The 144,179-nt window shown below is 35.3% G+C and overlaps 5 protein-coding genes across 7 annotated transcripts; 2 read left to right on the forward strand and 3 right to left on the reverse strand.

Annotated features, from left to right (window-relative positions):
- Positions 1–7,808: 7,808 nt before the first annotated feature.
- Positions 7,809–49,743, forward strand: LOC127837052 (uncharacterized). Of its 3 annotated transcripts, none has more exons than XM_052363843.1 (4): positions 7,809–7,998; positions 13,167–13,263; positions 38,608–43,468; positions 43,797–49,743. In XM_052363843.1, exons 2-4 carry the CDS (start codon positions 13,194–13,196, stop codon positions 46,546–46,548), a joined length of 7,683 nt encoding a protein of 2,560 aa, XP_052219803.1. In that variant the 5' UTR covers positions 7,809–7,998; positions 13,167–13,193; the 3' UTR covers positions 46,549–49,743. The 3 variants fall into 3 exon arrangements, with proteins under 3 accessions (XP_052219803.1, XP_052219792.1, XP_052219781.1); XM_052363832.1 differs by lacking the exon at positions 7,809–7,998 and adding an exon at positions 8,097–8,223; XM_052363821.1 differs by lacking the exon at positions 7,809–7,998 and adding an exon at positions 8,302–8,736.
- Positions 49,744–60,282: 10,539 nt separating this feature from the next.
- Positions 60,283–62,895, reverse strand: LOC127837130 (glutathione S-transferase theta-1-like). The gene is made up of 4 exons (XM_052363967.1): positions 62,687–62,895; positions 62,377–62,464; positions 61,509–61,662; positions 60,283–61,133 (listed from the first exon to the last, which is right to left on the reverse strand). Exons 1-4 carry the CDS (start codon positions 62,799–62,801, stop codon positions 60,792–60,794), a joined length of 699 nt encoding a protein of 232 aa, XP_052219927.1. The 5' UTR covers positions 62,802–62,895; the 3' UTR covers positions 60,283–60,791.
- Positions 62,896–65,347: 2,452 nt separating this feature from the next.
- LOC127837149 (uncharacterized) lies at positions 65,348–86,153 on the reverse strand. Its single transcript, XM_052364026.1, has 3 exons — positions 86,104–86,153; positions 74,357–74,507; positions 65,348–67,590 (listed from the first exon to the last, which is right to left on the reverse strand). Exons 2-3 carry the CDS (start codon positions 74,495–74,497, stop codon positions 67,249–67,251), a joined length of 483 nt encoding a protein of 160 aa, XP_052219986.1. The 5' UTR covers positions 74,498–74,507; positions 86,104–86,153; the 3' UTR covers positions 65,348–67,248.
- A 7,810-nt stretch (positions 86,154–93,963) lies between these two features.
- LOC127832237 (uncharacterized) lies at positions 93,964–94,941 on the forward strand. Its single transcript, XM_052357588.1, has 2 exons — positions 93,964–94,524; positions 94,588–94,941. Exons 1-2 carry the CDS (start codon positions 93,964–93,966, stop codon positions 94,939–94,941), a joined length of 915 nt encoding a protein of 304 aa, XP_052213548.1.
- Positions 94,942–105,733: 10,792 nt separating this feature from the next.
- On the reverse strand, positions 105,734–124,274 carry LOC127832283 (uncharacterized). Its single transcript, XM_052357727.1, has 9 exons — positions 124,109–124,274; positions 120,805–120,929; positions 120,137–120,224; positions 119,758–119,911; positions 118,390–118,728; positions 109,958–110,120; positions 109,633–109,720; positions 106,772–106,925; positions 105,734–106,405 (listed from the first exon to the last, which is right to left on the reverse strand). The coding sequence occupies exons 2-9, from the start codon at positions 120,914–120,916 to the stop codon at positions 106,064–106,066; spliced, it is 1,440 nt and encodes a 479-aa protein (XP_052213687.1). The 5' UTR covers positions 120,917–120,929; positions 124,109–124,274; the 3' UTR covers positions 105,734–106,063.
- Positions 124,275–144,179: the final 19,905 nt, after the last annotated feature.

Consider the following 144,179-nt stretch of genomic DNA (forward strand, 5'->3'; position numbering starts at 1 on the left):
AGTATGTATGTGCCGTTTGCGTGAGAAATTCAATTTTAATGATATAATAATCGATTCATTTATCTAGTTAATACAAGTTTGATGACATCGCCGAGATATAAACCATGTTTTAGAACCGCAGTTCCTTCATTTAAAAGAATTACTGCATATACGTGCACGCATGATATAAACGTTTTACTGCATATACGTGCACGCATGAAAAAAATTGTTGTAGTGATTGGTATTTAAACACGATTTAAGAATGTTGTTCAATACATTACTTATGTAAGTCTGATATATATATATATATATATATATATATATATATATATATATATATATATATATATATATATATATATATATATATATATATATATATATATATATATATTATATAATTGTATAGTAATGGCATTTAAGTATAAACATGTATATACAGCGTTCTGGATGGCGTGTATTATTGCAAAATAAAATTACACAATGAATAATATTCTCAACCTAATGACTACTAACAAACAAGCATATCGCTCAAGATATGTACAGTAAAATTTCGTAGCTGGAAGTGTTACCATAGAAACCAGTTTTGCTCTTCTCAATCAATGCTAGTTATATGATGCATACGCATGAAATATAATGTGCAGGTAACATACGAACATTATGATAGTGAATGCTGAAAATGTAGTCCGATTCAATAAAGACTAATTTAATATTTCTTTAGTATAAAATGATTGACTTTTTGAGAATTTATCTACTTTAGGCATTTGTGCGTGTTAATGTGTACAACTTTTTATTCATAACATTTTTTAAAGCGAAAATCGAATTTGAAGACAAACATTTTAGCAAAAGCAATTCCTTACAGAATAGATATAAACTGAAAAAAGTAATGCTTAATTGTTCATAGTTCGTTAGTTTTCTATGATCTTTAACATCGATCAGGTCAATGGACATTTGTTTGAGAAGAGTGTAAAAAGGTAAACGATAATGCTATTGAATTTTTGAAATAATTCTAAACACAAATGTACAATGCTTGCTCATTATTGTTATATCATTTTCAATAACAAGCATTGTTGTATTAAACCTAAAGTTTTATAAAGTGATAATAAATCTTGCGATTTGAACGAAAGGCTCAGCTTCGAGTACAATGTTACCTGACCACACCATAAACTGAATATTACTTTTAAAAAAATCAAGCTAAATTGAATGACGTTTTTTTAAGAGATTTTTTTTAAATTATGTCGAATACATTTTAAGCATGGAATCATAATGTTATCGATGCTTATGTCATAAAATTTCATTACATATACAAAGAAAACTTTTTTATGTAAATAAAAATCCGTTTTCCACCATAAAACATAGTCTTTGTAGAAAACGCTTGAAGAATTTACTGGATAGGTGCACCATTATTTGCATGTTTAATATTTTATTAATGCCAAAAAATAGTATATATAATTTATTTCGAGCCTGGGATTTGTTTACAGCAAGTATATTAATTATTTGCATTTTTTTGTATTCATGCATCAAATATGCAGTCTTTCAAACGAAAATAAATGTTCAAACTCAAATGTACATAAATAAATAAAGTGTATACTCATAGTTAAGATGTTTATATAAAAAACAAAAACAACCTTTTGTTAGGTAATTATGAAAGTAATACATTGTTATATAATACAGCATTTTCATGCGACGTTTTTTTAAAAATGCTGATACTATTTACATGTACGTGCATTATATGAATGTATTTCAACGCATCTTTGCTCCTTTCGGGTGTGTCTGTAATATGTTATTATTGTGTCACATGTATCAATATTTTAGATAATTACCAGCAATGAAAACGAATCATAGAAGTCTTCGCACATGCAAAAGTTATCGTGTAAATTAATAAGCGGTTTATTACTTGATTGTATTAAAATATAACTTTTTAAACTATTGTATACAGCAGTCTGTGGTAAAGCTTGTAAATTGCTTATAATGGCAATCGATGAATATATTATGGTTCGGTGAAGGCTAAGTTGGATCGACGAATGATCTCAAACAGCTACCTCCGAGTATATATACTCGGAGGTAACCTAATCAAAATAGTTTTTGACAAATACATTTTACAGAGTCTTTACCAGCACAGTAATCGAATTCATAAATACTTTTATGTAATATATACGTCCTGATACAGATTATTTATATTACAGAAACTTGAACCTCCTTAACAAGTCCTTAAGTAATGAATTTGAAACATCATCAACACTGAGGAAACTCACTCAATATTCTAACGAGTAAGTTACCAGCGCTTTATAGAATAATACAACCAGTTGGTATTCTAGTTAACATGACTTAAACCGACAAAGGCTTGCGCCTTGTATATTTAAATGGAACTTCGTTGTTCTTCTTTACTTTAAACGACAACGGACAACTGGTTGATATTTAAGCTAATATTATTAGTAATGCCTGCTAAAATGTATATAAACGATTTTTTACAATGTTGGAACTTAATAATGCATGGCAGGTATACGTATTGTACCGGGTAAGTGTACGTAAATTACGACACGCTCAAAGGATCGACATGCGTATGGCTAAATTCGCAAAACATATTCTATTTAGTTAATTACAAATGCTTAAAACGCTTGCTTCAAAAAATAACTGTGTCAATATTACAAACCATTTTAATAACTACATTTAAATAACCTAATGCGGGAATCAGCAGTGTTAATGCAATAAGCATTTAGGTTTTTAATGCAATAGATCAATAATGTTCCAAAATAATGCGCCGAGAATCGTAATATAATAAAATGTAAACATATTAATATAAATTTTCGTTAAACGCATACAAGTGAAAATAAGTAAATAAATAAACGGACTCGTTAATACTATTCCACTCTTTACAGTTTTGAATGTGAACAATGTATAAGATGGTAGAATTCAATATATTTAATATTTGTAATACTAGTCGTTTTCTAACTTTCAAAATTCGTTTACAAGCTTACCCAAGCGTTTGCATAACTACAAACAGGATAGCGTTTACATTTCAAACGTCTGTACAATTAAATGGCATGGCTCGACGATATGATTCGGTTTATAGTTCAGTACTAACGCCACGTATTCAAATGTATTCAACGGTTGGTTTAACACCATGATTTGCGATTGCGATTGAGTAACTCGGTATCAGGTAGGAATAACATTTACAATTAAGAGGCTTTTCGTGTGCTTTATTTGATACCCACATTAGAAACACGTTTACGTTCAAACAGCGCAAAAAGATACAAGAGCGCCAAGTTTGGGTTATCGATGGCTGCTTATGTAATTTTTTAAAATCTTGTTCTAACGGGCAAAAATTATCCATCGTTGTATATTGTACATTTAAAATACCTACGACAATGGAATCCGTCGCTTAGTGGTAATAGCATGGAACGGAAAATGTATCAAACAGGAGAGGATATTCTCTCGTAATTTTAAGTTGATTATTAATATTTTATTTCTTGTATTCATTGTGTAGTCTTTATTTTAATGATGTGTTGTGTATAAGTAGTTTTGCTAATATAAACAATATTGTAGACTAGAAGCTTTCTTGAAATAAATGTGTTTGTTTTTGTTATATAATAATGTTACAAATGTACGAATATAAAACATATGACAAATAAACGAATCAACGAACGAAATTAGTTAATCCGCTTTATATTAAATAAGAATTAAGCTTGAGAGGAACTCAAATATGGGCGTTTTGAACTTATGTATCATTAACAATAAATTCTTTGAAGGTCGCCGTGGTGTAATGGATGTGGTGTCCGCCTTGCGACCGGGAGGTCACGGGTTCGATCCCCACCGTGGGAGCGTTCTTTAGATCTCCCCCAAAGACACCAAGTACTGGTTCTAGGCCCAGGAAACGGACTCGAGAGCGTTTATATAAGCCTAAGGCTTTCGACGCAATCGAGCTAAAATAAATAGGTTTAAACTAACAATAAATTCAATAATCCAGCACAAACAAAATTCATACATACATAAGATGTTATGAACGTATGAATATATTTGTAAATAAATTACTTTTGTATTAAAAAAATATTAATCACAATAATAATAATAACAATAATTATAATAACAATAATAATATAACAAACAACAACAACAACAATAACACTACTACTACTGCTAAAAATAATAATAATAATAATACTAATAATAATTACAACAACAACTATAATTTATATTTATATAGTTAAAATGATAATAATAATAATAATAATATAAAATAAAATTATAATTTTTTGTATATGAATAATAACAATTATTATTACTGTTTTTAATATTATTATTTACCCTAATATAATGCTGGTGAAATGGTGAAAACAGTTCCTCTTAACGAAACATATATATAGGATCTGGCACGAGTTGTCATATCCTACCATATTTTGTTAAACGAGCTCAGGAATTTAGGTAGTACACGAGCCTTTGGAGAGCTTACTAACGAATTTCCTGGACGAGTTTAATAAAATATGGTATGATATGGCAAAAAGTGTCATATCTTTTTATCACATGCTTTAAAATGAGCACATTTAATAAATATTTACGCAAACATAATGATAAATCCCGAATGTTGTTTACATTTCGTGACGTCATTTGACGTTGCAACGTCATTTCAGCAAAATAACAAAATGCGATTGGCCAATCAAATGAAAATAGGCCAATGCAAACGCTTAAAATGTATATTACATATGTGTAAGATAAAAATATCCGTTATGGTTATATTACATGGGAAACATGGCATGGCATATGATACATGACCATACATGTATTGTGCATTTTAGGATCGACGTTCAATCAAGCTTTACAAAATCACATGAAAATCATCTTGTTATCCAAGAAAACGTGTTTAATGTCACTTTAATAAATAGATTTGAACGTAGGACTGAGTAATTAATATACATACTTGGAAGGCATACACAGCATAGTTAAATAGAACCAGTTTATACTAACAAAGGGGGCGTATTTTTAAAACACGTTATCTGTCGATAAGTCTGTATCTATAAACGAAAAGTGAATGTATTTTACATCAAATATTTAAACCATATGGCAGTTAATGTGTTTACATATAAACAGAATCGACGGATCGATTTAAACACGTGTGCTAACAGGGAACGTGACTTAACGTAACCGACTAATAACCAACTTATCAGTGACATGACAGAGATAGGTGATTATGAAAGTTCAGCTTTGTGCTCACACACGTATCGTAGCAATAAACCGGTATTGGTGTGTTCTAATGAAATCTCTGTATGATCCCCACGTTTTTCGGAAAAAGTGGGGATATTGTATTGATGTGCGTCTGTCCGTCCGTCCGTCCTGGCCACCTGCTCCCCCTACACTATTAGCACTAGAACCTTGAAACTTACATACATGGTAGCTATGAGCATATGTGCGACGGTAACAGTGACGGAATTTTTATCTGACCCCTGGGTCAAAAGGAATGGGGGTTTGGGCGGGGCCGGGTCAGCGATTTTCACTCATTTTTTATGTTATTTTACATTAACGTCTTCATTTCTGCACCGATTTACTTCAAATTAATACTGAGCCTCTCTTATGACAATATGGTCAATCTCAACTATGCATGGCCCCATTACCAACCCTGGGGCGCTCCGGCCACATAGGCAACGCCCACCCAAAATTGCCTTTTACTATAATTTCTTCATTTCTACACCGATTCACTTCAAATTGATACTGAAACTCTCTTATGACAATACGGTCAATCTCAGCTATGCATGGCCCCATTACCAAACCCTAGGGCATCCTGCCCACATAGGCCACACCCGCCCACATAGGCCACACCCACCCAAAATTGCCATTTACTATAATTTCTTCATTTCTACACCGATTCACTTCAAATTGATACTGAACCTCTCTTATGACAATACGGTCAATCTCAGCTATGCATGGCCCTATTACCATTTACCAAACCTGGGGCGCCCCGCCCACATAGGCCACGCCCACAAAAAATTGCCTTTTACTATAAGTTCTTCATTTCCACACCGATTCACTTCAAATTCATACTGAACTTTTCTTATGACAATACAGTTAATCTCAACTATGCATTGCCCCATTATCAACCCTAGGGCGCCCCGCCCACATAGGTCATGCCCACCCAAAATTGCCTTCCTTTTACTATAATTTCTTCATTTCTACACCGATTCGCTTCAAATTGATACTGAACCTCTTTTATGACATTACGATCAATCTCAACTATGCATGGCGCCATAACCAACCCTGGGGCGCCCCGCCCACTTAGGCCACGCCCACCCAAAATTGCCTTTTACTATCATTTCTTCATTTCTACACTGATTTACTTCAAATTGATACTGAACATCTCTTATGACAATACGCCCAATCTCAACTATGTAAGGCCCCATTAGCAACCCTGGGACGCCCCGCCCAAAATAGGCCACACCCGCCCAAAATTGTCTTTTACTATAATTTCTTCATTTCTACACCAATTCACTTCTAATTGATACTGAACTTCTCGTATGACAATACGGTCAATCTCAACTATTTATGGCCCCATTACCAACCCTGGGGCGCCCCGCCCATAATAGGCCACACCCACATAGGCCACGCCCACCCAAAATTGCCTTTTACTATAATTTCTTCATTTGTACACCGATTAACTTCAAATTGATACTGAACCTCTCTTATGACAATACAGTTAATCTCAACTATGCATGGCCCCATTACCAACCCTGGGGTGCCCCGCCCACATAGGCCACGCCCACCCAAAATTGCCTTTTTAATATATCTTCATTTCTACACCGATTCACTTCAAATTGATACTAGACCTCTTTTATGACAATAAAAATCAATCTCAACTATGCATGGCGCCATTACCAACCCTGGGGCGCCCCGCCCATAATAGGCCACACCCACCCAAAATTGTCTTTTACTATACTTTCTTCATTTCTGCACCGATTCACTTTTAATTGATACTGAACTTTTCTTATGACAATACGGTCAATCTCAACTATGCATGGACCCATTACCAACTATGGGGCGCCCCTTGGTCAAACATGCGGCGTGGGGATACGCGTCGGCCTCTGCCGCGCCATTTCTAGTTGATATGTGTTACTAAATAAACAGTCCGTATACATGTGCACGTATGATCGAATGGTAATTTTAAAATAAATAGTCCATTGAATTTAACAGATACCGAGAAAAAAACTATTTGAACATATAAATGCTAGAGGTTGTGGCTCTGTTTTAATATTGTTGTAAATAATTATTATGATTGTAAAATAGTGAAGCAATCCACGTCCATGGGTCAAACTTTCTTTAAAAGTTGCAAATGAAATTCTGTTCATTTGTAGCATCATTTACATGTTCAGACACGTTCGATCATGTTATAACCGATTGATTTTTAAAGTCTGGTTGCAACAAAACAAGTTGTTGTTCAATTAATAAAAAATACCATGCCATATAGTCCGTAATATAGATGACTATATTTACTAATAATGTTTGATCACTTCAGAGGCTACTTAAAATGCCTCATTACTTTAACAATATCGAAGAAATGTATGAATAAATGCATCATAATATTAAAATAATGCCCTGTTCCTTGATACGAACGTTTCTATAACATAATCTTTTAGATTTTTTTAACCATACAAATTATTGAAATACGCCATATGTAAATGAACTCACCAGTGTAAAATGTAAATGCAGGTTTGTAAAGTAAATTCTTTTAAACGCGTACCGCTCGTCCCATAGTTGTCATTGACATAACGGTTCCTTTGTAATTGAGACCAAAATTCATTGGTACACGATATAGCATTTAAGCATATTGTAACGCTAAAACACTACTAGTTTATCACATTAACTCAGTCAGCAAAGACAAAAGTTAAGCGTTCTCAACGACTGGTATTCACAAGTGTGTGTGTTTATTTTGCTATTACTGCAACATTTACAAACTTATTTGATGTTTTAATACACGAAGGAGTTCGCTCAAGCAATGATTCAACACTTTACGGATCGCTTGCTGGGTTAGATAATGTAAGTATGTAATTTCTTTGAATTTAGGTAAGAACATGCGGGTATTATATGCCCATAAAGCTAGAAGAGCCGTATACCGCTGTGACGTCACAGGTTGAGTTGTAAACCCAATGTGACCGCCATTATTTTGAGGCACTTTGTATCGAGCGGGATGCATATATCAAAACAAAAGAATATTGTTTAAGTACGAGATTGAAGTCACCATTTGTCATCATGGATAAACAGGTAATTGATAAATTAGACATATTTCATTCGACATTCTGTGTAATTTCATTTATTTATTTGTAAACAGTTAGTTTATTTTTATCCGAAGTCGTAGACCGATTCGACGTTCAGTCAACCATGCAGGTTGTACAAGCTATATAGCCGGAATAATTTATTTTATTTATTAATGTCATCGAACGTGTTTAAGTACTCATACTGATATGAAGAAGCAAATACTGTTTTGCTTTAATGGTTAACTGCGTTTTATATAAGGTATGTAAATTTTATACATATGTGTGTGATTATCATTTCGGCGATGGTGTTTTTCATACGCTCTTGCGGGGCATTTGTGAAGTATTAACATGTATGTGTAAATGTCATGTACATAGAGATATTGATTACACAAGACATAATCACGATTTCTTGTTCTATATCATGTTGTGTCAAAGATTTGTAAGATTATGTTATGGTTTATCTATTGTTGTGTTTCTTGATATAAGCAAAGAACAAGATGATTATGAATTGAATGAAACAGTGTGTTATTCAACTTATTGTTTACTAATCTCTTGCTAAGTTGTATTTTATTGTTTAATATAAATTATAATTTAGAATGAAGAATATTTCAAGAACAACTTGATATTCTATCTGAATATTAAGTTTTCTCTTTTGATGACACAGCATTTTTGGTGAAATGATTATTTAAGTTCAGCATTTATGGTATGACTGTTTTCAAATAAATGTATTAACTTAATGAGAAGGATACATTGTTCAAGATTTGCATGCAGTGCGTGCTTAATGTAAAAGTATTCGAATATTTGATGTAATTAAATAGTTTGTATTCTTTTAATTTATTTTAAGAATATTTATATTTGAAATGTTGTTAATAAGTTATACCAGCGAACTCTTGTTTGATAAATTATGTATTTTTGTACAATTATGTTTACTTTTACTTGTGATTTTTAGTTTCAAATGTTATTTATTGCAGGAACACTATTTGCAATGAATGAGAATCAATTGCAAACATATTCAATTTATTAAAGATTATATAAGAATGATTTTTTACAATTCTTGAAAAGTTAAATCTAAATGTTAATTTTCTACATAAATAATATAGTTTTAAGTCATTTACACCTTTCCAATCCATTCAGTTCAAAAATGCATTTAAATTGATTAGCTATTTAAAAAAATAAATAAAGTACCCTTATAAAAACAAACTTAAAGGGGGCCTTTTCAGCTGATATCTATCAATAAAAATATTGATGATTTTATTCCCCTTCTCAAAAAAGTGTGTGAAATGTACGTTTTAAGTACGTTTTGCGTGTGTTAAACGTGGCGGTATTGGCACTGCGTTTTTTGTGAGCTTTTTCTTACCGAGTGAGTTTTTAACAAAAACAAACAAACAAGAAAATGTGAGCTTTTTGTGGATAAATGAGCGCTTTATGTGCGTTAAACGTGCGCTTTTTATACGTGTGTTCAATGTGCGCTTTTATGTGCGTTAAATGTGCGCTTTTATGTAAGTGCATTTTTGACTACCATTTATGTGCGTAAAATGTGCGCTTTTAAGTGCGTTAAATGTGCGCTTTTAAGTGCGTTAAATGTGCGCTTTTTGTGAGTTAAATGTGCGCTTTTTTTATTTAAAAAGCGCACATTTAACTCACAAAAAGCGCAGTTATAACCCACATAAAAGCGCACATGTGTGTTAAATGTGCGCTTTTATGTGCGTTAAATGTGCGTTAAACGTGCGCTTTTTATAAGTGCGTTTTTGACTGCCATTTATGTGTGTAAAATGTGCGCTTTTAAGTGCGTTAAATGTGCGCTTTTCGTGAGTTAAATGTGCCCTTTTTTATTTAAAAAGCGCACATTTAACTCACGAAAAGCGCAGTTATAACCCACTTAAAAGCGCACATGTGTGTTAAATGTGCGCTTTTATGTGCGTTAAATGTGCGCTTTTTAAATAAAAAAGCACACATTTAACTCACAAAAAGCGCACATTTAACGCACGTTAAGCGCAGTTATAACACACACAAAACGCACAATTTACGCACATGAATGGCAGCAAAAAACGCACTCACAAAAAGCACACATGTGCGTTAAAGGTGCATCTTTTGCCTTAACAGTTGATTCAATTATATGCTGTTAAAAGTTTTTTTGAATTCAGATATGCAATAAAAACCAATAATTATATAAACATATATATTTGTGTATTTTAATAATTACAAGATAATTCAATTTTATACTTTAATGTACACCAACATTTTTTAACATACATGAGTAATTAAATATCAATGGCAATTTGATGAAATAAATATAAACATAATTTGATTATAAATAAACAAAAAATAATAGCATACTATAATAACATGTACAGTATATACACACGAACAGCTATATACATAAGAAAGATGCATATCAATCAAGGCCTGTCAGCATTTCTTTGAGGCGGCGGAGTGCAGCTCTCATCTTTCTCTCCAAGTCTGCCACCAGCCGGTCAAACTTCTTTGCAACTATTATACTGTCATGGCCTTTGCACGATGCGTCTCGTGCATGATCTCATTTGATCAGGTCCTGAAAGATATTTTATAATGTAAGTGTTGAATATTGCTGTTATGGTAATCTTGTTGCTATAAAAATTATAAATTTAAATCAAAACTAGTTTGTTTGCTTGTTGTTTTTGGTTGTTTATTTTGCAATTTTAATCCCCTGATCACGTGACTTTGCGCTTTTCATAAATAAATACGTTTGATAGAAAATACTGTTCGAAAATGTACCAAGATACGTGGTCTCATTTTGCTGTGTGGACTGGTCGGAAGTACGACACCTTTAAAATGCAATAACCAGTACCCTGTATAGTTTTACCTCTAAACAAATCCAGCTTTTCTTGGTCAAGGAGAGGGCGCGGTTTTCCCACTCCTGTTCTCCTCATGTCGGCCAGCTTGTTCAGGGTAAAACCTGGTATTCAAGTCCATACATCAGGTAGTCTCTCTTTTGCTCCCTTTTTTGGCAGGCGATGCGATGATGCACATTCTTTCCAAAGGATCTTCTGATCAATGTAAATTTCACGGTCACCATGGGGTTTAACCTTTAAATTTAAAAGTTGTCATTTAATATGGGGGAAAAATCTGTTCATTAATGACCAAAAATAGGTATAAATACCTTAAAGATGACAATAACCATAAAATACAGCCATAATAATTCAAATGGTGTTGTTTTTCTTTAAAATTGCATTACATTTACTCATCCATTTACATTTCCCAGTGACAATACATAAATATGATAATGATCATAATTAATTCAATAAACTAAATAAAAAACGGATTGAGAATTGAAAATACGAACCTGTTACAACAGACTGTTCTTCAGTATTCCAAAAATACAGGCAGTTGTTGAACTAGACCATATCACTTTATATGTCTTTAACCACCCACTTTTAATCTCCTTTGTTGATTTACACATTGTAGTACCGGGTAAATACACATTTTTTTCATCACACAATACTTCATGCTGAAAGTATTTCAAGACATTTTACACTAGAATAATAAGTCTTAATTCTAGCTTAAAGTCAGTTGCTGATGCTGCTTGTTTTCAAAAAATAACTTCCTATCTGTGGTTCTCAAATACTGGATGGTGCCTGAACAAATCAAAAGTATATCAACACCCCTTAGTTAGGCTTAGATGGAGGACTGATAGGGACTGGCTATTCTCTTATCTGATTCCATGCTGTGTCTAAGCCAAAAATTGCATAATTTGAGAAATACTGATAAGGCAGTCATTTCAACACCAAAATATTTATTGAATAATACACAGTACCCTTAACACATTATATTTAATTGTAAATATTTAAATATAACATGCTGAATGGTTTTAGCAAATAATATTAATAGTTTAAATATTATTTTAATTGCCTTTTAAAATGTATGTTTATGGTCAATGTGGTAGACATTACTTGTATTAGGGTATAAATATCAGTATAAGAAAGTTCAAATACTTATTTATGTTGAGGAAATATAATTGATACTATCAAGCCCACATAATACTTTTGACACTTTCAATATTTTTAATTAGTTACACACAGTCTGATTTAGGTGGAAATTTTTAGAAATGTTTGAGATTAAAACGTAAGCAATAGGGTATGCATTGAAATTGTATGATAAAGTATGTAAACATTAAACAGGTTAATATGGACAACCAGTAATTATTCAAACTGCCCCTTATATTATTACAGGTTACTGAGATATATGTCTATGTTTATTCATTTGATGTAAATAAATTGTTAGAGCCTGCAACAATTATGTTTCTTGTTCAATTTCTGTACAACATTTGCTAAACGGTTGTTAAAGACGCACTTTTTAAGAAGTGTGTTAAACATGTGTCTTTTTTAGATACATCTGTTGAAAACAGATCATATGATAAAAACGCACTTATGAAATAAAAGACTAACTTATGCTTAAAAAAGACGCACATCAAAATAGAAAAACGCACTTTTGTGAGAAAAAACCCACATCTGTAAACCTTAAAACACACTTCTTAGATAAAAGACGCACTTCCTAAATAAAAGACGCACTTCTTAGATAAAAAACACACATTTTGCTCACATCTACACTCAAAAGCGCACTTACAGATGAAAAAAACACACAAAAAACGCACTTCTTAAATAAAAGACGCACTTCTTAGATAAAAAACACCCATTTTGCTCACATCTACACTCAAAAGCGCACTTACAGATGAAGAAAACACACAAAAAAAAACTTTTTCACTTAAATAACACACTTGAAAAGAAAAAACGCACAAAAAGCGCACTTAAATGCACTTTTGAACACTGAAAACGCACATATTAACAAAAAACACACAATTAACGCACTTTTAAGTACGCTAAATGTGTGTTTTGGTAAAAAGTGCATTTTTATTTGACAAGGGTCTTTATCTATTCCGCTGTGAAGTCATTTCATTATTAAAATATTTTTCAGAAACCGACCACGAAGATAACGCGTAAGATGGCATCAATGTCTCAAGACCATAACAACCTGATGATGTACTATACCAAGATCAGCACTGATGAATCTGGTTGGTATTGACTTCTGTTATGCAGCATTGCTATTCTCTGTTTCCTTATTCCAGACCCCATCCAAGTCAAAAGGGGCTGTCAGATGCATCATCTATTCTAATCAGGTCTGAAATACTGGCAGACCTTTTGTCTATCTCTTGCTGACAGACACTGATTCTTTGCACTTGTGTCATTTGTTAACTTGTGGTCAGATTTTATTTCTGATGGCCTAAATTGTTTGTTATAAATCGTACTTTGTGTCAGAATTGTCAGACTTAGACTCTCAGAGTCTGTTGTTCTGCCTGCTCATGTTTTACGCTGAGATATGGTTCTGGAATTGAGGACATGACATAATTTATTGCTAGAAGTTTTATTATGTGGGGGTGGTTGCTCTTTATTTAAGGCTTTGTCTATGATGGACAGAACTTCAACTGAATGAATTGCAGCATACAATGACATCACTACATTAATGTCATCTGTAAACTGATGTGTAAGTATATTTGCCTAATGTGCATTCACAAAAGTATAATCTGCGGAAGAATAAAATAATCCGTTCAGCATTTGGTTGATTCCTTTGTCTCTCCAAAACCTTTGTCCTTGTCCTTTTCCTAAATCATGAAAAAATTCAGTAATTAAAAAAAAAATTAATAACTTACCAGGGTTTTCCCTTCCTTTTATTTGAACAGGCCAAATAAAAATTTGAACAGGCCAAGCAAGGCACTCCTGCTAGGGGGGTCCGGGGGCATGCCCCCCCGAAAAATTTTGAAAATCTAGACGCAAAATGGTGCATTTTGGGGGGGGGGGGGTTTGGACAGAAATTTTAGAGATGAAAATTACTTGTTTTTTTGTGTATCACTTATGGAATTTTTCTAATTTTTTAAAAAATTTGTGAGGGGAGTGTAGTTATTTGCGTACTCAAAATAATCAGCCAATGAGAAGCGCCGTTTTGTAGTTATTTGCGTACTCAAAATAATCAGCCAATGAGAAGCGCCGTTATAAATTATACTTGTTCGGTAAAACGTACACACGGAAGTATAAAGAACATAAACAAAACGATGTTAAATCGATGTTTTCGCTTGTTTAATTTCGTCTTTTCTTAACTTTAACAATTACATCGATCAAAGTTGCAAAACCTCTCATTATTTTTTTTTGTTACCAGCATTTGAACCGGCCAGAAAATCGATTGAACCGGTCAATTTGGCCGGCGGCCGGTTCTTAGGGAAAACTCTGACTTACAATTAAACACACTGATCAATGACTCCTGGCGTGGTTGCCTCCATCTTGAAAGTAGTTCCTTACCCTCAAACTGTGTTCATAAGCACATAGGAACAACTGTGGACACAATGCAGAGCCGCAACGATTCTTTATATTTTGAAGCCAGTGATTTTTATTTACCAATTTAAAAAAGTACTGGTAATGAACTAATTGGGAAAAATAAGCGTGTAAAACCCTGATATTGGGAAAGTTTCGTTGTAAAATCATCATATAAGGATATATTTTTTTTTCTTAATTTCTTGGTATAAACTGCAAAATACAATTCCAATATTTGTTTACATGCATTTTGGCTTGTAATGTTCACTTTCAGTGCTCATTTTATTTGTTTACTTGCAGACAATGCACTTCTGGAACGAAATTGACAAAATTAGCATTCCTTTTAGGAATTTTTCAGTAGTTTGTCCTCAATTGCGAAAGTGCTTTATAAAGATGGGACAAAATTCGCTGGAACCAGGCCATAAATATTACCAAAACATTAATCTGCAGGAATGATATTTAAATTACATAAAACTAATGTAAAAGTAAAAGTTATACACATTACCATTTGCAAAAATGATAATGTAATCCGGTAAGTTTGAACTTTTAATTGTACAGTTTCTTGAGTCTCTGCAATAGTTTGTTATATATTGGGAGTAATTCAGTCTGCAAACATTTTTTTTTCCTTCTTTGAAACCCCCCCCCCCTCCAACATCGGCCCTTTCCGACAGAAGTTTTCCCCAAAACAATGATATTTTTTGTGCGTGGAAACCTTCAATTTTATAAGTTAACCTGATCCAGATTAGAAAAAAGAAAAATGTTGTATAATAAAGTAATCTGTTGGCTTCAATTAGTTTTACAAACAGTAAAATATGTTAAATTGTTTATTTAAGACTTCCTTATTTTTTTCCCCAAAATCCTGCGTTTTTTTTCCCTAAAAAAAGGATTGGCCCTTTCCCCAAAATCAGATAACAAAAACTGGCACATATAAAAGTATTCTTTGCATACCAAGGGCCAGTTGAGCGTGTACTTGCTGCTTTCCATTTTTACCAGTGAGTCTTTGAACATGATTTTTTTCAAATCCAACTTTAACATGAAATAGATTGAAATTAAATAAACGCTACTAATTTAACATTCAAGTTCCTGTATGTAAATCAGGTTTCCAATGATCCCATATACACATTTAATATTGTTGACTTCGTCTTGAACTTTGGTTTGGTTTAACAAATGAATAAACATTTTCAGATGAAAAAATTGACACATGTATTATTTAATTAATAATATTATGTGCTATTGTTTCCCATGTCATTAGATTTGTTTTTCCTTTAAGATGCTTAGTTTTAAAATCAATTTGATTGGAATGATCATACAAACAAAGATAATTTTTATCAATTCATTATTTTGTTTTTAGTGTCCTCTTGGAAAAAAATGTGTGTCTTTGTCATCGTTTAAGTTGTTACAGTTGCCTGTTTAATCAAAGTACTTACAGTACTGGTGTGATGATGCTTTTGAAGAGGATGGATATAAAAGCATCAATTTAAGTTTATCTAGATCATCACAATTGTGTATGTGTGTACGAAAATGTTGGGTACTTAAAAATATGGGTACGAAAATTTTGAATACAAAAATTATGCCCAAAAAAATTGGGTACGAAAAAAAAATTGGTTACGAAAAAAAAATTTGGTTACGAAAAAAAAATGGGTACGAAAAACAATTTGGGTACGAAAAACAATCGGGTACAAAAAAAAATGGGTTTGAAAAGTTTGGGTACGAATAAAAATTTGGGGGTACGGGTAAGTAGTACCCGTGGGGAACTTGACCCATTCAGCGAAACTGGGAGGTGGGTTACATTCTCGATCAAATATAACAAGAAATATTTTTTTAAAGATATTCAACATGTATTTTCTGTACCACTTATCTTAAAGAAAAGTTCTGTTACAGTAAAACGTTTGTGGGTTATATCATTACGTTACGTAGAAGATATATTCAAAACTTGACATGCTCTTTAATTACACCATGCTTTTTAATTTCACATGTATATCATACCAAACTTTATATTTCGTTGTTTCCTTTCCTAATTTAATGATGTAATATGTACGGACGGGATTTCACATGCGCATGTGCATGAACATATAATTTTTTCTCTTTTGATTATTGTTTTTTCTCTAATTCAATAAGCTTAGGCATGTTTGTTCGTTAAGTACGGCAATAATTTCATGACGTGTCCCGAAAGTAGGCCGGTATGAGCACATAGTGGAATACGACTTGAATACATGAGCTCGCCCATGAACACATGACAAGATTAACTAAATCTCCGCGATATGACCTAATATGTGTTTTAAAACAGCAAACAATATCCAACAAACGAATGAATTATCAAACATAGTATGTGCACTGATGTGGCTCTGTAATTTCTGTTTGAAAAGTTTATTAAATATGCAAAATGAGAAAGTACGCATAAGAGCAAGTTTTATAGATGTCATCGGCTAATATGCTGTTTTTATACCATACTTGCTATAACGTTTACAAATGGCAGGTCGAAATAATTCGTTTTGTTTACACTCATGATCACGTTAATTATACACGTTTTCATTTGCAATTTATTTACAGAATCACGACAAATGTCAAATAAATTACAGAAAATGCATAGTTGTTTCATTGATCTGTAAACATATAATGGATTGAATATAACTGATTTAAAATTAACGTTTTCAAATTATTATTAAATCTTTTTCCCTGAATATGCTGTCCTATTTATAGCTGAGCTTCCTTTACCTTTATCAATGATAATCAGCGAGGTATGCCGATTAGAAAAATCGAGCTATCTCAATCGGACTGGCTCGGTCTTTTACATAGGTCGCCATTGTGAAGAATTTTTTCATGGTATGATAACTTAGACGAGCTGCTTCGCAGCATCGTCAAAAATGATCTTAATATTAAGTGTGCCAGTGCATAATTAAGCTTTGGGCAAAATGATTGTTGGTTGCATAAAATAGTATGTAATGTGTGAAACAAAGTCCTTTATAAATCATGTTTCGTATATTTTGTAACAGCTGTTGCATGTGTGTAACAATGTGATTGTAAGCTTCAAATAAGTTTTGCCTTGTTTCTGTCAAGCAATTAATTGGTTATAAATGTTAGTCAACTGTCAGCGTAATCTGAATTAAGTTTTCATGCTGAAGTGCCTTATCCTTAAACACAGTGTTAAATAAATTACAAATACCCAACTTCAGCTGAATGGTTTTCAGTGATGCGCATAAAACGTTATTAACACGGTTTGACATTCAAGGTTAATATTTTCAAATGGTAAACAGCATCTTTAACACCACTGCTTATCTGCTTATTGCCTTAGTAACCTTATCATACTTAACAATTGTTTAACTACATTATCAGATACATAATCCACAAGCAACCATTGAATGACAGATAAATTTAAAATAATACAATCAAACTTTACAGCCTCTGACTTCAAACAAACTTGGTTTATAAACTACGCCAATGTTCTGAATATTGATAGAAGCAATTATTTGTTTTAAAATGGATTTTACAGAAGACATGCTAAAGAAGTAAGTCTTAATACATGTATACATATTATTATTATGAATTTCTAAATTTTATCAAGTGTTTATTATGTTTAAAAATTAAGTTGTGTTAAGTAATATAAGAAGGTATACAGTTGTGTCTCACACCAGCAGATATTATACAATTAATTTATAGTATTATGCAAAACATTATATTTGTTTCATGGCGAATTACACATTTATTATTTTAAATAATGATAATGTTATAATGAGAGGATCAGAAGATGTTGTTGAGGGGATTAGGAGATGTAGATGGGAGCATAAGAAGATGTTTATGAGAGGATAAGAAGATATGGATGAGAGAATCAGAAGATGTGGATGAGATAATCAGAAGATGTGGATGAGAGCATCAGAAGATGTGGATGAGAGAATCAGAAGATGTTGATGAGAGATCAGAAGATGCGGATGAGATATCAGAAGATGTGGATGAGAGAATCATAAAATGTGGATGAGAGAATCAGAAGATGTGGATGAGAGAATCAGAAGACCTGGACGAGAGCATTAGAAGACGTGAATGGGAGCATAAGATGTGGATGAGAGAATCAGAAGATGTGGATGAGAGATCAGAAGATGTGGATGAGAGCATCATAAAATGTAGATGAGAGAATCAGAAGATGTGGATGAGAGAATCAGAAGATGTGGATGAGAAAATCAGAAGATGTGGATGAGAGAATCAGAAAATGTGGATGAGAGAATCATAAAATGTGGATGCAGAGAGAATATGAAGATGTGGAAGAGAAAATCAGAAGATATGGATGAAAGCATCAGAAGATGTGGATGAGAGATCAGAAAATGTGGATGAAAGAATCATAAAATGTGGATGAGAGAATCAGAAGATATGGATGAGAGCATCAGAAGATGTGGATGAGAGCATCAGAAGATGTTGTTGAGAGCATCAGCAGATTTGGATGACAGAATCAGAAGATATGGATGAGAGCATCAGAAGATATGGATGAGAGCATCAGAAGGTGCGAATGAGAGCATTTCAGGCCACTTATGGTTCTTTGAAATATGAAGGTTAAAATGTGTTATTACATTATCATCAAAAGAACCTGAGCAAGCAGGCAGCAGCAAAAAATAAATGGAGCAAACAGCGAAAAACCTGCCTCTGCTTGGAAGTCGCCATCTTGACTTTCACGTGATTAGGCCTTCTATATATTAAGTGTTTAAAGCTTTTGCCAATAATAGAACTGTTTTAATTTAAGAACGATATTTTTTTGTATTTTCTAAGAAAGTTTTTTCACTAAAAATGGTCTTAGAAATTTTCACTCAAAGTGATGTTAGAAAAATTCTCAGAAGAAAATCCTAAATAAACAGTTTAAGTAAAAAATTGTAAGAATTTGTTTTTGTTAATTATTTTATTTAAAAAAAAATGCATCATTACATGGTTTGCAAATAAAAAACATGTATGTATACAATATATGCTTTAAAATGAATGTAAAAAATAATCATTACATCCAGGCATTCACATTTTTACACTCAACTGACCGGACCGTCTTGGATATTGTTTTGGCGTCGTCCGTCCGTCGTTCCGGAGCCATATCTTGGAAGTGCTTTGGCAGATTTCATTTAAACTTGGTATGAGTATATATATATGGATAAAAGGATGATGCACGCCAAATGGCATAGTTCACCAGCTGTTAATATCAGAGTTATGGCCCTTTGTATCTTGAAAAAATGTTTTTTGTGTGTGTCCGGAGCCATATCTTGGAAGTGCTTTGGCTGATTTTATTGAAACTTGGTATGAGTATATATATGGATAAGAGGATGAAGCTCTCCAAATGGCATTGTACACCGTCTGTTCATAACGGAGTTATGGCCCTTTGTATCTTAAAAAAATGCTTGTTTGAGTGTCAAATATAACACTTTAGTGTCCAGAAGCATATTGGCGGGGGATATCAATTCAACGTATTTGCTTGTTAATCCCGGTTTTCCCAGAACACTGCTAATTTGTTTACCATATATCATCATGAAGTAAAGAAGTGATAGGGAGCGCTTCTTGTTCCTCAATTGTTGAAACCACCATATAGTAAGTCAATGTACAGTGTTCAAGGAAATAGTGATAAATAATTGTTAGTGTGTAGCACAATGTAAAAGGAAGTTTGAAAAAAAGGAAATCATTGAAGATCCAAATCAGAATATAATATAAAATTTGCTCTCTTCTTAGATCTTTTCTACTGATTCATTTGAGATTTAAAGCAAACAATCTTATTTGGGCTATTTTGTTTTGTTGCATGTATAATACAATTGATTTTGGGGTTAACTGGTATGTTGGTGAGGTAATTATATGTTGTTATTCATTTTCGTCAGTGACTCAAATGACAGGTATGTTCAACTGTTCAATCTTAATGATCAATTGTATCTTAATGATCAATTGTATCTTTTAACATGTTACATGTAGTCGTTTTACACGTATCTTGCATTTTATGGATATGTTAAAAAAAATCTTGAAGATTTAGATTTGTACAGGCCTACATAATAAACTTTTACCCAGAATGTTAAAAGCCCATATAATCAAGGAAAATTTGGTACACTATTTCAAAAATAAATATACACATATAAAAGACAATGTTCCTTTTAGCAATAGCCAAAATTTCAATGCAAGATGTGGTATGGTTACATAGATTTATTGCGATACAAAATGCGTGTTCTTATTTTATATGTCACATTATTTTTTGTGTTAATATCCTGCTACGTTATCAATATTTACGAGCGAACACGAGGTTGGCTTGGGGCAGCTTCATTTGCATGATGTAGTTCTCATGAATACATTGTTATTCCGATGCTTGTGTTTGCAAATAAAGGTTCGGATATTGTGGCGGAAAATTAACATGGAATATATTGTCGCACGCAAAATTAAAAACAAGCATTTTGTATCGTGTTTAATCTATGTTACCATACCACATCAAGCATTGAAATTTTAGCTATTGCTATAAGGAATACTGATTTTGATGGGTTCGCTCTATTTTACTAAATATTTTGCAAATTATTTGTTGTTTTTGAGTGTTTGTTACTTTAAATATCATAAACAGTAGTTAAAAATGAGGAAATGAGAATATAATTATTAATAGGTCAATAATATGTTTCCACTGTAACAGCCCAAAATGATAAATTCACGAAACATGTGTTAAAAATGGACATGCAAAGCAAAATTTACTCATTGAATTTCCGTGGGTGGTTTAAATTTAAGTGAATGAATTTGATATTTGTAATTAATCCACCATCTAATGGATTTAAAAGCCCATGGCATATTTATACAAAATGTGATTTTTAGCTCGGCTGTTTTCGGAGAAAACCAGAGGTTTTGTAATAGCCAGCTCGTCGTCTGCCTTCCCCCGCGATAAAACCTTAACATTGGCTCTAATATCAAAGTGCTTCCACCTACAACTTTGAAACTTCATATGTAGATGCACCTTGATGAGTTCTGCACGCCACACTCATTTTTGGGTCACTAGGTCAAAGGTCAAGGTCACTGTGACCTCAAAAAAAAATAATCTGACAAGCTTTCATTTATTCAAAACTGCATCCGCAGCCGAGCGTTGGCATCCGTTATGCGGTGCTCTTGTTAAAGAATACCAATAGATTTGTTAAAGTGCTCAACTTTAAACATGATTGAGTAAAATGTATAATAATCATTCATACTATATTGGGGAACATGTTATTTATGTGTATTTTTAACATTTAGTTTACATAATCTAAAATTGAAAGTGAGAAAAGGGACACAATCTTGCATCCATGGTAAAAACAAATGTACAAATAATTCCAATGTACCAAACAGAACCTATAACTTGCAGTCGAAATCCTCATACCACATACTGAAATAATGCGAGATCATGTTTTTAACATATAAGCTTGTTTTTTCTGTCCATCCACTTTTTGTTACATACCTAATATCCAACTTTTGTTGAAACATAATCATCGATTGATTTGATAAATTTCTACTGCTGTGCTGAGCACATGTCAATTACTTACATTTTCATCGTGATACCTGTTACAGTCATGCAAATGATTTGGCTTGGTTGTATATGTAGGGTCAGTGCACATATCTGTTATTTGTTGAAGATAACGTTTTTTTAATGATATTTTTGCCCCCTTCGAAGAAGAGGGGGTATATTGTTTTGCTCATGTCGGTCCATCTGTCTGTCGGTTCGTCCACCAAATGGTTTCCGGATAATAACTCAAGAACGCTTAGGCCTAGAATCATGAAACTTCATAGGTACATTGATCATGACTCGCAGATGACCCCTATTGATTTTGAGGTCAGTAGGTCAAAGGTCAAGGTCACAGTGACCCGAAATAGTAAAATTGTTTTCGGATGATAACTCAAGAACGCATACGCCTAGGATCATGAAACTTCATAGGTAGATTGATCATGACTCGCAGTTGACCCCTATTGATTTTGAGGTCACAAGGTCGAAGGTCAAGGTCACGGTGACCCGAAATAGTAAAATGATTTATGGATGATAGCTCAAGAACGCTTTTGCCTAGGATCATGACACTTCATAGGTACATTGATCATGACTCGCAGATGACCCCTATTGATTTTCAGGTCACTAGGTCAAAGGTTACGGTCACAGTGACAAAAAACGTATTCACACAATGGCTGCCACTACAACGGACAGCCCATATGGGGGGCATGCATGTTTTACAAACAGCCCTTGTTTTTATTGAAGTGCACATGGTAGCTGGCCAATCAACATTGAACTCGCTTTCACATGACATGACGTTGTCGAATGAAACGTGAGAAAGGGTGGAGCAATCGGATAATATTAGGTCATTTATGCGCAGATGTTGTATAATTTGAATACACATTTAATGTCACAGTCTGCCTTCAAAATAGCGGCCGGTCGCTAGAGATAAACAAATGAAACAAAAACGTGACAATACCTGTCAATAAATATTTCTAAGCTGACCACTTTTCATCTTTCTTCCGAATATTTACCAATCTGAATTAAAGAGTATAATTAAATAATTACTTATATGGCGATAATATTACACATCTCTGCCGATTGCCGAATTAAATTGAACAGTGATAATTAATCAATTTGTTTTAAACTCCCGAACTATCCTGAACGACAGCAGCGTATTTTAATTAAAAGGAATAATGAGAAAAACAGGAGTGGTTTAATTGTATTTTAAGTCTAATTCATCGCATATGCATATGTCAAATTAATAGGCGACTCAAATAAATACTGGTACGCGTTTTGTTCATTGCTATTCTAGATATCCTTGAAAGAGAATACAATTAAATGAAGCAAATAACCGGAAAGGATAAAAAGCGGAAAGGCAAAATTTAGCGGAAAGAATTTTCGGGGAGCAAACAAATTTTTATATGGAAAGTGACAAAAAAATTCAGTCGGGCCGATTTTAGTGGGTCGGTCCGGTTATGCCAAACAAAAGAATTTTTAAGGATGGCCTCATCCAAACTTAATAAAATTTGGCCAGAATGTTAATCTTGATGAAATCTGGGTTGGGATTGTATTTGGGTCATCTGGGGTCAAACATTTGGTCACCGGGCCAATTCTAGTAAAACCTTGTGTAGATGAAAGAGGTCACAGTTATCATCACGTCTTAATGAAATTTTGTCAGAATGTATTAATTAATGAAATCTGGCTTGTGATTGGATATGGTTCTGATAGAATTTATGTTGATGTAGCAAGGTTAATCAGGTGAGCAATTCAGGGCTGTGATGGCCCTCTTGTTTTAATTAAAGTCATCAATTTTATATAGATTTCTCTAAAGTTTGAAAAAACATTTAGGCAAAAATTACGCATTTAATATAAAATGCAAATAATTTAGAAAATATTCCCTTTTAATAAGTAATTTGGTTTATCGATCAATAACAATATCACTTCATTGAATTATTTAAAAGTTATAACAAACATTGAATGTTTTCCGATCAAATGATTCATGACACATATAACAGATTGATAGAAAGATATGAACAAATCAATGTTGCTAGAATTTTTGCATAGAATGGTCATGTTAGTATGAAAATACTTATTCTCTAAATTTATTAGCCTTTGGGTGTTGTAAAGACATATAATATTTAATGAAATGTTTCAAAGTGTAGAATTTTTTTTCATTGAGTAAAAGAAAGCTGGCAACATAGCCCTTTAAAGTGGTTGAGAAGAACTTGTGGCTGAATATAAAGAAAAAGAGGCTATAATTATGCTTGTTGAAAATAAATGTAAACATCATTCTACATGAATTTTCTGATCAAAAGTGGTATATTGAGTGAATAGGGGATATACATTTTCAAGAATAAACACTATAATTATCAATGTTTTTGTGAAGTGCATGTCATCCATTATTATTATAGTAGCAGTTTTGGTCTAAAAAAAACATTAACATTTTTTACAGTTCATAACCCCTTGTTGCAAAAAAATCAAGAAAAATAGAATTTTCAGAGTAACCTATTAAAACAAACATAAAATGCTTTATAAGAAGCTAGATATTATCTCTGCGCTCATTTGTCATCAATTACTTATGTTTAAAAAAAATATTGTTTCATGCTACTCATTGCACCAGTTGTTTTTTGACAGAAAATTAATTACATTATTTTTAAGTGCGTAACCCCTTGTTGCTAAAAATTCATAAAAAATATCAATTATTAATATTTGAAAAAATCATTGGTTCATGCTACAGTGAAAGAATGAATCATCAGTTTAGATTTCTAATAATAGAAAATAAGCAGAGCATAAACACCCAATTATGTCACTATCAGTTAGCAAAAACAATAAAGATGCTTTTAAGATAAGTATACTATTAAGTATAACATGTACATCAACAATTTGGGTATAACTGAAATCATATCCATTATATACCATGAATAAAACCTGCTCCAAACACAATCATTAACTTTCTTATGCAAATTCTTCTGCAAGATAGAATGTCATGGAACTAAGATGGCGATTATTTGTTTCAAATAGTTTTTACTTGAAAGATGATATCCAAAGGTGTCTGCAACAAACATGTTAAAGCTTGTTATTATTTGGTAAAGGTACAATTGACAAAAGAACTACACTTGTTGTTATAACATGGCCAACAAAATGAGAATGTCAAAATGAGAATGCCAATGTTACATCTTTCCATTTTTAATTTTAAAAACTATGTTAAAACAGCAAATAACTCTATCAAATCATCAGTGAATTATTTTCAACAATATTACATTATAGTGTGTTTACAATGAACCCATGAACTGCATTATTTCTTTTTTATTAAATAATGTAATAGATGTACACAGTCATGTAATTTGGACGTAATGGGGTAACATGAACAAAACAATTTGGAGTCAAGTTACATCACATAACATTTGCTAAATACATTCTGTTTTAAACACATTTGATTCTATTGCAGGTATACTTTGTAAAACAAAACACAGATAAAATAAATCTTGAATATTCAAATGTTCCCCCTATTTTGTTTTCAACAGTATCAGTGATACTTTTTACAAATTTTCTCATCTTAAGTCCTGGGACTCGATAACTTGCAAATCTATTAGTCCCCAAATTGAAAGAATGAGTCCAAATATAAAAGTATATTATTTTTTGAGAAATTTCAATGCATTTTTGGGACTCGCATAATTCAAAACTTTGCATCCCCAGAGGTTATAATGAGTTCATGAAGCAGGACTCGCAGGTAACAAAATCCCTGCAATATAAGCACAGCTGTCAGCTTTGATGTAACTTGGACACAACATGGAGCTGGTCTTGGATTAATAGGAGTAACATGGACAACCAAATTTTATGTCAAGGAACACTTGACATTTATGTGATCAATTTATCTTGCCCAAAAATGACAATGTGTTTCACAGTCAGTGTTTGTTTTATGCCCCCCCCCCCCCCCCCGTAGTGTGGCATATAGCAGTTGAACTGTCTGTCTGAAAAATCTTTAACATTGGCCATAACTTTTGCAATATTGAAGATAGATACTTGGTATTTGGCATGCATGTGTATCTCATGAAGCTGCACATTTTGAGTGGTTAAAAGTCAACGTCATCCTTCAAGGTCAAAAGTAAAAAAATACAATCTAAGGGAAGTAATAAGCTTTTAAAGGGAGATCATTTCTAAACCTGCCAAATGATTTATTGACATTTTTATGCCCCCATTGAAGAAGAGGGGGTATATTGCTTTGCTCATGTCGGTCTGTCCGTCGGTCTGTCGGTTAGTCCGTCCACCAGGTGGTTGTCAGACGATAACTCAAGAACGCTTGGGCCTAGGATCATGAAACTTCATAGGTTCATTGATCATGACTCGCAGATGACCCCTATTGATTTTGAGGTCACTAGGTCAAAGGTCAAGGTCACAGTGACCAGAAATAGTAAAATGGTTTTTGAATGATAACTCAAGAACGCATACGCCTAGGATCATGAAACTTCATGGGTAGATTGATCATGACTTGCAGATGACCCCTATTGATTTTGAGGTCACTAGGTCAAAGGTCAAGGTCACGGTGACCCGAAATAGTAGAATGGTTTCTGGATGATAACTCAAGAATGCATACGCCTAGGATCATGAAACTTCATGGGTAGATTGATCATGACTCGCAGATGACCCCTATTGATTTTGAGGTCACTAGGTCAAGGGTCAAGGTCACTGTGACCCGAAATAGTAAAATGGTTTTCGGATGATAACTCAAGTACGCATACGCCTAGGATCATGAAACTTCATAGGTAGATTGATCATGACTTACAGATGACCCCTATTGATTTTGAGGTCACAAGGTCAAAGGTCAAGGTCACGGTGACCCGAATAGTAAAATGATTTTCGGATGATAACTCAAGAGCGCTTTTGCCTAGGATCATGACACTTCATAGGTACATTGATCGTGACCTGCAGATGACCCCTATTGATTTTCAGGTCACTAGGATAAGGTCAAGGTCACAGCGACAAAAATCGTATTCACACAATGGCTGCCACTACAACGGACAGCCCATATGGGGGGCATGCATGTTTTACAAACAGCCCTTGTTTTTCAAAGCGGCGCAATAGAGGGCATTGTGTTTCTCACAAACACATCTCTTGTTCGTTCAAATTTGGGTTGATTAGAGTGACCCATTCCCAATGTAAAATGTGCAGTAAGATTTCTGTCAGTGTATAATGTTCACCATAACATTAATATTTAGTGACTAGCCAGACTTTTAATGAAATAGTTCTAGCTATTGTACTGACCCATTTGTCATTTCTGTATAAATTAGTGCTTTCCCATTTGCTTTTGATTAGTTCATGTAGATTAAGGTCAAAGCTGGTCAGTTTCAGAATTCTGTATTCTGACAGGACAACTAGCTTTAAAACAAAAGCATGAAGCAGTTTTTCTGCAGTTAGTTTAGTTTTAAAAAGCACAAAGAAACCGGCTCATTAGGGGGCATAAGGCATTTTCTGATGGCAGCAATTTTATAATATTGTCTCCCCTGTCTCCATATCATTGTTTGTACTACTGGTGTTCAAATGAAACTTCACACTTGTGTTTAGGATCATTGTGTTCGATCCCCAACCAAGTCAGACTTCCCAAAACTTCATCCGACCTAGGGAAATGTCTGGAATAAACTTCAGGGCCGATGGAAATTCTGAACTTGTCGGCCTATGGCAAGCGGTTCGACGCATAATCCCAAGAAACTAGGCTTCTCATGAGAACCTAGGTTCTCAGAATGAGAACCTAGGTTCTCGCTTGAAGATTGCACATGGCGTCAAGAACCCAAGTTTTCAAATGAGAACCTAGGTTTTCATGAGAACCTAGGTTCTTATTTGAAAACCTAGGTTCTCATGAGAACCTAGGTTCTCATTTGAAAACCTAGGTTTTCATGAGAACCTAGGTTCTCAGAATGAGAACCTAGGTTCTCATGAGAAACCTAGTTTCTTGGGATTATGCGTCTAACTGCTTGCCATATCCGTGGTTTTCATTTGGGAACCATAGGTTCTCTGAGAACCTAGGTTCTCTGAGAACCTAGGTTTTCAGAGAACCTAGGTTCTCTTGAGAACCTAGGTTCTCATTATGAGAACCAAGGTTCTCATACACACATTATTCAGGGCGCAGGATCAATGGGGTTCACATATGATTACACACAGGCTGGACAGAATGAAAACACGCCGTTAAGAACTTTATTTTTGCAGATATCTCAAGTTATTGAAATATGTTTGCAAAGTCTTTAGCGCATAAGTTTTTCTTGCAATGTTGCCAATATCTTACGATTGAATAATACATTATTACACATAATCAATAGAGATAAAACTTTATACCATAATGATTGCTTCCTACATGTAGGCCACAGACATACTTAAAATAGAAAACTGTACCGTACAGTCATTTGAGGCCCGAACAAGGGAACTGAATATTTGAAACTCATTCAATGTTGTAACAATGTATTATGTAATGATTGATCTGAATTTTTAGTCTCAAAATAATATTTACAATTCAAGATGTATTTCATAAACAGTTCAATTTTTTATTAACGTGTTCAGACCAATGTCGACCGATTACTTTACTAATTTCATTCCTCAAGAACACCCATGCACGGAAACATGAACAAGAAGCGGTCACCGACGGCTAATGCCTGTTGTCACAAATATTCAACAGATAAGTTTCGTAGAATATTACTGAGCATTGTCTGAACATTGTTCAGAAAATGCTCTTGGGGAGAAACATTCACGGTTTCACGCCTATTTCTATTCATTTTACACATGCTGCCAGCGTGTACCAAGCAATGGGAGACAACTGGAGGTTAATTATGGCAAGCGGTTCGACGCATAATCCCAAGAAACTAGGTTTCTCATGAGAACCTAGGTTCTCATGAGAACCTAGGTTTATGAAATCCCAAGAAACCAGGTTTCTCACGAGAACCTAGGTTCTCATTAGAACCTAGGTTCTCATGAGAACCAAGGTTTATGAAATCCCAAGAAATTAGGTTTCTCATGAGAACCTAGGTTCTCATTTGAAAACCTTGGTTTATGCTTGAGAACCTAGGTTCTCATGAGAAATAGGTTTTTCATGAGAACCTAGGTTCTCATAGACACATAGAACTTAGGTTCTCATAAGAACCTAGGTTCTCATGAGAACCTAGGTTCTCATTCTGAGAACTTAAGTTCTCGTTTGGTATCCTAGGTTTTCACAAGAACCTAGGTTCTCATTTGAAAAACTAGGTTCTCATGAGAACCAAGGTTCTCATGAGAACCAAGGTTCTCATTTGAAAACCTAGGTTCTCATGAGAACCTAGGTTCTCATTCTGAGAACCTAGGTTCTCATTGTGAGAACCTAGGTTCTCATGAGAAACCTTGTTTCTTGGGATTATGCGTCGAACCGCTTGCCATATCGGCCTGCAATATATGATAAAATATTTTCAGCTTTTCACATGAAATTCAAAGTAAATGTACTTAATAGAACATCAGCATACTATGAAATTTGATGAATGTGGAACACAATTTTACTTACTGATAGAATATCCTGCTTTTGATTGGTCCAAAATCATCTTGGCGAAAATTAAGATTAACTGCTTGTGTTTGATGGAGAATGGTCTTCATGAAGTTAACAAATAAAAATGAAAGTAAACTGCATCTATGCGACCAGGTAATATATGCATCAAGCCTGGCTTCATTAATTTGACCTTCATTTGAGGGAGTTGAATTCACAACTTTTTACAGAAAACCAAACAACAGAATAATGTGCTTCTCCAAACAATGGGATTTAAATTAAAATGATGATAAAACAATATTTGTGTATTTCTAATGTTTTGCATTATTTTCTTAGGCTTTTTGTTTGCATTTCATTTATTTTCTTTGGTCTGACAATAATCTTAGGTCTTACAGAAAGCTCTAAACAGTAAAGAAATTTGGAAAATTCCATAACTCTGTTATGTAATTTTGCAGAAATATGCACATTTATGTATGTAAAAAAAAAGGCTTATGTTTGCAAGCAACTTGTATGCATCTTTTTTTGAGCTCACCTGAGTACAATGTCCTTATGGTGAGGTTTTGTGATCACCTTTGTCCGTTGTGCAACATGCAGGGTTAACATTTGCCGTTTTAACACACTAGGGGCCACAATTTAAATCTGATCTTCATGAAATTTCGTCAGAGATTTGTGCCAATGATGTCTTGGACCAGATGGAACAAATTTCCGGGCGAATGAAAAACATGTTTGCCAGGGGGGGGGGGGCATTTTTTCTTACATTGCTACATATAATTATTACAAACTTGTTAACACTCTAAAAGTTGCATTTATAGTCCAAGCGTCACGAGACTTAGTCAGAACATTTGTTCTATGATATGTTGTATTAGTTTGCAAAAGGATCTATTAGTTGAACCTTTATAAGTAAAATAATGAAATCACCTTGATCTAAATTTTTAAGTATTTGTTAGCAAATGATGCGTTTTTTTAGTTGAACCTTTGTAGATATAATATTTCAAACACGTTTATCTCAATTTTTAAGTATTTGTAAGCAAACAATGTGGTTTTTATGCCCCCGAAGAAGGGAATATAGTGATCGGACCGTCTTTCTGTCTGTCTGTCTGTCACACTTTGCGTTAAGGTTTCAAAAAATGTTCATAACTTCTATGTCACTTCAGATAGCAATATTATATTTGGCATGCATGTGTATATGGACAAGGCCTTTCCATAGGCACACAAATATTGACCCCTATGACCTTGACCTTGAACTTAGGGTCCGCCTTAAGGTTTCGAAATCTGCGTTTAGGTTTCCAAAAAAGCTCATAACTTCTATCAAGCGTTTATAGGGGGCATAAGTCATCCTATGGTGACAGCTCTTGTTCTCAATGCAAAGGTACCTGGCGCCATTCCCATATGGTGAAAAAAAACACTGTTAAGCCTCTTACTTATGGGAAACATAGTTTTACTCATGGACGGTTCAACTGTCTGTCTTGCCTGTCTGTTTAGATGAGAGTGGCTCCATGATATCTAAAAAAGTACTTAATCAAGGTTGATGAAACTCAGTGTGTGCATGAAGTTAAGTGTGAGGAATGTGCCCTTTTAATGTCCCCCACTATAGTACTTTAACATTTTGCAATAACTTTTGCTATATTGAAGATAGCAACTTCATATTTGGCATGCATGTGTATCTCATGAAGCTGCACATTTTGAGTGGTGAAAGGTCAAGGTCATCCTTCAAGGTCAGAGGTCAAATATATGTGGCCAAGATCGCTCATTTTATGAATACTTTTGCAATATTGAAGATAGCAACTTGATATTTGGCATGCATGTGTATCTCAAGGAGCTGCACATTTTGAGTGGTGAAAGGTCAAGGTCAAGGTCATCCTTCATGGTCAGAGGTCAAATATATGTTGGCCAAATCGCTTATTTTATGAATACTTTTGCAATATTGAAGATAGCAACTTGATATTTGGCATGCATGTGTATCTCATGGAGCTGCACATTTTGAGTGGTGAAAGGTCAAGGTCAAGGTCATCCTTCAAGGTCAGAGGTCAAATATATGTGGCCCAAATCGCTTATTTTATGAATACTTTTGCAATGTTGAAGATAGCAACTTGATATTTTGCATGGGTCAAAATTGCTCATGTAATGTCACTTCTGCAATATTGAAGCTAGCAATTTTATATTTGAAATGTGTGTATAATCTCAAGGAGCTGCACATTTTGAGTGGTGAAGGCTCAAGGTCAAGGTCATCCTTCAAGGTCAAACGTCATATAGGGGGACATTGTGTTTCACAAACACATCTTGTTCAGTTTAAAGCCAGACACAATTGTTGTTGATTTAGTTATAGAAACAAGATGAATTAAAAATTTGGATCATGCAACAAGTCATGTGTTGTATACACAAATTTGCATGAAAACTACATTTAGACTCACATTGTACATCAAATCATTTCTGTCGTCAGTTGTCAAAACACCTATATACTGTTTGATTCCAATGTCGCTTTAATGGAATTACCAGTTTTATACATTTGATTCTTAATATTTAATCAACTAAACTTGTTTTATTAGTAGTTCAATTTTGCAGTAGCCCCCCATTAATAGTTTTATTATTACTTAACAGTACTGCCCCTGGATTTTGTTCACGTCATTGTGTCTTCGCTTGTCAATTACGTCTAACTCTTTCTCTGTTCCTGGGTACATGGATTTTTTGACGTCATACAATCAACTTTCCAGTTGTAATCTACATGCATAGGTCATTGGGTTTATAACGTTCAATATTATTTATATTTTCTCTCTGATAGGCGTTTCTTGTTTGATTTAATTTTTATGCCCCCCTTCGAAGAAGAGGGGGTATATTGCTTTGCTCTTGTCGGTCGGTCGGTCTGTCGGTCGGTCCGTCTGTCCACCAGGTGGTTGTCAGACGATAACTCAAGAACGCTTGGGCCTAGGATCATGAAACTTCATAGGTACATTGATCATGACTCGCAGATGACCCCTATTGATTTTGAGGTCACTAGGTCAAAGGTCAAGGTCAGGGTGACCAGAAATAGTAAAATGGTTTTTGAATGATAACTCAAGAAGGCATACGCCTAGGATCATGAAACTTCATGGGTAGATTGATCATGACTTGCAGATGACCCCTATTGATTTTGAGGTCACTAGGTCAAGGGTCAAGGTCACGGTGACCCGAAATAGTAAAATGGTTTCCGGATGATATCTCAAGAACGCATATGCCTAGGATCATGAAACTTTATGGGTAGATTGATCATGACTCGCAGATGACCCCTATTGATTTTGAGGTCACTAGGTCAAAGGTCAAGGTCACGGTGACCCGAAATAGTAAAATGGTTTTCGGATGATAACTCAAAAACGCATACGCCTAGGATCATGAAACTTCATAGGTACATTGATCATGACTTGCAGATTGCCCCTATTGATTTTGAGGTCACAAGGTCAAAGGTCAAGGTCACTGTGACCCGAAATAGTAAAATGATTTTCGGATGATAGCTCAAGAACGCTTTTGCCTAGGATCATGACACTTCATAGGTACATTGATCGTGACCCGCAGATGACCCCTATTGATTTTCAGGTCACTAGGTCAAAGGTCAAGGTCACAGTGACAAAATTCGTATTCACACAATGGCTGCCACTACAACTGACAGCCCATATGGGGGGCATGCATGTTTTACAAACAGCCCTTGTTATTATTTTATTTTTTAGCATTCCCATAAACAACCAAGCAATGTAATATGGAATTTTTACACCCATTATTGCTGCTTCTTCCTGTATTTGGGCGATGATTATCTGAAATATTAACTTAATGACGCTATATTCTTAAATCTTTTTCTATAAAGAAGGAATGTAGTTGACACTTGTTTGTAGTTTCATTTGATCGTTCCAAGGCGGTGACCCCAGCTTTATTCATATTTTGTTTTTATGTTGGTTTGTATTGTGCTGTTTTGTACTGTTTGGGCAATCGGTTAACTTGCCTTAAATAAAGGACCAACTAATTGTTTATAATGAGAATTCAATACTGCTCCAGCAGCTGGAGCTTCACTTCTTTATAAAGTACTTAAAGGGGCCTTTTCACAGATTTTGGCATTTTTTAACTTATTCATTAAATGCTTTATATCGATAAATGTAAACATTGGATCGTAAAAGCTCCAGTAAAAAATCAAGAATAAAATTTAAAAAAGGAAAAGAACATTGTCCGGAGCAGGTTTCGAACCAGTGACCCCTGGAGTCCTGCCAGAGTACTGAAGTAAAAACGCTTTAGCCTACTGAGCTATTCCGCCGAGTACATATACTTGAAGTATTTTATACCTTATATAAGCAATCTTCGTAGTTTCACAAAATTTAACGACAAAAACAGAACTCTCCAAATTATTCAATCGTTTCGCGTTGCAACGCTTTATAATTTTTAGATTTTAAAATCGTCAAAAGATGCATATAATGGCTATATAAGACCATGGTAAATGTTCAGTATTACTGTTTCCTCACAAATATCATAACTAAAACGAAAATTTGCGAATCGGAAACAACTTTTTTCAATTTTGTCAATTTACCAAAGCGTGAAAAGATCCCTTTAAGGGCAATGTAGGGAATATGCACAGTACTATTATTTCACTTAAGTTTTCAGACACTTACAAGAAATAATTTTTTTGGAGTTTGAAAATTTAGATACGAAAAATATTCAATAAGTACGGGTGTTCGAAAAATTTAGAAACATATGTTTGTTTGTTAATTATTATATTGAAATAAAAGCATTATTATATATGCAATAATTTTATTTTCTTGTACTCTCCTTTCTCTGCTTTGAAATAAAATACAACTTCAATCCCTTACCTGAAATGGTATATAAAAGCATTATAAATAACACCCATACTGCTTCCTGAATATGATACCATTTCAAATGCTGTTGGGTGAAACCATGTTCTAGGTTGGCGCTAAGGAAAAAAAAATTAGTAGCCAAATTTCAGCACTACGCTGACGACCCACATTATAACCTTATTTGCTCAATGAACGACATAATCATTATCATAAATCTATAGGTATCAATAATGACTGTATTAAATTATCAATGAAGTCACATTTAAATAAATTATTTGTTACGTGAAATCAAATGATTTCATGTTTTTTTATTTTTCATTTATATTTATTTTCATGCACTGGCATAAACGGTATACAATGTTAGAACTTTCAGATATGCCCCGGTCTTTGATTGGGTGGGTCTTGCGTAACTCCTATTCGCCCTCCCCCTTCTCCCAATAATTTTTGCCGTAGTCTGGTGCTTCTTGATTCTTGAAAAATACATTTACTGCAATGTATTTACATTTACTGCAATGTATTCTTGAATTGACATATTTCTCCATAGTTGCAATATATAATTTATTCAAACGTACCGGTAAATTTGTAAGTCTTAAATACTACATGTACTGAGCAGCTAGGCTATATTTAGTGACACATCGTCTGTTTAAAAAAAAGCATGCTTTGCATTCGTAGAACTTGGCATTGCAGACGACAGCAATAATTTCGTGCTCTTTCTTATAACACGATTCTTCATGACATACCAGTATTAATGCATAGTGAATAGTTATTATCACGTGGCTGTAGAAAAATGGTGTAAATCAATGCAGTTCTACAAATAGACATGATAAAATATACATGCACTGGATTTAATTTGTTACCGCATCAAATTATTAACGGGTTTTGTTTTTCACAACTTACTCGCCGTAAGTAAATTTACACTGCTCACCAATTGCAATTAACTTTTCATAATTAATGATTGTTTACAGTACGGTATATAGGTGTGATGATGATGCCCGAAACCGCCTTTAATGTACTGCTTTATTTACCGGTTTTATATCACGTATTAATGCTACAACTGTGATTTATTGTTAATAAACCTGCGATAAACGCTTACTCTGTGACCGACGTCAATCAAAAATAATAACAGCTTTATAACTCCGCCTCCATAAACATTCTCGTAACCGATTGGACGTTAAATATCACAGTTTGGCGATACCGAGCTCTCTTTAAAAGTAGGGAATATTATATACTTATAGAGAAATATCAGGGTTTTTTGCAATCGCCATTTTCATTCACATTTTAAACTTTAATCGCCAGCTGAAAGATTCAATCGCCTTTGTCGATTTTGGCGATCGGAAACGCTAACATAGCATGTTATATTACAGGTATACGTGGTAATCTACCCAATAACGCAATTGTAATGGTCCGTTGCCCTCAGGGCATTCTTTGCCAGGTTTTATGACCTTAATCAGGTTGTAAACCTCCATGATCGAAGGGTCCCAGAAAAGTGAAAACAGGATAGAAATCTACAAAATTAGCGCTGTAAATTATACTGTCCGAAATACTGGAGTCATTTATTATGGACAAAAACCAGTATGTTCGAAAATATAGTCCCGAAAAAAATATTAATTTTGTCTAAAAAAGGGGGTGTCCGAAAACTTGAGTAACAACGGTAATTAAGTTTTGGATGTCTGTTTTGTCAGTCTGACTTAATCTTAATCCTTTGATATCTTGAAAAGTACTTCAGCTGGGTTGATGAAACTGTGTGTGTGGGCCATAAGGGTATAATGCACATTATTTGTTGGACACAAATTGCGGTTTATATGGATACAGAATTAATTATCTAAAATCAGAATTCTGCACTACTTAATGAGGTACTTTAGTAAGGATGATGAAACTCAATGTGTGCAAAAAGGAGATTTAGTGATTTGTACTGCCCCATTGGGAAAATTGTGCATGAAAAGCCCTGAAATTGGGGAAATTAGCGTTGTGATGACTTCATTTTGGGAAATAGGTGTATTTGATTTTTTGCTCCCAAATACTTTTAAATGATTACAAAATGTTTAAAAGTTGTCAATATTATTGGGTTCAAGCCATAGATCTGCATAGAGAAACTTAAGTAAATGATGCACATTGGGAAAAGTACTGGTACCAGTCAAATTGGGAAAATTAAATAAACCCTACAATGAAGAAGTCTTCTTATTGGCAAATTTGTGAACTTGAATTCTTGCTCCCAAATACTTTAAAGGGGCCTTTTCACAGATTTTGGCATGTATTGAAGTTTGTCATTAAATGCTTTAAATTGATAAATATTAACATTGGGTCTAAAAATCTCCAGTAAAAAAAACAAGAATACAATTAAAGATTTAAATAAAATAGTAACCCTCAAAGGGAACGAACCACTGACCCCTGGAGCCATTGAGCAAAAGTCTACCGCTCTATCCACTAGACCATCCGCTCTTATATCATTCGAAAAGTATTTTTTAGTTTATACATGTAATCCTCGTAGTACCAAAAAATACAACGACAACAACAAAATTATCTAAATTATTCAATCGTTTCGTGTTGAAACGCTTTATAATTTTCAGGTTTTTAAATCGTCAAAATAATCTGATGCACTTAATGCATATTTTAGAGCATGGTAAATGTTCAGTATTGCTGTTTCCTCACAAATATCATAACTTCAAGGAAAATTTGTGAATCTGAAACAATTTTTCCAATTTTGTCAATTTACCAAAGCGTGAAAAGGCCCCTTTAAAATTCATAACTAAATGTAATCAAGTTGTCAATATTATATTTACTTAGGTTCAAGCAATGTTGCATTTAATTGATTAAAAAAAAAAGGAAACCTTTAATTGGGTTTTTTTGACAGCAATGTGGAAATTTGTATTTTTTTTTGAAGTTGGAAAGTGCTGTTTTCCAGTCAGGGGTTTTTCTGCCTACTTTGGGGAAAGGAGTCTGACCAAATTGGGAATTTTTATCGACAAAATTGCCCATTTTGGGAATTTTTGTTTCGTGAAACGGCTCATTTTGGGAAAAAAAAATGAATTAACCATGCTTAAATAAGTCTGTGGTTTAACAATTTTCTTTATATAAACACATGCAAAACAAACACTGCCCAAACACAAGTTACAGCAACATTTTTTGGCCGAGCTAAAATAGAGCCATGGGTATTTCATTTCATACTTTAATGTATTAAATGACGATCGAACTACAACTTTCTTACAAGGCTCTGAGCATTCAGTTGCCGATTTTGTGATTGAAGGCCCTGGCATTACTTCTGTTGCTGTTACATTTTGCTGCGTATCGTCCGAGCCTGTCTGTTCAGGGTTACTCGCGGCAGTAATTTCGGAAGATTCTGAGCGTTTCGAAAACATCGATGATATCGTTACACATCCTTTAGCGTCTATTTTTCGTGGTTTTTTTAATGTAATATTTACTAGTGTGCGAAGCCATGATTGAAAATAAGCGTCTACAGATTTGGACTAGAATGTGTATTGTGCGGCTCTATATGTACTTGTTATAATGCGGAACAGTTTGAACCTTATCGCTGTCAATGTTGGCAGATGCATCCGGCAAATACACCTGCTAAAATCTGAGTCGCTAAAGGCTTAATTACATTGCGGATGAAGGGAAGTCACTCTTTCAATATAAAGTATGTTTACTTTTTACGATTTTAAAAGATTTTTTTTTTTGGAATTGGGAAATATGTTATAAAAATTCGATTGGGAACGGGTCCGTTTGCTTTGGGAATGCCTCCGTTGTCCGGAGGCGCAGACAGTGCAGAAAAACTCCTGCCAGTACTTGATAAAGAAGGAAAAAATTGCTGTGTTTCTTGTTGTTTTTTTTAGAAACCTTTTATTGGGATTTTTTTGTGACAGCAATTTTGAAATTTGTAGTTTATTCCTTATTTGGAAAGTGCTGTTTTCCAGTACTTTATAAAGAAGGAAAAAAAACACTGTGAGATATGGTTTATATGGATGCTTTTTCAGTTTGTTGTCAGACCAAAATGGTAGTTGCTATGGTTACAGAAATAATTCAAACTTAATTAGAAATCCTGCCATAATTAGAAAGTAGTAGCTAGGTTGATGGACCCATGAAGATCATGTTCTTACTTTTACAACATTAACCAATGGCTGCACTGCTGCCTTGTTAGTGAAAAAGCTCTTGTTCATAATAAAACCATTGCAGATGCTTCAACTGTTAGTAATAAGTAGTGTAGCTATTAACATTTTTCATTTGCCAAAAAATGTTGGTAAGTTAGAGGTGCTTTGTTTATTAGATTGTCTTATCACAGTCTTAGCATCATGTTTAAATTATTCAATAATGTATGTTTCAGGTGCCCCTATGCGGTGGAAAATGACATCCTTGTTGAGAGTAGATGATGAAAAGATCACCTCAAGCAAATCTAACCAAGGCTCAAATAAGTCTTCTCCCTCATCGTCCCGTGAACCATCAGGTGAACGGAGAGGTCGTCCCAGTCTGTCAGAATTAGTACAGTCACAGCGGGTAAAACGCACTCCAAGCAGAGACAGTTCAGAGAGCTCGTACTCGCGGGACTCATCGACAGAAAGCAGAGGCAGAGAAAAGCCTCTCAAGTCTGATAAGCAGAATCAAGATGGCGATATTATGAATAGTGCAAATGTTGATAAAAAACTTAAAGGCAAAAGAGGACGACCAAGATCTCTTGACTTATCCACTAAAACCATGACTAATGGTGATGATGAGAAGTTTAAAAGCCCTCATCCATTGACCCCTTGTAATATTGTAGTGAAAAGACGTAAAGGTCGACCTAAGGAAACACCACCAACTTTAACGGCAGAGCCTCCAGTTGCATCTCTTAACATACCTGGTCAAGATACTGTCGGTTATGGAGACGAAATGAATATGGTTGACCAACGAAAACCGGTTCTTAAGAAGAGAATTCTTCAAAATGCTCAATTGTTAAAAAGTGTAAGAAATAAGACTAGTATTAGTAACACATTTCTTAAACGGAGAAAATTAGGTGCCTTAAACAGAAAGAGTGGTGTAAACTTTGAAACTAAAAGCTCAATACTAACTGATAGCACACAATCTGGTTATTCATCTGAAAATATGAGTGCCAATTGCTCTTCAGAAAGCTTAGGCGAATCTTTTCCAATGAAAAGAAAAGCAGGCCGACCACCTGGTGCAAAAAATAAACCAAAGGTTGTTTTTAATCCATTGGCAGGTTTTGTTCCAAAAAGGAAAGTGGGTGGTAGGCCCCTAGGCAGCAAGAATAAAGTTATATTAGGACTGAAGAAACCCAATCGCTCAGCAAACAGATTAAGGTTAAAAGAAAAACCAGCAAAAACTGTTACATCGTCAAATGATTCTAGTTCAGCATTAAGTAAAGACTTTAATAATGTTGAAAGTGTGAGTAAAGCATGTGAAAATTTTGAAGAAATGAAAAGTAGCCCTGATTTGTTTGACAGTCCTGAACAGAACACAAGCTCTGTGATAAAAACTGAAGAAAGCGCTCAAGAGGAGCAGAAAATGGATGGTTCGGGGACTGCTAGCAACAGTTGTTTTGAAACCATGGTCACTGAGGATATTAATGAAAATATTGTCGAGACAATTTCTCCTGAACTTGATCTGTCAATAAATGAAGCAATTGAGACTGTGTTACATAAAGTGAAGAATGATTTGCCTATCGATAAACCTTCCTCATTTACTTGCTCAAGTGGACCAAAGTTTGGTGGTATTAGACGTATGAGCAAAATAAAGAAGAATAACAAACATCAAATGCAAAAACATAAGCAAGTTTTGGAATCTGGTGTATTGGACACTGAAAATAAAACTTTTGCTCTTTTGCCTTGGAACGACTTACGAAGGAAGTTACATAGCAAACAGTTGAACAAAAAGATTGAACAAATGCACAATTCTGTGGTAGGTGGTAAAGAAATATCAACTGTTGTTGATTTGGTCAACTTAGGTGGTGATTTAAGTGTCAAAACAGAAAATATTGTTGCAGCTAAATCTGAGATCATAGCTATAGATGCAGCAATAAAAGCTTCGGAAGTGGGTGACAAAGTTGAGTTGAACATAAATGTTCCAGTTTTCAAAAGAGTGTGTACAGAAAATAAAGATGCTATAAAGTGCAGTGATACAGAATCTGTTTGCTCTGAAGTCAGCACAGTTTCATATTGTTCTACCAAACGATTTACGGAAAAACAGGTGTTTGTTCTTGGAGAAGATAATATTGACAGTGATGATAGTTCAATCAGAACTCGCCAAAGATTTGAAATTGTACCTGGCAAAAAGCGAAAAAGAACGTTAAGTGGTGAGTTTGACTTAGTGGATGAGAAACAACTAAGAAAAGAAAAGAAGGCCAAGTTACTTGGTGATGATGACAATCATATAGGAAACCAGCCTGAAGTTGAAGGGAACACATCTGAAACAAAATTGTCTCCTAAGCCCAAGATTAAAAAACACAAAAAATTTACAAATGGTGAAAGTTTCAAGTTGAGGAAGCTAAAGTTACGTCGAGAGTCACCATTCTTGACATCTGGAAAAAAGAAAAGACGAAAGCGTAGGTTGAAGTTGTCTCCACCTAAAAAGAAGCATGTTAGAGCAGCCAAAACCATAGGAAATACCCATGGAAAAGTACAAAAAGGAGTAGGTCTGTTAAATAATACAAATATCTTTTCTGCTGGACAACACACTGAATCTGTGGCAGCAATCATACATGATGATTCTTCTGCTAAAAGTGACGGCAGTATGACACGAAAAGGCATTTTTGAACAGTTCGTGCCTTGGGAAAAACAGACACTCTTGAAACAGTCTGACAGGATGTCACCAGATAAGACAGCAGAAATCGTAAAACAGTTAGATGAAACAGACACAGATGAGGTAGTTATTGATGTGCTTACAAATATTGTGAACAGTGTGGTCAAAAGTAGAGAGCAACATGTAGGTTCATATGCAGAGTCATTGGAACATATGAATTATTTCATGCATATCCAAACCAGTAGTCCGCTGGCCTCTGTATCTTCCACAAATAAACTGCAGCTACCAGACATTTCCCAAAATACAGCAGAACAAGCTATTGGACCAACTACTAAGAATATACTGAACAAAGTAAGAGGTAGACGAGGAAGGAAACGATTCGGTCCATTACCAATTGCTAGAAATCCTCTTCTGGAAAAAGCCAATCCCAAATTCGGAAGGGGCAGAAAAGCAAATGTTGGGCCTAGAAAAAATAGGCAGCATAAAGCGTCAACAGCATCAGAAAACAATAACAAAGTTGAATCTGTCACAGAGGAAGGAATGGCTTATGAAACCATTTTAAAGCCAAAAGTAATTCGGTCCCGAACTGCAAGGAAGTCGGCTACACCATCCAAATCCCACGAAACATCTCTGTCAGTTGCAAGTGTTGATAAATCAGGTGTTAAAACATCTCCAGAATCAACTTTTACAAGAAAAATTGAATTGAGACAAAAGATATCTAGATCCCCCTTGGATAACATAGCAAAGAAGCAAACAATAGAGGAAAACAAATATTTGAAAATTGAACAAATGAAAGCTTTAAGGAAAGAGGCCAAATTGAAATCAAAAATGTTTAAAGCAGCTAATATTGAAGCCGCAAATTCAATGCAAATTATAAGTAGTGTAGCCATTGAGTCAGATACAATTGATTCAGAAAATTGTGGGGATATTGAAGATGATTCTGAAATTGAAGTGAAAACTACCAAGTTTTCAATTGAAGAACAAATAAAGAAAATGAAGAAATGTTCAGTAGTTTTAAATGATTTTATTAAGAAACTCAATCTAACATCAAATGATGGTACCACATCTGAATGTGAAACAAGTGCCCTAGAAGAGTCCATTGATGAAGATAATTCACTGTCAACTGCAAATGATAACTTAAATTCAAATGTTGACACTGATAACCAAGACCTTATAGACTCAGAGACATTGGGTTCTTGCAACAATTTTGACACTATTAGTGTTGAAAACATACATTGTGAAGAACATAAGGTAAATAAAGAAAATCCTGAGGTAAAAGATGATGCCATTTTAGAAAGTGGTAAAGGTGTTGTTGTTCAAGATTCATGCTCCATTGATGAAACGAAGTTGGATATATTAAAAGTTCAAAGTGCAAATAATGATTCTATATTAGAATGTGATTTATTTGCTGGACAGTCTTCACAAAGCTTGATTGTGGATAATATTCTCGCTAAGAAGGAAATGCCACTAGACAGTTGTGCTGAAGTCAATAATGTTAAAAGTAACGATACGAGTGACAATATTAAAATTGATGGTGAGTTGAATGCAATTCCTGATGTGGTATTAAATGAACAAGCTGAAAAAATTGACCAATCGAAAGCAGTTCTTTGTCCTAAAACAAGGAGTCCAAAGAAAGTGCACTCAGTGAAAGTAGTATCAAACTCTGAAGCAACTAATGATCAAGACTCTGGTGAAACAGAAAGTATTACTCTGAGTTGTTATGAAAAAGTATTAAAACCAGAAATGTCCCAAACGGCTAGAAAAACTGTTCCACCCCTGAAGATAAAGGTAAAAGGTTTATCTTCACGTCGTAAAACATATATGGTCGAACAACCTCCGGATTCTTCAGGCGATGCTAGTAATGGCTGTGAACAGAAATCAGAGAAGAAAAGAAAGACAAAGTCAGGTAGTAGGTCTGAATCTGATTCTGAAAAACATAGTAAAAACATGCAAAAGAAGGGTAAGACTATGGGAGTAAAGTGTAATGGTTTGGCAGGTGAATCACCATCAAAGACGTTTAATTCTCTAAAACCATCACCAGCAAAAAATAATCTGAAACCCACAGATGCTTTTGAGGCAAATTTTCTCCAATTTATACAAGATAAAAACAATGAGAGCAACAACTTGATCACTATGAAACCCAGAAATTTGAGCCCAAAAATGTTGAAGGATCAAAATGCATCAACACAAATAACGGATGGCAATGTTTCAAGTCACGGACATGCTGCAGCAGGATCTGCTGATAATGCCAGCAAGACTGATACAGATGAGTCAGTGAGATATGTCTGCTACATGTGCAAGGATGTGTCTTACCACTCCAATGAACAGATACTGAAGCACTACAAGGAAGTCCACCCGACTGTGGAGTTCATGTACAAACAACTGCCAGATGATCTCACAGAAGCAACAGCTGCTGCAGCTGTGGAAATTGGCAAACATGAGAGTTTTCCTAGGTATTACTTGAAATCCAATATCCTTTTATCTTGTTTTGATATTTTAATTTAAGACTGACGCTTACTTACTAATTATCTCTTTAGTATAGTGTGCTTATTGTTTGATTCTTTATAAAATTGCACTCAACTTACTTCTTAATTTCCTGATGTCCTGTAAAAGCCATACAGAACATTTACTTATTTATAAGGTGAATGCTTAATGAATTGACTGTTTGCACTGCATATAGTTTAAGAAAAAACTGGCTGCATAGTTTTGAGACACATATTTCAGTAATAATATCTACCATTTTTTGTCAATTGTTGTTATTTTCAACATTATTTGTTTCAGTGCTGATGAAGATGGCACTGTACAATCAGACCTTGCCATCCATGAAGATGATGATGATGACGAGAGTGGCAGCCTCAAACTAAAAATAGTGAATGTTGTGAGCCTAAAAGATGAGATGATGTCAGATGATTTATCAAGTCTGGCACCACCATTTGACAAGCCACCACCACCTTACCCTGCATCTAATTCAACTATTAGGCAACCTAGCACCTCGGTAGAACTGCGCATACCTGGCTACAGCAGCTCCACTAACATAAGTGTGGCAAACCCAAATATTACAAATATCAGTCAAGAGACCTACAGCCGTTTTCTGGTGCAGTTTCAGGGAATGCCTGTATTTCAACAGCAGTCTGTTCAGCTGGCTGTTCCACAGAGACCACAGCACAAACTCATTGCACCGGCAAAACCTCCATCAACTGGGGGAAAAGTAACGAATACTTTCAAGTGTGAAAAGTGTAATGTTCATGCACCCTTACTCCCGCCTTTAGTCTCTCATTTGCGAAATATACATAAAGATATTCCTCGACTCTTTCAGTGCCCATACTGTAAGGACCTTGAAGCAGAGACTGAAAATAAAATAATTGATCACATTCGTGAAAGGCACCCAACAGACAATCCCAATCCTCCAGTAGCACTATCAGAGCCAGCCAAGCGAAACTTGGCAACTGTAACTGTGCTGTTGCCAGACAAATTCAAACTCAGTGAGAACAATTTACTTGAGAGGGACATTTTCTTGTGCTTGATTTGTAAAATTTATATGCCATCCATAGAGACGATCTCAGATCATTTGGAAGAAAAGCATCCAGAAGTGTTTCTGTTCCTCTGTCCACACTGCAAAGAATTTAAATCAAAAACTGAACAAAGTGTGTTGGTCCATATTCTGCATGTGCACCGAAAAAGCACTGCTGATGCGAGCATCCCAAGGGCCATCGAGGGAACCCAGTTCACGAGGGTTGCGTGCATTGTGAAAGAGAAGAATAAGAGGGGTCACAACAACCAACAGAAAACACATCATAATACCTCGCCTTCAAACCCGTCCCAAGTTCCAGTCTGTTCTCCAAGCAGCCTGCTGACTGTGTCGTCATTTCTGCAGACTCCAAGCAGCCTGCTTACTGTGTCGTCATCTCTGCAGACTCCAAGCAGCCTGCTGACTGTGTCCTCATCTCTGCAGACTCACATTGTCAGTCAACCCATCCTGTCCATGTCAGCGCCACTTCAGACAACTCAGCTGTTCACGGCTTTCCCAAAGGCAATTGCACAGCCAAAATTCAACAATTTCCAAACAACTGGGATCTCTCAGCCCACAGGAATAGCACTGTTCCAGGCAACTCACTCACTTCCAAACAATCAGCCTCTACTTTCTACTTCTTCAGCAACTTCACGAGTCAACATACCTCTTCAGCCTCCAACCCTGAGTTTATCTCTTGCAATACCATCTTCAGTGTCCTCTGTTTTTAGTCAGCCTATATCCTTGGGCACGGTTTCAAGTGCAGACAGCTCTGTTCCCTCAAGCTTAAGGAAAGCCTTGACATCAGCAGAAGTGGTTACAACTTCTGCTTTATCTAAACCAGTGTCTCAGCCGAGAAAGAAAAAGAATTTGCTTGAATCCATCAATCTTCTTAAAATGCAAAAGGAAAAAGAAATAGAGCTACAGGCCAAAACTCCTGATGTGACATCGAGTGCTGTGTCTTCTACTGTGTCACGTGCATCAAGCATACCTCCACCTTTAATGAGAGCTCCACCCCCTTTGATTCGATACGATCATTTGGACAAACTGGAATCCTCGCCATCGTCAATCATCTCATCTGCTATGAGACTGACATCACAGGCGCCAACAACTGGCACTATGACTACCACAAGTCTAAACAGCATCTCACTAACACATATACCTAAACCCATTCATTCTTCATTGTTCGATACATCTGATTTAGATGGTGCACGACAAACCAACAGGCCAGTCCTCAATGTACCCCAAATCTCGCGTTCCGCCAAGAGTCCCTTACTGCAAACATCAAGTACAGGATCGCCACGGGTGTCACATGAACATGGTAGCGAGAATATTCTAGATCTGTCGAAGAACTCTCCAGCACCGTCCCCTATTCAGACACCCTCACCAAAACCATCAACATCTGGTGTTCCACAACAGGAAAATCTAAATGCAGAAATGTTTAAAGTGTTTAACCTGAAACCAAACGGGCTGGTCCAGGTATCTCGCCCAACAATTGTCTCAATGCCTCAACCCATTCCACAGTTCTCCCAGCCTATGATTGCACCTCAGCAAGTCCGCCAAAATACGCCAAACACTCTTGCATACCGGCAACCAGTGCCACAACTAATCGCCACATCACAAGTGCCCCAGATCATCAACATGCCCATTACGATGCCCTTAATTGGAAACATGTTGTTCAGCCTTCCACAAGGGAATCCAAACATGCCCAGATTCATTCAGATGAGCCCTTCCTCGTTGCCTGCTGCTGGATTTGTAGCAGCCTCACAGCCTTTGAACATCACAAACAGTCAAACTCAGCCTGCTTTTGCAACGTCTCTCACAAGTCAGCAGTTATTGAACCTTAGCAGCCTTAACCTGTCCACCTTCAAATGCCCATATTGCCCTCGTGTTGTGCCACTTAAGTTCGAACATGTCCAGCAGCACATTGAAACAAAGCATCCCGGCAGCTCTATAATGTTCTTGCCATTGGAAAACCAGCCAACCAAAACAAACCCTGTTGTGCTTGCACCAGCCAAGGAGTGAAAGCGCATTTCTGTTGTATATGAAAATGTACTACCCATTCTTTGATCACTTTTTATCCTGTGTTATGTTAGAACTTTTGTTAATTATATGTATGATAAGTCTGTTATGTTAATTAAGTTGTATTTAGATGGCTCAAAGTTGTGAATTATTTGAACTTTTTATTATTATGTATGTATTTTGTAAGTTGAGTAAAAAAGGAGAGAGCTATAATTTAGCCTCGCTCTAAAAAATGGGATTTAATGCATGTGGGAAAACATTTATTCAAGATTAGCTTTTGCAGTCCTCTACCAGATGTTTGCTAAAATCAGATTTTCTTAAAACGAAAAATATCTTAAAAGCAGAAAGTGTACACCTCGATTAGCCTATGTAGCTGTATTAAGCCCCGTTTTCCCAGTCTGACAATTGCATTATTATATAGAATTTACTTTGTTCAAATTGATGTATATTTCAGGCATATTTATTTGCAGAAAAATGTATCAAAGTGTAAATATGGTTCTATAAAGTATCTTTTAAATGTATAAATTAATGCATGGATATTGAACAACCGTGTTTATAATAGTAGATATATTGGTTGTTGTGTTCCGTTTGTTTTCATAGCCATATTTTATTTATTTTTCATATATGTATCATTTAAATTTTGTCCCATACTTAGTAGTTTGTTAGTTTTTTGTTTTTTACTTTCTTTCTTTGTTCTTCGTTTCTTTTGTAGTGTTTGCTTTAACTTACAGCCACTGTATTTTTGGTCAATGAATGCATATTATTTTATTAAACTTTTATAATCACTTTAAATTATATTCAGTTATTTTGCAATTAATGGAGACATTGTTATTGAGACAGTTTTCGCTTGGCAAATGATGATAGGCCCATCTGGCTCTACTTGGGAATAATGCTGTATCATAAGAGATCAATAGAACATTGAATGTGTTATTTTCCTCCCATTGTTTAAAATACATGATACTTGTAAAATGGGGTGTTTGCAGTAACTGCGTCTAGTAACATCATCTAAAAAGGGAACATTGTTATGATTGTATGCAATTTTGTGTGAAATTAGTCTGAAATTAAATAGTTTTCAGACATGTTTTTCTCAATTTCAAAACAGTATTTGTATTAAGTTATAGTGCTTTAAATTCAAATCTGTAAGAAATGGTCATTTTTGTTCAAAAGAAAAATGTATTCCACATGTATATTATATTTGAAACAAGCCATGCTGAGATTATGAAGTATTTGTATTCTTGTAAATGATGCTCCAATTATCAATAATGGTCATGGTATATTTTTATTTAATTACATGAATGTGTGAATTCGTGTACGGACTGCTTTACTAAGCAAATTATATTACTAACAAAATGAGAAAGTCATGGTTTTGCAGGGATTCTTGTTATGTAGTTGTAGAAATCTATGAATAGAGAATGACATGTTTTGTGTTTGAATACAGTTATGTGCTTTATTTCCTATGTGTCTCTATGTAAAAAATATCAACTTATTTGTTTTTCAAAAAATGTATTGCGTATATGTTCATCTTGGGACCATTGTTTAATGTTCATATCGAGTGATGTGGTTGACATTTATATTGTGCCATTTGTACGCTATACGAATGCGTGTGGATACACATCAGTGGCCTTGTATTTGTTGGAGTACTTCTCTTATTAGAAACCATTCAGTTGTGGTTGCTCATTGAATATGGAGTAGTTTTGAACAATGCGTAATGCTAGTTTTAAACAGGTATACTGATTTGAGTACTTCTTGTGCTAGGAGCTATTCATGGTTAACAAAATCACGCTGATTTATTTATGTTATAGTGTTTGTGTTTGCTTTAGAGCAGTGTATTTGTTTTAAAGGTCATCGCTTTAGGTCAGACGTGTAGGCAGGTTTTACAGTATCACGAACACAAATCTAAAGCTGACAACCTAAAAACGAAGTACACTCGTTTATCATCTACATATCTGAGAGCGTTATTTAAAACGAATGTGTGACAAAATATTTTTAATTACCAACTTTTTAAATAGAAAAAATCCATTTTCAAACGCTCGTGAAGTTATTTATATTATGCGTGAATGCAGTACATTGTACAAAAAGTTTCATTAAATTTTATCAACAAATTCTTTGGTTTGGAAACATGTTTTCCCCATTTTGTATAACGCTGCGCTCTATATTTTGATTTTATGTACATAATGTGTGTACATTGTTTGGTTTATCGCGGTTTGAGATCCCCCGTATATTTGTTTATAACTATACCTTAAACACTAACATGTGAAGAATCGAATTTTTGAAGAATTAAACTTGTTTGTATCTTTGTAAAAATACAAAAAAAAAAATTAATTAAAATCGAATGCCGACTACGTTGCGAATTTTGAATATTTATTTATTTGTAAAATACAGTGTTTAATTTTGCGATGTTGATTTTTTTGGCATTTTTTTACGAATGTGTCGTTTGTTTAAACAAATTGATTTAGAGATAAATATAGATACTTTTTGTAATATTAGATAAGTTGTAGTTTTATTTTCGATTTTTTATGTGAACAGAATCAGCTTTTATCATGCGCCCACTTTTGTTCATAAAAGGGCATTAATCTTTGTGTTAGTATTTATAAGAATGCACATTGTTTTCGTTGTCCAAAGTTTAACTAAATTATGCACTTAAGACGGGTCATCTAAACACTGCAAAACCATTTTTTTTTGCATAAAACAGTTTGGAAACGGCCAATACATTTACACTAAACCGGTAAAGATTCAAGTGTTTTTATAATAAAAAAAAATACCAACTTTACGCTATGTACAGATTGTTATTATTGTTTTTATCAGACATAATTAGATGGATTCCCGTACAAACGGATTATGCTAATTCCAGTGCTTAGATATGTCCTGTGGTAATTGCAAGTGTTCGTCTGAAATCGCGTTTGCGTTTGTTTTGTTTAGTATTTTTGTTCACGTTTTCATTTGGTCAAGCAATCAAATTTTTATTTGAAATTCAGTTTTCCGGTCATAATTTACGTCAGTAACTGTGTTTGTTTCTTATTTGTGATTGCAGTTTCACAGAAGAGAGTACACAAAATACGCGATTCCCTGTTTGTGTTTTTGACCAAAAAAACACTTGTGCATATAGAATCATTCCATGTTCATACACTAATTCTGCCTCTGTACATTGTTATATACATGCATTATTATGCAGAAATGTAAATACAATTGGAAATCATATATTTAGTGTCGTTGTTTCCTTTCGTCCGATTGAAACACGTGTACAGATACATATGAATGACAATTCAAAATATTCGCGCAGTTTTTAAAACCAATAATCAAAATTTAAAACAACCTCAAATTATACATCCACTTTCATCGTTGTATATAAAAATGCATTATAAAGAAATGCTTACGTAAGGCGCAGATATTTTTTTGTGGGAAAAAAAACTTAGCAAAATTACCGCTGTCATCAGCTGCTACTCTTTGAATTACAAATGGTTCTGAAACTTGAAAATAATGTTCGCATATTAAATTGTTCTGGGAAAACTAGGCTTACCGGTAATGCATATGCGTATAGATTCACCCCAGCCTAATCGAGTATGACACGTTCACACTACTTTCATGAAATTTTTGTTTGAATCAAGTTTCCAGTTTAGGCGGAAAGTGTTGTCACTCACTAGACGCAAATGCGTTAAGCCTATTTAAAAAGACTTATCGCATTTTTATGGCAGAACAATTAAGTTGTCAAATAAAATTTGTAAAAAAAAAATCAGTGTAAACAGTACGTCTAGCGCGATTTCTGCCTTCTTCCACGCATCACCGTGATTCAGTCCAGCGTGGAAGATTACTATCTCACCCCGATACCGACGTCGTCGTGGCGAATTGCGGTTTCTAGTCTCGATACAAATGTTGATAAAAACTCGCGCGCGGTGGTTTGCGATGAAATACAGGTACAGCAACAACTACAAAATTGTACAAATGCACAATATCGAAATGTATATGTTTATTCACATGTACATGTTTATTCAGATATTGCAGACCGTATGTTTGTTTTTTAAACATTGCATGTATTAAATGTACTTGATATTTAAATCGCCGAATATTCAATCCTTTTCTCTTGTGTTTACCCTCTTTACAGAATCATTTGACATGTCTTACATAAAGCGTGAATTAGGTCTTGATTGTGATTTGACATGTTATTAGAAGGTGACGCGTGATATCTTATCTGAATAACGGTATCACACATGTGCAGACATGTGGTGACACGGACATACCGATAAACGCTTTTAACCCTATACCACTTAGATACGTATTTCTGAAAGTCTTAGTGGAAGGAAATCCTCACTCTAAGTTAATTTATAGACATTAATAAATAATTTGCAGATTTCTTCACAATTACAATTGCCACTGAATGTCTTACTGCTTACTTTAAGAATATTGATATTTCTAGCTTAAGGCTTACACAGTTGGTCGTCTGACGGAATAATACTTCATGTGTTTCAAAGATTGTTTTCTCTTTTTGTATTCTCTGTGTTCACTGAATATTGAAGCTGATAAGAGTATTCTAAGACAGACATGCATATATAAAGTATAAGTATAGGCCAAACATAAGACAAACAAGAAAGCATTTTCGAAATGCTAACAACAAATCTTTAAATAAACAACAAGTGAAACTGCATGCAGAAACAATGCAAACAAAACATACAGCATGAAACGCAAACTATACTGATCCTCACGCTGATTCTGTAACGAGGATGAACAAAAGAGAACATTTTGGCGATTGTTTACAATAAAGTTATACATACAAATGTTACAAAGCATTCGTGAACTGTGCTAACATACATGTTCATGTCAGAACTGCAATATCGAAATGTACTGTGTTAATTTCACATTTACATGTATTTCACCGCGAACCACCGAGGCCGCGATGATCCACCGCTATCGCGGCGGTCCATCGTGAGATCGATTTCCCGATAACGCCCGCGGTGATCAACCACTGTCATCGCGATTTATCACGTTGGAAAGATCTAAAGATCACGGTGATTGTCCACGCTGACGAAAAATTGTCCACGGTGGTACTGTGTTTTAGGCAGAAATCGCGCTAGACGTACTTTGGTGAATCTGTCAGTATTATGTGTATCGGTCAATGTTCTGTGTATCGTTCAGAATTAGGTGTATCGGTCAGAATTCATTATAAACTTTAGTAGTTTTTTTTCAATGCGGTATATTTGATTGTTGACTTGTTTTCATGTTTATGTCCCCTACCACTATAGTGGGGGACATATTGTTTGTGCCCTGTTTGTTGCTTTGTTTGTTTGCGCCAACTTTAACATTTGCCACAACTTTGCAATATTGAAGATAGCAACTTGATATTTGGCATGCATGTGTATCTCATGGAGCTGCACATTTTGAGTGTTGAAAGGTAGAGCTGTAACGATTCGGTTCGATGCATCGAAAAACCGGTGAACGCCACCGATTCGATTTCGATACCAATACGGCCAATTTCGATTCGATTCACTGCACTCCCGTTTGGTCCGTATTTTAAACCTTACTTTCCAAATCCGTCGCCTAAACTTTCTTTCCATTTGTCATATTTCTTGTGATTTGTCAATAGCCAATATGGCATCCAATGAATGAATGCACATTTTGAGTGGTGAAATGTCAAGGTCATCATTCAAGGTCAAAGGTTAAATAAATGGGGACATAATGTTTCACAAAGACATATTGTTTAACATTGTAACTGATCAATACGTTTGCATTCTGTTGCGTCAGTAAAACTCGCTAAATATGGCTTTTATAACAATTATAAACGTATGTTCAACAAAAAATTATTCACCCTCAAAACAAAGACATTTTATCTTCACTGAATTGAGGTCCCACAAGTCCAATCATGGTACACAATGGCATCATTCCAAACGTTCCAATTCTGTTAATTGTCATGAAACTTTGTGACATGTCATTCAAAATGTAAATGTATATTGTGTGCACGATTTAATGTGATATATTTCTTTCCCGTTTGTATTCATATCTATTTACGATATAGCTTTAACTCTATCTACGTGTATAATAATTGCATCGGTCTCGACACAAATTAAATTGTTAAACATACTTTAGATAAGCAGTTTTGTAGATTTTACCTCAGATATATACATATATCAACACACACAAACAGTGATCCTGTAAATATAAAGCATTTATATACTGTTGTGTGTTTCAAAACACGTTAATATTTACAACTTAAGTCAGATTGCTAGGTTTATGAGCATTCGGGTAATATAATGAAGATGTTACAAAGTAACAAATGCAATGATTTTACACCAAAATAATTTATTACTGCAATAAAACCTGTCAATAATACCCGCAAGGGGAGTTAGACAGTATAGATAGATAGATAGATAGATAGATAGATAGATAGATAGATAGATAGATAGATAGATAGATAGATAGATAGATAGATAGATAGATAGATAGATAGATAGATAGATAGATAGATAGATAGATAGATAGATAGATAGATAGATAGATAGATAGATAGATAGATAGATAGATAGATAGATAGATAGATAGATAGATAGATAGATAGATCGATAGATAGATAGATAGATAGATAGATAGATAGCTAGATAGATAGATAGATAGATAGATAGATAGATAGATAGATAGATAGATAGATAGATAGATAGATAGATAGATAGATAGATAGATAGATAGATAGATAGATAGATAGATAGATAGATAGATAGATAGATAGATAGATAGATAGATAGAAGATAGATAGATAGATAGATAGATAGATAGATAGATAGCTAGATAGATAGATAGATAGATAGATAGATAGATAGATAGATAGATAGATAGATAGATAGATAGATAGATAGATAGGATAGATATATAGAACGATCGATGAGATAGATAATCAGCTCGTAGATAGATAGATCGGATAGCTCGATTGAGAGCGCAGAGAGTCTGAGCGAGCGCGCCGATGAGAGACGCGAGGAGAGAGAGAGAGAGAGCGAGAGACGGAGAGAGCAGAGAGATAGAGAGAGCGGAGGAGCTCGAGGATAGAGACGAGATCGCGCGAGATTAGAGAGTGTTGATAGATAGATAGATAGCTAGCTAGTGATAGTAGATAGACAGATGATCGCTAGATAGATAGATGGAAAACAAATATATCACGAATTGAAACATATTTAGAAATATCTACTATATCTTAAAAAACAAATACGTTCATGATGGAAATAGGGATTACTATGTTTAACGCACAGTGGGTTAGCGCGTGGCTATGATATTAATTAGTGAAAACGTCTTTTTGAATGAAAAATAATAAAATTACAACGAAAAATCAACTTCTCTGGAAAATATTAAATCACTATCAAATATATATAACAAGGTATTCAACTCAAAATGACCCGAAAACAGGATGCATCGCTTTGAACAGCCATAGCTTCATCAATTGTGCAGAGATTTCTATGAACTCGGTCTCATTCAACCTTCCTGGAAATGTACATATCTTGAAATGTTTTTACAAATGATTGGTCAAATTTTAAGAAATAACACGATAACACGAAACACAACTCGCATATATATATATATATATATATATATATATATATATATATATATATATATATATATATATATATATATATACAGTAAATTGCGTCCACAAGGGCGATTTGCTTTCCGAAAAGTTGTAAATTAACATTAAATCTTGATAACCATCTACAACATTTTACAAACAGCAAGCTCAATACGCCGTTTCCGCTTTTTAACTTGTATAGTTTTCATCATCGAATCTGCACAAAACTATCTTTAAACATGTGTTGATATACAGGTAAGACAAAATTCGATAAGCAGCCTATTCACACGGTGCACAATACAGTCATTGCGATTTGTTTATGCAAAATTGCTATTTTTTGCCGTTTCTACTATCTGACTCATACGGTTTTCATCTAAACTTCATCAAACCTTCTTCAAATATCTGTTGAAATAAAATAAATGCCAAGTTCGAGTACCACCTCATTCGCAAATGACAAAACATGCATTTTCGCCGTGTTCGCTGTCTCACTCTTAGAGCCTTATTAAATCTTTTCATAACTGTATTCAAATGCTTTTAGACATAAAATGTATGCTCTGTCTGTTTTGTTCTGCTCTGTTCTGTTTTAAAAGTTTCATACCCTTGTGTTTGTATACAAAGTACACTATTCGCTACATAAGCTCTCTTTTAATTTGCAAAATACTTTACCAAACGCTACAGGTATGTTTATAGGGTATGTAATATTTGTGTTCCCAAGTAATAGCAGTCAAGTTCAATAACCAGCAAAATCATGGCATCACAATGGGTTCATTTTTTTGTGATGGTCGTATTTTTTGGACCATGTTTCATATATAGTCAGTCGACGTTTATTTCAGTCAATTTTTGGAGTTACGTTTCATTTTATTTAAAGTCAACTGTAAAGTCATCATGATCATATTGGCAATATTAAGATTAAACCAAACAAAACATTTAATTACAAGATGTAGAACATTTTAGACATTTAAAACAACATAAACAGAGAAATAACGTTTTTTTAAATAAATAATCAAAAATGATTTTAAAGATGCTTGTGACGTCATGCGAAACGCGTATTGTGCAAACAACGGATTTATTGGCGTTATATATGCAGGTGTGGTATTCAGAAAAAAACATATTTCTGAACTATGATCGTGTTGTATATCTGTTTCCAAACGAATAAAGTAACGGCTCGGAAAACGACGTCTGCTTTGTTTCAACACGCGGGGGAAAAAAAACTAATAATAGTTTTCCTAAATGCAAACGAATTTTGTATGTTTGGTAATATCATAATTACTTAAAAGAAAAACAAACGTTTCCCAGATAACCGAATGTGAACCAAGAAGATATATAAAGCATTGAAGAAATGTGCACAAACTCACCCTGTTTATACTTCCTATTCATAGCTGGGAAACTGAATTGTATCACTGCTGTCAAAAACGAACAAAACATCTTTACATGTACAAAAACGCGTTTTAACATCTTCAGTTTACGAATAGCAATGACTTGAAATCAGATAATATTGAAGAAATCACAAACTCTACTTATCAGATGTTTTGATACATTTAACTGCAATATACATATTTTTCTTAAGTCGAAACAATATTAAAACAATATTAATAAAAGCACCTAAAATAACAGACAACTGAGCAATATATACGTGGTCAAAGTCCTTTTGTTGTGTTTAAAAGAAATATATTGAAATAGTTATATGGAATATTTAATGAAGCGTGCATGTTTAATCTATTTCCTAACTGTTGTATCACACTGTCTACGATTACTCAAAATGTTGTATTATGTAAGCAACTTGAAAATGTGAATAACAATTACACATTGTATTTAATGCGTTTTATATTTGAATTCCGGTTGTATGATAGTAAGACTTAGTTATACAGGCACAATTCTATGAACTTCCCCAAAGGTTTAATTTTATTTGTACAATGAATTAAAAATTGTCTTGCATGTACAGCAAGGAATAACAGACGTCTCGTATTTACGTCCTAATGGTAATTGTATATACGATACAATAGTTCATTTGCATAGCATGACTACACTATCCGCAGTTCTCAGAACACGTTATGAGATGTTATTATAAGATGCGTTAAGTTAACCCACTTATTCCTAGTAAACTCTCCCATCATTCTGAATTGTATAAATTTATTTCCAAAATTAAGGATGTCTAGTATATTTATTTCTATATTCAGAATATTTCTTACAGAAATTCCTTGAAGCAAACAGCGCACACCCTGATGAGACGCCGCATCATGGCGGGGATGCGGCGTCTCATCTGGGTCTACGCTGTTTGCAAAGGCCTTTTTTCTAGAAGCTAGGCATAAATGGGTTAAAAAATTAAGTAACCGAGCACCTCGACCCTCTTTCATTTAATTAAGAGCACATGACACCTCGAAAATAATGTCTGCGCCGACCTTTTTCTTTCTTGATTCTTCTCAGTGCTTTAACATTATTGTCTTCACTATTATCAGTAAAAAAATCGACGTCGAATTGTACAGTTCACTACATTAGCACCTGGTTTGCTAGTTTTAACAGTTTCTTAGTTTTAACATTTTGTTGACGTCCTTAAAGTCATGAAAAACAATCCCCGATAACGAATGTGTTAATATATAATACATGAACGCTACGCAATTGTTACGTAAGTGTTGTTGTTGTTGTTTAGCTATCCATACATGTACATGTAAATACTTCAACAGTTAATGTCATCTCAGAGTGAAGCAAAATAACTTTGACGTTTCATGTTGCACAAAATAAAGTGACATACTAATTATTCAGAAAACGGACGAAAATAGGTGTAACTGAATTGAGAATTCGTTTAAAATATAGAGTTTAGCTATGTATCTGAATGTGTCTATTGAAATGGTCGATCTCATCGCGGCCGATCCGGAGGACTTCACAAACACTGGTGAGCATAACCGAAATCATATGGTCTAATCATACTGACCAAAAGCCAGACGTAATGAGCAAATAATTAATCATTTCTGCAATTTTAACAAGTTTTACATGTTTAAATAGAGTAAAATGTGTCTGCTTATGTCTTGATTATAAAACCTTGTTATTTTTTTATTAAATAAAAATTTCTTAAGTTTGTCATAGGGATATTTTGTTTAATACTAACATATCATTCAATTCTTTTTCATATGCTTTTTCATTTTTTTCATCAGCTCGGCAGGTCGATATCAAGAAATGTCGTTACCATCACATGAAACCGTTTAATCGGTAAATCTCTGAATCTTAAGTTTTTTTTTAATGATACACTACTCATTTTCAGTAGATATTTTCTATATTTCAGCCTTAATCCTGACGGCTGTAATCGACTGGTTTTTGTTGTCGGCATCCTCATGCTGTTTGTCCTTCTTGGGTACATTTGTTGGAAGTGTGCACGGGGCAGGTCAGCCCGCGAAGAATCCGGTTCACGGAGCATGACAAGCTCAGGTAAAAATCATGCAAATATCACGCTTTTTCCACGGCATTTGTCAAAAGATATAAATGAATGTAGGACGGAAACTCATGTTTTACAAAGTAAATGGTCCACTGGAATATTCATAAAATTAAAAAAAGAAATTCAACAAGATTATATTTTAAATTAATTGGAAATAAATCACGCTTTAATCATCAAAACATATTAGAATTGGAAACCAATTGACATACTCGATAAACCCTAGGATCTCTTATAAGGTAGATAGAGAAAAACATAACGCATATCAGGGCTTACCTTGACTCAATATTGTCTTTAGCCAGGTTTGCAAATGTTTTAAAATCTGGCTATTTAATTGGTTTTGTAGAAGAAACACGTGTAGCGAAGAAATTGTTGTAGCCTTATACTTATTAAGAAAATGACATATTTAAACCTAAATACAACTACATGTTAGTACAAGAAACAAAACTATTAAATATATATTCAATAAACGCATTCGTATCATATAACTATTATATAAAAGAAAAAAAAGAAAACAAACACACCAAAATGTAAATGTCTTCTTATCTGTCTTAAACACGTATACTTTTCAGGAGCCTGTTTTGTAGACCTCTATAAACTATATACAAATTCCACAAGTAGCCCATAACTGTAAGTTTTACAATATATACCATAAAGTCGCTTTTGGAAAACATGATTTATCACATTAACAGTCATAAAAGACGTACAGTTACATAACTGGTATTTGACAATGTTCACCATATAAGGACATCAGCAAAACATGATAAGGGCTCTCAATCAACTAAGGGTACTGTAATTTATGAATAAATGACAACAATTTATATCAAATTAAAACTGTGCAATAAATTCACGGCCTTTAATATCAAGGTGTTTTTTTTTCCAGAAAATATCAGGTTGACATTAACCAACGGAAAAGGGAAAGCATAAACGACGCGTTTGTGTCTATGGAGATGCTTGGCAGAATATTTCAATATTGAGTTTAAAGTATTTAAAGTGATCGGGTGTTGTTTCTGTACACCATGTTAAGTTTCATCACATTTTCAGTTTCGTACGATTGTCTGTTATTAAGTGTGATTTGTTGTGTTATTGTTTGAATATTGTTTCGACTTAAGGAAAATATGTTTATTGTAGATAAATATATAAAAAAATTCTTGAGTTTCTTGATTAGTACATGATTCCAAAGTAATTACTATTCGTAAAATGAATTAAAACGCATGCTTTTTTTCGGAAAAAGCATGTTAATATGTAGTGTTCGTTTATCACAATAGTGATACAATTCAGTTACCCAACTATGGTCAGGAAGTATAAACAGAGTGAGTTTGTGCGAATTTCGTCAATGCTCTTTTTCTCTGATTGGGTCACATCTGATTACCGGGAAATGTTTGTTTTTCTTGTAGATAATTATAATATTACCAAAAATACACAAGAAAATTCAGTTGCATTGAGGCTAAAAACCGGATTTCTTTTCCTCTCATGCTGTAATGAATCAGGCGTCCCTGTCCGAGCCGTTATTTTATTTGCGTGGAGACTGATATACAACAAAACGATAGTGAAGAAATCTATGTTTTCTGATTACCACAACTCTCACCTTGTTTTTAGATAAATAATGAAATGTAATCGATACTAAACTGCACGTTTAACGCGAACAGATCCGATGTTTGCACAATAAACGTTTGGACTGATGTCACTCGTGAGCACCTTTAGACTTATTCTTGATTATTTTTATTGAAAAAAAACCGCGTTACTTTGCTGTTTCTGTTGCTTTGAGTGTCGAAAAAAATCTACATCTTGTTATTAAATGGTTTGTTTTGTTTAATATTATTTATTTTTTCCCCAAATTATCGTGGTAACTTTACAATTTACTTTGAATACAATACATGTATAACGTAACACCAAAAATTAACAGACTATATATGTAACAAGGTCATGGTCCGAAAAATAAGCCCATCACACAACATGGATCCATTGTAATGTCATGTTTTTGCTGGTTATTAAACTTGACTGCTTTAATATGACACACAAACCTATAAACATACCTGTAACGTTTGGTAAATATTTTGTTAAAGTGAAAGAGAGCTTAGATGGCGAATTGTGTAGTTTATGTACAACCACAAGGGTATAACTTATAGAACTTGTCCTACATTTGATGTCCAAAAACATTTGAATACAGTTATGAACAGCTTCAATAAAGCTCTAAGAGTCAGAAAGCGGAAACGGCGAATTACATGTTTCGTCTTTTGCGAATGAGCTGGTTATTGCACTTAAGACTAATTTGTATTTCAGACATTTGCAGACATTTGCAGAACGTTTGGTGAAGATTAGATGAAAACTGTACGAGTAATATAGTGCAAACGACAAACAACGCAATTTTGCATAAACAAATCGCAAGAACTTTATAGTGCCTCGTGTGAATCGGCTTAGTATCGAACTTGTCTAAACTGTATTTCAACAAATATGTCAAGGAAATTTGGTGAAGATCCGATGATTGAAACTGTACAAGAAAGAGAGCAGGAACGGGGTATTAAGCATTTTTTGTGGACAACTGGCAATCACTCTAAGTTCCAGTTGTGCATCGGCTGGTAATCGAATTTGCTCTTTATTTTATATCGAGAAGCATTTGCGTATTATTTGTGAACAATATGATGAAAACTGAACGAGTAAGAGAGCGGAAACAAAATGATTGTGCCGATGGCCCGAACGCCCATCATGTAATCCGCCAATGGTGTTCTCTTAATACATTTCGCCAAAAGACGGACGTATACAAATACATTAGTTATCTTTATATTAGGTTTATTAACACACAGAGTTGTGATGAAATCTATATCCGATGTAATTAAAACATAACAGCACTCTTAAGCACATTGATTATTTTTATGATTGCCATCATAGCATCAAGCCAGCATACAAAATGATCAATAAAAAAGTAATATATTATTTTAAAGTATTAGAAGATAATTTCTGGATGCGTGTTTATGGAAATATGTTATTAATACTGACGCGTAAATATTATCAATTGCATTATTATGTAGAAACAACATCACTGAATTGTTCACTGATTGTTCAGTGGAGGTCAACTGAGCCCCTTCCACACATTTTGTCTACATCGCCGTACATAGTTTTTGCAAAGTAACGTTATATACAAGTATTCCATTTAGCTCGTACAAGAAAAACGGATTGCAAGAGAGAACATGAAGGCAACAACTCTGAACCACTATGCACTTTTGTAATATCGTACATTGACATAACTTTCGATATATATAACATTAATATCCGGTCGTACTTCTAAAGCTTAGAGCTGCTCGTAATGGCCTCGTACATTTGCTTCATCATTCCGACACCCTCCGCTTCACACTCTGCCAGATATGGCTGTACCCTCGCCTTTACCCTGCCGATCCACGCACCCACAATCGGGTTGCTAAGGTAGAGCCCCTCCTCTCGGACGGCGTCAAGCTGCATGAGCTCGCAGAGCGCCTGGATGTCCGCCACGGAGATGTCATTGCCGCAGAGGAACCTCCGCTCCTTTAAGAAGTACGAAGCAATGTGGTTGAGCGCCTTGGAGAGCTCGGATTTGTGTCGCCGAACCTCGTCCTCCTTGATCGGCTTGCCACGGACCTTGTTGATATACTGGGGAACGAGGGTTATGAAACATAAATTTGATGTTTCTTTTATATATAGATCAATATATGTGGCAATAAGACTATAAGACGCTCAATAAATGTGCCTGGACTTAAATCGTGCGTGATAGGTATTATGTTTATAAAAGATAGAAACACTCACAAAAATACAGCAATACGCCAAAACAATAAATTCAAGATTACCCTTATCGCTTGACTGAATTCACATTGAGATGTAATTGATGGGAGTTTTTATCATATAATTTAAGAAATTTAAGAAATAATATTAAGTTTGGGTGAGACCAATTTAATCATAGCCAGGATTAGAATAACGTAAAATAGGACACCTATATATACATGTTAATAATAACACGGAGACAATTACAATGTGTCGGAAGGTCATCATGGCGTTCACGCGGATATTTGTATGGTGCCAATGGAGGTATTCGTCTATGCGTGCCTGCCTCGTTAAGTCAGCGGCTGGATACCAGTGATCCGCAACGTTGAACTTCCGGGATAGGTACCGAAATATAGCACCGCTACAGGAATATAAACATAAGCTTTCAGATGGCAAGTGTTCATATTACTGGTGTATCACAGAGAACGTGTTTCTCATGTGTTTACAGGGGCAGATTTTACATGTTCTACAGGAAAATATGCAAGGGCCTTGAATATGGTATAAATGGTTTTCTGTATTCGATACCACAGGTGGTTAGCGTGTGGCTATGATATTAATTAGTGAAAACATCATTTTGAATGATAAATAATCATATTATAACGAAAAATTAACTTTTCTGAAAAAAAAATATTTCACTATCAAATATATATATATATATTTGATAGTGAAATATTTTTTTTCAGAAAAGTTAATTTTTCGTTATAATATGATTATTTATCATTCAAAATGATGTTTTCACTAATTAATATCATAGCCACACGCTAACCACCTGTGTTCGATACGGCACATTTACAGTTTTGATATTAATATTTTTTCTACGATTCTGCATTCGTAAGTGAGTCCAACAATACTGGTACTATCACAACATTTCCGATAATGGTGTGTTGGTATTGATTTATTAACAACAATTACATTACAATTGTATAGGTGGGCAAATAATTTAGTTCCCCCAATTCCCCTTAACCCATTATGCCACACAATCGCGCACGACGAATTGTTTTCATAACTATTTAAATTAACAGTATTATCATCATCACCTTTATTAGTATTATTGTTTGTTATTCTATATTCTTGCCTTTCTCCAAGTACGAATCCATCGTCGTCTATCACGGGCACTCGCTGAATGGAATGGACTTGTGTGAACTTTTCTTGGAGTTGTTCCCCTTAAAACATTGAACAATACACGATGAGTTGATGGCAATATAAGAACAGTCATAACACGGTTCACACTTACTGCCACATGTCAAAATGCATTCGTTTGTATACTACTGTACAGTCATTTACAAAAAATACAACACAAGTATGGCTGTTTTCAATATATTTATTTATAGCATCCGATCCTTAAATATTTGTTCGATCTATTGAATGTTTTTTTTAACACTTACCTAAAAACAGGTCTACTTTTTCCATCTCAAATTGTATAGCATTCGCTTTCATAAATATGAACACCGCCCTACATGGTTGTGATCGAAGATCGGCGTAAAACTTAACGGCGCCCATTATTTCGCTTAAGAATTCCACATGTTTAACACTGAAATAGTGGACGCGATCTATTTTATCGGCGTTCTAGATTTTAAACTACGTGTATCATACCAAGGTTTTGCATATCTTAGCAAGTCATTAAATTTATCAGATTGGTGTACATTATCAACGGACATACTCACTGAGCGAGTATATGCCATTAATAAATTCGTTTAAAACGAACACCATATTGCAACACATCCGATACGACCGTCTCATTCTACACGGTGCAAAATCAACGAGGTTTTCAGCGGTTTACACACGGGCTGGACAAAATGTAAATACAGCGTTAAGAACTTTATTTTAGCAAATATCTAAAGTTATTGGAATACATTTGCAAAAATCATTAGTGCATAATTGACCGTTTTTCTTGAAGTTTGTGCCGATATCTTAAAGGGATGTTCAACCAGATTACTATATATCGCGAAACAAGAAAAGTTATAAAATACCGTATTTTTACAATTATTAGTTTATATTGATTAAAATATCACGACTGGTATATTACATTACTTGAAAAATGTTGTTAAGTTTTATATTTTCAGTATATTCGGTAATGCAATTTTACTGAGTATGTCTAACAGGTAATTTGGAGAGTTTTGTTGTTGTTATATTTTGTGAAACCACGAGGATTGCTAATCTAAAATACAACTTTCATTGTATGAGCATGGATGGACGAGTGGACTTTTTGCTCCAGGACTCCAGGGGTCAGTGGTTGAGCCCTGTTGAGGGTTACATGTTTTTCTTTTTTTTAATTTTATGCTTGATTTTTTACTGGAGAGTTTTAGATCCAATGTTTAAATTTATCAATATAAAGCATTTAATGACGGTATTTTAGAACTTTTCTTTTTTTTCGTGATATATAGCAATCTGGTTGACCATCCCTTTAAGGTATAAGAATAAATCCTTCAATACGTCTGAAATCGGTGACAAAATTTCACGTTGCGTGAAAAATAACCGTGTACAATGATTGCAGTAAAAATGGAATTTTTGAACAAGAACACATGCTTATTAAATAAAGTAATTCTGATATATTTCACATTGCCATAAGCAGCATAAAAATATGTCTTTTGTGGACTAGAAAACTTGTTTAAAAGTTATTTGAAATAAAACACCACTTAAATTACCGTCGTGTTTAAATCCATTAAGTTTTAACCGTGATCCTGCACCCTGTCTATGTCTGTATGCAAACACGTGATCCTGCACCCTGTCTATGTCTGTATGCAAACACGTGATCCTGCACCCTGTCTATGTCTGTATGCAAACACGTGATCCTGCACCCTGTCTATGTCTGTATACACGTGATCCTGCACCCTGTCTATGTCTGTATGCAAACACGTGATCCTGCACCCTGTCTATGTCTGTATGCAAACACGTGATCCTGCCACCTGTCTATGTCTGTATGCAAACATGTGATCCTGCACCCTGTCTATGTCTGTATGCAAACACGTGATCCTGCACCCTGTCTATGTCTGTATGCAAACACGTGATCCTGCACCCTGTCTATGTCTGTATGCAAACACGTGATCCTGCACCCTGTCTATATCTGTATGCAAACACGTTTTAGAGCGAGTACTTTTCGGATATTCCGCGCTTTTCTATTCGTCGGCGTCGGTGTGATGGTATGTGCAACAACCCCGCAGATCTTATTCTACTCAATGAATTTCATTTATATGCCGAACATGTGTTCATGGTCATTGACAGAAACCCGCATTTAATCTTGGCATTCGGCAGCGTCGGAAGCATGATGGGAGCAACGTCGTACTTCCGGCGCTGTCCGAATCTTTGCGTTCGCTCGTTAATGTTCGAATATCGTCGCGGGAAATTCATCTGGAATATAATTGTATATTATATTTTATATAAAACACACGAGCCTTTCGTATCTCTTTTTATCTATGTTACAAGACCACATCTAGCGTTGAAATGTTTGCTTTTGCTATGAGGAACGCTGATTTTTTATGTGTTAACTTTATTTTTCAAAATATTGTTCGAACTATTCGTAGATGTTGTGAGTTTATGGGGCTATAAAAAGAATTTATCCTTTGTTTTCAGCGTTTTCAGCGTAGCTGTTAACCCAGGATGTGACCAGAATAATCAATAATCAATAAAATGTTGAAGAAGTTTTCCGCCAGTTGCTCACTGGGTCAACAATCCGCTTAACATTCCATTTAACAAACAGGATACTACTTATGTAACTATAACTTATATCTTCTGCGTCTAAATTGGCGGCAAAGGCTGATATTGTGAACTTAACTCTTGTTATCTCGTACTGTTGTTGTTTTTGTTAGCTTTTGCGATCGACTACCCTTACTGAAGCTCAATTGGTCGTTGTCGGCTCAAATATTGCTTAAAAGAACACAGGGTACTCTTAATTATACTAAAATGCACGGAAAATACTCTTTAAAGAACCCATACTTCGGGGTACTTTTTAAAATAGTGTAACTTATTATAATACGTAAGAGAACCCGGATAACGTGTAAGTAGTACCCGAGTCGACAATTACCAATCGAGTCTCAGTGAACGAGCATTTGTGAACCGGTCCCACTAAAATGTTTAAATAAACATATACATAAGTGTTGTTTGATCTTGAATACAAACAATACTTCTTTATAAATTATGTATAAATGAATATCAATAAACAGATTATAGACTACGCACATTAAAAAAGATATCTCGGCGTCAGTGTGAGGATTTTCGATATTCATTTAGCATTATTGCGCACAATCCGATTGTTTAGGGCGCCAGTTATTAGCTATTTCAAAAGCAGCATAATTCTGTACATTAAAATTTACTTAACCTTTATAATGTTGGTTTGGACATTGATATTGAAAACATCCACACGAAAAAGACAGAAAGCATGTTGTGGCAAGGCATGACGCAAGATACGTTTAATCAAATGTGACGTGACATTTTGAACTATTTATTCAGAGGACGGAGAACCAATAATATCGAGAGTAGTTAACGCTCAAAGTTATGTGTTTACTTATTAAACCACTGGAAATTGTTGTCAAACAAAGACCTCTCTTTATGATCTCTTTATGAGTCAGTCAAACACCAGAAACAGACTGGCGTTCCTCACTAAGTATACTGTTAGGGTCTTATTAAAATCGTGACACACTTGAACAAATGATCCTAGTGCAAATAAAATGAAACGATCCAAAAGCATAATGTATGCTTATAAAGCCCATTGCAACCAGAAATAATATAATTTTTATGCTATTCGTATTCAATTTACCATAGCACAATTTAATCGATGATTTTTCCGATAATGTTCCCCAATGAATGTTATCTTGCTCGTCACACTGTCGACTTGATTTACGTTTAACACAGTGCCGTTGTTGTGAAGGAAAAGCAGCATAAGATCAGCTACAACTTCAGTGGTGAAGACATGCGACAACGAAAACGATTCGTTATGCTTTGATCTGATATAATTAACCCGACAGACTGTATTTTCCTAGACTAAAATATACAGATAATTAATAGAATGAATTAAATTATTTACTCTTACAAACATTTAGGAGGATGAAAACCATACACACTGTACAGTTATTAAACGTTTAAAAGACGTGTTGATATGAAAAAGAACTAAGATCAAGACAAGCTTATAAGTCAAAATTTGAATAACTTTAAACAATTGTGGCAGGGATTACTAAAATTGTAACATGCATTAAGGCTCTAAATGATTTTTTTTTAAATTTATAGTACAAAATAAATAGTTTAAATATTTAATTGTACAAAAATTTATTTTGTTACGAATAACAATATATGTAACTTAACTATTTAAGTTTTGCAAGACTAACATATACAGATGATCAATAAAACGAATTTGATAAGAACTTGTACATATACATATGGTGAATGAAAACCATACACATAGTGCATGTATTAGAACGTTATACAAGACAAATTGATATAAAGTAACACTATAAGACGAAAATTAACTAATTACTTAATACTTTAACAACTATATCAAGATTGGGGCTACGTTTAGGCTCTATATTTGAACTTGCTCCAGTTTCTTACATGTTTGTCAACAAATTTAATCATGCTTTGTCTTTTATAATAGTAGGCTTTGATTTATTCGTTCCGAAGTGAATGGTAGGCTGGACTTCTCATGAATGATGCTAGTTGTCTTCAATATCTCTGACATTACATTTTCTATATTGATAGCTATGCATGTTTCAGTGGCTAATTTAAAAGACGATAATCGTAGTTTTGAAAGACATTTTCGCAATTTGTTTGGAAAAAAAATAAGATAAGGTTCACATTCAAAGTTAAATGTAAATAATTTTTATGTAATTAATAAGATGCTTTTTTTTATTGAATTGTACCAAGATTGCTCAAAAACATTCATATAAGAACACTTAAAAACAATATGGGAGGTATATAGATTGCCAGAAAGGGATTGTACCGTACGTATGAACATTCCTTATTCCTTAGCATTCTCATACATTTTCTTTACACCATCTAGTTTTCCTACGCACTCATCATAATGCGGTTGCAGTTTGGACTTGACTCTTTCCACCCACGCAACTACGACCTCGTTGTTCGCATAAAGGGCCTCCTCTCCAACTGCGGCAATCTGCACCATTTCACAGACGCCGAGAACGTCTGCGGCGGAGGTGTTATCGCCTGCTTTGAGGGGTTTGCCGTTGAGAAAGTAGTCAGCGATGTGCGTGACGGACTTTGCGATCTCCTCGCGTGCTGCCTGGATCTTTTGCTGATCAAGCGGCTGTTTTGTGAAACGACCCACGGGTATTTTGCTCCGGAACTAAAAATGGATAATGCATTTGATCTTTGCATATGTACTAAAATCTATTTACCCATTCTACAATTTTGATACGGTGACTTAAGTAAAATAGGTTTAACTATGGTATTTTTTTACATGAAGCTGTATATGCTTACGATTGTTTTCATGATGTTGTCATATGCTTGTTTAATACAATATTTGATAAGTAATAATAATAAATTACGGTTATTGCAAGGAACTGCGGTAAATCGAAATATAAATATGAAACTAAGATTAACGGGACCTTTTCACAGATTTTGGCATGTATTGAAGCTTGTCATTAAATGCTTTATACTGATAAATGTAAACATTGGATCTATAAAAATCTAGTGAAAAATAAGAATTTAATTAAAAAAAGAAAAAAGTAACCATCAACTGGGCTCGATCCACTGACCCGCATGGACTAAAAAGTCTAACGCTTAGACCAGTCGGCAATCCGTTATGATACAATTTGTAATGGTTTTTCATACTTTATATGAGCCATCCTCGTAGCGTCACAAAATATAACGACATCAACAGAACTCTCCAAATATAAGGACATCAACAGAACTCTCCAAATATAACGACATCAACAGAACTCTCCAAATATAACGACATCAACAGAACTCTCCAAATATAGCGACATCAACAGAACTCTCCAAATATTACGAAATCAACAGAACTCTCCAAATATAACGACATCAACAGAACTCTCCAAATATAACGACATCAACAGAACTCTCCAAATATAACGACATCAACAGAACTCTCCAAATATAACGACATTACTCTCCCAAATAACGACATAACAGAACTCTCCCAATATAACGACATCAACAGAACTCTCCAAATATAACGACATTAACAGAACTCTCCAAATATAACGACATCAACAGAACTCTCCACGACATCAACAGAACTCTCCAAGTTATTCAATCGTTTCTCGTTGCAACGCTTTATAATTTTCAGGTTTTTTAATCGTCAAAAGATGCATTTAATGGATATTTAGAGCATGGTTAATGTTTAGTATTACCGTGTCCTCGCAAATATCTTAACGACGACGAAAAGTTGCAAATCTGAAACAATTTCGTGTATAAATACATAAACCATTAATTGTACTTTCAACATCAAATAAAAGAAAAATGGAATGCAAATGGAATCCAGACTAAATAACATCATTCACTTACTACTTTAATTATTCTGTACTTAATAAAAATAAATACAGCTGTGTGAAGTGAGAGCTAGCGGTAAACTTCAAAGCCAAGCATTGCGGTTTCGATCCGCGACCCGGCTGGATAACTGTTTAGGATCGTTCTTGAAAGCCTTTCTTTGGTAATCTCCAACCTTGATCTGATTCAAGTTGTCAGCTACTGGCATAAATATTCGATCAACCAGCTAACCCAGCAAATTGTGAGTTGGTAAACTGATAATTCGCTTTACGACTTAACAACTATTGAAAATGGCGAAATCCCCAAACAAATTACAGACCAAAACGTAACACATAATTTTAAGTTCTGTGCGTTAGGAAGTATAGCACAGAACTTATATCTAAACATAACGCACCGCACAAAACAGGTATATGTGCGGTTCGTTCATGCGTGTGGTTGTCACGTGAGTGATGGTCACTCAGGTGGACATAGGCGGGAATTTGCACGGGGTGTTCATTGTTTGGTCAGTTCTACGCTAGACTTCGATCAGTAAACTTGTATTCGTGTACAAATCCCACATCGTGTTCAACAATGGAGACAAGCGAGTCGTCAGGCATGAAGGGCTACATAAAAGAGAGAATAAAGGATGCAGTGAAATCCAACAACGACGCGTTATTGAGCAGCATAAGCGGAATGATAAATAAGATAAGTGGATAATCACAATGTTCGTTTTTAGACGTTCCACAGTTTAAACGAAAAAGTAATGAAGAGCAGTACAAAAGCAATGCCAAAATCTTGGAAAACATTGATATTGCAAGCACAGCAATTGATTCAAACAACATTCAGTCCGCAAAAGAAGCTCTAATCAAAGGTAAATAATGATTCGAATACGTTTGTTATATAAACACATAGCAACACGTGTTACAGGCGTGTGTCTTGCGTTTCAATTTTGATGCACATTACTATATAAAATTATGTCTTTTCTCTGCTTATTTAGCGGAAAAGGCTCTACGCCAGAGACAAAAACTCATCTTGATGGCAGACACGACAGCGCTAGGCTGACGTGTGGTAAATGAGTATACCACTAATCCCATCGCCAGTGACAGCGAGGATGAAAAACGTATTCAAAAGGCGGAGGCGCGCGCTATCCGTAAAGCAAAATCCGACAAGGGGAAGAAGCCGCGTCGAAACTGGCCATATCGCCGTCCGGAAGGGTAGACTGTTCATGGGGCGTCTGCGCATACGGGTTTCGTTAGGCCTCGGCCAGGCTTGTTTTTTCATGTGTGGTAAACAGGGCCACTGGAAAAACGAATGTCCGCAGCCCGTAGCAATGAATAACAAGATAAGTAGCTTATCATATTGTGCAGAATTAGAATGTATAGGTATATCAAAGGACGTTCATAAAGCAACCGGGCGTTTGCAAGGTGATTCAGAATTAGTGCATGATAGTAAGCACAATATATTTCCCAGTACTTCTGACGAGAGAGCATCACCAGTAGGGCGTTTAAGAAATTGTATTCAAAGGTGGGTAGAAATAACAGACGATGTTTATATTTTAGACGTTATACATCTAGGCTACAAATTGCCCTTCAAAGTTATTCCGGAACAGGTATTCCTTAAAAATAATAAGTCTGCACGTATAAATCCCGATTTCGTGAGTAAAGAGATAAACAGTTTGCTTCGAAAAGGTGTAATTTCTGAGGTTTGTCTACAACCTCATGTTGTGAATCCTTTAACGGTTGCCTATAATCGTATCGGAAAACCTAGGCTTGTTTTGGATTGTCGGCACATAAATCCATGTTTACATATGTTCAAAATAAAATTCGATGACATAAATATTGCACAAAACCTTTTTGATAAAGGTACTTTTGTGTTCACGTTCGATTTGAAAGGAGCTTACCACCACATAGATATTCTGCAGAACATACAACTTATTTAGGGTTCAGTTGGATTGTTGACGGTGACGTTAAATATTACGTCTATAATTCTTTACCGTTCGGAGTTTGTTCGGCGTGACACATATTCACAAAGGTTCTCAGAGTTTTGATTAAACACTGGAGGTCCTTCTGTTTTAAAGTTATAATGTTTTTAGACGACGGCATAGGAGGAGATAATTCGTTCGATAAAGCTTTGCAGACTAATTATTATGTAAAGCAGATTTTGCTCGATACAGGTTTTTTGTTGACAGAAGATAAATGTATTTGGAAACCTAATTTGCATGCCATTTGGCTAGGGCATTAGTTAGACTTTTGTCTAGATCGGCTATATATTACAGAAGAAAGAATTTGTAGGCTGGAAATCGCCCTTAAGTCCGCGTTGTTTCAGTCGTTGAAAGACTATAGTTGCTTATTACTCGTGCGTGTATTAGCCGGCGTTGTAGGACAAATATTATCGTTAAAAAGCGTACTATGGAGTGTTGTATGCCGTATGACACGGTATCTGTACAAGTGTATTTTATCTCGAGCCAGCTGGAACACTCGGATTAAGGTTAGTGTAGAAGCGGCAAAGGAGCTTCAGTTTTGATTAGACAATGTTAGAAGCTTAAATGCAGACGCTAAAAAATTATCACAAGAAAAAGCAGTTGATTTATGTGTTTTCACAGACGCAAGTTCTGTTGGGTACGGAGGGTATGTTTCTAGCAATCGAGCAGAAATTATATCTGGTGGCAGGATTTCACCGATAGATTTGATGTATGCAGCTCCCGGGCAGGAGCAGGTAAATTCTTTTGTACCTAGAACTTAGTATCTAGATATGATTACTCTCGAGCAAGTAAATGCATTGACTCCCGGAAGTGAGTACGTGCACCTAGATAATATCAGAGGTGAACATGTTAATACGGTGGCTCCCGGAAGTGAACACTCGGGTTAAGATGCTCTCACAGATGAGCTGGTAAACACATTTGCTCCCGGAAGTGAGCACGTGAGCAAAGTTGTTCTCAAACGTGGACAGGTAAATACAGTGGTTCCCGGAAATGAACACTCGGGTAAAGTTGCTCTCAGAGGTGAGCTGGTTAATACAATGGCTTCGGAAGTGAGCACATAGTTACAGGCACACAGGTATACGGGTCATGGACAGAGCAAGAGTCAGTTGCTAGTTCTACTTGGAGAGAACTCGAGGCTGCTTATAGAGTTATTAAAAGTAACGTTATAATTCTACAAAACAAAAATGTCATTTTATATTCTGATAATAAAAACGTATTGTATATTTTTCACTCAGGCAGTAATGTAGATGAGTAACATTGTAAATGTTTAGATGTTCACAGAGTTTGTAGTTTGTACAATATTAATTTATATGTGATATGGATACCGCGGAAAGACAATACTATTGCTGATCAGCTTTGTAGATATCAAGATTGTGACGATTGGTTCATTCAAGAATCTATATTTTCTTTATTAGATGTAAAATGGGGTCCGCATACGATTGATCGTTTTGCTACACATTATAACAACAAATGTGCACGGTTTATTTCAAAATGGTGGGTACTTGGAACTGAGGCTGTGAACTGTTTCACCCAAAGTTGGTCATCTGTCAACAATTGGCTGGTGCCTCCACCTCAGGTCATTGTAAAGTGTTTAAAGAAAATGGAGCACGATGAGTGTGCCGGTACTTTAGTTGTTCCCGAGTAAGAATCTTCAGCTTTTTGGCCCTTGATTACAGATGTGAAGGGCGGATATAGCAAAAATGTTAAAGATGTACACATCTTACCACAAACTGGTGTAATAAACCCAGGTCGAGGAAATAACGGGTTGTTTGGTAATGAACATTTACCATTTAGAATGTTAGCCTTGAGATTTGACTGGCGTACTAAGTAAATCAGTAGTTTAACAAGTAATTAAATAGAATCTGTGTAGGATTTACATGTTTTCATATTGTTTGCAGATGTTGGTTTAAAAACTACTTTAAAGAGGAAGTCCGAGGAAGCAGGCGAGTACGTTGACGATCAGGACAACGTTATTACACGTATGGCGGGACATTTGTTGGACTCTAGAGCTGAAACAACAGTTTCTAAATATTCTTACCAGGTGAAATTATTCAAAAAACTTTGTGCCGATAAACAATTTTCAATTCAACCGGCGCATGCTATTCACGTTGCTTTGTATTTGTCAAATTTAATTGACGCCGGAAAATCGGACAGCGTTGTTTTTGCAGCGTTCTATGGTAATAAGTGGTATCACAACATAAACGATTTACAAGATCCTACAGATAATCAAATAGTGAAGTCCATGCTAGAGTGTGCAAAACGCGTCAACTCTAGACCCGTCACAAAGAACGACATCGTTGATACAGACTCGCTAATTCGATTGTATGACATGTTTTCAGATTCGAACGATGTAATTGTTCTCCGAGATTTATCCATGATATTATTGTCATACGCAGGTTTTCTAAGATTTGACGTAGTCAGTAGTTTAAGATGTTGCGATGTTTCGTTTTTTGACGATCAAATTAAGCTTTTCATTAGAAAGAGTCAAACTGATATTTATAGGAAAGGGAGAGAAATCGTTCTTTCAAAAGGGGAAACGCCTGCTTGTCCTGTGTCAATGTTGCTTAGGTATTTCGACAGTGCGTCTTTGTCTTTTAAGTCCGATATGTATTTATTTAGACCAGCATGTAGGTCAGGTCAACGATGTTTTTTTGTTATCTAAAGATAAGAAATTAAGTTACACACGGGCCAAAGAGTGTGTTGTTTGCAAATTAAAAAGTGTTGCACCCCTTGCAAACTTGGGGCTACATTCTTTAAGAGCAAGCGGAGCCACTGCGGCGGCTATCGCCGAGGGTGTGTCTGAGAGATGTTTTAAGCGACATGGTCGATGGAAGGCTGATAGGGCTAAAGATAGATACATTGATTATTCTCTCGACAAAAAGCTTTTTATCACTAGACAATTGAAATTATAATTGATTAGCGGTTCGAATTTAAAACCTTACTACCGGTATGCTTTGTTTTTGTTCTATCGCAAGTCTTGCCCAATGCAAAAAGAATTGTGTTTTGTGTTTAGTTGTGTGAAGACTTCAGTTCTGTGCGTTACGGAGTATAGCACAGAACTTATGTCTAAACATAACGCACCACACAAAACAGGTATATGTGCGGTTCGTTCATGCGTGTGGTTGTCACGTGAGTGATGGTCACTCAGGTGGATATAGGCGGGAATTTGCACGGGGTGTTCATTGTTTGATCAGTTCTACGCTAGACTTCGAGCAGTAAACTTTTACTTTTTAAAATTCGAATCGAATTAGTAAGTTGGCTCAAATTACACGTTATGTTTGTGTTACATAATGTTCACAGTTACATGAAAATATTGGTTGTTTTCAGGTACAGTTTTCCAGAGTTATTTTACATTGGGCTTCTGATGAATTTTTATCTCTGGATTTTACCCTGGCCTTTAAAACACCAATTAAGGACACAATACTAGAAGTGATGTATACAAATTATAGTTACACTTTGTTACATAATTTATAGATCGAAAATTAACCTGTCAAGTTTGTACTACGATTGTACTTGATTGTTGTATGATACGAATATGTTATATTCGTGGATGTGTGTTGTCAATAAACTGATCGCAAGTCTTGCCCAATGCAAAACGAGTTGTGTTTTGTGTTAAGTTGTGTGAAGACGTATAACTTACAAAAGTAACAAAGAGCTCCGCGCAATGCTTACGAACACAAAGGTGTTGCCAATTAGGAACTCGTCGACGCGGGCTTGGGCGCGCGTCAGCCCGTGGGTACCAGTGCTCGGAGAGGTTGTACTGAATCGCTATATAACGCATGATGGCCACGCTGGAATAGAAAGAAATGCCAGTCAGTTTTATTTTCGAAATCGTATTAGCAGTTCCATTTTTACATGTATTACATGACATAAAGCACATATATATATATATTATATATATTATATATATATATATATATATATATATATATATATATATATATATATATATATATATATATATATATATTATATGTGTGTGTATGTATATGTATGTATATATATATATATATATATAATATATATATATATATATATATATATATATATATATATATATATATATATTATATGTGTGTATATGTATATACATATGTATTTTACTTCGTACTGCGTGTTTATGAAGTAAAATACATTTACATTTGATGAGATTAAAATATATTATGATATATTCTGCCTGTGGTATTCGCAATTATGTGCTTGTTGTTGTTCAATCCATGTTTGAAAGTGTACCTTTCAGCCAAAATGAAACCTCCATCGTCTATGAGAGACACTTTACGAAGCATTCAAACGTGCAGCATTATTATCAAATGATTTGAGCCACGGCATGCGAAATTATTTTTTATGCCAGATGCGACCAGCGTAGCTCCAGACCAGGCTGCTCAAATGCGCGTAGCTCCAGACCAGGCTGCTCAAATGTGCGTGGACCCAGATCAGGCTGCTCAAATGCGCGTAGCTCCAGACCAGGCTGCTCAAATGCGCGTAGCTCCAGACCGGGCTGCTCAAATGCGCGTAGCTCCAGACCGGGCTGCTCAAATGCGCATAGCTCCAGACCAGGCTGCTCAAATACGCGTAGCTCCAGACCAGGCTGCTCAAATGCGCGTAGCTCCAGACCAGGCTGCTCAAATGCGCGTGGCTCCAGATCAGGCTGCTCAAATGCGCGTAGCTCCAGACCAGGCTGCTCAAATGCGCGTACACCCAGACCAGGCTGCTCAAATGCGCGTAGCTCCAGACTAGGCTACTCAAATGCGCGTAGCTCCAGACCAGACTGCTCAAATGCGCGTAGCTCCAGACCAGGCTGCTCATATGCGCGTAGCTCCAGACCAGGCTGTTCAAATGCGCGTAGCTCCAGACCAGGCTGCTCAAATGCGCGAAGCTCCAGACGAGGCTGTTCAAATGCGCGTAGCTCCAGACCAGGCTGCTCAAATGCGCGTAGCTCCAGACCAGGCTGCTCAAATGCGCGTAGCTCCAGATCAGGCTGCTCAAATGCGCGTAGCTCCTGACCAGGCTACTCAAATGCGCGTAGCTCCAGACCAGGCTGTTCAAATGCGCGTAGCTCCAGACCAGGCTGCTCAAATGCGCGTAGCTCCAGATCAGGCTGCTCAAATGCGCGTAGCTCCAGACTAGGCTGCTCAAATGCGCAGTCGGGTCGGGAGCTACGCTGTGCGCTACAAAGTCAGGCACGGTTTCTAAATCTCAGTATATACCACAAGACCCACAATCGCATAAAGCGGGGCATTAAATAAGTGTCCTTCCTTAAAATGACTTCTGCATGGGTCTTTGCAATCCTTTATAATAAGAAGTAAATATAATGTAATATTTTTTTCAAATCTTTAGTTGACATACATCATTTACTGATCAACCATGCGGATTGTTTGTATAAATAAATATTATATTTGCTGACTTAAAAGAAAATATGCGAGAGTATAAAATTATGTTGCTGCTAAACAAATGGTATTATAACTTATTAAATTCTGAACAGTTATTGCCAATTCGCAGACGGTAATGACCACATACATTTTTCAAATAGTCACACATACAAGCGCGCACGTGCACGCACGCACACACACACAAACATGGTCGCAGCTGTACCGATAACGGTGATGTTTCTATTATAGCCTTACGTTAAAACAAATTGATGACCTTTGGCTCGAAATCAATACCCGCAGCTTTCAAAACAGGTACACGGCTCTACACGGCTGAGAAAGGAAGTCGTATTAAAATTCTAGCACCATCTTTATGTTATTTCTGGAAAATATAATTATTTGCATTATACACGAGACTTAACAGCAACAGCCGTATTCATCCTCATGTACATCATTTTTTGTTGTTTTTACACATTGGCGCGTTCTTCTAAAACAATTCGTTGATGGCGCTGGTTTAAATACCATACTAAAAACGCAATTGTCGGTCTTCATCGAAACAAAATAGAGCAGACGTGTCACAAATATCATAGGACATATCAACAGTACGTTTAATGTTATATATATGTGTGTCATATTGATAAGACTGGTTTAATATTATACACTTAACATTATAATAAGACAGGCTAAAAACTTACCAATAATTGAAGTTATTCGTATAAGTTATTATTTTTTATATTGTATATTTGATGTTATTGTATGAGTCAAATGTTGACGGAAAGTAAACTTCATACTGGAGAGATTGTTTGATGAAATATACAGATTAAAAGCTGCGCGTAATACATGTGATTAAGTGTTCGACCTCTCGATATTACTTTTTGATGAAAATGAAAATTGGTGAAGATAATTTTATGAAAATTGGTCGAAGATATTTACGTAGTTTCATCGAAGGTTTTACTTAGCGCTTGATGTTTGCGCCGGTATTTCGTATTTACCGGTATTTACCGGTAGAACGTTTTATGACAGTTAAGAAAGAAACATAAAATAATATTGTTGACATAATATCGTTAAGCGCATACGATCTTTTGACTTTATCTTTTAGCTAATGGAAGCAAAGATACTTTTTATTTACACTTAAGATTTAAATATTCGAGTTTAAATGATTTACGTTACTATCATATATACCCAAGTTTATACGGAAATAGTAGTCGATCTCCGAATGATATCTTGTCAATTTCAATCGTATTCACAAACCCAATAGGATCATAGCAACGTAGTGATGCGTACTTGTGGAAGTAATAATGGGCGCCATGGGAAATTAACGGAAGACTGAAGTACCTTATGGCTTTCATGAGCCCATCTATACAGTAGTTGTAAATATATCCGATAAAATGCTTTTGACAGAGGAACTAAATCACGGTGTTCAAAATATTACAAATAATGAAGCTGAACTTTAGGTTTCTTAAATCGTATAAACGAATTGATAAGGTACTTGTATGTTTAATTTCGTTCGGTGTCATCCTTTATCCAATATATCTTCACGTTTAATGATTGCATTAAAAGATTTTTTATTAATTATTTAAATATTGGATAATATGACACTCACACTGGTTATTCACAATTACTATTAATACTTTTTGGGAAGATATATAAAACAAACAGCAATAAATTTCATTGATGGTTCATTGACATATACATAATTAAGAAGATATCACAAAAACAACTATAATCAAGCAGTTAGATATGTGTGTTAGTAAAAGTGTACCCGCATAAACAGTGTTTTTTTCATTATTTATAATGCACATTTGCATGTTGTTGTTCTTTTAATAAAATTGAAGCGTTTGTCGACTTGTCATCAAATGTTTACAAGTAATGTGGTCAGAGACGTAGATCTACGTCTCTGATGTGGTTTAGTCATTAACATGTCAAAACTTTGTACATACAACCACAACAACATAACACAATTGGAAAGCGCTATTTCGATCGCCGTTCATTACATTTAAATGCTACTTCAAATAATTTTTCAGTTCCGATTTTTACCTTTTTTTTTAAACTTAAATACATCTTATTATCTTTAATTTTCTAATAAGAAGTCAGATGTTTTGCGAACTAATTTGCCAGGCCTGAAGCTTGATTTTCGCACGTAATTATATATTACCTTAATACTTTTTTATAAGTAATATGAAATTTAAAAACATGCCTAGTGAAATGTATTATTTTAAAGAAAAGATCGCTTTTCGAACATTTTTTTCTTTGTTATAATATTTTTGGACAAGCACGAGATTAAAAAAAATAATAATCAGTGTACCACAATTTATGAATGACGATCAGATTAACCTCTATATAGATCATAGTGACAAAAGTTTGTTATGAGACTAGATCGTTAAATCACACACTTAAGTTACCACTTTTTCTTAAAGCGTGGAAAATGTAATGCATAGCAATACAATTAAATCGAATTTCATTTTTTTAAACTGCATTGACTGAAATGAAATTCGAATTTATGACTCCTTATTTAACTTTAGGGGTACAAGGTTATTAATTTGTCAAGACTCTACGTTGACAACAGGAATTCAGACTGCAATATCCTCCGATAAATGCTTTATTATGATACAATGACAGTGATTTGTGTCTTATTGGGTATTCATGTAACTATACATAGACATCTCCGTCGTGTTTTTCCACATTATTTTTTAAATTTTCAACCCAATTCATTAACGGTAAAAATAACAACGTTGTGGTTTATCTTGGGCTCCATGTGCACATAACTCAAAACTTAAATCGTTTTAATATATACTAATCAAAATTTGCTTTGGATCTTTTTTTATTTTCACATTATCTTCAATTTAATTTAATTTAATTTAAATTGTTATTTTGCAGGTTTTGATATATGAATGTGTGTTTTTGATTTTATTTTTATGTAATGATTTATCATTGATGCGCGACGCCGGCTGAATCGAGCTAGGGGTGAACTTCAAATTACACATACTATAAAAAGTGGTCCTTAGCAAATTTTGAGTATATATGTCATTTGCTGCTCTTTTTTATACGTTGATCTTGACCTTAATGATAATTCATTCAGACAATCGTGATACATCGGCTAGCACCGGTCTCCTCCGTAAGCAATGATTCGTCTGCTTATCCAGTGTTCATTCGGAGTCTACCAAAAATGACATACATGGGAATACACTATTTGTCATAAAAAAACTCACGAAAATATACAAAAACGATGATTATAAAAATAGGGTAGCATTTAATAATTGTTGAACTTTGAAAATGGCTCGTACATATCAAGAACAAATATAGACCTCATGTACCCAGATTTTGTAAATTTCGACAAAGTATAATAAAACAAGTTTTATGAGTTTTTTTTAAATAATAAATGGTAGTACTCGTCCCTGTATTCAATGTATACGAGTCGAATGCAAAAATCTATTTTTTACAATGTAATCTTATTATTTTTTCAACATCACATTAACTGTTGATCTCTTTTTTAGATGAACAATTAATGTAGCAATATTTGCATTACCTAGTTTAGACATCCGACTACATATATCACTGGTACAGAGCGCATACACGAATGATATATATTGTAACTGGAGGTTTTTTAAGAGTTATTTTACAGCGGGTTTTTGTTTGCTTAGTAAAACTATAATGCACAAGAAGGTTGGGAGCTGATAATGTGTGGGATACGGAATAGCGTTAGGGCCATCGTGGTTACACATTAAAATACAGATGGCGACAATGCGATCATACGATGGCGATAGTACGATATGACTATCGCATTGTCGCCATCGTACTATCGCGTTGTCGCATTGTCGATTGTCACCATCGTATTATCGCATTGTCGCCATCGTACTATCGCATTGTCGCCATCGTACTATCGCACTCTGGATTTTAATGTGTAACCACTATGGCACTAACGGTATTCCGTAGTGGGAGGTTGGGTATTTCCACTTTAGGGATTAGTCGTATTTCGTTGTCATGCCATTATCGACTATGGCAACAATCTTTACAAAGTTAATATCATCGTGTAGTACATATATCACCATATATTCTACAGACATAGATTTATTACTCCATTCTGAAATGAATCACATAAGTCCATAGATAAATAAATCACAAATCACCCCAGCACATCTTTCAATACCCCCCCCCCTAACCAGAAATCCTGGATCCGCCCCTGCTTATTATTGAATATTTTAAACTTGGTTTCAAATACACCAAGATTCTAGGATTTTTATTAAATAGACATGGTATTTTGTTCCCAATGCAGCAATTAAATAGAATCCTAAAGATGTTTAACCTGAAACGTCGGGTATTACAGACCTACCCGACATTTGATACAGTTATTGATACCATTCAAAAAGTGTTGTACACTTGTTGACAAACTCTGTGTTATAGATCTGTGTGGTATGACTTTGCCCTTGTTGTCACAGTTACCTTGACCTTTTGACTTTTAAAAGGGATAATGGATGTGGTAGAACTCGTGAAAGTGCATTTACTCACAAATTTTGAACGTCCAAGGTCAATGTCACACTTAGAGGTCAAAGGTCAAATTGTAGTGTATTGTATCTTGTCTCGAATATAAGTCAATTAGTGATGATAGTATTTTCATATAACATGGCAAAAATGTTCACTTCTACCACACGATGTGTCTTGGGCATCACACAGATTTCTCGCTTCAAGGTCAATGTTGCACTAAGAGGACAAAGGCCTTTTTTTCCAAAACAAATCTTTTGTAGAGTAACTGATGATGGGATATTAAAATAGCCTAGCAAGAATTCAACTATTAGTAGACGATGTGTTGCACGCAACACCAATGTCCCTCTTTCTAAGGCTTAGGTTTCAATGGCCTTTTGTCAAATTGTGGTGCAATTTTTTGTGCCATGTTTGTACAACATCATGGGCATAAGTTGGATGCGACTTCCTCAAGGAGATATATGTAAAGGTGTTTTTCCAGTTCTTGATACAGAGCAAAACACCTCCGAGATTTCAATTTTATTTTTGAAACCAAAAGGAACACATAAACAAAGCAAGATGTAGGAAATTTTAAATCTCACTGATCAAACCTAAACACATTTCAAACTTGGACTTGGGCAGCTGTGAAGTAACTTATTTGCCTAGATTGGGTCAAGGCTAAGTCTCAATTGAGTCATTGTTAAGTCTGAATTTGGTCTGGTTAAGTCAGGGTCGGGTCAATATTAAATCTGGATTGGGTCAATGTCAAGTCTACATTTGGTCAAGGTTAAGTCTGGATTGGGTCAATATTAAGTCTGAACTGAGTCATGGTTAAGTATGCATCAGGTCAAAGTCAAGTCAGGATTAGGTCAATTTTAAATCTGGATCGGGTCAATGATAAGTCTGCATTGGGTCAATATTATGTCTGGATTGGGTCAACGTTAAGTCTGCATTTAGTCAAGATTAAGTCTGGATCAGGTCAATGTAAAGTCTGGATCGTCTCAATATTAAGTCTGCATTTGGTCAAGGTTAAGTCTGGATCAGGTAAATGTAAATCTGGATTGGGTAAAATGTTAAGTCTGGATTGGGTCAATATTAAGTCTGGATTGGGTCAAGGTGAAATATGGATTGGGTCAATGTTAAATCTGGATTGGGACAAGGTTAAGCCTGGATTGGGTCGAGGTTAAATCTAGATTGGGTCAAGGTTAAGTCTGGATAGGGTCAAGGCTAAGTTTGGATTTGGTAAGTGTTAAGTCTGGATTGGGTCAACGTTAAGTTTGGATTGGGTCAGGGTTAAGTCTGGATATGGTCAATGATTAGTCTTAATCTGGTAGAGTCTGGATTGGGTCAAGTCAAGGTTAAGTCTGGATTGAGTCATGGTTTAACCTAAATTGTGTCCAGGTTAAGTCTAATTGAGTCAAGGTTAAGTTCGGATTGGGTCAAGGTCAAAGTGAGGTCTTATTTTATCATTTACTTTAAGTCAATGCCAAACACACTTCAAAGTGTGGAAGCTAGCAGTTTGGTGCATGATTTGTCAGGATATACATGCAGACAAATAGGACAGCCATTATCTAAATAATATGCCTCCTGTTTACTGTTGCAGACAGCCTAACTCTAGAAAATATTAACTAAACGTGGCTCAGCAAATGGTACAATAAAAGCTATCAACAAAGCACATTAAAACAAACAAACTGAAAACAATGTGCACCAAAATCTGAACTTAAAAGTACCGGTACTTATACACATGGAATAAATGAAACATTCTTTGTGAGAATAAATTACTAGAACTACATAAATGAACACACAAAATCGCAAAATGCTATTTGGTTTTATGATCAATTATAAAAACAAATATTATTCAAAGAATCAGTTAATACTTTAAACAAGTGGTCCCAGAGGGCCCTAGGTCGCTCTCCTGAATAATAGGCAATCCTAAGTTATAGTCTCACCGGCAGTCTACGTGGACTTTGAACGTCTTTAGAAGATTTGTTAACATATGTCTATATTCATATAAACTGCAGATAAAGGAAACAAACGTTATGACTAAATTTCATGAAGATTGGTTGAGATAAAAATTGTGTCTTCTAGAGTGTTCTAATTTCATATGTTTTCACTTTATACATATAAAGCAAACTGCCCCTCCCTTGGCGGTCATGGTTTTCCACTGATCACGACCATTTTCAAACTTGTCCGAGATATCCATTAAAACAAATGTTTTTACCAAATTTTATGATGATTGGGCAAAAAATGTGACTTCTAGAGTGTTCACAAGCTTTTTTTATTTTAGAACTATAAGGAAAATGACCCTCCCCAAGCAGCCATGTTCCTAGACGAATCAAAACTATTTTACAACTCAACGGACGTATCCAGGAAACACATAATCTGACCAAATGTCATGAAGATTGGGCAAAAAATGTGTCTTCTAGACTGTTCACATGTTTTCACAATATACATATAGAGAAAACTGCCCCAACCCTGATGGCCATGTTTTTTCCACTGATCAGGACCATTTTCGAACTCGTTCGAGATATCAATAAAATCGATGTTTTGACTAAATTTCATGATGATTGGGCAAAAATGTGACTTCTAGATTGTTCACAAGCTTTTTTAAACTAAAAAAATACAAGGTAAATAACCCCTCTCTCCTTTGACGGCTATTTGTTTTACCGATTCGAACCATTTTTTTAGACACATACAATGGATCATTGAACCACACATTTTGACAAATTTCAATTAAGATTGGAAATTAAATGTGACCTGTAGAGTGTTGACGACGGACGACGCACGACGGACACAGGTCTTTCACATAAATTCACCATGAGCACTAAAGTGCTCAGTTGAGCTCAACACGCACAGAAAATGGCACAACAGAAACTTACATAATAACTAATAAAACAACTGACTGTACATGAAATGATATAAATAAATGATATTAAAAGAGATAAGAAAATAGTACAAATTGTAAATAATTTATGAATGAAATATGCCCGAGTATCCTGCTATGTGCATGCTCACTGAAGATAATTGTCTTTTTACGGTACTTTCGCGTAGAAAATATTAATTGAAGCTTGCGAGTTCTGTGAGGCGTGATTCAAACCCTATTGGGACCGTTTTTGAAATTATGTATTTTTGGCGTTTTAATTTTTTTTAAGGATTTCATCAATACAGTAAAGTATTGTTTATCAGGTTTTTATGTTAAATAAATTTGGACTTTGTGTTATTTTGAATATTTTGCTTAATATAGGGCAATACTGTTAATATGCCTCTTTAACTTTTTAAACAACAATCAAACAAGCAAATATATATATATGATCTGGCTAGAGTTGTCATATCATACAATATTTTATTAAACGAGTTCATGAATTTTGATAGTAAGCAAGCCTTTCGCTTTGTGTAGGTAGCCCAAAAGGCGATGTATCGTGGTAAATATCGCGTGTCGCTTCGTGTATCGCGCAAATTATCGGTTGCCGCTTCGTGTATCACGCAAAATATCGAGTGTCACTTTGAGTAACGTGCAAAATTTCGTGTCTCGCGTTCAAAGGGCGACACACGAAACAAGAAGCGACACACGATATTTTATGCCACATACGAAGCGATACACGATATTTTATTATTCAAAATATCGTGTATCGCTTCGTGTGACGGGTGTCGCCCTTGATGAAAGAAGGGCGAGATTATAGATGGCTCTATCCGGATTCCGTACTTTTCTTAAACCGTTTCGTACCTTACACCGATTATTTTAACCGGTTTGAACCTTTCACCGATTATTTGCCTTGATGTTAACGACATCGACAACTGCAATCTACGACCGTTAACATTAGCCATTAAAAATGAAGTACACGCAATAAGTACATAAACAGTAACAAAACATTAAACATCACGACGCAGGTGATTACAAATAATCATTTTCAAATATTCAATGTTTGTAATTCACTTCTTACGTCGCACGATTTGTCGTTTATCAACATGCCATACAAACATAAAAAAATGTTTTTCTCTCAAGTCTGTTCTTATTCAAACAAAACGTTCCATTTCATGGTTCAGATCATTACCATATTGTCGTGTCTTGAGACCATCAAATATTACAACAGAATAAAGTAAGAAGTCGAGAAAACTGTCCGGATAATTTGAGCCTCGTTCTGGTAAACCTGGGCTGCATGCATGTGCACAAAGTGTCGTCCCAGATTAGCCTGTGTAGTCATTACAGGTTAATCAGGGACGACACGTTCCGCTTAGAATGGATTTTTGCTGAGAAGAGACTTCCTTTAACGAAAAATACCATAGCAGCGGAAAGTGTCGTCCCTGATAAGCCTGTGTGGACTGCGGATAATAATCAATCAAAATTGTAAACAAAAGTAAACCGTTTATGGCCCTTTTCATTGATAATTTAGAAAGAAAACGTGTATCGAGACGTCGTGTATTTACGAAATAGCGTTTAAAATTGCCTTCAAATGTTAAAGCCTGCGTGCTGGTGGTAGCGTATTCGCTTTAGCTTTTAGAGGTCCCGGGTTCAAGCCAACACGGAAGGCTGTTTATTTCACTTATCTTTTCGTTTATGTTATAATAAATTATCCCCACGCTTTCTGATAAACGAATGGATATTGTGGTTATCTCCGTCGTCTGTCCGTCCGTCCTGGCCACTATCTCCTCCTACACTTTTAGCACTAGAACCTTGAAACTTACACACATGGTAGCTATGAGCATATGTGCGACCGTGCACTATTTGGAATTTTGATCTGACCCCTGGGTCAAAAGTTATGGAGGTCGGAATGGGACCGGGTCAGATATTTTCACTCATTTGTTTATGTTATTTTACATTCACTTCTTCATTTCTAAACCGATTTACTTCAAATTGATACTGAACATCTCTTATGGCAATACGGTCAATCCCAACTATGCATGGCCCCATTACCAACCCTGGGGCGCCCCAAGGGTCAAACATGCGGCGTGGGGATACGCGTCGGCCTCTGCCGCGCCATTTCTAGTTTTAATTATAACAAATATTAAAGGTTTGTAAGTAAATTCAGTGAATGTCATTTTTTTAAATACGAAAATCTAAGAATAAGTCCCTTTAAACTTTAAGTCGACCAACTTAACGGACCAATGTCAATAATTTTCAACAGTTACAGCGTTTGTCTGCCGTTTTCAATCGATCTTGTCTGTTATAGTTGCAGTCGTCAAAACAGACCAGATAAATCTGAACAGAAATATTTCACTTACATTCCGGTCTATAAAAGCGCATATCCAACTACGAACAAACATTGCCGTGTACACTGAGCGGTGCCAATCAATGTGATCAATATTATGGAAATGTCAATATCACGCCACGATGGCTTTCCTTTGTCCGCTTTTTAAAGCCCAAAATGTAGAGATATTCGATGTGAAATGTTCAACCGATATTTTAAATACACCGTGGTATTACTCGAAATGAACAATATTTCACGAAGACACAGATTACTACGACGCCTTTAGTAGGTTAAACACACCATTGAGAAAAAAACAAAGCAGACCATTGGCAAGAAACCGATTTTTGCCTAAATTGTTGAACAACATTTTTACGAACCTTTCAATTTTCACCTGATCCGTAAAGAGGAAGTGGCAAGGCGGTGTAAACCCAACATCATCCCGATCAAATTATCCCTACAATTTTACGAAAGGCGGTGTTAAACTAACTCCGATCAAAATATCCCTATTTTTTTAAGGGTGTCACGTTACGCTCACCTTACGATACGATACGTATCGCGGTCAGTGTGTACGATACAATACGTATCGCGATACGTATCGTCAGATGGAAACAACATACAAACCATTCAAAACCATTTTTCAATTTTATTTAAAGACCTCTACATATTTGTCATACAATATACAAAATACCATATAATGTCATGAAAGTACACGAATTGACAATAAGTTATTATTATTAACAAACCTAAAACTTTGATTAAATATGAACACTAAATTATGAATATGTTTAAAAACTACGGACTGCTGTATGTTTCTTTTACTTCGAAAGATTATTTAAGTTACAAAAAAAAACGTGTTTACCAACTAGTCAAACTGGCTATCTTTGCTTGTGCCGTAAACAACTCCAAGCGCAATTCGTAGAACCAGTCAAATATTGCACCTTGTTTCGTGACGTAGGTGACAGAGAACATTTTTGAATGGTTGAAAATTATAGCTCCTGCTTAGGAAATTCGTAGCGACTAAAGTCGTGATATAAACAAATGTTTATTCGGAATAAACTCCTACCACTTTCTTACTGATAACACAAAATGCTTCCATATCTTTCATTAGAAGCTCGCTGGAGGTGATTTCAATTCAACTTCCGCCATTTTTGGGGCGAATTACAGTTACTTCCCTTGAATGCGTCATAGAAAATGCCGTACCAAACCGTACCGTACGGACTCGGAGGCGTATCGTGAGCCGTACCGAGGGGAGACTATTACGATATACTGTCCCACGGAGTACAGTGACACCCTTACTTTTTTACAGAGAAAACGGAACAGAACAAAGCAATCCATTAACGATCGGTTATCGATTAACGATATTAAGCCGCTATTATTGGGAGATAGGAGGACAACCGATTGCCGGACAACGACTACCCAGTGAGATCCTGACCAAACAAGAAATCTTGCATGCTTTTTTCTAAGCTAAATTGTACTATTTTATATATCCGGATTTCAACAAAGCAGTTTCGTTGTTCGACACCCCATCGACAAAAAAACACATAAAACATTATACCGTTGCAAACACATTTATTCACGGAATATTTTACATTTAAATTCGACTAGACTGTCTTGCTCCCCGGTTTTGACTTGTGGCCATGGTTCCCGTACTCAACGAGTCGATCACAACTTCGATTCAACAGGCTGTCGAGCAAATTGTGCCTTTTAGGACAGCCTACCAGTAAACAGTTAATGCCACAAAGGCTGAATTAAAAAAATATATGCCCAACTGAGGCTTACTACACATTTAAAATGTCACAAAAAGCTAACTTCAAATTTACGGCAACTGAATTTCAGTTAATGCCACAAAGGCTAACTTGAAAATTGTATACCCAACTGAGGCTAACTTTAAATTTAAAACTTTCACAAAAGACTAACTTCAAAATTACGGCAACTGGGTAGCAGGCATCAATGCCAATTTAAACTATTAGAATACCAACTTAAGTATAAAAAAGTTATGTTGTGAGGTCGCTGTCCGCAATGCAGCGCAACGAGTTTGCAGACGTATCTACAAACTCGGTGAGGTTACCGCCAAAAGAACTAGAAATGCTAATGATGTTTTGGTGACATCGAACCTAAACTAATACTGTTTGCCTGCTGAGTACGGGAATCATTTAACTGTCCAGAGATTTACTCAAAACAGTTTGAGGCCCCTTTTTGAACGCATGCAATGCACCCGCTATCTGCTCAATAAAGACATAATACCCAAGGGAGGACAGGTGTACTCCGTCTGCAGCGAATAATGCTGAAGTTACTTCCCTTAATTTATCATACTTCATATAGAAACCCTAATTCATGTGCATAATTTATTAGTTTTGTTTGCAGCGTAACTGTTTATTCTTATCCTACAAGAGTTCATAGCGCCAAGATCATCTGAATAACGCCACGAACTGCGTGGCAAAAATTTCGGACCACACAATTTTGCACTTGAAACTGAAAGAACGAATGTTTTTTTAAAATCCAGACGACCCAAGTCATTACTAACGCAGTGTAATATGATCAAATCTGGTGTATCAGGAACTTTCTTCAATGTCTTTAATTTTCCGACAACGTCCAACAGTGACAAACCATCACATCCCTGCCACATTATGTCTGCGTCTGTTAAACCCAGATTTTCAACTTCCGGCCCTTGTCTCGCCGATACAAAAGCTAGCTTGACTATGGATGAACCAAGGATCCACACTTTGCTTGGATCTAGACATACTTTGTTCTAGTTACAACAATGCCCTTACTATAACAAAACAGGTAACGACAAGCTGCAGCTTGAAAAAAGACATTTGTGGTAATGTATAAATGGATTCAGGCTTAAGATAAACCCGATACGCCTCTGAACGCCATCAACCAGCTTTCTTTATAGTTTCGACATCACAACCTGCCATTGCCGCAGAAGTTTCTGTCCCTATTCTAAAAGAATGCGATGTAAACTTGCCGTAATCCAGCTGCAAGCAGCCCAAAGCTTTTTTAAAAATGGCTGAAAATTGTCCCTCTCGTTAAAGGGGCCTTTTCACAGATTTTGGAGTGTTTTGAAGTTTGTAATTAAATGCTTTATATTGATAAAGGTAAACATTAAAATTTAAATCTCCAGTTAAAAATCAAAAATAAAATTTAAAAAAAGGAAAAAAATTAGCCCGCAGCAGGGCTCGAACCAGTGACCCCGAATCCTGAAGTAAAAACGCATTAGCCAACTGAGCTATCCTGCCAAGCAAACAAAAGACGCGTATTTTATACCTTATATAAGCAATCTTCGTAGTTTCACAAATTTAAACGACAACACCAGAACTCTCCAAATTATTTAATCGTTTCGCGTTGCAACGCTTTATAATTTTTAGTTGTTTTTTTTAAATCGCCAAACGATGCATATAATAGCTATATTAGACCATGGCAAATGTTCAGTAATACTTTTTCCTCGGAAATATCATAACTGAACCGAAAATTTGCGAATCTGAAACAACTTTTTTCAATTTTGTCAATTTACCAAACCGTGAAAAGATCCCTTTAAGGGATTTCCATCTAAATGACAGAAAAATGGTCCACTAATAGGTGGGCGTCTTTTCAGGAATCTCGAAATGTTGTTTACCGCACATATTTCTGTTGAAGTGGATTTGTTTATCTTTTAAATTGTCACTGAACCATATTGATCTGTTTTAGAAAGGTTTTAGCAGGTTTTATTATGCCATCTTTCTCATTAAACAAAACATCTGACTGTGAAATAACCCTTGAGGGAGAATTTTTTTGTTGGTACATGTACGGCAATTTCGACCACCCTAAGAAAGCCCCAAAAAAGCAAGGCTATATGCCGCAGCGAACAAGTGACTTTCATACATACTATTACATACTTTAGGCAAAACTGACACTATCTGTTTTAATATATGCTTGGTTATTGGGCATCTAGACTCCCTCCCCACCGAAGATCTCTTAGATCCTTCCAAAGCCTTCTCAATGACAAATGCCTAAAAACATCTGAAACGTCCCTTATTTTACATTAAAAACTGACCGCTTTCACGTACAAACAAGCTGTGGAGTGGGACAAACCCCTTAATGATAACCCAGAAATAAACATGAAAATTTGCTCTAAAGTTAGGGGCCAAAGTAATTGTACATTATATTTCTTTCTGATGTTTTCAAATCGATGAAAACCATTGTTGTAAGCTTCCGTTGTATTATCTGCAAATGTCGCCTTTAACAATCGCTCAGACGCAGACAGGATATCAGAGATATCAGAGAGTGAAAACGTGCTGGTATCTGGCATGGATCCTGTTGTGCATCTGGAAATAACTTCCGGAACCTGTCCCATTGCTTGCGAGAAATAGAATCGGCTATATAATTAACATGAGTAGAAATATGCAAAGACTTAACTACGGTACCAAAGTCCATAGCTAACATAACAAATGCCCTCACTAGCTGCATAAGACTTTTTTACTTTAATGTTTGCTTATTGATAACCATAACTATGCGGCGTAAAACTTTCCTATGCAGCAAATTTCCAGCCCATAGGCACAGGCTAAGAATCACAGGGACCATTTCTAAAAATGCGATATCTTTCATAACCGAACCCAATTGTTTAGGCCAGGGAAAAAAATGACCGTTCTCCATTGAAAAAATAGCCACATCCAAAATCAAGGGAACATGCACTGTCTGATATAATTGTATAACGCTGCTGTCTAACCATAGATCGGAGGGATATGCGTTCCATTTTCTTTTTCAAAAAAAAAATAACCACATATCTAAATCGAGCTTAATTGCCTCTGTCATACTTATTCCATGATGTGGATGTTTTGCACTGACCATCGCATCATAGCACCTACGCAGGAAAGTTCCCCCTGACCGTAAAGCCCGACAGAAAAATAAAGTCATCTAAATAAGGAATCCCTTTTTGCCCCCTGAAGGTCCCACATATAGCAATTATAGCTTATACTCAATTTTATCAAAGCGTGTACCAGTAGGATCAACCGCAAGACGCAAACAAAACTGCTGGTCATAGGCTCTCCAACCCAGTCATGCATGCCTCCTTGCCGCAGTCATAATTGTAATCATGTACTTGAGTAACCCTGCGTCCTGTGAGGGTGTGCTGTTAAGAAGATACTAGCATATACTAGAAATGCGTCTAACCACGCTTCAATTGTATTTATTGATTATTGATTTTGAAGGCTCAAGTGGTTTGATAACCAACTGCCCAGATTGACTGAGGTTCAAACCATACACCTGTTCCCCTAGTTGAGACTCTAACAGTAAAACCATATCTTTATATATATTCCTGAAATAATCTTATTTTTAATGGAAGGTGATACATGCAAACCCAACTGGCTGTGCACACTTGCAATTGGTATGGGGTTAGTGTAAAAATAAAAAGACAAAACCTGTTCATTACATTGGTAAGCCTCCACGCCAACTGGCACCTTTGGAGCTGTTGCATCGGGGATCAACTCAATACATGAACCAGGGGCTAACTATGTAGCATGCGTACTAGTACCAGGGACTGCCTCTGCGCTTGATGGCCCACAGTCAGTGACCGATTCCACAGCAGGACTAACACTCTCAGAACATTTCCCCTGTCGCCTACCTTTTGATGCGGTTTCTGCAAGTTTCATCATGGAATCCGTGGCCCGCTTACTGTTTGCTTTGGCCTTCAGCATTGTTGAAGTGACTTGGACGTTATCGTTTAGAAACATGAAAAATAAAATATATAAATGAAAATTCCATTTAGCAATTTTTCCCATAACACTGCTCATACCAATAACATAATACGAGATGATGATGACGATAACAACCACAATAACAACCTTTGTAATCGAAAAAAGTCGAGCTCAAATAAATTTCATCCAATTAAATACATCACCTACAGCACTTCTTCAGTCATTATTGTTAAACTCTGAACTTACAAACAGTGATGCTGTACTAATTAACCAGTGGTAATAAATGTGGTGCTGAGTCTCCAGGGAGATTCAGTGCCGGGCTCTGAGCCTCGAAAGAGTCAAACCACAGCTACTAGTGGTCCCTCCTTCATTCCACAACAAGCCAAGAGAAGAGGAGGAATGAAAGCTGGCTACATCAAGCCCAGGAGGAGAAAAGACCAACATCAACCTTTCAAGGTGATGCATTGGAACGCAGGAGTCTTCAATAAAAATACAGAATTAGAGCATATCCTTCATGAACACGACATTAATGTCTGCTACATTCAGGAAACTCATCTGCAGCCAGCTAAATCCTTCAAGGTCAGAGTATACCAGAGTTTCCGATGTGACAGAGAAAGCAGAAAGAAAGGAGGCATCCTGGCATTAGTCCGGAACAACATCAATGCTGTTCAATGCTGTTCAGACTAAAACGCATATGGATGACTCTGAATTCCAGGTTCTGAGTCTCATGAAGAACGATTTCAATCTGAAGCTTGTGAATCTCTTATCTCAAAATGACAAGGCTCTTTCCCTAGACAGTATCCCAACAGAAGAATCTAACTTCATTGTTGTTGACGACTTCAACAGTCATTCACAAAGCTGGGGATATGACCACATGGACCGACGGGGAGAGGAAGTAGAGGAATGGCAAGATGACAACAAGCTTAATCTTATCAACCAGCCTGAAGATCTGGAAACTTTCTACTCCAGGAGATGGCATACAACGTCGACCCCTGACCTAGCACTGGAGATATCCATGGGCATATCAAGAGAGAAGTCTGTGATCAACTAGGAAGAGGCGACCATCGCCCAGTTCTCCTCATAATGAACCAGACAACCTCTTCATCCTCAAGCATCCCCAGATGGAATTACAAGAAGGCCGACTGGACCTTATACAAACGTCTGAGTGATGACCTCTGCAAAGAGATCAGAGTGGATGATAGAGATATTAACAAAGTTGTGAAAGACTTCAATGCATGCATACTGAACGCAGCACAGAAGGCGATACCACGCGGGGCCAGAAAAGACTACAAGCCATACTGGAGTGAGAAGTTGGAAGACCTCCAGACCAAGTTGACAGAAGCCAGGTTGGAAGCAGAAAGCAACCCTTCACAAGAAAGCAACCTCTCACTACAACGAGCCAAGGCCAAATTCCTGCGGCACAAACTTGAAGCCCAGAAAAAGAGCTGGAGAAACAAAACAGCATCACTCAACCTTGAGCGAGATGGCCGGAAGCTGTGGAGGTTAACGAAACAGCTTAATGACGCTGACGGTCAAGCGAGAGGCTAAGTAACTCTGGAAGAGAATGGAGAGCTGCTGACTGGTAAACAAGCGGCAAATGTCTTTGCCAGCAACTACAAAGATGTCAGTGACAGGAAAACAGATGATGTGACATCAGACCGCATGAATCAAAGCCTGACACTGCACGAACTACAGACAGCAGTCAGGCAGCTGAAATTAAAGAAGTCTCCAGGACCAGACAATGTGACCAATGAAATGATCACCCATCTAGACAGTTCAGCAATGCACAAACTCCTAAACATCTTCAACTACAGCTTGACACGAGGCCAACTTCCCCAAGTCTGGAAAGAGGTCATCATGTTCACTATTCTCAAGAAAGGAAAGGATCCGAAGCAGGCTGAAAGCTACCGTCCTATAAGCCTCACTAGCTGTGTTGGGAAGACAATGGAGAGAGTTGTAAACGCACGCCTAAAGTGGTATCTGGAGACGAACAACTTACTTGCAAAACAACAAGCTGGATTCCGGCAATTCCGCTCCACCGAGGACCAGACTACCTACCTGGCCCAAGAAATTGAAGATGCTTTCCAGGAACAGAAGGTTGTCCTTACAGCATGGATAGACCTTCAAAGGGCCTTCGATAAAGTCTGGACTGACGGGCTCCAAGTCAAACTATTGAGGAATGGAGTTGGAGGAACCATGTTGAAGTTGATCAAGTCATATCTATTCAACAGAAGGGCAAGAGTCAGCTTAAACCAAAGAAGCAGTAAGAAGTTCCTTCTACGGCTTGGTGTCCCACAAGGAGGAGTCCTGTTCCCGACGCTTTTCCTACTCTTCATCAACGACCTTGTGTCTGAATTGCCAAGGGGAGTGAAGACGGCACTTTATGCTGATGATCTTGTGATATGGTGCAAAGAAGAACATGCCACCACAGCCACATTCAGAATGCAAGAAGCAATAGACACGCTTACCGCATGGGCTGAAGACTGGTGTGTTATGATCAACAAAGAGAAATCATCCACCACACTATTCACATTGTCATAAAAACAGAAAGCAGGGACGGTGAGGATGGGAGACACTCCTATGACTGAGGCAGACGAGACTACTTACCTGGGAGTCACCTTTGACAAGAGGCAAACGTGGAAGCCACATATCGTGAAAAAAGAAAGAAAGGCCCGAAGAAAACTTGCAATGATGCGAAAGCTTGCGGGAACCACATGGGGGGCAAATGAGCACATACTCAAGACAGTCTACCGAGGCACAGTGAGACCCCAATTAGAGTATAGTTCCCCCACATGGTCTACCACAGCCAAATCCAACCGCCAGGCTCTGGATAAAATCCAGAACCAAGCACTGCGCATCATAACAGGAGCAACCAAGTCCACACCAATTGCCTTCATGGAAAAGATAACAGGAATACAACCACTTCAAGAAAGAAGAGATGTCAAAATCCTGCTTCAGACAGAGAAGTATACATGTCTCACGGATCACCCCATGTCAGCCAGAGTTAAAGGGTATACCAAAAATCGGATCAAGCGTAGCCACTTTGTACACGGAGCTAAGAAGCTCGACAAGGCCTATGCAACAGATCTGACCATCCCCACCACTCCCTTTGGAAGTGAAGACATCGTAGATCCATTACAAAATGAGCTGTGAAACGTTGCCTTAAGATCCAGTGTTCCTCACCTACAGCCAGGTAAACAAGAGGATGACCAATACCCAAGGGAGGCATGGACTCCTGTCTACACAGACGGTTCTGCCACTAGAGCAGTCACAAATGGAGGTGCTGGCATCGTCATCCTGTACCCATCCGGAAAACGAGAAACACATCATGCAGCAACCGGAACACACTGTAGCAATTACAGAGCAGAGACTGAAGCTCTCATGAAGGCAGTCTCAATGATTGAAGACTCGACTGAAGCTGTCTTCCTTACAGATGCCATGTCTGTATTAGAAGCCCTGACCAACAACAAGATTCCTCAGCTGGCAAATGCCTTACAAAGAATCAGCACCAACCTAAACGTTACCCTCCAGTGGAGTGGCTAGAAATGAAGATGCTGACCAACTGGCAAAACAAGGTGTTCAGCCACCTGTGCAAGTAAACTACAAGGAGAAAGTTACCATCGTTAAATCACTCCTTGAAATACAGACTGGCCCCGTCACCGACCTGTCTATGTGGCATAGAAGAACAAACAGCAGAACACATCTTCCAAAGATGCAAACGTCACGACCAGGAGCGAGCTACAGATTGGCCCCAGGACACATCCCTCCACCAAAAGCTCTATGGAGACGTGGATGACCTGAGACGGACCACATCATTTATCGAAGAAACTAGAGTGATCGTGTAGAGCGAACGCCAAGAAGAAGAAGAATAAGCTGTTCTAATTAAGTTATTTTTGCCAAAATTGTTAAACAACATTTTTACGAACCTTTCAATTTACACCTGATCCGTAAAGAGGAAGTGGCAAGGCGGTGTACACCCAACATCATCCCGATCAAATTTCCCCTACTATTTAACATAAGGCGGTGTTAAACAAACTCCGATCAAAATATCCCTACTTTTTTACAGAGCAAAATAGAGTGGTATAACAGAGGCCGCAGTGAACATAGTTCGTCTCGAGATCGAAAGATGGCTGTCCAATGATCCCATGCCAACATACACAGTGCGATCAATTTAAAGTATCACTCCAATGAAAATGCAACATTGAAACGGACTCTGGGAAAACGGGGCGTAATGCATGTGCGTAAAGTATAGACCCAAATTAGGCTGATCAGTGACGACTCTTTCCGCCTATACTGAGTTTTCGCTAGAAAGAGTCTTCCTTTAAGCGAAGATTACAATACAAGCGGAAAGTTTCGTCCCTGATTAGCCAAAAGCAATGTCAGTTGTAGCGGATATGAGGTTGGGTTTCTAGGCTTGAATCTCGCTCCAGAAGCGTTCTCGAGATGTTTCAAAGAGACTAAGCGGTTCTTCCCAGGAACCGCACTCGAGTGTTCATATAAGCACAAATCAGCGGACCTATAGCCAACTCACCGAGCCTATCGCTAACACACCGGGCCTTCAGCCAACACATAGGGCCTACAGAAAACTCACCGGGCCTATAGCCAACACATCTGACCTACAGCCAAATCACCCGGCCTACTGCCAACTCACCGGGCCTACAACCAACACACCGGACCTATAGCCAACATACCGGACCTACAGCCAACACACCAGCCTTACAGCCAAATCATCGGACTTATAGCCAACTCACCGGTCCTACAACCAACTCACCAGGCCTACAACCAACACACCGGACCTACAGCCAACTCACCGGGCCTACAGATAAAACACCGTACCTACAGCCAACTCACCTAGCCTATAGCCAACACACCGGACCTACAGCCAACTCACCGGACCTACAGCCAAATCACCAGGCATACAGCCAACACACCGGGGCTATAGCAAACACACCGGACCTATAGCCAACACACCGGACCTACAGCCAACACACCGGGCCTATAGCCAACACACCGGGCCTAAAGCCAAATAACCGGACCTATAGCCAACACACCGGACCTATAGTTTACAACATTAAATGATTATTTATTAAATTTGAAAATAAGTCAACTTCTTATGCTGATAAATGGTAAAGATTGATTAAATATGTAACCTATATCTATGCCTATAGATTTCTTTGTCAAATGGGTGTGATAATCAGCTTGTTGGGGTATCAATTAAGATGTAAAAGGAAGGTGAGAACTTAGTCAAGTGTATATACAAAGCATAACTTTTACAGTACTTGAATGTAATATGGCCAGTTATTTATTAAGTTCATGGAATATTATCTAGTCGTTACTTAGTCAAACTGATGAAATTACCATGATAATATATTAATAATTAACTAACATTTGCAAATTTACATTTTAATAATTACGACAGATTTGAATTCCTGAAAATTCTTGACATGAAAACACTCCATTTCATTATTAACACTATAAATTGCAAAGCCTGTATAAAATCTATGCATTGCATATTTTGTAAAATTGCACAAAAACATCTAATGTTAGAACTTGTTTGAACAGTTGATGTATATCAAGTGCAACTGTGATTTATTCTGATAACAGATGAGACCTGAGATTTTGTACTATTATCTTTATGTGCATACCTACATGTACCTAGAATTGACATTTCACAGTTAATAGTTACTTATGCTGAAACAAAATTTCATACTTTGTAATTAAAATACAAAATGTAGTGAACAGTGATATATTTTGCATATCACATATATTAACCTTCATATAAGTCACCTTATGTAGTCATCAGCACATGCATAAAATAATGCTTAATTTAATGCATTACTTTTTGAAATTATGGTAATGTAATGCATTACTTGGTCAAATTGCAGTAATGCTAATTTAATGCACACTTATTGCAAATAATGCTAAGTTCATGCATTACTTCTGTTAGTAATAAGTCCCATGTCTGGTACGAAATCAAACCGTGGGACATCTTAGTGCACAAACCTATAAATGTTCACTCTATTTTAGTTTAAAATTGTAACAGCTAGAAAATCAACACACAATGCTGAACATTTCTTACTCATTTCATTGTTACCAAATAAAATTGATCGACGTCCCGTGGCCCAAATAATGAGTTGGGAATTCTGGGATTTTTACACAGCTCAGAAATGTTATGACCAGTTTCGCGTTTCATAGCGCTATTAAAGTATGTTTACTATTTCACATGTTTACTAAAGAAACTTAACTGATTACTTTAAGGGTAAAACTTAAGTAATTAGTTTAAACCAAAGCTTTCTAGATACTTTTTGGGCCAGTGTGTCCCGTAGAATCAAAAGTGTCAAAGGGTATCCTGTGGTGTTTATCCCAACCCCTATGTGAGGATCAATTTGACCCCAGTGGACATAATTTGGACATTTTTGGTCAAATTCATTGTTTCACACTTTTAAATTACATGAGTTTCCTTGTTTCCAGTCTTTGTCGCGGCCTTTTTTGTTACCTTCTTTTTTGTTTTCTTCGATCGAATGTTTTCAAGAATTTGTTTTATCCGTTCTATTTATTTTCTGTAATTTATACGTTTGAAAATGAACAATTTTACAAATCCGTTCACTTTGCTATATGAAATACATACTGAAGGAATATAGGTAATTTATTTGCAGCATAACATCACTACTCTCTTTCAGAGATCATGCAGTAACTCCCTGCCATACAAGGCTGCACGATATGCCCAAAGCATACCACGATTTGTTGTGATGCATTCTAAATGTAAAACGATATGAAGATCTATCGTGATACATTACATCATATAGTTAACAAAAAGCCTATAATCATCATTATTATTACAGTAAATATAATTATCAACAAGATGTGTTTGTGAAACACTATGTTCCCCATATATTTGACCTTTGACCTTGAAGAATGACCTTGACCTTTCACCACTCAAAATGTGCAGCTACACGAGATACACATGCATGCCAAATATCAAGTTGCTAACTTCAATATTGCAAAAGGTATGGCCAATGTTAAAGTTTGACGCAAACAAACAAACAAACTAACAAACAGACAGGACAAAAACAATATGTCCCCCAGTATAGGCCGGGAGACATAAAAAAAGAACCGAAAGCATGTTAACAATGACTAATTACCGGATTCAAACTACAAATGGTGTAAAGTGAAGAAGGGATACTACTTTTGGAAAATACAAATAAATCCTTGTATAAAAAGTGGTACTTGATTAACTCTTAGCAATCGGTTGAGAATCAGAAGTTCAACTAATATTAATAAAATGATCAGAGAGATATCACTATAATCTCCCGTACCTGAGATATAAATTGCCCTTTAACATGAAAATGTTACTTACATCGTCAGAAGAATCGCTGTCTGCCATTTTATTCAAAAACGCGCCAAATTATGTCAAACAGGTAATTCACGAGTCCAAAGTCAAAAGTCAAAAGTCACAAGTCAAAAGTCACAACTCACAAATCAAAAGGGCAGGTTTATGCTTCCAAAATAACCTGCCCTTTTGATTTGTGAACTATGACTTTTAACTTGTGACTTTTGACTTTCGACTTGTGACTTGTGGCATAATTCGGCGCGTTTTGGAATGAACTATGGCAGACAAAACCGCTATATATACTAGAACATTTTTTTATTTAATTAAGGTACTTTCTAACATAGTCTCTTCTAAAATCATGTCTTATCATATCTTATCATCTTTGTTAGCTGTGACTGGAAGGCTGCTGAGCATCTCGTATTGTCGACTGTGTGGTCTTATACAAAGCCCTCTGACGTGTAGATTCTTTTAAAATTTATTATTTCAATGACAATTGTGAAAGCTGTCATTATTTTCTATATAAACATACCATTTGATACATTCGAGGTTCGATGGATTGTTCAATATATATTCCCATTAATTATGTTGCGAATAGTGTCGCCCAAAAACAAATATCGGGGTAGCAGAGTGACTGATTGGTTTGCACATTTTTCTTGTGATTGGAGGATTCGATGGTAGTCCGGTTTTAATCTCTGCTAGGTGTGGGCTTGCTGGTTTTTCACCCCAACCTTTCTGCACTATCAGTTTTAAATATATTCTATTATATATTATCCAAATCAAACCCTTGACATTCGTGGTCAAGTTTGAAACACACAAACATCACAAACATTTCATTCAAACTATTCATTTACACTGTGCAAGAACATATAATACCAGAAATCATCTTGTAATTTTTATGCATTTTCCTGACTGTTCACACTTGTTTAATGTTTATTTTTTATTTTTACAGATATTGACTCGTAACGGAAAATGGGCCCATACTATTAATAATTTTGGAGCTTTTTGACGTGGTGATATGTGTTGTACCAACTTATTTGCCAAAGAAACCTTTGAATCAAAGATCTGAACTTTTTATTGAATAATTCAAACTTGGTTTCAAATACAGCGAGATTCTAGGATTTTTATTAAATAGAAATGGGATTTTGTTGTCAATGCGGCGATTATATAGAATCCTAAAACAGTTTAACCTGAAACGTACGGTATGACAGACCTAACCGACATTTGATACAGATATTGATACCATTTAAAAAGAGTTGAACACTTGTGGACAAACTCTGGGTTATAGATACATGTGACAACGGCTTCGAGTTAATCATAATGTGAAGACAACACATCAGGAAGTTATGGAGGAAATGAAGATTTTAGATCCTGAAGGCACTCACATGAGAACAGACAATTGTCTCAAGAGGCGAGTTTATTGTGCGAAAGGCCCCAATTATATCTGGCATTTAGATGGCTTCGACAAGTTAAAGCCCTTAAGATTTTGTATCCATGGTGCTATTGATTGATTTAGTAGAAAACTTATCTGGCTAGAGGTCATGTGTTCAGATGGCTGAAATGTATCAAAAAATAAATTAGTAAGAAATTATAACAAAACTAGAAATGTGTCTTCTGTTATGGTTCACCCACTAATAGAAACATGCACGATATGTATAATGATACACTACCTCATGAAATTAACAAATAGTCTATAATCATCATTATTATTACAGTCAAAATAATTATCAAAAGAGAACCGAACGCATGTAAACAATGACCTTACCGGATTCAAACTACAAATGGCGTAAAGTTAAGAAGGGAGGCTTCTTTTGGAAAATACAAATAAGTCTGTGTATGAAAAGTGGTGCCTGATTAACTCTTAGCAATCGGTTGATATTTCAGAAGTTCAAATGATATTTATAAAAGGATCAGAGTGATATACCTAGAATCTCCCGTACATGAGATATAAATTACCTTTTAAAATTAAAATGCTACTTGCATCGTCAGAAGAATCGTTGTCTGCCATTTTATTCAAAAACGCGTCAAATTATATCAAACAGGAAATTCACAAGTCGAAACTCAAAAGTCACAAGTCAATAGTCATAAATCACAAATCAAAAGGGCAGGTTTATGCTTCCATAGGTTTATGCTCGCATAGTTTCCACTATCTTACTCATACGATTTTCGTCTAAACTTCATCAAACCTTCTGCAAATGTCTGTTGAAATAAAATAAAGGCCAAGTTCGATTACCAGCTCATTCGCAAAGGACAAAACATGCAGTTTCGCCGTTTTCGCTGTCTGACTCTTAGAGCTTTTTTTTTTTTCATAACTGTACTCAAATGCTTTTGGACATAAAATGTGTGTTCTGTCTGCTTTGTTCTGCTCTGTTCTGCTCTATAAGTTATACACTTGAGTTTATACACAAAGTAAAACTTTCGCCACCTAAGCTCTCTTTTACTTTACAAAATATTTACGGGAATATTTACCAAACGTTACGGGTATGTTTATAGGGTATGTGTGTTCCCATATAATAGCAGTCAAGTTCATTAACCAGCAAAAAAAACATTGCATCACAATGGGTTCTTTTTTGTGATTGGCGTAATTTTTGGACCACGACCTTGTTTCATATTTAGTCAGTCAACGTTTATTTCAGTCAATTTTTTGTTACGTTTCATTTTATTGAAAGTCAACTGTAAAGTCATCATGATGATATTGGAAATACATAAATAAGATTAAACAAAACAAACCATTTAAATAAAAAAATATAGACCATTTTAGACACTTAAAGTAACAGAAACAGATAAATAACGTTTTTTTAATAAATAATCAAGAATGAATCTAAAGGTGCTTGTCACTGACGTCATGCAAAACGCGTATTGTGCAAACAACGGATTTATTGGCGTTATATATATGCAGGTGTGGTAGTCAGAATAAAAAATATTTCTGCACTATGATCGTGATGTATATCAGTCTCCACACGAATAAAATAACGGATCGGAAAAGGAAGTCTGATTTGTTAAAACACGAGAGGGAAAAACAAGTTATTTTTTACATCAATGCAGACGAATTTTCCTACGTTTGTTTGGTAATATCATAATTAATTAAAAGAAAATTTAACATTTCCCATGTAACAAGATGTGAACCAATAAGATAAGAACAGCTAGATAGAGTAAATTAAAACATAATAACGCCTATCAGGGCTTACTTTAACACAATATTGTCTTTAGCCAGATTTGCAAATGTTTTAAAATTTGGCTATTCAATTGGTTTTGTAGAAGAAAAACGCATATCGAGGAAATTGTTGTAGCCTTATTTGCCAATTTTCAGCCATATTCTAATTTGGAAAATGAAATATTTAAACCTAAATACAACTACATGTTAGTACAAGAAACAAAACTATTAAATATATATTCAATAAAACACATTCGTATCATATAGTATAAAGAAGTGAAACTCCAGCTGCTGGAAAAGTATTGAATTCTCATTAAAAACAATTATTTGTTTGGCGAAACCACCAATCTTATAATTACATTAATACACATTGCCAAGTCAACATACGTAAAATAGTAAGAGGCAGCTTGTCAGATAATGGTCTGTAAAAATTCAGTATAACCTGCAGAACTCTCAATTGATGAACATACACGTTTACTTTATAAGTACAGAGAATGCATAAGAATCTAAGTATAAGAAAGGTCTTAAACAAGGTTTCTTAAAATAATAATAAAAACACAATACCGCCACCAGCCTCTGAAGGCTGAAAATATAACAACATCGAAGATATGTACGGGGATACACGCTACTGCATCAACGCAGCACACATCAAACTGTTGTGCAATGCAATATAACTATTATATGAAAGAGAAAAAAAACATCAATTTAAATGTCCTCTTATCTGTCTTAAACACATAGTTTTCAGGAGTCCGTTTTGTAGACCTCTATAAACTATATACAAATTTCAAAAGAAGTCCATTACTTTAAGTTAAAAATTATATACCATACAGTCGCTTTTGGAAAACATAATTTATCACATTCACAGTCATAATAGACGTACAGTTACATAACTGGTATTTGAAAAGTTTCACAATTTAAGGACATCAGCAACACATGATAAGGGTTCTCACGCAGCTAAGGGTACTGTTACTTATGAATAAGTGACAACAATTTATATCAAATTAAAATTGTGCAATAAATTCACGGCCTTTAATACCAGCACAATACCGCCACCAGCCTCTGAAGGCTGAAATTATAACAACATCGAAGATATGTACGGGGATACACGCTACTGCATCAACGCAGCACACATCAAACTGTTGTGCAATGCAATATAACTATTATATGAAAGAGAAAAAAAACATCAATTTAAATGTCCTCTTATCTGTCTTAAACACATAGTTTTCAGGAGTCCGTTTTGTAGACCTCTATAAACTATATACAAATTTCAAAAGAAGTCCATTACTATAAGTTAAAAATTATATACCATACAGTCGCTTTTGGAAAACATAATTTATCACATTCACAGTCATAATAGACGTACAGTTACATAACTGGTATTTGAAAAGTTTCACAATTTAAGGACATCAGCAACACATGATAAGGGTTCTCACGCAGCTAAGGGTACTGTTACTTATGAATAAGTGACAACAATTTATATCAAATTAAAATTGCGCAATAAATTCACGGCCTTTAATACCAGCATAAGCATAAGCGATGACGTGTTTTGTGTCTATGGAGATGCTTGGCAGAATATTCCAATATCGAGAGTAAGTATTTAAAGTGATCGCATGTTGTTTCTGTGCACCATAACAGTGTCAATAACGATGCTAACGGATCAAATGATATCTATATTGCACATACATGTATAAAAAAACTCTGAGAAGTAAAGTTTGTGATTTCTTGAGTATTACATGATTTCAAGGTCATTATTATTTGTAAACTAAAGATGTTAAAACGCGTGTTTTTTTCGTACAGAGCATGTAAAGATGTGTTATTAGTTTTTAGTCTATTTGCAACGCAAATAGGCTTTTGTAATACCGCATTTCAAAATGACAGTGGAAACGGTTATCCTTTTCGAAGCCTTAACTGATTTTGGGCAGACGAAATAGATATTTAATATAGTCGTAATTCTTGCAATTTTTCATTAATAAACTTTGTTCTATCATTTTCTTCAAAGAACATAGCTTACACCACTTATGGTGAATTATTCTAAGACCGTTCAACATGATAAAAAACGTTCTTAGAAACTACAACCAATTTCGTTCGTAAAACAATTCTGTTATTGGCAAAAGCGAGTATTGGGATTCCCTTTATTGTTATTTTTTAAGAAATTACAATCTACACGGCAAACTTAAAAGAATTACGTCCATTGAAAACAAAGGTAGACAATTATATTACTGCTTCATGCGAGGTAGGGGACTTTTATTGCTTGGCAATACTGTATCTTTCAAATAGACTTTCAACGCCAATTCAGTTACCCAGCTATGGTCAGGAAGTATAAACAGGGAAAGTTTGTGCGAATTTCGTAAATTCTCTTTTTCTCTGATTGGTTCACATCTTTTACCGGTGAAATATTTGTTTCTCTTTTGATTAATTATAATATTACCCCCAAAAAACACAAGAACATTCAGTTGCATTGAGGCTAAAAAACGGGTTTTTACCTGTCATGCTGTAATAAGTCAGGCGTCTCTTTCCGAGCCGTTAATTTGTTCGTGTGGAGATTGATATACAACGAAACGATAGTGAAGAAATCTATGTTTTCTGATTACCACACCTCTCATCTTGGTTTTACATAAATAATGAAATGTAATCGCTACTACACTGCATGTTCAACGCGAAAAGATACGATGTTTGCACAATACGCGTTTGGCATGATGTCACGAGCACCATTAGACTCATTCTTGATAATTTATATAAAAACGCGTTATTTTGCTTTTTCTGTTGCTTTAAGTGGCTAAAAAAGGTATACATATTGTTATTAAATGGTTTGTTTTGTTTAATCTTATTTTTTTCTTCTCCAAATTATCGTGGTTACTTTACAATTGACTTTCAATAAAATATAACGTAACACCAAAAAATGACAAAAACAAACGTCGACTGACTATATACGTAACAAGGAAATGGTCCGAAAAATACGCTCATCACAAAACATGGATCCCTTGCCATGCCATGTTTTTGCCGGTTATTAAACTTGACTGCTTTAATATGGGAACACGCATACCTATAAACTTACCTGTAACGTTTCGGTAAATATTTTGTCGAAGTGAAGAAGAGCTTAGGTAGCGAATTTTGTAGTTTATGTACAACCACAAGGGTATAATTTAAAGCTTGTCGTACATTTTATGTCCAAAACATTTGAATACAGTTATGAAAAGATTCAATTAAGCTCTCAGAGTCAGAAAGCGGAAACGGCGAATTGCATGTTTCGTCTTTTGCGAATGAGCTGATTATTTAACTTAAGCCTATACTTTATTTCAACAGACATTTGCAGAACGTTTGGTTAAGATTAGATGAAAACTGTATGAAAAATATAGTAGAAATGGCAAACAAAACAATTTTGCATAAACAAATCGCAAAAACTTTATAATGTGAATCGGCTTATAATTGAACTTGCCTAGATTGTGCATGTATTTCAACAAATATTTCAAGAAAATTTGGTGAAGATTCGATGATAAAAACTGTACAAGTAAGAGAGCAGAAAGAGGTATTTAGCTTATTGTGTGGACAACGGGTAATCACTCTAAAGTTCCAGTTTTGCAATGGCTGGTTATCGAATTTGGTCTTTATTTTATATCGAGAAGCATTTGCGTATTATTTTGTAAACACTATGATGATCACAAAGCGAGTAAGAGAGCGGAAACAAAATGATTGTGCCGATCGCCCTAACGACCATCAAGAGTGTTCTCATTATACATTTTTTCAAAAGACGGGCGTATAAAAATACATTAGTTACCTTTAAATTAGGTCGATTAACATTGGTAGGGGTATGTTATCTATATCCGATGTAAATAAAACATATCAACACTCTTAAGCATATTGCTTATTTTTATGATTGCCATCAAAGCATCAAGCCAGCATACAAAATGATCAATAAAAAAGTAATATAATTACTTCAAAGTGTAAGAAGATAATTTCATGATGCGATTTAATGGAAATATATTATTAATAATTACGCGTAAATATGATCAAATGTATTATTTTGTAGAAACAACATCACTTAATTGCTCACTGATTGTTCAATGGAGGACAACTGAGCCCCTTACACATATTGTCTACATCGCCGTACATAGTTATTGTAAGGTAACGATATCTACAATAATTCCGTTTATATATATATATATCAGTAATATCCGGTCGTACTTCTAAAGCTTAGAGCTGCTCGTAATGGTCTCGTACAATTGCTTCATCATTCCGACACCCTCCGCTTCACACTCTGCCAGATATGGCTGTACCGCCGCCTTTACCCTGCCGATCCACGCCCCCACGATCGGGTTGCTAAGGTAGAGCCCCTCCTCTCGGACGGCGTCAAGCTGCATGAGCTCGCAGAGCGCCTGGATGTCCGCCACGGAGATGTCATGGCCGCCGAGGAACTTCCGCTCCTTCAGGAAGTACAAAGCCATGTGGTTGAGCGCCTTGGAGAGCTCGGATTTGTGTCGCCGAACCTCGTCCTCCTTGACCGGCTTGCCACGGACCGTGTTGATATACTGGGGAACGAGGGTTATAAAACATAAATATGTTTCTTTTATATATAAATCAATATATGTGGCCATAAGACCATAAGACGGTCAATACGTATGCCTGGACTTAAAACGGAGGGTTGTATGATAGGCATTATGTTCATAGAAGATCACAATCACAAAAATGCAGCAATACGCCAAAACATTAAAATCAAGATTACCCTTATCGCTTAACTGAATTCACATTGAGATATAATTGATGTGAGTTTTTATCAATTAATTTAAGATATAATATTTAGTTTGGGTGAGGCCAATTGAATCATAGCCTGGATTAGAATAACGATAAATAAGACACCTATATATACATGTTACTAATAACAAGGAGACACTTACAATGTGTCGGAAGGTCATCATGGCATTCACGCGGATATTTGTGTGGTGCCAATGGAGGTATTCGTCTATGCGTGCCTGCCTCGCTAAGTCAGCGGCCGGATACCAGTGATCCGCAACGTTGAACTTCCGGGATAGGTACCGAAATATAGCACCGCTACAGGAATATAAACATAAACTATCAGATGGCAAAACGTGTTTTCCTATTCCTGTTGTATTACAGAGAACGTGTTTCTCATGTGTTTACAAGGACAGAATTTACATGTTCTGCAGGAAAATATACAAGGGCCTTGAATATGGTCTAAATGGTTTTCTATATTCGATACGGCATATTTACATTTTTGATATTAAAGGGATCTTTTCACGGTTTGGTAAATTGACAAAATTGAAAGAAGTTGTTTCAGATTCGCAAATTTTCGTTTTAGTTATGATATCTGTGAGGAAACAGTATTACTGAACATTTACCATAGCCCAATATAGCCATTATATGTATCTTTTGACGATTTGAAAACCTAAAAATGATAAATTGTTGCAACGCGAAACGATTGAATAATTTGGAGAGTTCTGTTGTTGTCGTTTAAATTTACGAAACTACGAAGATTGCTTATATAAGGTATAAAATACTTAAACTGTGTATACCCGGCGGAATAGCCGAGAGGGCTACTGCGTTTTAACTTCAGACTAACTCCAGGACTCCGGGGGTCACTGGTTCGAGCCCTGGAACCGGCTACTTTTTTTTTTCCTTTTTTAAATTTTATTCTTGATTTTTTATTGGAGCTTTTAAGATTCAATGTTAACATTTATCAATATAAAGCATTTAATGACAAACTTCAAAATATGCCAAAATCTGTGAAAAGGCCCCTTTAATATTGTTTTCTACCATTCTGCATTCGTAAATGAGTTAACGTCCAACAATACTTGTACTTTCACAACATTTCCGATAATGGAGTGTTGGTATTGATTTATTACTATTATTATTAACAACAAATACCTTACAATTGTATAGATGGTTAAATAATTTAGTTCCATCAATTTCCTTTAAGGTTAATGGGAGGGATAAAATTCATTAAAACTTCGCTTTGGTTTTTCTTCATTCAATGTTGTACAATATGGTCAAACTATATATTATTTTAAAGCTAAAGGCGGATAGCATAACATGAACACTTTTTTTTGACATTCAATATTTGTTTGCTATATTCATATTTTGGTTTAAAACCAATACATTTTTACACTAATTTGCAAAATCTCAATTTTAAGTTAGGAAGGATTTGCACAACCGTAAGTTGAATAAATACAAAGCTATATACAATTTAGGGTCAAGTAAGCAACATTTCACAGAAAATTATTGTCAGAAAACAACAAATGAGTCTTTATTCAATTGCATTTTTTTTATAAATTTCCTAAACAAAGTTCTAAAAATAAGTGAACGTAACTACTTTTTAAAAATCCAGGTATGGTGGATAATAAGAGTCACCATTGTATTTCAAAGGCTTAACAATTTTGCTATTTAACCCTTAACCAAATTGCAAATTTTAAACCATCTCAAATTGAAATAGATTGCAGACGACATAAAATTGTAAAGGAATATAAAGAAATTGGCTAACCGATTGTTTTTATATTTCGATTCCTCCTACCCATTTTGAAAGCGTGGCACTCGCTGTGCTCCGTTGAAAAAAGTGCATTACAAATCGGTCGAAATCACGTGGAGTGGTAAGAAAACACATCATTATTTGGCAGTTGGGTCGCAACTAGTAAAACAACTGTAAACATTTATCAGGAAGAGATCGCACTTAATAACAGAAATGACCACACAGAGATACAATCACTTAACCCATTTCAAATCTTTTTCAGCTGAAAATTGTTCCCAACCAGTTTTTTTAGTGTATTTTTATTGTTTTTCAGGAGCCGAAGTGCATCTCACAGAATATCCATCCGACTTCCGTTGTTGTCCCTTTCGTTATTCAAAACTCCGTTTAAAAGAATTATTTTTACTTTTAGGTTGTTGAAGCGATGTATTATTCTAAATTAGCAATACAATAGTATACCGTGATGAATTGAACGCAGTTTCGTTCCGATCTTTCTATCAGTCTGTAAGCGTAATATTGTGTGTGCAATAATACAAGTACATGTGATTCGACAACAATTGTAAACATTGGTGAAATTCTTTGTACAAAGTTAACTTTTTGAGTGTTTATGAGGTCTGATCATGCAGTTTGCACACATCAACGGAAAGATTACAATCCAATGCATTCGTCATCGTCAACCATTTGGAATGTCAATTAGGCGATGAGTGAGTTTTTAGCATGTTTCTTTCAATTTAATGAATTTAAAAATGGCTGCCCCCATCTTGATGAAATGACATGTGTTCCAGTTTTGATATTTCTAGATTTGTAAACTTTATTCACTTTTTAAGCGTAACTTGCCCTCGTCAGTGTCGATATTATTCACTAGTGCTATACTTTTCCACCGAACTACGTTGAATAAACATGATTCAGATTTTTGAAAATAACGTATATTTTAGTGTTAAAATCGCTCTGTATTTTGATTGATTTTGTCGATTATTTGAGATGTTGCTGTACTCAATTGGTAGCAGTTTGAAGGAAAACCATCCTTTTAAGCATATATGTATACAGTTTCAATGTTGCACCTTTCGTTTAGTCAAATTTGAGTTCAATGCTAGGGGTCCCACATTTTTCAAACTGAAGCCTCTACATGAACCTTAACTATAGGCCCCTGACAGTACTTGTTACGAGAGATTATGCCACACAATCGCACATAAAGAATTGTTTTCATTACTATTAAAATTAATTTTATAATCATCATCACCTTTATTAGTTTAATTGTTTTTTATGCTTTATTCTTGCCTTTCTCCAAGTACGAATCCATCGTCGTCTATCACGGGCACTCGCTGAATTGAATGGACTTGTGTGAACTTTTCTTGGAGTTGTTCCCCTTGAAACATTTAACAATACACGATGAGTTGATGGCAATATAAGAAACGATATCAGTCATAACACGGTTCACGCTTTATACTGCCACTTGTGTCATAATGCACTCGTTTGTATACTACTGTACGGTCATTTACAAAAATTAAAACAACAGTATGACGGTTTTCAATGTATTTTTTTGAAAAAGCATCCGATCCTCAAATATATATTTGAATTATTTAATGGTTTTTTGAACACTTACCTAAAAACAGGTCAACTTTTTCCAGCTCAAATTGTATAGCATTCGCTTTCATAAATATGAACACCGCCCTACATGGTTGTGATCGAAGATCGGCGTAAAACTTAACGGCGCCCATTTTTTCGCTTAAGAATTCCACATGTTCAACACTAATAGTGTACGCGATCTATCTATTTTATCGGCGTTCTAGATTTTAAACTACAGTACGTGTATCATACCAAGGTTTGCATATCTTAGCAAGTCATTAAATTTATCTATCAGATTGGTGTACATTATCAACGGACACTGAGCGAGTATATGCCACTTCAATAATAAATTCGTTTAAAACGAGCACAATATTGCAACACATCCAAGACGACCGTCCCACTCTACACGGTGCAGAATCAACGGGGTTTACAGGGGTTTACACACGGGCTGGATAGAATGTAAACACACCGTCAAGAACTTTTTTTGCAAATATCTGAAGTTATTTAAATTCATTTGCAAAAATCATTAGTGCATAAGTGACCATTTTTTTTAAGTTTGTGCCGATATCTTAAAGGGATGGTCAACCAGATTGCTATATAACACGAAAAAAGAGAAAAGTTCTAAAATATCGTATTCTTTTTACAATTATTAGTTTATATTGATTAAAATATCACGACTGGTTTATTACATTACTTAAAAATGTTGTTAAGTTTTCATATTTTCAGCATATTCGGTAATAAAATTTTACTGAGTATGTCCACGGTGTAGATGCATATCGGTGGCCTCTCTGTCAAAATGCTGCCTCTCTGTTCATTCTCGGCTGCCTCTCTGTTATAAACATGAAAAATGGATGATGGTAATTTACAAAACATATTAGAAAATCTAAAATTAAAACCCGTAAACACATTTGTGCATAAAAAGAGACGGTCCGTAAGTTGAAGCATATATCCAACTAAAGGTTCGCAGTATTCCGCAGGTCCAAACACTTATAACAAACTCTATCGAAGATGGAATGATGACGAGGGTGGTGGAATAATCGTGCATACATGCCACTATTCGTCGATTATATGTAGCCGATAGCGTTAGTCCAAATAATTACGTTAAAAGTCCCCTTTCGCCTTTGATATTTACATCCAATATTCTGGCATTTAAGTTTTTACTATCAATACTTTTTACAAGTGTTCAACTCATTCTACTTAGAAAAATAACAATGTTAATCGACCAATAGGCTTCCCGTGCCAGAAAAGTGAGCCGATCGAGAGGCTTTCCGTGCCACAACGAAGGCGAAAGTAGGCATGTTTTTAGTAAAATTGACGAAAATTACTAATTAGCGTACATTGAACGTAAAGTTTTGATCATAAAGATGATATCAATGACGTTAGATATTTGACATATTACGGAAAAGCTACGTTAAAAAGTCATCAAAGTGGCATGTATGCACGATTGTTCCACCACCCTCGTCATCATTCCATCTTCGTTAGAGTTTGTGATAACTGTTTGAACCTGCGGAATACTGCGAACCTTTAGCTTGATATATGCTTCAACTCATGGACCACCTCTTTTTATGCACAAATGTGTTTACGGGTTCTAATTATATATTTTCTAATCTGTTTTGTGAATTACGATCATTCATTGTTCATGTTTATAACAGAGAGGCAGCCGAGAATGAACAGAGAGGAAGCATTTTACAGAGAGGCCTCCGATATGCGTCTACACCGTGATGTCTAACAGGTAATTTGGAGCGTTCTGTTGTTGTCGTTATATTTTGTGAAACACGTCATTCTATACATAGATGGTGACTTTATTGTCAGTAAGAACGGTGTGTACACAATGAAACCACGTGGATTGCTTATAAAAAGTATAAAATACATCTTTTATTGTATGAGCATGGATGGCCGAGTGGTCTAATTGTGAGACTTTTTACTTCAGGACTCAATGTGTCAGTGGTTCGAGCCCTGTTGAGGGTTACATTTTTTCTTTTTTTTTATAAATTTTATTCTTGATTTTTTTACTGGAGAGTTTTAGATCCAATGTCTTAACTTATCAACACAGAGCATTTAATGACGGTATTTTAGAACTTTTCTCTTTTTTTTCGTGATAAATAGCAATCTGGGTGACCATCCCTTAAAGGTATAAGAATACATCCTTGAATACGTCTGAAAGCGGTGACAAAATTTCACGTTGCGTGAAAAATAACCGTGTACAATGATTGCAGTAAAAATGGAATTTTGAACAAAAGAACATGCTTATTAAATAAAGTAATTCTGATGTAGTTCACATTGCAAAAAGCAGAATAAAAATCTGTCTTTTATGGACTAGTTGAAATTCTTAAGAAAACTTGTTTAAAAGTTATTTGAAAAAAAGCAACACTACCGTCGTGTTTAAATCCATTAAAAGTTTTGAACGTGATCTATGTCTGTATGCAAACACGTTTTAGCTCGAGTATTCTTCGGATATTCCGCGCTTTACTATTCGCCCATTCGTAGGTGTGATGGTATGTGCAACAACCCCGCAGATCTTATTCTTCTCAATGTATTTCAATTAAATGCCTACATTGTGTTCATGGTCATTGACAGATACCCGCATTTAATCTTGGCATCCGGCAGCGTCGGAAGCATGATGGGAACTACGTCGTGCTTCCGACGCTGTCCGAAGCCTCGCGTTCGCTCGTAAAGGTTCGGATATCGTCGCGGGAAATTCATATGGAATATATATGTCACAAAACACACGAGTATTTCGTATCTCTTTTTATCTTTGTTACAAGACCACATTTAGCGTTGAAATGTTTGCTTTAGCTATGAGGAACACTGATGTTTTATGTGTTAACTTTATTTTTCGAAATATTGTACGATATATTCGTAGATGTTGAGTGTTTATGGGACTATAAGAAGAATTGATTCTTTGTTTTCAGCGTAGCTGTTAACCCAGGATGTGACCAGAATAATCAATAAAATGTTTAAGAAGTTTTCCGCCAGTAGCTCACTGACTGGGTCAACAATCCGCTTAACATTCCGTTAAAAAAACAGGATACCACTTATGTATCTATAATCTATATCTTCTGCGTCTAAATTGGCGGCAAATGGTGATCTTGTGAACTTAACTATTGTAAGCTCGTGTTGTTGTAGTTTTTTGTTTGCTTTTGCGAACGACTACCCTCAATTGGTCGTTGCCGGCTAAACTTTTGCTTAAAAGTACACAGGGTACTCTTAATTATACTGCAATGTACGGAAAATACTCTTTAAAGAACCCATACTTCGGGGTACTTTTTAGAATATTGTCTGTTCTCCGGGAGCTTATTATTATACTTTAGAGTACCCGGTTAACGTTTAAGTAGTACCCGAGTCGACAATGACCAACTGAGCCTCACTGAACGACCATATGTGAACCGCTCCCACTAAGATGTTTAAATAAACATATACATTGAAGATATAAATGTTATTTGATCTTGAATACAAACAATACTTCTTTATAAATTATGTATGAATGAATATCAATAAACAGATTATAGACTACGCACATTAAAGAAGATATATGGGCGTCAGTGTAAGGATGTTCGATATACATGTAGTGCAGGTCAATTTGTTATCTCCCTTTTCATATAATACACATTTTACTTCTTTGGAGAAATTCTGTTCTCTTTCTAGTGTTCGTTCACATATGCAGGCTGATGCAATAGTTGTTATGCCCAATAAAAATAATGAATTGATCCGATGCAAGATTATTATTGGTCATTCAAACGTAACTGTTGATTTCATTATGAAATTACTGACCACGCTTGCATTCGACAAGACCGTCTAGTGGACGCAAGTCCATCCGCGTGGTCTTAATTGTATTTCAACTTGGTGAGTTGTTCAATTGTTTCCATTTATTGAATTATGAGTATGGTGTATTATTGCATTATGAAATGTGTGTGAATTAGTTTAATTAATGTGATGCTCATTTCATTCATATTTCGTAGTATCGTTTGTTTTGTTAGGTTTATACAATAGTGTCATTGTTTTGTTTAGGTCTTCTCCGTCATGGACTATATTGGTCTACGTCTGCAATAAAATGGATATAAAAGTCTATTTAGTTAAGTTACCATGTGTCCCCACCCCAACACCCACTACATTCATTTAGCATTATTGCGCAAAATCCGATTGTTTAGGGCGCCCGTTATCAGCTATTTAAATAGTAGCATAAGTCCGAATATCTGGTAATTTATTGTTATTGCAGTTTGTAGTTGAAATGCGCCGTATAGATTTCTACCTCTATGAATAGCCTTGGTCTAATGCGAGCACCATTCCCCGGAACTCATGGTAATGCGAGCACCAGTCCCCGGAACTCATGGGCGCAGATAACATTCCTCGCTCATTCATAATATAATATGCGAACTTTCGCTTGAGACGATATACCAAGGTGACAAATACTTGTTTTTTACATCGGGCAATGAATTGGCCCAAAGTAATAATGTTAACAAGTGCCTGTCCTGTTATATGGAATATTATTGATGGGAAAGTTCATGCACGTTGTTTCACGACAACTGCTTGTAGTCATATTGTTATTGCATGACGGTATATCATTTGCATTGCATTTGCATTGTGAAATTCGCAACACACATTCTGCAACTTCCGCGCGTCTGTGCCTTTTCTCAACACTTGGTCGCATTAAGCTTGGTCCTGTCATTTCTAACAAAATGTTATTAGCATATTCATGAGTGTTTAATGAAAACTATTCAAATATGACATGCTTAATCAAAGAGGCTCTAATTGCTTTCAATTTTATACATTAATATTCACTTAAGCTTTATAATTCTTTCATTGCATACGACTGATTACGATCACCACAATGTGAAGATACTAAAAACCTCATGTTTGTCGCGCTTTTTTACGATACAATACGATCTGATACGATTTGATAAGATGATCAATTGTTTACAAATATTTCACTATTAACACGATTGATCTCCAGATTTCATGCTACCAGATACAGTAAGAAAATAACACTACAATAAATTTGCGATCATAGCTACGATTAACACAGTGCTGTTGTTCTAAAGGAAAAAACAGCATAAGGTCAGCAACAATTTCAAGACGTGCGACAACAACAACAATTTGTAATGCTTTAATCTGATATAATAACTGTGTTTACATAGACTAAAATATACAGATTATTAATAGAATGAATTAAATACGCTCGTGACAGTTTAGTTTCACGCAAATGTGTTTGTACTATAACACCGATATGTGTATGCTTTTCCGGATAATCGTTTAAAAACGGGATGTATGTCAAATAAGGGAATAATATATAAAAAAAAAGTATTAGGAAGCAATGGCAATTGATAGTCAATGTGTAGCCCCTAAATTACACAATACGAATCAACCATCATCCCTAAGACCTAACAGTGGTCGCGTGATGGTAACGGCGAGCATTAGTCTAGTTACGGAAAAAAAGTCGATACACCCTTACCATTGAAAATCTTTGTGTTGCAAGTAATACTTGTTTAAAACGGATAGCTTTCATTAGACTTAAGCAAATTGGATCATATAATGTTTGAAGCATATCGTAAAAATACGTAAACATTATTATTAGAATTTCTATGTACATTTAATGTTATGCTCAAAAAATAAACCGGAACATTTTTATAATTTTAATTTCTCAGACAACGGCTTAAGATGTCAACTTCCATGAAGTGTCGTTTGAGATCATTTACAGCATAGAATACCTGATGAGTTAAAATTATTTATGAACGCCGTCTGGACCATGTGCTGGTGGGGTTGCATCTTGCCGCACGTGCAAATATGCGAATATTATTGATTTTTGTTCACATGATTTGTTTTCCCTCTGACCAATTTGATTATTAAAAACATTCTGCTTATTTTTGGTTATCAATTTATTAACATAAATATTGATCAATTGATTAAAATAGTTATTGATATTGTTAAATGTTTCTTTCTATTTTTGGGACACGTTTAACTTCTTACGACGCGAAATGCAACCACGTGTAGGATACGGGAACTTGATAAGGCTCGTATTATGGAATTGGAAACACCATTTAATTATAAACGAAATAACAACACCAGTCACCCACGATTTTTATTTCATTTTAATATCAACAAAAGATGGCTCTAAAAAAATTCAAACATATTTAATGTCTAATAAAAATAACGAAAACTTCCGTGCGCGTCCTTCAAATGTATTCGTTGCCTTAAAAATATATGTTAATGCATATTTAAAAAAAAAATGCTTATATCAGTATTAGAACATTATATACAGTCAAAGACTTTAGATTATTATAATTTCAAAAACTTATTAAAGATAACGAAATTCAAGTAGAATGCGAATTAGTGTTAAACATATACGTCATAATCGCCTTTTGTAATATCTCTTTTCACATGCAAATTTTATTGTAGTATATACAAGTGCTTATTTAAATGCAATACTTGTGTTGGAATTTGTTTTTTCGTACACGATCTGTGATTATAAAATGTTTTGCATATATATATTCATAGCAATTTTAATAATATGTTACTGATTATCATTATATGTATGCATACCAATGGAATGCCGTGATTTGACCAGGTCATGTCAAGAATTACAACTAATACCGTTGTAATGCCCCTTTAAGTGTATTGTGCACGCCTTGTTTGAAATTGGAAACGTAATTAACCTGACTATAAAGAAATTGATACATATTACTAATTATTTGTGTTTCCATGAAAATGTAAATCTACATTTGCATTGGCATACAGCAATACATTGATCAAGTGATGCAAAAAATTACAATTACATAACGTTGATAGGCCCCTTTAATGTATTCTATACATCTTTTTTTTTTGGGGGGGGGGAGGGGTGGTATAGTCCTAATTTAACTGATCTACACATAGTTTGTGTTTCATTTACATTTAAACTTACTTTTGCATGGCATACCGAAATATATTGGTCAAACAATCATATCAAGAATTACAAATAATTTCGCCTATATGGGCCTTTAAATGCACGGTATACATCTTTTTTCAGCTGGATGCTATATTAACCTCCTTTTTCTGATCTTGCTGCACAAAATGTGTGAATTCATTTACATCTAAATATACTTTTTCATTGGCATATAGCAATACATGTACTACTATGTGTTTTGATCTGATGTTGTTTTTTTTTTAAATTGTATTTTACTTCATGCAGTAACACTGCAGTTGTGAACAAACGACCAAGGTGACCTATGATTTCCTTTTTATAGCTTTATTAAGTTATAACTCATAAACCATTTAGTAAAATTTGGACCAAATCTAGGTATGGGAAGGCATGCAAAAAATAAAATTGCTTGTGTGCATTTTATTAATTTTCATATGTAAAATTCTGTTGCTTTTGTTTTTGTTAAAAACTGATAAAAAAACATTCACCATTCGATCGATGTTATTTAAAAAATGAATTTGCAGTCAAATTGAATCAGTTTAATATATTTTGAGAGAAATTGAGGTTGCTTTTAGCAGTGTTCTCTTTAATTTAATTTTTTTTTAAATTTATTATATAACCTTATTTGTGAAAAAAATTATGCTGAAATAGGCTTGTTGTTCAAATGCAAATAAAAAATTAACAACAATAGTGACCCATGATTTTCATTTTACTTTTCTATGCAAAATATATGGTTCTAACTTATATAGAAAAATATCAATTTCTAGGTATAACAAATTTTTCATTAAAACTGCAGCATACGTCCTTAAATTATTTACTCCTACATGCATTTAGGAGGATGAACACAATACACATTGTACAGTTATTAAAAGTTTAAAAGACCTGTTGATATGAACAAACTAAGATTACGAAAAGTAAATAAGTCAATATTTAAATATCTTTAAACGACTGTGGCTGGGATAAGTAAAATAATAACATGAGTTAAGGCTCTTAATGATTTTTTTGAATATTTTATTGTACAACATAAATAATTTAAATACTTACTTGTACACAAATTTATTTCGTTACGAATAACAATATATGTTACTAAACTATTAAAGTTTTGCAAGACTAACATATACAGATGATCAATAAACTTGTACATGCACATATGGAGAATGAAAACCATAAACATAGTGCATGTTTTAGAACGTTATACAAGACGAGTTGATATAAAGTAACGCTATAAGACGAAAAGAAACTGATAACTTATTATTTTAACAACTATATCAAGATTGTGGCTGCGTTTAGGCTCTACATATGAACTTGCTCCAGTTTCTTACATGTTACTCGTCTTCAGTTTCTCTGACATTACATTTTCTATATTGATAGCTATACACGTTGCAATGGCTAATTTGAGAGACGATAATCGTCATAATTTTAAAAGACAGTTTCGCAATTTATTTAGAAAAGTTGCATTTTTATTGAATTATGCCAAGATTGTTTAAAACAACATCTATTACAGTAGACTTAAAACAATATGGGAGGTATTTACATTGCCAGAAGAGGGATTGTATCGTACTTATGAAAATTCCTTATTCTTTAGCATTCTCATACGTTTTCTTTACCCCATCTAGTTTTCCTATGCTCTCATCATAATGCGGTTGCAGTTTGGACCTGACTCTTTCCATCCACGCCACTACGACCTCGTTGTTCGCATATAGGGCCTCCTCTCCAACTGCGGCAATCTGCGCCAGTTCGCAGACGCCGAGAACGTCTGCAGCGGAGATATTATCGCCTGCTATGAATGGTTTGCCGTTGAGAAAGTAGTCAGCAATGTGCGTGACGGACTTTGCGATCTCCTCGCGTACTGCCTGGATCTTTTCTTGATCAATTGGCTGCTTTGTGAAACGACCCACGCCAATTCTGCTCCGGAACTAAAAATACAATATTTGATATGTAATAATAATAATAATAATGAAGTGCGGTAAATCGACATATAAATATGAAACTAAGATTAAAGGGACCTTTTCACAGATTTTGGTAGATATTGGTTTGGCATTAAATGCTTTATATTAATAAATGTAAACATTGGATCTATTAAGATCCAGTAAAAAAAACAAGAAAGAAATCAAAGAAGGAAAAAAGTAACCCTCAATTGGGCTCGAACCACTGGAGTAAAAGTCTAACGCCAAGACATCTAGACCGTACTGATACGATTTATAATGTTTGTTTTTTACTTTATATGAGCAATCCTCGTATTGTCACAAAATATAACGACATCAACAAAATCTCCAAATTATTCAATTGTTTGGCGTTGCAACGCTTTATAATTTTCAGGTTTTTAAATCGTCAAAAGATGCATATAAAGGATATTTTTTAGCATGGTAAATGTTCAGTATTACTGTTTCCTAACAAACAATAAAACTACAAATAAAATTTGCGAATCTGAAACTGTTTTGTTTATTTTGTCAAAACATGTAAAGGTCCGTTTAAAAACGATATATTATACTACTTGATAGTATTTCGTGTATAAATAAATATATCGTTAATTGTACTTTACATCAACTAAAAGAAAAATGGAATGCAAATTGAATCCAGACTTTTACATAATCTACTTACTACATTCATTATTTTATACTTAATCAAAATCAATACAGCTGTGTGTAGTGAGAGCTAGCGGTTGGCCTCAAAGCCAAGCATGGCGGTTTCGATTCACAACCCGGCTGTATAACTGTTTGTGATTGTTCATGAATACCTTTCTTGGGCAATCCCCTGCCTTCATCTGATTCAAGTTGTCAGCTACTGGCATTAATATGTGCACTTAGTACTGATCAACCCGCTCACCCAGGAAATTTTGAGTTGTTGAACTGATAATCCGCTGATACTGACTAAACAACTGTTGAAAATGGCGAAAACTTCAACCAAATAACAGACCAAAAACGTAACACATTACGATTACTTACCAAACTAAGAAAGAGCTCCACGCAATGCTTACGAACACAAAGGTGTTGCCAGTTTAGGAACTCGTCGACGCGGGCTTGTGAGCGCGCATCAGCCCGTGGGTACCAGTGCTCGGGTAAGTTGTACTGAATCGCTATATAACGCATGATGGCCACGCTTGAATAGTAGAAATAAATGCCAGTCAGTTTGATATTCGAAATCGTATTAGCAGTAACATGTTTACATGATATAAAGCATACACAATTGTTATTGAAGCGTTTGTTATATATATTTTTACGAAGGAAAAAAATCATTTACAATTGATGAGGTCATCATACATTATGTCGTGAAAAAATCTGCTTGTGCCTGTTGTTTGTTTTCAATCCATGTTGTAAAGTATACCTTTCAGCCAAAATGAAACCTCCATCGTCTATGAGGGGCACCTTACGAAAAGGGTTTTTCTTGACGAACTCAGGTTGGTAATGTTCTCCTAAAACCAGAAGCATTCAAACGTGCAGCATTATTATCAAATGATTTGAACCACGACATGCGAAAACATTTGTATGCGATGCGACCAGCTCCAGACCAGACTTCTCAAATGCGCAGGCGCAGTCGGATCGGGAGCTCCGCAGTCAGGCACGGTTTCTAAATATCAGTATATACCACAAGACCCACAATCGCATAAAGCGGGACATTTAATAAGTGTCCTTCTGTAAACTGACTCCTTGCATGTGTCTTTGCAATCCCAAATAATAAGAAGTAAATACAATATAATTTATTTCAAATCTTTAATTGACAAACATCATTTACTGATCAACCATGCGGATTGTTTGTATACATAAATATTGGATTTTCTGTTTTTAAACAAATATGCGAGAGTATATGTTGTTGCTTAACAAATGGTATTATAACTAATTACAATCTGAACAATTATTGCCAATTCGCAGAACGGAATGGCCACATACATTTTTCAAATAGTCACACATACAAGCGCGCACACGCACGCACACACACATACACACATTGTCACCACTGTATCAATAACGGTGATGTTTCTATTGTAGCCTTACCTTTTAGCAAATCGATGACCTTGGGCTCGAAATCAATACCCGCAGCTTTCAAAAACAGGTACACTGCTCTACACGGCTGAGAAAGGAGGTCGTAGTAAAATTCTAGCACCATCTTTATGTTATTTCTGGAAAATATAATAATGAGCATTATACACGAGACTTAAAAGCAACAGCCGTATTCATCCTCATGTACATCATATATTGTTGTTTATACACGTTGGTGCATTCTTTTAAAACAATTGGTTGATGGCGTTGGTTTAAATACCATACTAAACGCAAATGTCGGTCTTTATCGAAACAAAATTGCGCAGCCATGTCACAAATATCATAGGACATATCAACAGTACGTTTTATGTAATATAAAGGTGTGCCAATCTTTGATAAGACTGGTTTAGTATTATACATTTAACATTCTAATAAGTCAGGGTAAACATCTACCTTTAATTGTAGTTATCCGTATAAGTTGTTATTATTCATATTCTATATTTGATGTTATCGTAGTTATCGAGTCAAGTCTTGACGGAAAGTAAACGGACTTCCTACTGGAGAGGTTGTTTGATGATATATACAGATGCAAAGCTGCGCGTAATACATGTTAAGTGTTCGACCTCTAGATATGACAATTTGATGAAAATGAAAAATGGATGTACTAAGTTTTATGAAAATGGGTTAAATGTATTAATGTAGTTTCAACGAAGGTTTTACTTGGCGCTTGATGTTTGAGCCGGTATTTCGTATTTAGAACGTTTAATGACTGTTAAGAATAAAACATAAAGTTATGTTGTTGACATAATATCGTTTTGCGCATACGATCTTTGATTTTATCTTTTAGCTAATGGAAGCAAACATACGTTTTATTTACACTTAACTTTCCGCGTGTTAGTAAGATTTTAATATACTGGTTTATATGATTTACTATTATATGCATGTATACCAAAGTTTGTACGAACAAAGTAGTCGATCTCCCAATGTAATCTTGTCAATTTCAATCGTATTCACAAACCCAATAGGATCATAGCAACTTAGTGATGCGTACTTGTGGAAGTGATAATGGGCGCCATGGGAAATTAACGCAAGACTGAAATACCTAATGGCTTTCATAAGCCCACCTTTAGTTGTAAATATTTCCGATAAAATGCTTTGACACAGGGACTAAATCACGGTGCTCAGAACATTACAAATAGTGAAGCTAAACTGAAGTTTCTTAAATCGTATAAACGAATTGATAAGGTTCTTGTATGTTTAATGTTCGGTGTTTTTCTTTATCATACATATCTTCACGTTTAATGATTGCATTAAAGGGTTTTTAATGAATTATTGAAATATTGGATAATATAACACGCACTGGTAATTGACAATTACTATTGATATTTTTTGAAAGATAAATCAACACGACAACAATAAATTGTATTGATGGTTCCTTGACATATATATACTTAAGAAGCCATTATAAAAACAACAAGAATCTAACCGTTAGATATGTAGGTTAGTAAAATTGTACATGCATATAAACAGCTTTTGATTATTTGAGTCGTGTTTTGAGAAAACTGGGCATAATGCATGTGCGTAAAGTGTCGTCCCAGATTAGCCTGTGCAGTTCGCACAGGTCAATCAAGGACGAAACTTTCCGCCTAAACTTGTTTTTCGGTAAGGAGTGACTTCCTTGAAACTAAAAATACCATAAAAGCGGAAAGTGTCGTCCCTAATTAGCCTGTGAAGACTGCACAGGTTAATCTGGGACGACACTTTACGCACATGCATTAAGCCCAGTTTTCTCAGAATGCGGCTCATTTATAACGCACGTGCGCATGTTGTGACTTTTTTAAATAGAAGCGTTTTCTGAACTTTATATAAAATGTGTACACGTATTGTGGTTTAATCATTAAAATGCAGCAAAAAATATTTATACAACCATAACAACATAAGAAAGTTGGACACCGCTATTTCGATCGCCGTTCATTTCAATTAATTGATATTTCAAACAAATTTGCTGTACCGATTTTTACCCTTTTTAACTTAAAAACACATCATTATCTATAATTTTCTATTTAAAAGTCAGATGTATATCGAAATAATGTGCAAGTCCTTCAGCTTGTTTTTCGCAAGTTAGTATATATATATTTTTTTTTATACGCAAGAGGACATTTAATAACATGCCTAGTGAAATGTGTTATTCAAATGAAAGATCGCTGTTTCGAACATGTCTTTGTTATAATATTATAACAAAAGCACGAGCAATATTTTTTAACAATCTGTGTAAATCAATTTATGAATGTCGATCCAATGTACCGCTATTTAGATCATTGTGCAAAAAAGTTTGCATTGAGACGAGATCATTCAATCACACAGACGAGATCATTCAATCACATTGAGACGAGATCATTCAATCACACAGACGAGATCATTCAATCACACAGACGAGATCATTCAATCACACAGACGAGATCATTCAATCACACAGACGAGATCATTCAATCACACACTTAAAAAAAAAGTTACCATGTTTTCTTAAAGCGTGGAGAAATTGCAAAAAAAATAACCATACACTAAAATCGGTTATCATTTTTTAATCTAAATTGACTGAAATGAAAATTCGAAAATCCGAATGTATGACTCAATGTTTAACTTCAGGGTTGCAATGTCATTTAATTTGTTAAGACTCAACAGGCAATCTGACGGGACAATCCTCCAATAAACGATGACACCATGACAGTGATCTGGAGCTCAATTGGTATCAAAGTGAATATACTTCGGCATCTCGGTCGGGTTTTTCCACATTTGTCATAATTTCAAGATTATTCATTTACAGTAAAAATTTCAGCCTCGTGGAGTTATATTGGGCTCCGCGTGCACATAACTCAAAACTTAAGTCGTTTTAAAATGTATGTCACGTGCTGCTCTTTTTATACGTCGTTCTTGACCTTAATGATAACTCATTCGGAGTTAAAAAAAACGGCATACGTTTGTCATTAAAAACTCACGAAACTATACAAACACGATGACAATAAAGATAATATACAGTGAATAATTGTTGAACTTTGAAAATGGCACGTACATGTCAAGATAAAATATAGACGGTCTGACCTCATGTACACAGATTTTGTAAATTTCGACAAATTATAAAAACACCTGTTATGAGTTTGTGTAAATAATTGGTAATACTCGTTCCTTTATTAAATGTATACCCGTCGAATAAAACAATATATTTTTTACAATATAATCTTACTCTTATTTTAACATCTCACTAACTGTTGATCGCTTTTTTTTTATAAATGAACAGTTTATGTAGCAATATTGACATTACCTTGTTTAAACATCCGACTACATACATGTGTTTCACTGGTTCAGTGTGCTTAAACGAATGGTATACTGTAACTTGAGGTTTGTAATGAGTTATTGAACAGCGGAATTGTGTTTGCTTAGTAAAATCAGAGTGCACAAGAACGTCGGGAGCTGATAATGTGCGTGTGTGTGGGCGGGGGTGTATTTCCACTTTAGGGACAAGTCGCATACCGTTGTCATTCCAGTATCGACTATGGTAACAATCTTTACAAAGATAATAAACGCGTGTAGCTCTCTAGTACATACATCTAGTACTCCATTCTGAAATGAATCACAATAATCCATAGATAAATAAATCACAAATCTAATAAAAATAAGTGTACTAGTTGCTATGGCAGGAAAACCAATTTCCAAACAATTAGGCACATAACTAATTATATCTGCATTAGATGACCTACACGCCTCGACAAATAGTAAAACTTATTTTTTTAAAGAAATGAATTTTAAAGGTACATGTTCACTGAACTAAAATATTCAATATGTACTTTATTACAAACATTTAGAATACAAACAAGTGGTTTATTATATAATTAATCAGTGTTCAATTGTATACAGACCTACGTCAACGAAGGCGTTTCGAAAACTGTAAAATTATATTTAGAAAATCCTAGCACCTGTCTCCCCAACTTCATGGTGTCCACCAAATAACCGTAGTTTGCGCAGTCAACTTTTATATTAACAAACAACACCTTTCTTCGAATGATAGCCAACCCTCTTATGAATGTTTAACAACGATAATAAAACCAACATTTAAAAACACTATATACAATTAAAACAACATGGGTTGAATGAAAGATACGTATTTTCGTAATAAGGAGATGATGCTTTTTGTTATGATACAAGTTCACATATTCAGATCCATCAAACAATTCAACACTAGTGTGTTCGACTTTTGAAAAATATTTATTCCAGATAGACACAAGTGCCACGATTTGAAATGCCTGTTAAAGCCTAACCGTACTTTAATAAATTGGGAAAAAAATATATACAACATGTATCACAAAAAGAACATATTTCTACCCATATAATTATCAATAGGAACGGGTCGACAGGCAGATCTAAAACGGGACTTTTTCAAATAAATACGTCTATGAATTCCATCACAGCTAGGGTCCTCGTCTGAGTAGACTGTTTACAGAAGTTCAAAACCCACGTTGCGACTTTTCTCAGTTTACAAACATGACGTAATGGGACCGGACGTGGTTGTATCGTTGTCATTTCCGATGAATCCGTTGTTCAACTGACCAATTTTTTGGAGTTGCGCAATGCATCAACTACTGGACTTTCACCTGGTCTTTCCGGCTCCGCATTGTTTATTTTTACATCTGAATATCGATTTTATAGGCCCTATGTAAAGAGGTAATATAGGATCATACATGCACATACTGCTTATTGACTTTAACGTTTGTATTTAAAACACAGTTTATTAGTTACAGTATGTTCAATAGCATTTTCATTTAAATACACAAGTAGAAATGTAACTGTGAATATAAACATTTGATAAAAACGTTTATAACGTAAATGAAAAAGCAGTATCTTCCTGTGTTATACTTTAAGATGGGTAAATATTGTTAAACAAATAAAAACAAGTTTTTCTTGATGTCTTTTCCGATATTATTATTACCGTAAACAGTTTTTAAGGCATCATACAATCTAAACCTACAATTGATTCTTGAAAAAACAAGAGATGTGTTTGTCAGAAACACAATGCCCCCTAATGCGCCGCTTTGATTTTTTGTGACCTTTGACCTTGAAGGATAACCTTGACCTTGACCTTTCACCACTCAAAATGTGCAACTCCATGAGATAAACATGCATGCCAAATATCAAGTTGCCATCATCAATATTGCAAAAGTTATGACCAAGGTTAAAGTTTTGGGACAGACAGACACATACAATGACAGACAGTTAGAAAGACAGGCCAAAAACAATATACCCCCGATCATTCGATCCGGGGGCATAAAAACAAGACAATGTAAAAGGTAGAACGCTCCACCTTAAAATCATCGTCGTTCAAATATGAATAATGCCATAAATATACTTTGATAAGAACCTTATCTTATTAAGAAACTAAAAACTCACAATGTCCTTGCCCATGATTAGGCCCCATGGCGTCCATGCAGGTTTTTGTTGCGTCCCTAACCAGTGCAACAATGGTATCCCCCTTCTTGCCCCACCCGTGACCGTAAGCCTCCAAGGGGTACACCGTCTCGCCATGCTTGGGGATATCTCGGCCTACCAGCGAAAAAAAGCTGTAAGTTAGCACCATGATATGTGACATTAAGTATTAAAGTAATAACAGTTTAAAACAAGAGATGTGTTTGTCAGAAACACAATGCTCCCTATTGCGCCGTTTTAAAGCCATAAATTTGACTTTTGACTTTGAAGGATGACCTTGATCTTGACCTTTCACCACTCAAAATGTGCAGCTCTATGAGATACACATGCATGCCAAATATCAAGTTGCTATCTTCAATATTCAAAAAGTTATGACCAAACTTTAATGAAGGTTAAAGTTTTCGAAAAAAAAAAATACATTGATATTTGACCTTTGACAGTGAAGAGTGACCTTGACCTTGACTTTTCATCACTCAAAATGTGCAGCTCCGTAAGATACACATGCATGTCAAATATGAATTTGCTATCTTCAATATTGCAAAAGTTATCAAACATTAATGACTCGGTAACACTGTCACGAATCAGAGCTACGAACAAGCTACGAATACTTTTCGCCACAGTTCGTAGCTATCCTTACTGGACCGTGGCTCTCCGTACTTGATCCGTGATCAGTCGTAGTAGTTTTGGGATGTCCGTAGCGACTCTTGACAAATTTTGAACATGTTCAAAAAATTGCTACGAATTTATCGATCGTCGCGTATCCGTAGGAGTCCGTACTAAACCGTACTGATTCGTACTTGTTCGTTAAGACAACCGTAGTCGTCCGTACCTTTTCGTAAGCCAAAACGATTTTCAAGAACTTCTACGGATTGATACGAAGAACTAAGAAGCGGTACGGTTACGCTACGTATTAGCTACGAGTATTCCACGGATATACCACGGAAAGCCACGGTTCTAGTGCGTTGTAATACGGATAGGCAGGAATTTGCACGATCTTGTACGATGTACTACATTTCAGCACGAAACAGTACGGACATGTACGGTCCTCTACAATAAATTGCTACTGAAATAGAGTTCACAATCATAAATCTCCAGCAAATTGCGTTTGCGATAAATTTGTTACACTTGGATATTGATATGGCACAAAACACAGGTGGTTAGCGTGTGGTTATGATATTTATTAGTTTATATTTTTTCAGAAAAGTTGATTTTCGTTATAATATGATTATTTATCATTCAAAATGATGTTTTCACTAATTAATATCATGCGGTTAGCGTGTGGTTATGATATTTATTAGTTTATATTTTTTCAGAAAAGTTGATTTTCGTTATAATATGATTATTTATCATTCAAAATGATGTTTTCACTAATTAATATCATAGCCACACGCTAACCACCTGTGGCACAAAATGCAGAGGCCGTAGTCGAGCTGCTTGACGATATGCACATAGGTAATAATGATTCAATATCGTATAACAAGTATAGCTTTGTGCTAAAGGTTACGCATTTTGCAAATATTAGAATTTGAACTAACTAGTAAAACATTTTTTTTTATTTGCAGGTAAGTGTCTGCCTCATATGTCTTTTGAATCTTGCTCTTACTTTTACGTGATTTATTAATTGTTAAATTAATCGCCGACATAATAAAATACAAAATTAATCATACTTTCCTAGGCATAATCTTTATTTATACATCAATAATTACATACTTTATCAGGTTAGAGAAGAAAAAGTAGGTGGTGGATAACAGACTGGCTTTTAAGACGACCCGGCTCTTGGTTTTGGATGGAGGAGGTAGACTCTTCCCCAGACACGGCTGATTCCATTATTTCTGTTACGCGCTGTTGCTGCCGCTGGGATGTTCTCTTTTTGGGAGGCATAATGTGTATGACAATACAAAAGGCTGTGAGCGCAATATTCAATCGTAGTTCGTTCCTACCTGTCCGTACCAGTCCGTCGAAATTCCCACTTCTTCGTAGCGGACCGTTCTAGTCCGTACTTACCCGTACTAGACCGTAGCGGATCCGTAGTTAGATCGTACTGATTCGCGTAGCATCGTACCAGACCGTGGCGGATTCGTAGTTTGATCGTACCGATTCGTGGCGCTCCGTACTAAATCGCGTCGATCAGTAGCAGACCGTACCTTTCCTTGTTCGTTTTCCAACATTTTGATGGTAGATTCGTTGTGCTCCGTACTGAAATTGTAGCGGCCTACGAATTTTGACAATTTCGTGGTCATTCGTAGCCGATTGAATCGTAGCTCATTCGTAGCTCTGATTCGTGACAGTGTGACCGAGGCATAACCAAGGTCAAAGTTTTGGGACACACACAATGAATGAATGAATGAATACATGACAGACAGACAGACAGACAGACAGACAGACAGACAGACAGACAGACAGACAGACAGACAGACAGACAGACAGGCCAAAAACAATATACCCCCGATCTTTCGATCTGGGGACATACAAATATAAATAAACACAGATTGGTCTCAAAGCGAGTTTTCGTCGAGTCTCGCGGCCCCGAGATTTTAGTGACGTTATTAATCACGCTGTTAGTTAAGAAACACAGGCATTTTTTTCTTGTCAGCAGTCGTTGAGTGAGTTGTAAAATGCATTACATTAAAATTAAATAGAAAGAAATAAAATGCCTGTAAAGTTTGAACTCTTTATTCGGATAAAGCTCTGTATACTTCCAAAGACTGTTTTCTGTGTAGAACCTGTATTCTAAGACAATTTCACCCGGCTGAGCTGGGTCGGACGTTTAGTATTAAATAAGCCCGCTGTCGACATAACGGCCCGAGGGCCTTGGCCGAGAGCTATTATGTGGCTAGGGCCGATTATAGCTGTCTGTTAAAGCTCAAATAGTGCATGAGTTCCAGTTCCAATCGATATGTTGAGTTATTGCTAAGTGTCACAATTTTGCACTGCGTTTGTTAATAATAAGTTTTTATTTATTTCGATTTATGGCTTAATTTCAGTGTTAAATTTGGCAAGGCTGAATTTGGCCGCCATTTTTGTTCAGTTGAAGCCGCGCGATCCTATTCTTTTTAGAAATAAAAATTCGGCACGCCTGTGTGTCTATTTTGGAGTTTATTTGCAGGTCCTATCGGTTTCTTCACGAAGTCATGAAGGTCCGACCTACCCCTGTGACCTTTTAGGGGAAAATATGTAATTTTTAGCCAAAAAAGGTCAAATTTACCCCGGGTATTTGCCAAAGAGATAATGTTGATGCAAATAGACCAGTGCACGATGGCCAATGAGACCTTAATGTTCACTGGTAGACAATTTAAATACAAATCATGTCTGCTTGCCCTTTAAAGGGCAAGGTTACTCCGCCAAGGGAGTGTTGATAATTTTAGCAAAGATGCTCTTTCTGCTCAGAGCGAGCTGTGCCGCCTTTATGGCCACTCCTGTCGTCACCAGCCGTCTCCCCAATCCCCAGGACGGTTTCCCCAGTACGTTGAGCGTACTGAGTACCGCCGTCCCGGAGCACTTCCATAAGGCCACCCCCTCGAAGTTCTGGACCATTCCAGGTCCGCCCAGTACGTCTTCTACGCTGGTAAATCCGCTCTCCCGCTGCTCCCGTCCCATTCCTGGCGAGTCTAGTGTCACATCATCGCTATCTCTTCATCCCCTTCGGACAATAACTGCGTACCGCTTGGGGCCCGATCCTCGAGTTCTGGGAGACATCGAACCCCCGTCGATTTACAGTGGCTGATACTACCACTTTATTTCGAGTATTGGGAGACAGCGAACCTAGCAGTAGAGAAGACGTCCGTCTCGAGGGTGACGGACATAGCTGGATTAGCAGAGCCGCCCGCAGAAGTTCCCCTTCTGCCAAGGAAATCTTCTGCGGGTGACTCCTGCCCCGGTCGCGACGTGCACGCTCCAGCTGCTGACCGAGAAATCGGCACGGCTTAGCGCAAGATACGAATTAGGGCCCGCTCGCGACGTCATCGTGTTACTTTATCGTTACCCTCGGGCCGTTAAGTCGGCGGCGGGCTGAAAATTGACGTCCAGCCGAGCTCTGCAAATGTAATTGTCTAAGTAAGATATGTTAATCAATATTATTATTTATTATGATATTATTGAAGATATAAAATCAGAAATATTTAATTTCATATGGGACGGTAATCCTGATAAAATTAAGCGAACTCAATTAATTCAATCAGTAGAATATAAGACTAACGGATATAGATTCTTTCCTGAATGCAATCAAATGCAGTTGTTTAAAAGATATTTAGATAACACCAATACGAGTAAATGGAAATTATTATACCAGAAAATTCTTAAAACATATGGTGACTCCTTACTTTTTGAATGTAATATCGACAATAATTTCCTAGATGAAATCTCAACCCAAAACATATTTCTATCGAATGTTTTATCGGCATGGTGTAAATTTACTCATAATTTAGAAACCAAAATAAACAGTAAAATCATTCTATGGAACAATAAAGAAATAACTGCTTACAATAAAACGTTTTTCTATAAACATTGGTTCGACCGAAACATAAAATATGTAGATCAATTGTACGACTACAGAATTAACGACCTCTATTCTTTTGATAACTTATGCTACATTTCGGAATACCTACAAATAATTTCCTGATGTACTACATATTGATCAAAAGTATACCCATACATATTAAAGCTACTACCAATACAAATAACACACCATGTACTCAAAAAACATAAGTAGAAAACATAATTGCAAAACAAAACAAAACGAACAAAATATTTTGCACACTTCAAATTAAGAACCCTACCGAAAGTATCTCTAAAGCTCAAACTAAATGGCAAAACCTTCTTGGAGAAAAAGAATATAATTGGAAACAAATATTTGTAATGCAATATAAATCAACTACTGATAGCGCACTGAGAAACTTTCAATATAAATACATCTAGAGAATCCTAGCTACAAATAAACATCTTTTTAAGTGCAATCTATCCAACACAAGTCTATGTGATATGTGTAGTGAACATATTGAAACAATAGAACACCTTTTCTGGGAGTGTAAACATATTCAATCTCTATGGAATCAGTTGACAACCTTTCTAGAGAAACAACAATTAAATGTTAAACTATCCCTCTTAGACATCATTTTAGGAGTAAATACCTTCAAAATACAAGAGGTTAATAATGCTGTGAATAACATAATTATATTAATGAAATATTTTATATTGAGCATTAAATACAGAAAACAAAAACCTACAATTAACTGTATCATCAATTATTTAAAACTGAAGATTCAAATTGAAAAAGAAATAGCCTTAAACAATGATACACTTCATATATTTGAACAAAAATGAAAACACATTAAACTTTCATAAACAAGTCCAGTATTTTTCTACCCACTTTATGCAACTTATCCTTATTCATACCTATTCTGTTTTTCTTTACAACCAACCAAAATAAAACAATACATAGTAACCTTTTTTTAATAAAAAAGAAACCACAAAAACAAAAAGTATATATTAGCATATCTTGTGTAACATATTAGAACATTATTGCTGCTACAAGGTATCATTTTGTCTTATGATCATACACATGTATACATTGTATGTCTTTTATAGAATAATAAAAAAAATTATATTGTCAAATTTGGAAAGACTGAATTTTGCCGACATTTTGATCAGTTGAAGCCGCTCGATCCGATTTTTTTAAGAAATGAAAAATTGGCACGGGTAAGAGGGCCAACATAATTTATATTGACCCGCAAGATACGAACAAGGGCCCGCTTGCGACGTCATAGTGTTACTATATCGTTACCCATCGGGCAATTATGTCGGCAGCGGACCGATTATTGACGTCCAGCCCAGCTCTGCCGTTTGTTATTGTCTAAGCTATATATGTTAATCAAAGTTATTGATCGTGTAAGATTACGATAATCTACAATAATTGCGAAAACATTCAGTCAACGATTTAGATCTGTTTTGTCATGTTACAATTTATGAGGTGGTTGAAATATGCCGTTTCCATTGAAGCATGCATCATGTACTTATAATATCATTATATTTGATTTTAATTGTTTTCCAGTTCGATGCCTTATTATAAAATTCCAAACAGCAAATATTTATCGACAATACAGTGGTATTTATCGAATTACCCCAAAACGTGAGTCTGAGTATTAAATCATATTTTCAAGCGCACATTTAATCTGAAACTCAAGCTTTTTTGTTTTGTGACACGGTATTAGAACTAAAAGGCAAATAAAATTACCATAACACGCTCACCTTTCATCTCGTGCTCGAAAGGCACTCGGAGGATGTTGAGTTTCTTGAGCGCGATGAACAAAATGAAAGCAAGCGTTGCCGCCCAAGCAAATATGGAGGCTCCACCCGCCAGTAGCCAGGCAATGTGCTGAAAGCAAGCCCATCAGTAATCGTTGAGTATCCTCTATGTGGGGTGATTTTTATATTTATTCATTAGGATTCTCTCTTCTATATTCTTCACGTCTGCGCAACTTTTATATCTTGCGATACCAAGATATTCTTGAAGCACCTAGCAAAACACTGATGTTGTGTTTACGTTCCACGAGAAAGATAGGATATGTGCGAATGTGATATACGGTTGCACCTGTGGCCGCTGATTACTAAAGCCAGTCTATAGAAATATTTATTTAAATTTAAGCCAGATAATCATAACTGATACAAGCTGTTCATTGTTTGTGTTGAATTCTACTATGATCCATGCACAAAAACCTTAGCATTTTCTACTTTTATGTGAAGATTTCATTGTAACACAGTGAATTCTGCTAGCACACATTGAATGCTGTTAGCAAGCAATATTAATATTTTAATAGTACATGTATTCTGAGTACTTTTTAAAATGTTATCTGCCACTAGTCTGTGTAATAAACAGTAGATTATTTAGATATTTTAATTTCTAAAAATAATTTTGATATCTAAACATAAAAGTCCACCTTTAAAGAAACTGATGTTGTCAGCTTGTCTGTATTAAGAGTCAAATTAAGACAAACTGCTATAAAATTAATGCAGAACTTTTAGGAATAGACTTTAAATAATATTAAAAGTTAGTTATCCAAAGACACATGGCTTTATAATCAATGCGGAAATTTAGGAATAAACTTTAAATTATATTAACAGTTAGTTATCCAAAGACACATGGCTATATAATTAATGCGGAAATTTAGGAATAAACTTTAAATTATATTAAAAGTTATATTGGAGGTTCATCTAAATATCAGTCCCATTATAAACCCCAAAGAATGTAGTTGTTTGACCCATGACAAGAAAATTCAAAGAGAAAACACTAGCATGTTTAGAACTAAAAATTACTTAAGCATCCAGCTGTTTCTTTTCCAGAAGTATACTATTGGTCTCAGCATACTTATAATCTTTACTTAATGCCAAAATAGCAGCTTGAAGATATAGTACCGAACAGTAGTAAAGTTATTGTAGTCCAAAAAATACACAAAATACTCAGTATCTCATTCTGAATTACTTTATTTATTCATTTTCATACCAAAATAATATAACAACTATACAAAAAAACAGTTTTCAGACTCCAATCATTAATCAATATAAAATAAAAGTTGTTAACAGTGTTGGAAAGCAATACAGTTTAAACGAATCATGAACAGCAGCATTGCAATTTCTCAAACAACTTAAAGTTCTGATTATCTCATTCTATTGTACTTATATTCCTTAATATTAAAACTGAACCATATGCACCTATTAATACCAGGTTGAAAACTTGACATTTATTATAAAATGTTAGTGTAATTTTTTATATCCTGATTTAAATGTATGATATGAGTGACAGCAATTCAATAACAATAAAAAGAACCATTATGAACTGCAATTTGTCAATGAATTTTAACAAATAAATGACAACCACATCTTATCTACCACTTCTTATCATAGTATTTCTTTGCCAAATTAAAATTTGGCTTAAACAATCATTTTCACAAGCTTTTAATTATGGGCAGTTGAAAATTTGTCAGGTATGCACAAGTTGTAAATATTTGTTCAACCAAGTCCTGCATATTCAGTTTGATAACCCTTTCTAACAAATAGAACGTTTTGATTCTCTGAATGACCCTTTCTACATGTATCCTAGCCTTCGAAATGTATTCCGATCTAGCTGACTCTGATGCAGTTATTTGAGTCCGGTCATGTCCCTTGAAATCTGGGATCAGAAGTGAAATGCCCTTTTTCTTAAGGTCATTTGTTATGGTAAAACCTCGATCTGCCATAACGCTGTCCCCTTAACTGAGCCCCCTGATAAACTCTTCACTTTGAAGTGTAATGTGCTTGTCGGAAGCACGTCCTCCCCATGCCCTTGACACAAAGTTCACGGCCAAACAGGGTGAAAGTCCTACCAGAAATTTCACTGTGTCATGGTGTTTGTAATTTGAAAAGGCCTGTTTTCTGGCTTGCATATTTGATGCTCTCTGCACCATCAGTTCAGTACAAACAATGGTTACTTTTAAGTTTTCAAATCGTTGGTAACATGGTGCTTTTTCATGATCATTCGACTTCATTTCAAGCAACAATCTGAGCTCGTTGCCTAAAAAATTCACCCAGGTACTGAATATTTTAGACACTTGAGATGGGCTTATGTCGAATGTGGTAGCCAAGTCTTCATTAAAATTTCCAGTTTTCAATTTTATCAACACCATTAACAATTCCTATTCAAAAGTAAACTGTCTGTCTGGACCCGTGGCTGCCTTCGTACCGGTACTTGTAGATTTCCCGCGCCAATAATACAGTTTATCCGTTCTTGTTTCCAAGAAGCTAATTAGGGCTTTAAATACCAGGTAGTTTGGCAAGTTTGTGTAAAATTGAAACTTATCGTCATTGTCCTTAACATTTTCAAGACGCATAAGCTTTGACTTTAACACTTTATTTTCAGTTTGAAGCTGCCTAATCTGGTCTTCATTACTAGTTTCTTCTTGATCAAAGGGTCTCGATTTGATATAGTCATGGTCTGTTGTTTCCCAAACGGCTTTTCCAGCAGACTTCCCAGGGTATTGCAGCTGTCGAGGAATCTTACTTCTGGGAGCGCCTTGTTCTTCAATCTTCCTCTTTGTTCGTTTCTTAGGTGTAGGTGTAGGTGTACAAAAACCTAGAAATAAAAGTCATGTAAAATACTTTGAATGGTTCGAACCTTGTGAAATCCATAGTTATTTTAGATCTTGTACAATAATACATAAAGAGGAATGTTAACATTGTATTAACACATTTTTTCACGTAAAATACATTACTTTTTGTATCTAGATGACACATTTAAAACTAAAATATTCCTCATGTGGTTTGTACAAGTTTTGTTTTACAGTTAATGTGGTATTGCTAATGCATAATTGATCATATTTATTAATAATTACCTGCTTGTTCTTAAGTTTTTGTCACTCTTTTTGAAGTTGAATTCCGTAGGTTATGGAAGAACATATGACTGGTCGACAGGATCATCACTTTTGGCACATGAGAAAAAAAGTTATTTTTGAATTATATTTTTATCATTTATGGTTAGAATTATTAAGAAAGACAGTTGTGAGTCCTAAACTTTAAAAGCCACCGATAATTTGTTTATAAAAAAATCTCCTATCTAACGATTACTGCACTTGACTTGGCAAATGGCAGATTGCAAACTATTTTGATGATTTTATTGTCTTCAGTTACATTTATGTACGGTTAATTAAGTGGCGTGTAATGTTTTGTTAATAAATGCTGCAATAAATATTAATGTATTCTTTAATACAACAATAACTAATGTATGTACCTCATATGAAATGTTGTGAGCAGATCCGTGTATGGGACTTTGGAACAAATGGAACTATTCGGCCATCAACTCCTCTTTTTCGTATCCTCTGCAACCAAAGCTTTCGTCTCTCAGGATTTGATGGAATTTGATAGAATGCGACCTTCAATCCCAGGCGATTACAAGACCCTCTAGAATTTGTACATCCGGGAACACAACAGTATTCACCCCTGTACCCTTTGTACTTCCCAACAATTCTTGGAGATCTTTGTTTTGTTGTCGGAATGCCATCCGTTGTTTCACTAAAATAAGTGATAACCAACACTTAAAAACTTCTATAAATTATCACATAACTTTTAAGAATTAGTAAACTTTTACCCCACCCACTTAAATTGCGTAGCGGTCGGAAAATAAAGTTGTGTATTTCAATATATTTACCAGTTTATAATCATAATTTGACGCATATTTTTTTTATAATACTAAAGCTATCACATTGTGAATGAAATCGTAAGTGCAATATTCATGGCATTACGAAAACAGTCAATAATAACAATTTACATGGAAGTAATGGGCGGCGTTGTTTTCCATATAGATACGATACAAATAACAGGTACCAATAGATATTACACATCAATCGAATAGTTTTGATACAGTAAATACTTTTTACAGATATATTTCATACGGATGAAATAAAAAACTATTATTATTTGTATTATCCTGATGAAGGCGTAAGCCGAAACGTTGATAAAAAAGGAAAGAAAAATATGTGTTTTTGTTGGATTTAGCATTCTTTATTAAAAATAAGATATTTCATAAAATCAGTTACCATATTTATGCGTTTAAAAATTTGACTCTTAAGTTTTAAATCTATTATGGGAACTATTTTGCGTTTGCTTTATACACGAGTCGAGAAGGCCACGTGTGCAAACGGGCTATGAACGGATAATTACCGGTAAATGTTAGCAGAGGATATGATTTCCGTAAGTGGGTTGTAAAAATATAAAATAAATGTGTATATATTATACTCAGACGTTCAACGTTTTTTTTCCGAGCGAATATCATCGGTTGTCAAGTAAAAGGCGTGGGAATGAGAGCAACGATACACTACGGAGCATTAACCGAATATGTGGTGTTATATTTTTCGATAGCGCACACTATATATATGAATATATTCTTCTGAGATATGCAACGATTTCTTTCTTTGAGCGAAAATCAACATTTACCAAGTTGAAGGTGTGTGAAGAAGCTACACAATGCACTTCAGAGCAGAAACAACACATGTGCCATGTCTATTTGGAGATAAATGTGCCGAAACCATGAATTATGCACTATCTTTTTGGAAATAATTGACCAGGTTTATGGCAATATATAAATTATACTCAAACGCGCAACGTTGTCTGTCCCCGAGCGGGTATAATCCATTGTCAAGTCTGAGGCATGTAAATGAGTGCAACAATGCACTGCGGGGCGCATGAACAGAATATGTGCAACATCTTTTTGGTGTTATATTTTTCGATAACACGCAATGTGCAATATCTAGTTGGAATTACATGACCAGGGTGTAAAGCCTATATATGTGTACACATTTTGCTTAGATGTGCAACAACGATGTCTTTCTTTTAGCGATACTTTACCATTGTAAAGTTAAAGGCGTGTTAATAACTGATACAACACACCTCGGAGCAAAACAACGCACGTGTAGTATGTATTTGGAGTTATATTATTCGATAGCAAGGAATGTGCACAATCTAGTTGGAATGTTATGACCAGGGTGTATAGGACATACATTAGGCGTGTGATTAAGTAAAATATTTCATTTCTGATCATAAACATCACATGTGCTATATCTGTTTGGACTTGATTTTTTCGATGGTACAGAATGTGCTATATCTATTTTTAATTACATGGCAAGGATATGTATGGGCTATCTATATGTGAATAAATTCTACTGAGACGCACGTGTAGAATGTATTTGGAGAAATATTTTTCAATAGCACTGAATGTGCAAAATCTATTTGGAATTACATGACCAGGGTGTATAGGACATGCATTAGGCGAGTGATTGATAAAAATAATTCATGTCTGATCATAATCAACATTAAAAGCACATTTGCGATATCTATGCATTTTGCGATAGTACGGAATGTGCAAGGAACAAACATGCCTAAGCTTATTGAATTAGAGAAAAAGAACAATAATCAAAAGAGAAAAAGTATATGTTCATGCACATGGGATTGTGAAATCACGTCCGTACACATAGCATCATTAACTTAGGAAAGGAGATAATGAAATATAAAGTTTGGTATGATATACATGTGAAATTAAAGAGCATGGTGTAATTAAATAGCACGTCAAGTTTTGAAATTATACGCTGAAACGTAATGTTATTACCAACAAACGTTTTACTGTAACAGACAGTTTTTCAAGATAAGTGGTACAGAAAATACCCTTTTAAAGATATTTCTTGTTATATTTGATCGAAAATGTAACCCGCCTCCCAGTTTCGCTGAAAGGATCAAGTTCCCCACGGGAACTACTTCCCCGTACCCCCATTTTTTTTTCCGTACCCTACATTTTTCGTAGCCAATTTTTTTCGTACCCAATTTTTTTTTCGTACCCAAATTTTTGCTCGTAACCAAATTTCTTTTGTACCCAATTTTTTTCCAACCCAATTTTTTTCTCGTAACCAAATCTTTTTACGTACTTAATTTTTTTGGGCATAATTGTTGTACCCAAAATTTTCGTACCCATTTTTTTCCTACCCAAAATTTTCGTACCCACATACACAATTGTGGTGATGTAGAGAACTTAAATAGATGCTTTTATATCAATCCTGTTCAAAAGCATCGTCATACCAGTACTGTCATTACTTTGATTTGCTAAATATGGGCCATAACTGTGCATACGTAAACATGATCCAAAATATCCAGACGCGCAAGTGCGCATGCTGGTTAATATATGTTTATTCAGTTTCATCACACAATCAGCATAACGTACCGTATAACGAGCGACGCAAGTTCAAATTGTATTTTAATTGAAAATGTGTCATCTCTGGTTATGTTGAACAAGGAAACATTTGAACAAAGATATTTTGCGTATATCTTGATTTTTCAAATTTAAGTTTAAACTGTACGTTTCTAAATAATTAAATTGATGACAAATATTAAATTGTCGTTTTTAGCTGACCGTAGCAAAACGTACTCACGGTGAGCTTTTGTTATCGCCTTTTGTCCGTCGTCCGTTGTGCGTTGTGCGGCGTTGTCGCGTAATCGTTCATTGTTCATGGACGACACCTAGTTACTAACAATGTTCATCATTCTTTAATTATTGGTGTGTAGCCTATCATTCGATTTCTCGTCATGCGCGTATTGCCTTGATGACGAGACTTGCGTTAACTACCATTTTGCTGTATCGCGTGTGGGACAAGTTCGTCCCTCTCTATTAATGTTAATTTCTCTGCATAATGTGGGTTGAAATATTCAAAAACACCATATATCAGTTTCTAGTCCAATTTAATGTCTAACATAACTATAGTCTGATCAATAGCTACATGATTGGATCTTTCTCGATCCGTACACCTCAATATCTCAGCGCGGTCTCCCTTCTCATGACCAAACATTTACATCATTCAACTGAATACTTTATTATATTAATTTTGAATGGTCAAATGCTGCACGTACTTATTGCTGGTTGGTTAAATTGCACCCTGGGACTGGATAAACTAAATCGTTCAAGTTTTTGCATGAAGTACGTTTCCCGGTGCAACGCCTTGTATAATCAATGCAACTTTGTGTGTCCAAGGCAAACAAAACACCACCGCCCAAATCCCTATGTCAACAGCGTCGACCCCTCTATTGTTGTTAAACATACACCATATCTAAATATACTATTCTTTAATCTTTCATTTATTGATAAAATGTCCTGCGTCACGTAATTACACATTGTGAACACACAGTAACAAACACAGTTTATTTCTGTTTTCATCGAGATTTATTTCTGTTGAATATTTTCCAACACAACGCTTGTAAATGTTCACCAATTACAATTTTCCAGCGCGGCGGCCAGCATGGTCGCCACGTCAAGAAAACGTGACAAATCTCTAACCGTAGACCCTCCCTACTAACTAAAACACTGCATTTTTATCCCCAGGTTAATTTACATTAAATTTACTTGTAATTCCCATTGGTCACCAAGGGTCGGGCTTATTACGGGTTGGTTACATTTCTCATTGGGAATTGACCGCCCGAACTGTTCGTGTTCTTACATGCTCATAGAATATTCTAAAATCTCATTACTCAGTGTGACATAAATCTTTATGTTGTGTTTGCCTGTGAATGCCTGTGAGTTAACTTATATGGCCTGTGAAAATAAGACTTTCTGTTGACCCCTTTCATGTGTACCGTTATAACGGTCAGTTATATAATCCCTCAATTTCCTAATCTTAACATATGGTATTAAACTTTTCAATGTATTTACCCCACAGTATATCATGTTTACTTGCTTATTGACAAAACTTCCAAAATTTTAACTAGTCTTAACATGCACGAGATGAACTCTCAAATAGTTTGACCACTTTAACTTTTAACATATGCTTATGTATAAGATACAAATATTGATGTAAATAATCTTTTTACATTTCCTTACATATTAGTAATTACAATAGTTACTAATCAATTACCCAAACATATTATTAAAATATTTCCCTATTATTAAATCTATCTGTACTTATTATTATGTTACACAATCCTCCCTCTTAATATGATTTTTTTGTATTTTATGATATAAAAAAATCTCTAAGATTTAATTATCGAAATACGAAGTACTTGAAATCATTCATATAAACACATATATGATGAAAATATGCGGATAACAAGACGATTGTTTTTGATAAGCGTCTCTGCTGAAATAGATTACATTATTGATTGTTATATAATGTAAATGTCGATCGGGATGTAGTGTAGCACATAATCTTTTGATCGTTGGACATCAGTACATCTGTTGTCGTCCATGTAGTATTAAACTTGCGGCTCGCGGCGAATACACTGTCGCTTGTAGTCGGACCGGTTACTGCCGTCGCGAAGATTACGATTGATCCATCTCCAAGCTATGTAGGCAAATCGGGTCTATCCCTATCGCTGTGAGGATTAAGATAAGCCGATCGTCAGGTCGTCCTTGGCGATTTGCGTGTGTTTGGTGTTTCTGATCTGATTTCCGCTGTTCATATTGCGTCATCTATTTTCGTTTCCGTTGTTGCTATTTTCGTTAGTTTGTATTTTCGTTGTTGGTTCCAGCGTCTTCTTTTCTCTTGGGACATTAAGATCTTGTATTGGCCACAATTCTCACAATGTATTAACTATAGCAGTGTTCCCCTTGATGTCTTAAGCCTCGGATGTACCATTCCGAATACGTTATCTACGCATGTCAAACAGTTGAGCGGCTGCATCTACTCTATAGTGTTTAACTTCACAAGTATTGTGTCCAGTGTTGCGTAACTTGTTGTCCTTCGAAAACTTCTGGCGTTGGATCTTCTTTTAGCAACAGAACTAGGTATTCACTTAGAGAGTAAACAACGTGATGTTCCATGCTAATCACGTTGTTTGTGTCTTCAATGCGTTGTGAAAGGCGTTGTTTCGCGATGTCTTCTTCTTTGGCGTGGTCTTCAAATCTCGATCTTTCCTCTGCGTTGTGGTGGTATAAGTATCAGTTGTTCAAAACCATGGCAAACATTTATAAATATCCCCTATAGCTATTCTTAACACCGTCATGACAACTTACTATGAAGTCTAAGTAAATACAATCTTTATTACACCGATTACTATCGAATCACTCCCTTAAACATTACATAACAGATCGATAGTTTACGTACGTGCTATCAGTAAATTTGTGACAGGTATGCGCTACTTTATTTACCTAAGGTATTGCACTTTAAACAGACGTATCGCGTTCGTATCTTGAAATCACTAATCTCCTGTGTTTCGTTATTTACTTTGTGAACTTTTCTATCGACACATGTACCTTCTCGCTCTTAAATACGCTTGTGTAAATTTTGATGAAAAAGGGCAGACTTTTTATATATGCATTCATAATACCAGAACATTTATCGGTATACTTCAAATGTCATGTCGTGTTCTGCTAATGAACTAATCCCATAAATCTAATACAATAAGTATTTTTCCACCATGAGAAAATGGTAGGCATCCATTATTGCGGAAATGATAGGCTCTCATAAACCTCTATGTACCTTATAGAGTTTATTCTATAAAAGAAATGTTATGCGCATATATCAGTATATCTTAAATGCAGAGTATTCGTGACAGAACACATTAAATTCTTTCTTAAAATTACTCAAGACCTTCAATATTACCGATACCCTACACACATTTGCAATAAACACAATAATGTATATACATATTTACATATTTTGTTTGGTGTGTCCGCCCTATTCATATTCGCAATCAACGTTATTTTTCTTATTAATGTGCTTACCCTCCTTATTTCTTTATTATATTAATGCATGAAACCATATACAAAAAGTCAAGTATACTGATTTTTGTGTACGTCTTTAAATTCCCATTTATGCGCAGGTTCCTATTTCATATCTTATATAAATTGACGTAAAATTCGGATACTCTCAAATGTTTATTCCTAACTTCTTAGTCCCCTTAATATAATGTCAAAATATTAAAATGCCTTCAAAATCCTTAATTTAGTATACGCCTCTAATATCCGTATTCCTATAATATCAAATTAATGAAACATTCTTCAAATATTCTCATTTCCTCATACGTTCTAATTTCATGAAAACTTGCAAAAATATCAACAAATTAAAAAAATATCATCAATTACAAATTTATTTATATTATGCAAAAATGTTTCCGTACATAATTATATATTCTTATAATACAAAAATATAGAAAATTCTTTAAATACCCTCAATTATTTGTGCGCCTCTAATTTCAGTATTTCTATAACTCATAAAATTATGTAAATTTCAAATACTTTCTTATTCATTTATTTTATTCTCAATTTACCGATATTTTAGAAAAAAATACTGATCAATGAAAAACTGTATTGATTTTCATACTTGCATAATTTCTCCGTACATGATCAATTATTTCTTTAACACCTAACTACGTAAAATTCTTTGAAACAATTCTTAAAAATTTCGCTGTCATGACGCCTTTTACTTTTTATTTCTTACTTTATAATATTAAAAAAAAAAACCTGTTTGCCATAATTAATGAAAACACTGACTGTTTTCCATATAAAGAAGTGAAACTCCAGCTGCTGGAGCAGTATTGAATTTTCATTAAAAACAATTAGTTGGTCCTTTATTTAAGGCAAGTGACCGATTGCCCAAACAGTACAAAACAGCACAATACAGCACAATACAAACCAACATAAACACAAAATATGAATAAAGCTGGGGTCACCGCCTTGGAACGGTCAATGCAAAGCATTGGGAGTTTAAACCTGGTTATAGAGCGCTCAACTTCACACTTGGCCCAGCAATATTCATAATACATTTAAGTGTAAATAAAATTTAACGTCATAGCATTGTAACTCAAATTAAACAATAATAAAAGGGAATTAAAACGCATTCAATTTAATTACTATTTAATTACTAAATTGCATTGAAGATACAAGAGTAACAGAGTTACAACTTTTTGACAAACGATCAAATAAAACTATTAACAATTGTCAACTACATTCCTTCTTTATAGAAAAAGATTTGAGAATATAGCGTCATGGAGTTAATATCTCAGATAATCATAGCGCAAATACAGGAGTCGCGTTGTTTGTTTTTTGTTCCGTTGGCCTGTGATTCCGTATAGTGTTGTTTGTACTCCGTTTTCCAATGTTTTTTCAATGTTCATCCTGATCACGGCACCATAAAATGTCCTGTGTCACGTAATTACACATTGTGAACACACAGTAACAAACAAAGTTCATTTCTGTTTTCATCGAGATTTATTTCTGTTGAATATTTTCTTACACAACGCTTGCAAATGTTTACCGTATACAATTTTACAGCGCGGCGGCCAGCATGGCCGCCTCGTCAAGAAAACGTGACAAATCTCTTACCGCAGACCCTCCCTACTAACTAAAACACTGCATTTTTATCCCCAGGTTAATTTACATAAAATTTACTTGTAATTCCCATTGGTCACCAAGGTCCGGG

The sequence above is a fragment of the Dreissena polymorpha genome, chromosome 1, assembly GCF_020536995.1.
Source record: "Dreissena polymorpha isolate Duluth1 chromosome 1, UMN_Dpol_1.0, whole genome shotgun sequence".
In the NCBI taxonomy this organism is placed as follows: Eukaryota; Metazoa; Mollusca; class Bivalvia; order Myida; family Dreissenidae; genus Dreissena; species Dreissena polymorpha.

What these genes read in the sequence shown, in the direction of transcription:
- LOC127837052 (XM_052363821.1), top strand. Translation starts at nt 8,452, where the DNA reads ATGGTTAACTGCGTTTTATATAAGGTATGTAAATTTTATACATATGTG. An exon ending in GATCAGCACTGATGAATCTG is followed by an intron (nt 13,264 to 38,607) that starts GTTGGTATTGAC and finishes TGTATGTTTCAG; the next exon opens with GTGCCCCTATGCGGTGGAAA. An exon ending in AAACATGAGAGTTTTCCTAG is followed by an intron (nt 43,469 to 43,796) that starts GTATTACTTGAA and finishes TATTTGTTTCAG; the next exon opens with TGCTGATGAAGATGGCACTG.
- LOC127837130 (XM_052363967.1), bottom strand. Translation starts at nt 62,801, where the DNA reads ATGGGCGCCGTTAAGTTTTACGCCGATCTTCGATCACAACCATGTAGG. An exon ending in AAAAGTAGACCTGTTTTTAG is followed by an intron (nt 62,465 to 62,686) that starts GTAAGTGTTAAA and finishes CAATGTTTTAAG; the next exon opens with GGGAACAACTCCAAGAAAAG. An exon ending in GGATTCGTACTTGGAGAAAG is followed by an intron (nt 61,663 to 62,376) that starts GCAAGAATATAG and finishes ATATTCCTGTAG; the next exon opens with CGGTGCTATATTTCGGTACC.
- LOC127837149 (XM_052364026.1), bottom strand. Translation starts at nt 74,497, where the DNA reads ATGCGTTATATAGCGATTCAGTACAACCTCTCCGAGCACTGGTACCCA. An exon ending in CGGAGCTCTTTGTTACTTTT is followed by an intron (nt 67,591 to 74,356) that starts GTAAGTTATACG and finishes ATCCATTTTTAG; the next exon opens with TTCCGGAGCAAAATACCCGT.
- LOC127832237 (XM_052357588.1), top strand. Translation starts at nt 93,964, where the DNA reads ATGGGAGACACTCCTATGACTGAGGCAGACGAGACTACTTACCTGGGA. An exon ending in CCTTTGGAAGTGAAGACATC is followed by an intron (nt 94,525 to 94,587) that starts GTAGATCCATTA and finishes CCTCACCTACAG; the next exon opens with CCAGGTAAACAAGAGGATGA.
- LOC127832283 (XM_052357727.1), bottom strand. Translation starts at nt 120,916, where the DNA reads ATGGTGCTAGAATTTTACTACGACCTCCTTTCTCAGCCGTGTAGAGCA. An exon ending in GGTTTCATTTTGGCTGAAAG is followed by an intron (nt 119,912 to 120,136) that starts GTATACTTTACA and finishes CTACTATTCAAG; the next exon opens with CGTGGCCATCATGCGTTATA. An exon ending in AAAAGTTGACCTGTTTTTAG is followed by an intron (nt 109,721 to 109,957) that starts GTAAGTGTTCAA and finishes AAATGTTTCAAG; the next exon opens with GGGAACAACTCCAAGAAAAG.